Source organism: Patiria miniata, unplaced genomic scaffold, assembly GCF_015706575.1.
Source record: "Patiria miniata isolate m_02_andy unplaced genomic scaffold, ASM1570657v1 HiC_scaffold_2, whole genome shotgun sequence".
NCBI lineage: Eukaryota > Metazoa > Echinodermata > Asteroidea > Valvatida > Asterinidae > Patiria > Patiria miniata.
Genome location: NW_024037058.1, coordinates 1277242 through 1412308, shown reverse-complemented (window position 1 = coordinate 1412308; position 135067 = coordinate 1277242). Strand labels below are relative to the sequence as shown.

At 40.1% G+C, this 135067-nt stretch overlaps 5 protein-coding genes across 6 annotated transcripts; 2 read left to right on the top strand and 3 right to left on the bottom strand.

Annotated features, from left to right (window-relative positions):
* Window positions 1-3: 3 nt before the first annotated feature.
* LOC119726975 (serine/threonine-protein phosphatase PP1-gamma catalytic subunit B-like) lies at window positions 4-22494 on the bottom strand. The gene is given in 8 exon segments (XM_038198829.1): window positions 4-75; window positions 603-659; window positions 661-738; window positions 1822-2045; window positions 8281-8385; window positions 9246-9476; window positions 12661-12792; window positions 22267-22494. Coding segments are annotated over 8 exon segments (930 nt in total). The 5' UTR covers window positions 22322-22494; the 3' UTR covers window positions 4-27.
* Window positions 22495-30316: 7822 nt separating this feature from the next.
* On the top strand, window positions 30317-76718 carry LOC119726974 (protein yippee-like 2). 2 transcript variants are annotated; one of them, XM_038198827.1, is made up of 5 exons: window positions 30317-30490; window positions 50623-51373; window positions 53153-53196; window positions 55032-55140; window positions 76263-76718. In XM_038198827.1, the coding sequence occupies exons 2-5, from the start codon at window positions 51272-51274 to the stop codon at window positions 76356-76358; spliced, it is 351 nt and encodes a 116-aa protein (XP_038054755.1). In that variant the 5' UTR covers window positions 30317-30490; window positions 50623-51271; the 3' UTR covers window positions 76359-76718. The 2 variants fall into 2 exon arrangements, with proteins under 2 accessions (XP_038054755.1, XP_038054754.1); XM_038198826.1 differs by having other exon boundaries at window positions 30317-30647.
* A 9356-nt stretch (window positions 76719-86074) lies between these two features.
* Window positions 86075-89541, top strand: LOC119726973. Its single transcript, XM_038198825.1, has 2 exons — window positions 86075-86399; window positions 87507-89541. Exons 1-2 carry the CDS (start codon window positions 86195-86197, stop codon window positions 88730-88732), a joined length of 1431 nt encoding a protein of 476 aa, XP_038054753.1. The 5' UTR covers window positions 86075-86194; the 3' UTR covers window positions 88733-89541.
* A 600-nt stretch (window positions 89542-90141) lies between these two features.
* LOC119726971 lies at window positions 90142-94736 on the bottom strand. Its single transcript, XM_038198823.1, has 3 exons — window positions 94646-94736; window positions 93447-93570; window positions 90142-92938 (listed from the first exon to the last, which is right to left on the bottom strand). Exons 1-3 carry the CDS (start codon window positions 94723-94725, stop codon window positions 91616-91618), a joined length of 1527 nt encoding a protein of 508 aa, XP_038054751.1. The 5' UTR covers window positions 94726-94736; the 3' UTR covers window positions 90142-91615.
* A 15717-nt stretch (window positions 94737-110453) lies between these two features.
* Window positions 110454-111773, bottom strand: LOC119726828. The gene has a single exon (XM_038198686.1). The coding sequence runs from the start codon at window positions 111771-111773 to the stop codon at window positions 110454-110456; it is 1320 nt and encodes a 439-aa protein (XP_038054614.1).
* Window positions 111774-135067: the final 23294 nt, after the last annotated feature.

Genomic DNA, 135067 nt, shown 5'->3' with positions numbered 1-135067 from the left:
TTGGTGGAGTTACGGGTCGTCCGGAGTTCAGGCCACCATAGGAAAAATTTTCTTCTTGTCTGCAGGTTTGAGAATCTGGAAAACACAGCAATGAATACTGATTATAAATTTACTAATATTTGCTTGTTACATACATTAACCCCCAAAAAAAAATGGATGAACTGAAAAGTAGGGTTTTTTTTTATAACAACAATTCCACCAGTTTGTTGAATCCAAAGCTTTTTTGCTTTCATTTAAATACTCTGAACAAATCTACTGAGTGTAGCTTTGAAATTAAGGGCTGGTGGGAGATATACTAGTACAGAGTGCTGCTATATTGCACATGTGTACATCTATGTACTTGTGGCAACAGCCATCATCACATGGCGTGTACATAAAAGAATACGTCTTTTCATTTTTATCTCTACTTTTTCCCTTGTTTTCTCCGAAAGTTAGCCCAAAGAATTCAACATCCAATGCTACATAATTATTTGTCTCATCTACATGTACCTCTATTTTCAATGGCACTTTAAGAATATTGTAAACCAAAATATGCACAAAATATGTTTTAAATAAAACTCATTACATGGACCCTCCCACTCATGATCATGATTTATGTTTACCTGGAAGGAGCACATTAATGTCTCATCGACACTCATCATGGCTCCTGCATTGTCAAATCTCTCCGCAGTAGTTAGGGGCAGAAAATAGTGTCACCAGCTGCCGTTTGGCAAAGAACTCATAACCATCTTCAACAACCTGAGCCATACGAGAAAAAAGTTGTTAACAAACCAAAATGTTACAACTCTAAAAGTAACTTACAACAGCCTGTATTTTGTATTTAAAAAAGAAAAACCTGTGGAAAGAAAAACCTGTTATAAGCGTATCGTAAATCGAAACGTGCGTCGTGCACGCATTGCGGGCATGTACAAATTTAGCACAAAACAATAACCCTCTGTACTGATGGCGTCACACTTTGTTTACATGTGCACTTTCCTGTGCAGCCAGTGGGGGGTCCACGGTCCACTGAGCACCATAGGAAAGCAGGCACGTAAACAAAGTGTGACCTCCTTAGTACAGAGGCAATATGTTAAAGTGACTATTGAGACCACATTAAAGTGACTGATCTTTAAAGGGAATATACAATATTTGCTTTTGCTGTAATTTTCAGAAATGGTTGGATTTGGGGGGTTATTTTTTTATAGCAAATACAGTCGAATACCTTTATAACAAGGTCCTTGGGACTTTATGAATTTCCTTGTCCTAACACGTACCTTGTATTAACAGTAATGGAAAACCAAGAAAAAGAAAGACTTGGGACCTATAATTTTGCTTGTTATAAGCAGTATCTTGTATTAACAATGTTCTTCTTGTATCTTGTATTGTTACAATGACTTGTTTGAAGTTTTTGTGTTCGTAGAAGCCCAAAAACCAAGAAAACCCATCATGTTCCAGTGGTCTGGTTCCCTGAACCCACTTAAGATGAAACGGAGCAATTTATAGAGGTCAGAGAATTGTAAGGTCAGGGAACCAGTCTAGCTGGCTTTTACCTGATTGCAAACAAAATGCGGACCAACTAAATATAAATTGGGCACAGTGTTTGTAAAAAGGCAGTGTTTTCCCCAAAGTTGGTCGGCCGACCAGTGTTTGAAATTGATACAAAAATACCACTTTTCTTGAAAATGAGAGCGCACCAGGTGCCATGATTTTACAGAATGCTTCAGACTGTCATTCACAAACAGTCCAGTGAGTTATTTCATAATAATTTGGTAGTTTTGTCTTTCGATGTTTGCAAATGTTGTATATTCCCTTTAAACAGAAGTGTAAAAATGCAGACCTTACCTGATGTGCTCTGCAGATGAGATCCAAGTCATGTCTACTAAGAAATTTAGAGACTATTTCAGGCCCAAATGTGAAAGATACACCCCTGTCATTTTCTCCCCAGCCACTTGTCTCTTTGTCAGGGTCTGACCAAAGTAGATCACAGAGAAGGCCCTGGTCTGGGACATCTGTTGGCCGCATGATGCGTCTTATTTGTTCCATTGCCTGTAGGTCTGGTGACAAACCTGTATTGGTGCAAAGTGGATGCTTTAACACTGATTGAAAAGAAAAGCCAACACTTGTAAGCACATCATAAATCAAACCACAATGCACTAAATGCGCTACATTCCAAAAGCCAGTTTGATATTCCACTGTATCTCACTCATACCCTTCACTGTCCACACATGCAAGTTATGGAACTCTCTGTAACAGGGACGAGATTGGACAAAAATGAAAAATCAACGAACTTCGGTTGACATGATGTACATGTATTATTGTACATTTACTTGTATAGATGTACATTTATTATATAGTCCATCCATTATCCAAAATTAGGGCCTATATTTCACCAGAAGTTTTCGGGCGATATTACGGAAACAGAAAACGTTGAAAATCCGGAATCCGCATAAAATTCTACAGACGTTTGACTAAAATTCCAGAAATCCGGACAAATCACACCCCTGCTATAATCACAAGCGTGCTTACCAACACCATGGTAACCTTTCCAAAAATACCCACCAAGCACTTGGGCATTTCCAAAAATAAAGGACCCTGGGTCCTGGACTATATAAATTTATATACACCAAAATGTAGACTGCTTCCCAAATTTGAGGGAAAAATTCACCAGATAGGTGCGAAGTGCGCCACATTAGGGAACAGGCCAAGAAAAAATACCTGTGTTTCCAGTAAGCTGCCCAAAACTAATAAATCATGGAGAACATCAATATTTTCTATTAAAAAAAAGAAGGTTTTTTTGGATGGATTGTAGAAGATTTGTGACCTTAAGTACCGTAATTTTCGGAATGTAAGCTGCACGGAGTGTAAGCTGCACGGAGTATAAGCCGCAGCACGCAAAAATCTGGGAATTAAGATTTGAAGTCGACGTAAATGCCGCACAGTCAGCGCGCAGCATGCCCGAAAGTGCTTTCGTTTATTTGCAGCGTATGCACGAACACACTGGAAATATGAATATTCATGAGATAGGAGATCCAATCTTCGAAATTCATTTTCCGCTTAACGTGTCTTTAAAAGTAGGATTTTATTTGAAATAGAGATTAAAAAGGGTATAGTTTAATTGTTAAATGATAATAATTAAGTTTTAAGCAACTATTTTGTGAAATATGGGGAAGGAAATATGACCGTTGTTGTGGTGAATTTACGGTCGGTGAAAATCGTCCTTTTATCTATACCAAACGAAGTTGGGCAGAATGTTTTGACAATTTGATGAAAAGCGACATTATTAAGCTACCTTTATTTTATAACTTTGGTTCTCTTGAGTATCCGAGGTAGTCAGGATCACTCAAAAAGGATGTCTATTCCGAGTGCCCAGGTTGCGAAAATAACACCGCTCTGAAAGCAAGTGCGCGGCGGTTTCGTGCCCTGCTCCACACGTACACGGGATCACAATAAGTAAACGCGGAGTAAAGGCACCCGACTATAATAAACTGGTTGCGTGTCTTTTCGAAACAGGGAAGTAAAACGATGTTTCATGTAAACCCATTAAAAATAAGACTTCGTCGGTTTTTTTTGGGGGGGGGGGGTCCTACTAAGTGTTTATGCTGGCAATGCAATAACTATTTCTTAATCATTGTGGGGATTTATTGGGAGGGGTGGGGGAGTACAAATTCGCAAAATAAACTTTATTTTTGGCTTTATCTTAAGTAGGAAAGTGGACATAAACCTGAAAACAAATACAAAACATGTATAAAGAATCAAGTCGTCTCTTTTCTTGACTGAAATTCTGGGAAACACTTTATTCATGAAATCACAATTACATACTTTCAGCTGCATTTAGTTAAACATTAAGGTATACTGAAACACTTTAATATTTGAACCACTTTCAGTTTCCAAGAAAAAAAACTTTACAAATGAAAGTTTCTCACAACATGGAATGACTTACAAATATAGATCTGAAAAAAGTGAACATGAAAATTAAGGCACATTTTCTTTATTGGGTAAGGTTTTTAATGATCTGGAAAACACTGATGTGCAATGTACATTTACATGTATAGTAACTATACTCTTGCGACATGTATAGACCACGAGCTTATAAAATTCCACGTGTCAGCAATTTGTTTTGATGCAAGATTATTCAACCGCACCAGCCCTTAGCAATAACAATAAATTGTATTTCTTAATAATTACAAGGGTAAGAATGCAGGCATATAAGAACAAATAATAAATATTTAAGATTGCAATGGTTACAAACTAACAAGCAATCAATTCTGTTCTGGCTAGTTTCCATCTCAACGTAAGAAATGCAAAGTGAAACAAAAAAAAAGGGACCAAAACTCCAGAACAGATAATATGGAAATATTTCATCTGGAAGTGTCGCCGACAACTCAGACAGATGCAAACTGTCTCGCAGACGATCAGCAAAGTTGCCATTGGTTCATAATGTTACGCAGTCTGCGTATTTTCAGAACATCGATATGGACGTCGAGTGCAGTGTACAGTCGTTCGCAGAGGTTTGTATTGTATTATCGGTTTTCAATATACAGCATAAAGGCTACTGACAAATTCATTAATTTGTGAAATAAAACTGGAAGTTGATATTTAGAGAAATTTGATTGAACTGATTATTTTTTTTCACTGTTATGCGTCATTTTTCTTACCAGGCAAATTTACATGCGTTGCAGTCTACACGTCATCAAACAAAACCTTTTGTGCTTCCAAGTCATCATGCGTTCATTCCAAAATGTGTACATTACAAAATGTGTCCGCATCTAGCAATGCTTGTTCTTCTTGCTATGTGAACAAGATGGCGCATATTAAATGTACCATGAAAGTGCTTATTCCTCAGGTTTTTATCAACGAACAATACATGCAATGTTCCATGCGACATGGCGTAAGAATCCCCGACGCCTGATTCATCAGTTTATGAGTTGTTGATCACACGTCATTGAATTAAACATGCAAAATCTGGTTGTACCACAAAAATTGTAAAGTTCAATCCATGGTAAAATAATAGAGTTCCATTGAAATTGGTCATGTTCATCTTCCAGTGCGGATGTTGTCTCCAACTATCTTGACAGGGAAAATGGGTAAATCACTTTGCGTACTTGACCTAGAGGGTATATTGAAGAAAAGAGAAAGGAGAGAAAAATTATAATCAATCAATATACATGTACATTTACAGGGAAAGACCTAATATTAAATTAGGTTAGTCATTGCAAAAATGTTAAATAAAAGACATGAAGCTGGGACTGAGATTAAAGTGAGAATTATTTCCAATTTTGTTAGGCATAGGAAATACTTAGAAAATTAATTTTCTTGATTCTTCACACTCATACTTGACACTCATAGACTTTGTACACCACCGCTGAATTAAGTGGCGCCTGGATACTACATTCTTTGCTAATGCATAGCCTAGATGCACATGGGATGTATTTGTTTTGTACTTGATGCGACATGCAAAGTAACGGGTAGGAACCTATTGTCGACATCGGTCGCGATGCACCCACGTACGAACATGTACAGTGGCGGTTAGTAATACACACTGCATACACGAGTGACGTCATCCGAATTAGACGTTGCCGACCAAAATCATGCAATTTTCGCGTATATTTCGCATCAAAATATAAATCGCCCACGAAACCTGCAGAGATGGGAATAGTACGGCTCGAAAGCATAACTTTTCAAGAGTCCAGGAATCGACAAATTGTATCCAACAATATCCCGAGGTAGTCAGGATCACTCAAAACGTGCAGGTAGTATTGAAAAAAAGGGTTTTCATACCTCATTTCGCAAGCCTAATTAATCACCTTTACAACAATATAATCACTAAAAAATGGTATCGTTCGACGCCGAAAATAATAATCTTTCACTCACCCCCAGGTTGGCCCAACACTGCCGCGAAAACGGGTTTCTTGTCCGTCTTCCAGGGGCACTGCCGAACGCTCGCGAAACCTCGTGAATTCTCGAAGGTCCGAGACCGTACAACTCGCTGCAAATAAAACTTCGCTGTGTGCCTCATTATCGAGCACGCTGCGCGCTGACTGCCGCACTGACCGCAGCGGTTTCAATTTTGTTAGGCCTCCAAATTCTAGTCAAAATGCTCTGAACCAGTTCCATTTACACTACAAACTATAAAAAGGGCCACACAATTTATATCAAACCATTTACAGTCGATACTCTTACAAACAAATATGGAAATTGATGATGAGAAATGAACACCGGGAATTGCTGCCGGCTGGCCCCTCCAGTCCCCGGCCTTAAAAGTTAGTGCATGGCCCGGCAGTCTGCGCCGGCGAATGACAACATTTTCCCGCAGCACTTGAGAGAGTATATGCAACCCACCATATGTTGTCTGACTGGAGCGCTACAAATCTTGCTTTGTGGCAACAGATGCTGATTTGTTTTGTCCTAAGAATAAACAGGTCCGTTTTCACAACAAAACTTATCAAATTGTTGTGATAACTAATGAGTAGTAACGTCAAAAATTCAAGTTTTGATCATAACTTTTCTTCGAAAAACAGTCAACATGATGCTGAAATTTTTATGGACGAACCTTTAATTTTGTGAGGGGTGATTTAGCCCGATTTGAGTTTTACATCGTTTCTTGAATACATTTCAAGAAAAAAATTATATTGTGACGTTGAACAACTGATTATCAAGTAAAGATTATGAACTCCATAAAAAGAATAAGTCGTCTTTTTCTTTTTGTAAACAGCGGAAATATTGGTAATTATTGTTCCCAAGAAAGTACACCCCTTTATTACCACAAATGGTGAGGTCCGCAAGCGCATGGAGCCTGGAATGTAGCGCATGCAGCATGGCATGCATACCTGCCAACATTGAAAAGTCAGAAAGAGGAACAGCAACAGTGAGCGGCGCAGGCGCGGCGCGCTAATGGGTGGGGTCCAGGGGCAATCATACAAAGTACATGTACATGTGGATGTGCCTAAAATGTTACATGACATCCAGAAGCAGACCCAACAGACACTATTAATACAAGTATTCTTATTTAGGCTAGTGGATAATTTTCTGAATTTTCCAGCTGGTTTTTGCTGATAAAAAAAAATTACAATTTAAAAATAAATGACTGCTGACTTTGCTTCACAGTTAATCACATGTAGATATTCAGTCACAGTAATGCATTTTACATGTACAATGTACAAGTGCAATTTTATTTGGAAAAGTTCGTACATAGGCCTGTCACAGTGTCAGCCTGTCATGCCTGTTAAATACAATTCTAAATTTTTCACGATATTCCTCTCTGAATTTTTGACTCCTTCGCTGCTTTTTCTCCTTCAGTGTATCATCCTCCTGGTCCATGTTGCAGTTGAGATGCTCATACAAAAACAAAAAAAGTGCGACTCAGCACGGTCAAAATATCAACGAAAAACCACCAAAGACTATGAAGAAACAACATGTGTGGAAAACAAACGAAACATGGCATCAATACGTCCACCGCGCCGTGCCTGGCCTGCGCTTTAATTCGGTAAGCACGCAAGAGAGGCAGTACACCAGACGGATGACGTATTGGGTCTCAGTTCGCGTCCAAATTATTGGCTGCGGCTAGGTTGTGGCCGATCGCAAAAGCCTGTGCGCGCCAACGGCCGCAGGGGCAGCCTATTCGGATGTGGCCTGTTCGATGACGTTTGAGTCTGCTTTACGTCCCTTTCGTCGTACATAAGAGCGAGGCGGATTTTATACCATTATGGTAACGGCAATAGCGCCCTCAATACAATAAAACATTTTTCTCGGACAAGTGTGCGACGGGGCCGGGGCATTTTTAAAAAAAAATTTAAATTTTTTTTGTATTATTTCTTCTCTCGCAACTCGGAAAATCGGGACGTTCCGATTTTCGGGCACTTTTTATCTCCGAAATCGGAACAGTTCTGCCTAAATCGAAACAGTTGGCAGGTATGGGCATGCGCTATGCAGCACTAGTATCACGTACTGCTGGTCGATGTCGCAAGCATCGAAGACCGTGAGCTCACTCTTGGCCGGCCACTGGCCGGCCGTACTTTTTACCGCTCGGTATCTTTTCGTTGGACGTGCTTTCGGTTTGTTAATGACTTTCTTAATTGATAATTCATTTCAACAACAGCTCTTTTCTTGTACCAGTACATTAAATACACATTTGAATCTCATTTTTATTCTTCAAGGCTTGGCGTATAAGCCGCCCTGTGTATAAGCCGCAGTAAACATTTTCATGGGCAAATTCAACGTATAAGCCATAGCTTATATTCCAAAAATTACGGTAGTGAAAATGTTCAGGGAGCTAAGGTTGTTGAAGAAATAAATGAAACTTACCACCATGACAACAGAATATCTTCTCATCGATGATAGCTGCTATAGGCAAGCAGTTAAAGCAATCCGTGAAGGTTTTCCAGAGCTTAATATTATACCTCCTTTTGCCTGCAAAAAATATAGGTAATCATAAAATCTCGTTTATGTTTTCTGCTTGTAATTTGACCCAAAGGGTAGAGCAGAATTAGACCTATTGAAATAACATTTCTGGAATCTTAAAGTGTTTTCTGTGTGTATACATCAACACATGTACATCAGGATGAGGTGTGAAACACCTTCTTACACAGTTTTGTTTAAACGGAATTTACACTTTCCAGATATAGAAAAACAAAAATTTTATGACGATAAATAATACATTTGCCTTACTGCAAGTTGTCAAACAAACAGCTGCCAAAGAAGTTGGACATTAACAGATACAGGCAGAACAAATACAGAAATGGAGTGCAACTTTGGCAAACAATTAACGTTGATTTAAAGCAACAAGTATTGATTCAAGAGTTTCCTCCTAATGTGGATGATAGTGGACTTTTTCATCAACAGATACACACCTACAACAAACAAGACAAACAAATTGCCAGAGGAACACATTGAGTACATTCTTATAATGTGATATACAATTTTTTAGTAAATGTACTGACTATTCTCTGTCTTTGTTTTATCATCTTCATAAATTTAGAAAACTAAAAAAAAACATGAAAGTTTAATGACAAAAAATAAGTAATAACACAGAAAATGAGCAATTTAACCAAGAAAAAGAAAATCTTCCACTTATTTAGGAGGGACACTTATATACATGTACATTAGTGAATTCTGGCAAAGCAGTTTCATAAGTGATCTACACAAGTACATGTATTATTACTAAAACATTCCAAATATATCAAAAAGTTGAATGTTGACCACACAGCTATTTGAGCCAATGAGAGCAAGTTGTGATAACAAAGAACATTCCAACAAAAGATTAGACTTACACTCATCATAGAAACCATAAATTCTGTTAATGCTAGCACATTCATGGTTGCCTCTCAACAAGAAGAAGTTCTCTGGATACTTAATTTTGTATGCTAGCAACAAACAGATGGTCTCAAGAGACTGCTTGCCACGGTCTACATAATCCCCAAGGAAGAGGTAGTTGGCTTCAGGTGGAAACCCACCATACTCAAAAAGTCGCAGAAGATCATAGTACTGGCCATGTATGTCACCTGTAATACAGAGAAGGTATACATGCATTATAGAATTGAAATTTAAAAACGTTCATATTTGGCCATATCACCTCTTCCATCCTGATCATACTGTGACAAAAAAATCACTCTTCCTTTGTCAACTTTCAGCACATTTAAAGGGAATGTACATCATTGGCTTTTGCTGTAATTTTCAGAAATGAACTATTTGAGGGGTTGGTATTATAGATCGAATATTGTTACACTGAAATTTTTGAAGTTTTGAGTTCGAAAAGGTTGAAAAACCATGAAAAACAAAAATGTTCAAGTAGTCTGGTTCCCTGACTCCACAAAAGATAAAATGGATCAATTTATAGATGATGGAAAATTGTAAGGCAAATTTGGACTGAAAAAATGGTATATTTGGAGCAGTAGTTGAAAAATGGTTAGGTTTTTCCCAACACTGGTCGGCCGACCACCGTTGGAAATGTGTACAAAAATACCATTTTCTTGAAAATGACTTCACACCAGGTGCCATAATTTTACAAGATGCTTGAGACTGTCATTTACCAACATCCTAGTAAGGTATTTCGTAAAAACTTGGTAGTTTTATTTTTCGATGTTTGCAAATGTTGTATATTCCCTTTAAGTCACTGTAAAATCTGTCTCGAAATGATAGTCAGAAAATGTGCTTGTGGGTCATTCCACTCATGTCAAATCACCAGATGGGTTTAAACCTCACCCCTTCAAATTTGCTCATAGCATGTGGGGTACTTTAAAAATTGTTACATGAAGAGGCACTTTCAAGTAGAAGTTGGTAACATAGTTATTTAGCATAATTTTGGGGTGCTGAATCCGAAAATGATGGTTACCAAGCTGTATTTGAGTGGAAATATGCCTAATTTCCATAAATCTTTAATACATGTCGTGTAATATATTTGTTCCCATATTTCGGTATATTTTTTATTATTTTATTTTTTGAAAAGTTTATTTTGGTGATTCTACTTACACTTCCAGACTTTAATAACATTTTCTTAAGCATGTGAGTGACTGAATGATTATGAGGACATAGTAACAATCCAAAATGGCTACCATAAAACCCTAAAGTTGCGCGCATTTATCTTGTCTCCAGATATCATCAAGTAGTCTTGCCAAACCTTAGTATCGAAGAACTTCAAATTTACCATGTTGCTTACTGGTACAGTTACCCTTTTTAAAACCTTATGACCCTATTTAAAACCTTATGGGAAAATCATGTGAACAAAGATAACATTGTGATATAAAACGGGAGAAAACGGGGTGTCCGCAAAAATTATTGGTAAGAAAACGTTTTGACAAAGTTATTCAAGTCCCCCACGTTAGGCGACCTTTCGCCTATTAACTGTTAGCCCAATTTACAGACACCTCATTTTTCCCCGTTTTCCTTTTTGGCCTTAATATCAAGATGTTAGCATTTTTGACATAATGTCAAATTTATTTTTGTTCGGGTAACTGTGCTAGTAAGTAACTTTGTGAATTTGAAGCTCACCAATACTGCGAACGGCGAGACTACTTGATGATATCTGGAGACAAGGTAAATGCGCGCAACTTTAGGGTGTAATAGTAGCCATTTTGGATTGTTACTATGTCCTCATAATCATTCAGTCACTTATATGCTTAAGAGAATGTTATTGAAATCAGGAAGTGCAAGTAGAATCACCAAAATAAACTTTAAAAAAAATGAAATAATAAAAAATATACCTACATATGGGAACAATTATATTACACAACAGGTATTAAAGATTTATGGAAATCAGGAATATTTCCACTAAAAATTCAGCTGGGTGACCATCATTTTCAGATTCAGCACCCCTGAATTAGGTAAAATAGCTTTGTTACCAACTTCTACTAACAAATGCCTCTCCTTGCCCTAAATGAGCCTTTTTTTTTTAAATATAGCCTAGACTATACTCTAAAACATTTTGAAAGCTTTGAGTTGAACCATGTACATGTAAGTGGTGTATTTTGATGGATCCTATGCAGCAACACTTATATAACAATTTTCATGCGAGCACGGTATCCTGAATCCGTCAAAATCCACCAGCAATTTAGGGGATGGATTTTGAAGACTATGGAAAAACATACTGAATTTTTTTCTATGCCAGCATGATATCCTGAATCCATCAAAATCCATCAAGACTTTTGCTGTTGGACTTTGGTGGATTCAGGATACCTCCAGTATCTACATTGGGAGATTCTGATGGACTCAGGACACCAACATTTTTGCGTGACAAAATTGGTGATTTGGCGGATTCAGGATACTTTCTAGTAAAAGAGCCCAAGGGGTTAGGGTTAAAGGTTATTATATAAATCTCAATCTAAATTTGTATGGAGAAACATTAGGAATAACACTATCAATTGGGACTTTAATACACCTTTAGATGGTTCAGGTAAGCCTACACCAGCACAATTGATTCACAATATTACTGCAAACAGAACAGATCAAGGTATGATTACAGCAAACGTGAGTGTGCTGTCTTTACAATTCAAAATTCAAAGAAAAACTTTTTAAACTCAGATCTTGACTTTCATCAAAACAATGATTTTGGGTTATTATGCAAAACCTATATGTTGAGTCAATGCTGATGAAATAGGGGTGTCTAAATGTGTTAACAACATCTTACACTTTGTAATTAAGTGGATCAGTGGATTTAAATGATTAAAATGACCCTCAATCAATGAATTTTACCAAAAAATTGGTTTTTACATTAAAGTGATTTTAAGGGAATACATGTATATATTCATCAAAAAACAAAACTACCAAAGTATTATGAAATACCTTACTGGACTGTTAGTGAATGACACTGACAGTCTAAAGCATCCTGTAAAATCTAGCACCTGGTGTGTTGTCATTTTCAAGAAAAATAGTTTTTTGTATCAATTTCCAAGGCTGGTCAACCGACCAGTGTTTGAAAAAAACGGCTTTACTCAAATACTGCCAGTAATTTACCATATTTAGTTAGTCCGCTTTTTGTTTCCAATCGATTACACACCTTTGAACGGGCACAAGCCAGTTGTAATACTACTCCCCCCCCAAAAAAAATCCATCCATTCCTGAAAATTACAGCAAAAGCAAATGATGTATATTCCCTTTAACCATAACCCCCTCGAGTTATTCACTAGGAACTTTTTATTTTGTAAATCTTTGAGCTTCTCGCACAAAGATTAATTGCATTATTAAGCTTACCACATATTTTCAAGGGCGCCTCTAACTCCAACAGGATGGGTTGGCTGAGAAAAATTTCCCTGGATTTCAAACACAATCCTCTTATTTCTGCTTCTGTTAACTGCACATTTTTTCCTGGTCGAGCCCCTCTGACTGCAAATATACACATAAAGTAGTGCAAATGTTAAATTTGTGGCAATATGATCATTATTACCCTATGCATATCCTTCATCAGTTTACATGTTACATTCATTTGATACAGGGTGAACTTTCATCTGAGCAATTTTGGCTACTCAGGGTGGTCTTACTATTGACAATCAAATTGTCTGCATGGAATTGGATGTTTCCCTGCGCACTGGACAGGGTTGGTGAAATTTATATATTTTTGTTTAACCCCCAAAAAAATCAGATTTTGAATATTTAAATCAGATAAAAAATAGATGAAGAAGTCCTTGCAAAAGATGAAATATTAGGCCGCTACATTTTTTTTTATCTGTATATTCAGGTAAATAACAGGGGCCCTACACTACACGATCACCCCCTACAGTCACTACACGACCGCCTAGTCCGAGTAACTTGGACCCAACTTATCGCCTTTTTAACATTCAAAGATTTTGGAATGACAGGCAACTAGCCGCGGTGCGCTTTGCCAAAGTTGACGCACGCTCAGTAGATGATTAACCCTAACCCCCTAGGCCCTTGTTGCTTACAACCATCCTCAATCCTCCAAAATTTTGCAACTCCGCCTAAATTTTTCAAAATTGTCAGACAGTCCTGCCTCAAAATGCATTCATCCTCAATCCTCCAAAATCCTCCTCATCCCAAAACTTTGCACTCGTGTTTAAATGAAGGATAACCAACGCCAAATCCTTCAAAATCATCAGACAGTCCTGCCTCAAAATGCATTCATCCTCAATCCTCCAAAATCCTCTTGCGCTTCATTCACCATTCATCCTCAATCCTCCAAAATCCTCATGTGCTTCAATCACCATTCATCCTCAATCCTCCAGAATCCTCATTTGATTCAATCACCATTCATCCTCAATCCTCTAGAATCCTCCAAAACCGCCAGGAGGATTTTGGAGGAGTGAGGTGGGTTAGGGTTAAAGCTCTTGTCTGGTTCCCTGACCCCATTGGCCTTTTGACTATTATTAGGGTGGCCGGGAAACAGTCTGGTAAATATCAGAGACCAGTCCTTCATTTAAAGAAAATCCAGGAGAGCTATAAATCGCTCTCCTCAAATCTTTCAGGAGAGCAAATCGCTCTCCTTAAAATCTATGGATAATCAGCGGTAAAACGACGGGTTACCATTGTTTTTGTTTTATTTTGAATATAAGGATTTATTCAAGGGGCTGCATTATTATTAGTTTTTGCATAAACATATGCTCAAGTTGCGTTACTTTTTTTGTTTTTGTAACTGTAAGACACGGTAAAATTTATTTTAAAAAACTAACTAAATGGAGATTAATAAAAGGTTTGACTACTGCTTATGCTTTCATTTTTTAATACAGTTGTCAGTTGGTTCATCACTTGATTATACTTGGAAAATGGAGAGTTAATAAACAGCACATAAGCAACTGAATATTTGCTTTCAGATTCGTTAAAATTATATGAAATTTTCAGCCTGAACTATTTCAATTGCTCTACGAAAGCTATACAAAAAGGGCCTCAAAATGACACAAACTTGCCTTAAGTTTTATTGAAAATATCTGCCGTCGATAATCTTAAAAATAATGGACAATGCAGGACAAGTATGCCATATACACAATGCTAGTCACGACGAGAAACTGGCTAACAACGTCTGAACTTTGCACTAGTAAGAGCGTTTGTGATGCACTGTGTGTGGTGGGCCGGCAATGAGACTCGTTTTACGGTATAGGATTTCGGTGAAACACGCTGATCGTTTCACTTCACATACCCGTAAAACTTCCTCAAAATAAATTCATGAACAATGGATATACATACACAGACAAGAGAGATCAAGTTCTGTGAATAAGCTTGCAAAGATCGTCCTTCTCAATCGTTGTTTTCATGGCATTTTTACGATGTCTATTCCATCCGGCCTGCACGCAAAACACTGTACGGCAGTGCACTGCACTGCACCGCGCGCGACTATTACATTGACTGGTTACCGCATTTTCATCATGCCTTCATTGGGACTTAGTGCGCGGCGCAGCGGGAACCATTTATTGCCGCACTCGCACGTACGGGCCCACGTGTTTTCATGCAGCTCTATGCGATATATGCAGATTGTGCACGCACAGTATACAACTGCTGTACACACACGATCTTATACAGTACGAACGAGCTCGGTATTCGTTCATTTTTTAGCGATGTCCAGCGGCATATTAACGTGAGTTTGGGCATTATACCAACGAAAAATACGTGTAGCTTAAGACTTAAAATCCTTTGCGTTTTTATCACTTCTTATTTTTAAACTTCCCGTGTTTGACGAGCCCTCTTTTGGATTTCTGAGGAGCGCTGTTTTTGGCGCTCCTTCGAGACAGTCGAGGAGTGCAGTAGGAGCGCCTGCGCGATCGCGCTCCTTAAAAATGAAGGACTGAGAGACGCCATGCTTTTTCAAAACCGTCCAAATATTTTGCCGAATTACCATGATTTTTGGATATCTAGACCTCTGAAGGTACCGAATTTAACGATTTTGTGCTATTTAGCAGTCATACTATAGCTGGGTTGATTTTCTGCTGACAAAATAATTTCAATCTTTCATTGTAGGCCGGACAACCAATTTTCAGCAAATGGTAAAGGGGTCTTGAAACAGCTACAGTTGGATAGATCTCATTGAGTGCTTTTCAAAAATGTATAACCTTATAGGATGTCAATTAGCCGTTTTTGGGTTACGATTAAAGAAAAAGTGCCAAATATTGACTATTTGTGGACAAATAGTGGATTTTTGTGAAAAGTAATTAATTACGACTTTTGTGACACTATATATTAAAAATTATGGCAATTTGAAGGTTTTTAAGTACCTTTGTACAATCTATGAAGAATGAACATGCAATTTTGAGAGTAAAACACCGATGGAAAATTCCTGTTTTTTAAAGATAGCGTGTCAAAATCCCACCGTTGTTCATTTTTGTACAAAAAAGTATATTAAAAACTCACTTTACAGTCATTTTTCTGAAATTATGCCATTTTTACTGGACAGTAAGTTTAGAAATTAATGCATTCTTTATTCTATTTTCGCAGAACTGAAAGATTCTACAGGGTTTTTGTCATCTACGAAGTTTCACAGTCACTGGTTACACATTTCATGAGATACAGGACCACAAAATCAGACTTTTAGGGAAAATCTTAAATTTTTGAGTCCAAATTATGCAAATTTGACCTTATTGATATGCAACATTGCCATAACTTGAGATGTGTATGAGATCCAGGCCTGAAATTTGGTTGGTGTGTTCCTCTGGTGATAAATAACTCCACCACTAGAATTTATTTAAAACTGGCTTATATTGTACTAATTATGTATGTAAAGTATGCAAATGGACTTTAATGCCCTAATTAATATTCAAAACTGCCATAACTTGAAGAGACAGTTGTTTCAATCCACCAAATTTGGGCAGTGTTTTTATGTGAACATATGCAGCAACGTACTCTTGGCATTACACTGATTAAGTGTGCGCGAATATACAAATTAATTAATTCTAGCTAATTAATAAACAAAAGCATTTTGCACACAACCCACTGACCAAGAGCCCAATTTGAAAGCAAAAAATAAAGTGTGCGCTTTGGTATGAAATCAGCTTGTTATCCATAAATTGCAAGTAGTAATTGTTTTTAAGATTTATTAGTTAATTAGAAACTCATTTTAGATTTTAACAAAAACGATCTTGAAAGAATGTCGTTGCCCTTCCCATACCTAGTCTCCATGCAGCGCGGCGCGGTGCATGCTACGATCCATAGACGGCAGCGCAAAGAGCTTGACTTTCATTACGATAATAAACATGATATGTGTGCATTTATACTGCTGTATTCTTGTCATTTAATTGCCCCTGAACCATGAAAATGTATGCATTTGTTCGAAAAAAGAAATGAAACTTACAAAAAAATACATGAAGCGACGCAATTCAAGTCAATAAAGATGGTAAACACTGTTGATCGCTATGCGACGTTTGTAGGCTTGGGACGGTATTGCATTTACTATACCACGGTATCCAGTGACAAAAAAAATGCAGTATTCACTAAGTGGGTTATTACGTCATTATCAGGGGAAAAAATATAACTAACCACCAAGCACCACATGCCGAGTTGATAAGCTGCTGGCGCGGCATAAATCACGCAAATGCTTCACGCAAATGCTTCACGCCGCAAATCTCCTACACTAAAAGTGTTATGGTTTCATTATCAGTCCATTTGTTTGTAAAAACAATATATCACTGTAACAGATTATTAAAAATGAAAGCTTAATTTTTGTGGTATTATATTGTTCGAATTAGTAACGCCACTGGCATGACAAGGCCCACTAAAAAATAATGCAGATCGTCGACCGCTGCCCGAGGCCTACCACACGACGATCCCCCTATCCTAGCGAACGTATGCTTTTCGTTTGTTATCAATTGTGAGTGATTCAATAGGCTCATGCAATTTATGTCGGCCACCAGCGACTCCTTAACGTGCTTCGCCGGTGTCATGTGAAAATCGGACTCCTATAAAAAATAATCGTACTCTTTCTCACGTGATCGGTCCGTAATTGATTCTAGTAATCATCACAATGTTAGGCATACGCAATTGTGGATGCTGTAATATGAAGTTGTTGGTGCCGTGACCTTCTTAATGAACGGACCAATCATACCAAAATATGAATGGAAAATGTTTTGAGCGCCGTTTTAGATGGCCAATCAGCTTGATCAATGCAGTACGTGGGAAAAAGCACGTGTCATACGTCATTGTGCTTGTGGCCCCAGCAGGACGGGCGTAGGGTTTTTTTTGGTAACGTGTGATCGTACGGGGGTTTTCCCACGATGTGAAATCATGGCTTTGATACTTACCCTTTCTTGTGGAGTTGTTTTTTTTCTCTCGATTTTTATCTGGACGACTCAGTATCGTAAGATTCAGGCGAGTCCCTTCCCTTTGAACGTCGGTACCGTTGAATAACTAACGGACCAATTGTACCAAAACATGAATGAAAAAAAATGTTCCGAGCGTGGTTTTAGATGGCCAATCAGATTCTTTTGAAAGGGCATTTTAGATCGAGGAATGCAATGCAGTGCGTGGGGAAAAGCATGTGTTTCAACTCTCTCTGTGCGTAACCAGTGTGGAACTGCGTGTATGCGTATCATGCACTGACATGTACGGCCATGACGCAGGTGTATTCAGGGACTTTCGTAAACACTGTAAGTGTACGCTTCTAGGTCGTACAAGAGTTTTACCCACGATGAGAAATCATGGCTTTTATACTGCGCTTTCGTTGGACTATTTTCTTTTCTTAAGTTTCCCAGACGGCTCACTCGCTTCATCATATATTCAGGCGAGTCCAGATTTTTGTTTTTTGCGCGTCGGTGCCGACACTCCTAGATCGTACATTTATTCCCCGAGGCCCATGATGAGACATCATGATGAAAATATGAAATATTTTTTCTCAATTTCCCCGGATCGGACGGCTCAGCGTCGCATGTGAATCCAGGCGAGTCCCTTCCCTTTGCACGTGCACCTCGCATGCATAACACGGAATCATGCTCCATGACTGAAGCCTGTAAGTTTTGGCGGTCATAACCAAGATAGACACGTTTTTTTTCTTGTTGCAGAAATACTCTTGGGAGTTGGGGAACTATGTTTTGCCTTCAAAAATTACGCATGATGCATGTAGAATTCAAATCTCAAAAACAACCAAGAAGAAACAATTAACACAATCAGGTTTTGTCACAACCGTCAAAATATTCCCTGTGTAAAACATCGTTCTAAACGTCCAGACACAATACACACAAACAAAACCGCAAACACGGCGGCGTTAGCAGAACTTCAAAGGCCTTTGCGGTATTGCAGCTGCCGAAGTATCAGGTTTTCTAGTTGAGCTTGACAATTACGTCTTATCTGTCAACGGTAATTGACAATGCCGACATGAAACTGGATGCCTGGAACCACAAAGAATGGAATCAAGCTTGTCAAAGATGTTGTTTGTCTTTCTGTTTGAATTACTTTTGCGAAGATTCTGAACACTAAGGAAGAGTACTGCGGTATTGAAATTCCATACCGAGTTCACCGGTGTTTCGGTATTTATGAATCTTTAGTTGGTGATAATCGGTATAAGAAAAAAATCGAGACTATCCAGTAATACTGAAATACCATTCAAGCCTAGACGTTTGCACGTGCATAGCCCCATACAGTATGCACACGCACACACAATCACTCCATGCCAACCGCGTGTGGTCAGCCGGCCGACCTTGTGTTTTGCAGGCATGTGTGCAGGCGCGCTGACCCGGTCTGTGTGTACTTGCGACACGGGTGCGAGTGGCGTTTTTTCCCTCGGGAGCAAGCCTGTTCGGTATGATGATATTTCACGATATTTCGATTAAATTTTCATATCGGAAATCGTATCGATCTCATAAAAAAAAATCGGAACATCGTGAAATTCGATATGCCGAAAAATATCGCGATATTCTTTTGAGGTACCGCCTTTGTAACCAAAGTCAATCCCTTAAAGTTTGAAACTGTCGCTAAAGCGCTCCAAAAAAACGCAAACCACAAATTCACTGTTACCGCATTGTACTGCGAGGTCTTACCTATTCAGGGGCGGAACCAACTGAATAACGTCACGCGTATTGGATTTTGCGTCTTCCACGCTGCACGTGGCAGTACAAACAACACAATTTCACCCCACATACCAAGTGCCAAAATCGTAATCACGTACGTGGAGTTAACCGAAGGGAAACAAAGTCTCTGACATTTCGCAAAGAAAATACGGTGCCTGTTTTGTTTTGACGGAAATGTAAAGTTGCACAGACAAAACACCACAAATACATGTACTTGTAGGTCTACAAGCAACTGTTTATTGAGCAGGAAATGGGTAGTCTTGACCCAAGTCTTTCAACAGTCGGGGGATTTTGTTGTGCTGGTTCCGTAAAATACAAGTGCATGTACATGTACTTGTATGTTACGGAACCAGCATCGTAAGATATAGACTCTTTATAAAGCCCAGCTATCCACTGAAGACATTTAGACACCAACATGAAACTTTTCAGAGGACTACACTTAAGGACCAACCTCAAACATATGTGAAGCAAAATTTGGTGCGGAATGTCTCACGTTGGTTTGGGGGGGGGGGGGGGGGGTTCAAGTTATCGTAAAAATAAACAATTTGCTTTTTGCAAGGGCTATATCTCATTCAATGAAGTTAATATAAGTGTAAGATTTTACATGAAAGTAGTTTCAATTGGGGGCTATTACAGGCAAAAAATTTGGTGTAAAAATATTTTAAATTTTTGACTTACCCCCCCCCCCCCCCCCCAACATTGGTCCAGATGAGTTTTGGGCCATTTTGGGGCCCCTCTAACTTAAAAATGAAACAAGCTACTTTCTTTCTGTTTAAATATTTGAAATCTACAGCAAAAAAATAGCCCAGATTACCAAGTTTGAAATGTCTGGGGGGTATAGTTTTAAATATAAGGCCCTTTAAACATTGAATTTCGTGACGCGACGCGCTTTTCGCCCTGGCCCGGCCCCGCCCACCTCAAATTTCAAAATGCTATTGCGCAAGAACAAAAAGTCGTAGAGACCCCAAATTTTGAGAATTTGCATTTCTCCTAAGTATCTTTCAGTACACCAAAAAAGAAAAAAATCCAAGAGGTGATGGTGTGCACCATTTGTTGAGTTGGCATGGAATGACCCCCCCCCCCCTTCAAAAAATGACAAACGCGCATACGACACTGAAAAGATGACGTCTTCCTCTTTAAGTTGGTACCTGATTTGTCAATCTACGATGGGTTTATCCGGGTAAAAATGGCATTTCAATGTAGCGCTCCAAGAAAATGATGGGGACAAGTTAATCCGGGTTGGCATCGCGCCGCGCGCTGCGGTCCCATATTCAACTTGCCGTCACGAAGTTATTTGAAGTCTTTACGAAATAAAATTTGCACACAAGACAAAATGTATGAAAATGTTTATTGTACACAAGTTTCAGCCATTTATGATGCCTAAAACAGAAATTACAGTACTGAGTAGTATCGCCAGACCATGTCCAAATGTTAAAAAAGGCGATAAGTCCAACTTAGTCCGAGTAACTTGGACCCAACTTATTGCCTTTTTTAACATTTGGACATGGTCTGGCGATAGTAGGGTCCAAGCTAATACCGCGACCTGGACAACACCGCCCAAAAACCAACATTTTCCAACAAAAAAACATCAGATTTCACCTTCAAAACGGCCTCCAAATTACTAGATATGCCACCTGAGGTACAAGTAGACATCGATGATTAAGATGGTTGTACTGAAAGTTACTTACGATCCGGAAAAAAGTGAACTTTTCCGTTCATTTCGGAGAGCTCCCCTCGCAATCTTGAACACATTAAATTTCCAATCGTGTTTAATGTTTGAACGACGCGATTTCTTCTACATTCGATGGCCCCCGTATCCCGAGTGCGATTCCGTTACCGAGCGCGCGCAACGCATCGATTATGATAATGAGTCACGTTTGTAAACACATACATGTGCATTTCGAACTGTAAAAGGGAATCGGGAACCAGCTTGAACTGGTATCCACCATAAAAGCTGTATCATAATCGATGCATCGCGCGCGCTCGGTAACGGAATCGCACTCGGGATACGGGGACCATCGAATGTACACTGGGCATGAAGAAGAAATCGCGTCGTTCAAACATTAAACACGATCGGAAATTTAACATGTTCAAGATCGCGAGGGGAGCTCTCCGAAATGAACGGAAAATTTCACCTTTTTTTTCCGGATCGTAAGTAAACTTCAGTAGGCCTACAACCATCTTAATCATCGATGTCTACTTGTAGTTGTACCTCAGGTGGCATATCTAGTAATTTGAAGGCCGTTTTGAAGGTGAAATCTGATGTTTTTTGTTGGAAAATGTTGGTTTTTGGGACGGTGTTGTCCAGCTCGCGGTATTAGCTTGGACCCTACTATCACCAGACCATGTCCAAATGTTAAAAAAGGCGATAAGTTGGGTCCAAGTTCATGAAGTTACTCGGACTAGGTCCAACTTCCAAGTTACTCGGACTAAGTAGGCCTATTACTATTAATTGATTTTCGGCTCCCCTAGCAAAGGGACCTTCCGCGCCCAGGCGGTATGTGGCACTGTGAGTGTGACTCAATATACGAAGGAAGTCCAGTATTTGAGTCACATTTATGGGACTAGTGAAACACAAACGTCTGAACGTGTGCAAACGAATCTGGAAATTTCACGCATCTGAAAAACTAAGCCTAAATCATATGTGAAAATCAAAATTTGACAAAGTTCTACATGTTTTTGTACACGGTGGAAGTGTGGCCTTTATTTACGGAGGTGGTCCAGTAAATTGGCCACATTTATGGGGCTAGGACAACGACTGTCTGACTGTACATATACTGGTGTACTGCCACTGATATTGATAAGTGATGGATTTGAAAATTGTTTCGCCGACTTTCAGACTTTGCTCGTTTGCTCTTACCTTCTAATAATCGCTGTATAACACTATCAACGTTAACTTTTTCAGCATCAGCCATTTGGACAACTCCTTGAATTCAACACTATTTATCTAATTCTACTGAGAATGGACAGCTGGACACGATTACGCTCGATTTGTACGTTACAGTTTTTTGCAAGAGCGTCTTCTTCTCCAGCTCTAATTCATTTCAAAGATGGCGTTGTTGTCAAAGTGCGCAAGCGTAGTACTCCTTAGACTGGCCACCACCGCTCCCATTATATGGGGACCGGTAAATAGTTCCCATTTAAAGCTATAGTCCATCATTTGCAGATATTTTACTTGGTTTAAAGATAGTAATGGAACTAAACTTCCGGGTGAAATTATTCTTTCTAGCAAGCTGTCATTTTTGGAAGAAATCAATGAAAGAAGGCCTTTCCAACGATGCGTCTTATAGACACATCGTTGGAAATGTCCGTTAGTACTATAGTAAATGGGTTTTTTTATTCGGCGAAGCACGCGCAAGCATTGATATGACGCACACGCGCGCACAGTTGCTATAATTCGTCAGTTCAGTGCGTGACATCGCGTAGCTGCAATCGGCTAAGTGAGAACGTGTCTTGGACGCTGAATTCAGGCCCAATCCAAAACATGATTCAGCAATTTTTGATTTGAAATCGAGAGCCTAGAATATTGTTTTCTCGGAATATACCACATTCACTGAGCTGAAACTTCATCAGGTTAGTTGTTCGGCCCCCTTCTTTAGATTGTGAGCACTTTTGTTGCTTCAAATGAACATAATGCACAAATTACAAATGATGGACTATACCGTACCTTTAAAGCCATTGATTTGCTATCGGGATGCCGCGCATCGCGCGGCACCCGCTAGATGGGTGGAGTATTCGACACTGTATACTGATACGATCGTAACATTGGGTCGTATGTATAAAAACTAGCATTTGCTTTTACTACCTATTTTTAAGCATTTACTTGCATTTGTATGAATAAAAATGAAGCAAATGCTTTTACTGTAAAGCATTTGCTGAAAGCTAGAAGTATTTACTTTTTACTTGTTAGCTTTTGCTAGACTAGAAGTGTTTACTTTTTTTCGTATGAATAAAAATGAGTAAATGCTTCAGATTTCAAGTATTTACTGGTAATTTTTCAAGGCTGAGTTGGGGCAACCTTGAAAATATAAAGCAAATACTTCGGCGCAAAAACTGCTGCATTTATTAATATTAATAGCCCCAAAATTAACAAAAAACGTTAATAAACTACATATTATACCATACACTGTATTTTGAATAGCATTTATGCGAAATTTAAATATTTTTTTAATAATTTATTTCATTAATAGAAGAAACGATAATTTCGCATTTTGTTCACGTTATGAGAAGTGCTAGCGTAAACTTAAGTGTGGCATAGAATGATTAAGGATAAGTTTTATTCAACGGCACCCTGGGGACTGAACAAAATGAAATCATCGTTTTAGTTTATTAGGTCACCAATCTTTGCCAACTATTATTTTTTCAATAAACAAAACTCTTTGAGTATTGAATGTTGGTATGATTTTCAGTGACACATGTCTGTGATTGTATGCAATTGTGACGTCTACATGACACTGTGGACCTTTACAATTTTCATGCATGATGAAAGTATACAGTCTGTATTCTGCAGCTGCCGAAAGGTGTCACGATTTTTGCTGGATTTGAGGATCAAAATTTATGTACTACATAATTTATGTACTGTATGCATCACCTTCATTTGGATTATTACACCACGTGTAAACCCTCCGTGTGTGTGTGGCAGTTCGTACACACAAAAGAAACCCTATTGTTGGCAATCATTTTGTCCATGAAAACAACCCAACAGTAAAAAGCATTAGCTACCTGTTGTATAGTAAATGCTGAACAGTAAAGGAATGGTTTTATTCATACGGAATCAAGAATTTGCTTTTCCTTAATGCTTGTACTTCAAAGTAAATGCTTTTACTTTTTGCTTAACTATAGCATTTGCTAGTTTTTATACATACGACCCAATAACTTGATATCAAACTCACAGTTAAAGAAATGAATTATAGTACTGCCGTGTAAAACTTTCGATCACTGTAAGTTTTCTTGTTAGACCCATACAAATAGTACTGAGTCGCTCAGGGTAAGGTTGCTCCTGTCTACGTTGATAAAAGATGAGACGAGTGGCATACCTTTGACACTTTCAAGTTGATCAATGTGCTTAACTCTGTACAGAGACCAGACAGGAGAACAATAGTCGAGAACGGGGTCTACCCGCTTTTCCCAATACCGATGTTCCCCGAAATCCTTAGCGTTAGGGTTAGGGGGTTAGGGTCAGTCAACCTGAACAAGTGGAACTACACAGTATTATGTTTTGGACCAATGGGACTTCGGACCAATGGGACTTCGGACCAATGGGACTTCGGACCAATGGGACTTCGGTCCAATGGGACTTCGGACCAATGGGACTTCGGACTATCGAGACGTTACCTTTTGCATAACTTTGTGGCCACCATTGTACCTAGCTATATCCCCGACTGTTGTAGGCCAGGTAGTATTACGGGGGTAGAAAATGCTGTTTCCTGTGTCAAAGAAGTTAGGCTTAAATTACACATGTTGTAGAATGTTTGGCACGGTTATTCGTCTCGGTTGTCTTCTTGCGAACTCGGCAACGACTTCCTTTGTGATCGATCGGTAGATCTCTGTGACAGTATACTTGAGTACCAACGATGTCAAACGTTCCTGACACATGGTAGAACGGAGGCTAGGTAAGTATTAAGCAAGCGGAGAAGAGAAACTGTTCTGTTATGACGGCGCATCCTTTTATTTCATATGGTGTTTGTTTGTTTTCATGCATAAAACATGCATACATTGGGTAAAATACTTGGAACATTTTTAACTTCGATATTTTGACTCGACATGCTAGTAGTAGGTGCGCAAACATTGGCAATGGAAAAGAGGTGACTTTATTTTTAATAGTCTAATTAATTTGTTGACGGACTAAAAGCGCGCACCAAAATTATGTGTTGCCAGGGGATGGTTGAACTCGATGATGTAATATAGGTTTTCCCGGCCAATTTCCTAAAATGTTCATTCACTTCTGAAAATCGGTCATTCATTTTCCATTCGATTCCATTTCAGTTCAATCAATTGAGTGATTGAGCAGCACATTTCGTTTATACTCATTCAGATTCATTTACAAGACTTCCTTTCCGCTTTAAGAGGGCGATTTCAAAAATTGGTCATTCTATTTCACTTTTAGTTAAATGTTATGTGATGCAATCTGCTATTTTGAATGTGAAAAACGTACTTTTGATTGCACGTTCACGAAATTGTATGCCAGAACTCTGCGGGAAAAGGTATGCTTGCGTAAATGATGATGCACAGGTAATGTAACTGGCCGTCTGTTTCACAAAACCGAATGCACGGACAATAATAACGATTGAACTTTCGTTGAATTGAAATGAGATTAAAAACGTGCATTCAAATTCAGACGAAAGTGAATGACCTATATTCAGAAGTGAATGAACATTTTAGGAAAATGGCAGGGGAAATCTATATTAATGAAGTGATTGAACATTATAAGGTACATTTTCTTTAAGTTTTGTATTCTTATTTCAACCTCTGCGAGCTAGAGCGTTGTAATGTAAAGACATATTAGTCGGCATGTGGGTAATTCAGGAATAGTTCGTGCATCTAACTTCAGACAAGACTAAAATTTTTACGAATATAATATACCGTACAACAAAACATTGCAATTTGTCGAAGACATTTTATATTTCTTTGAATTATTATGGTTATTTTCATGGAAACATTGTTTATCATATCGCCGCATGTGTTCTATTTTCGCTCGTACCCCCAAACAGGACGCTGGAAAAAGGCTGATGAATTTACGCTTTGATTGGATAGATTTTGCGTGACCTGTGACCTGCAAGTCATCACGGCCACAACCCTGCAAGGTTTTAAACGGCAGTTAAGACCGAGTCATCACTCTTTTATTCCCATTCATAAGTGGGTTTTTTTTCTTTGAAAAGCGTAATTATGTAGGAAAATCTGTAAAACTTATCTGTTTTGTACATGCTCAATTCCCGTCACTTCCTCAGGCTCCGTTTCGAATTCACGAAGGTTCATGCGACCCTAAAAATTTGTCCACAATGTGGTCAGCAATGAAAAAGAAATCACATCCGGTATGGAATATGTGCATTTGAAAATGTTTGGATCGCATTTTTTTTGGGCGCATCGGCTAACTGCGGTCTTGAACAGGTGCAGCCAGATTGTCTTTATACATAGGTCATGATAATTACCCAGAATGCCACCCTCACTGCCTTCACAAGATTCTGTGAAGCTCACCAGTCTGTCCCAATGCCATGTTTGCAGGGCGGGGTACGAGCGAAGTGTTCCATTTTACTCGCTGCAAATTCTGTAGACTGATCTCTTCATTTAAATCTCCAAGATATTTATACAGGTATAAACGGGTTAAAATCACGCAAGGCCAGAGTTGTAATGACTCGAGTCAATGACTTGACTCGAGTCCGACTCGAGTCACAATTTTTGGTGACTCGGCTCGACTCGTGTCCCTAAGGGTAAATGAGTCGACTCGACTTGAGTCACTGCGAGCAAATGACTCGACTCGTCTCGACTTGAGTCCCTCATCAGAATGACTCGACTCGACTCGAGGAAGGCTAATAAGACTCGAGTCCCAAAAATGAAAGCAAAACTTTGCGAAAAATATTGCAATGACTTACGCCGGTGCCGGTTTTTGTTCACGTCACGTTAGAAAGTTCGGGAATAATGTATACATACATACGTGGTTTGATCAGTGTCACCATTACAGCCATAAGGTTGCGAAGGCAAACCGTCTGCCGTTGATAAGCAAAACTAATACGATTACGTGCTTAGACGATGTAACAGATAAGTGAAATTCATGCAAACACCCCCCCCCCCTTTTGAACGTTGTGTTTCTCAGAAAATATGCTCAGTATGATTGAAATGTTAAATTATAACGGCAGAAAAAAAATTCTTAACTTTATTTCAGTGAAAACCAATCGATGCCGAAACCTCAATACTGATTACTGGTAAAGCTGACCTTCAAGTCTGGAAGAAATCGTTTGATTTGATTTGATTTATTTGCAATTTCCACACAATGATGATCCATATTTAATTTAAGTTAAGATTTAACAAAACACATAAAAATTTATCTAAAATCGTATAAACAAAATTAAAATACAACATAGAAAAGACCCATACAGAGGGGAAAAAAGCAGGGATAACGCAAATTAAAAAAAAATATTTCCATTGCGGTCCCCTTCGAAAACTTCCCCAAATCTATGTATTTATCTCAATTTCTAGGAATACTCAAGTTGTTACTTCACGAGTAGTTGAACACTTATAATCATCTATAATTCCGAATTTCAGCTTAATCTGTTGTTGCAAATGCTAGCGCTACACCTTGAACTAGCTCCAAGGAAAATTTCGACGAGGATTTTTTTTTTGCCGACCAACCCATGTGCATGCTTTTCAGCGCCTTATACTAGACGCTATGGTTGACCGATTTCGGCCCGGCAACACATTGACGAAGTGCATATTAGCATATTCATTAGCGCCACTCGGTGTGACTTGGCGTGTGTCTCGGTATCGACCAATGGATGCCGGCCAAAAGGGTGATATATATTAATGAATAACTCGTGAAGGAGAATATTACTCAAATGTTTACTGCACACCATAACGGGATAGGACCTTATTAAACTTCGTGAGGCTTGAAAAGATTGACAGATATTGCAAACGCCAGTGTTACAACTTTCAAAAATGCACGTAGCCAGGCCTATTTTTGCAATTTCATTGAACAGTAATACACATATCACAACGATATTTAGCACATACTTAAATCATTATAAGGGAAATAAACCCTAAAAGTTGCACGAAGATACGGTCTTCTAACCGGGAGAAATTAGTTTTCAAAGATTTCGCCCGCCAACATGTCTGTGCGCATGTAGTTTCATTCAAAATAAAGTGCTACGTATCCGTTAGAAATCGCCTTTCGCAACCACACGGCTGATTAGTTGAATGGCGATCAGCTGGCACCCCCTTTTTATTTTCATAAAGGGGAATATCCAACATTTGCAAACACCGACAGACAAAACTACAAAATTGTTACGAAATACTGGGCCAGCTGCAGCACCTGCAGACTAGGATGTTGGCAAATGACATCCTGTAAAATTATGGCACCTGGTGTGAAGTCAATTTCAAGAAGAGTGGTATTTTTGTAAATATTTTTCAACTACTGCAACTACAGCCCGAATTTAAAATGTAAAAAGCCAAAAACTGACTTTCTATCTTGTGTTTACATATAGTGTTCATGGGCGTCGCCAGGATTTTTTTCCGGGGGGGGGGGGGAAGTAAATGTTTCCCCAAAATTCCTTAACTTTTTCATAATATTCTCAATTTATCATTTTTTCCGAGCGTGAGCAGGGGAGCATTTGCCCTACTCCCCCCCCCCCCCATCAAACTAACAGCAATATGGCTTCGGACCTCTTTTTCCTTTTTTTTTTCGTTTTGCGGGGGGGGGGGGGGGGGGGGGCAAGTGTCCCCCTTGCCCCCCCCCCCCCACCCTCGCGACGCCCATGATAGTGTTCAAATATTTGTGACTCGACTTGACTCGAGCTAAATACTTGACTCGACTCAACTACACACTGTGACTCGACTCGACCTTCTTGACCCATAATGACTCGACTCGACTCGAGTCAGTTCTGGACTCGACTGATCGAGTCACAAAAATCAGTTACTCGTTACAACTCTGCGCAAGGCACGGTGGGAACCAACATGTTGCAGCAAGATCGTACTCATGGCAACGAGGTTGAGCGATTGATTTGATGATGAACTTGCGTGCGATGATAATGTAGTCTGGTTTCCAGACCAAAAGATTCATGACTGTTCCTGATGAATCTGGTTCCCAGACCAAAAGAGTCTGACTATTCCTGATGAATATTAGGTCAGGTAGCCTCCGGTAATACATTGTATTACAATTTACGTCTCGTGACTAAAACGAGAGGAATTCCTCCTTTTTCCGAAAATGTCCGAAGTTTGCCGAATTCGTTTCGTCGACAATCGGAAAGCGCCCGAGTATTTCCGAGTATAATATAGGTGTTTTTAACTGCTAATTGCTTATTCAAAACTTAAGAAACTAGTTGATAATTAATATTCATTGCTTTTATTCAGAAAATTTGAAATTCAACGACGATTGTGTACTTGGATCGTACATATACATGTACGAGGGGCGAACTTTTTGCTGCGTCATGTACCAATTTGAATTTGACGACCGTTACCGGCATTTTCCAAAACTCGGCGTTCTACGGCTCTGCCTGCTAACAGTGCTATTTGGGTGCCTAACTTTGAAGATTCCAGGTCAACATTAGTCAATGTTTTCTTACAGAAGTATCCAACTGTATTTTCATAACTGTATGATATTATGAGGCAAGTGATTTATTTAAAAATTTGATGGAAACATTAAAAGCTATAAGTGAAAAAGCGAATCGGAAACGAAGCCGAGCTTTTAAAAAGGGCCGTCAATGTCGTCATGTTTATTTTTAGCCACGGAGGCTGCATGACCTCAACCTCGTCCCCAGTGTGTCGAGCAGTACGCGCCCACCACTACCTGCTCTCTCTTATATTGGAAACGATGTTGGAAATAAAATAAGCACTGGGGACGAGGTTGGGACGTGAGCGTAATTGTCAGGTCTGGGAATGATGATGATCGCAATTGGTAATGAAACACGCTGCAGCTAGCTCAGGTCTCCAGTCTAAAATAAAATTTGCATACAAACCCAAACAAAAAAATCCGCTCGCGCGCTCTCGACCCATGGAGCTTGCACATTATTGTCAATAAACTGAACCATTTGATTTCTAGGGTAGTCAATGTTTTTAAATATAAGTTTTCAAATATAAATGACATATATAATTGGTATTTACAAATATCCTATTATGGAAAACGAAACAGAAAAAAAGTGCAAACTGTTTGTGATTTTGTTGAACAAAAAATACACTCTAATAATGGAGAAAAAAAACACCAAGAAAACAACAGTTTTCACCGTGTAAAAAGTTCCACCCCTGAGAATTTTCAATCGCTTTTGCGTGTTTGTGTTCGTGTGTACGTGTGAGCCAGCTAGCTAGCTAGCTACACTGTGTGTGTACACAAAATTTACGTGTGTTATATGTACGTACCTTCTCTTCTCGCGAATTATACGGTCAGTACGGAACTGAGCACAAAGACAATGTTTTGACGCACTGAAATTTATTGTAGCCCTTTCCCCGCCAAAAACACGCAAATACTAAGGATTCTTCGTAGTTACTACATGTACTATGTGTCACGATTGATGATTTTTGATGAGAAAAGGGTGCACGGTAAGTCCAGTTGTGGTGCCATATTCCTCTATTAATCCTCTATCCTCCTATTCATGCTATTTCTGCGCAGATAAGGCTTTCCAAATAGCAAAGCAACCACTCTTTTCCTCAACAAAACTAGGTTGGCTTACGATTAGGCCTACATGTACTTCTGAAATTTCAAAAGCATACAGTTTTGGCGTTTTAAATCAATAGAATATTTGTTTTGTAAATTGAGTTAGACTCCTTGGTTTTCATGGTTACTTTTAGGAGAATATATTTCCTTGAGCTTTTCAAACATTTTCTTTCTTTTTTCTTTCTTTTTTTTCAATGCCAATACACTTTTCTAGTCCGGTTCCCAGACCAAAAGATTCTGACTATACCTGATGAATCTTAGGTCAGGAAGCCTCCGGTAATACATCGTATTACAATTTACGTCAAGTGACTAAAACGGGAGAAATTCCTCCTTTTTCCGAAAATGTCGAAAGTTTGCCGAATTCGTTTCGTCAACAATTGGATAGCGCGCGATTATTTCCGAGTATAATATAGTTTTAATTAACTGCTTATTGCTTATTAAAAACTTTTTAAAATGAGTTGATAATTAATATTCATTGCTTTCATTTAGAAAACTTGAAATTCAACGATGATTTTGAGCATCAAGTATACTCAGATCGTATGGGCGAACTTTTTGCTTCGTCATGTACTATTTTTAATTTGAGAATCGTTACAGAGATTTCACCGTTATCTTCATTCGGCTCCGCCTGCTAACAGTGCTATTTGGGTGACTAATTTTGAAGACTCCAGATCAGTCAATGTTTTCTTACAGAAATATCAAACTGTATTAATTTCATTACTGTATGATATATGAATCACGTGATTTATTTTAAAAATTGATCCGAACATTAAAAGCTTTATGTGATAAAGCAAATTCGGACACAAAGCCGAGCTTTGAAAAGGGGCCGTCATTAATTGTCATGTTTATTTTTAGCCACGGAGGCTGCCTGACCTACAATTTAGACGTGTGGACGTCGGGGGAAATTGTCAGGTCGGGGAACCAGACTATACACTTTTCATGATTTTAAGATTAATTTCAATATAATGCTGCTGTATAAATTAACAACCTATCTATTGAGGATTCAACCATTATTAATGGTTGAATCCTCAATAGATAGGTTGTTAATTTATACAGCAGTTGAGTTGTGTGCAAAGTCTATGGAGTGTCAAGACAATTTGTTGAGTATTTCCTAACAAAATTGGAAATGCTTCGCAGTCCCAGATTCATGTCTTTTCAAAATATTTTGACCTTTATTGGGATGATATGAAGAAAAATGTGGCGTCAGGTCATGCAGGTTGCAACATTCTTTCTTTTTAGTACAAGACTCGTATGAGCTAGTATATATATCACAGTCGTTTTCCTAGTTCCGGATAGCAAACATTAGTCAGGCTGCTTTCAGCTCAACTACTCCACGAATTCAAGTGACATTGGTTAAAAAGTTTACCTGGAGTGATCAAGATACAACAAAATGATTTTCCAAATTTAAGCGTCAGAAGTACCGATGCCACTTTTCCTAGTTCCGGATTGGTTTATTAATCAGTTCCGAATCAATCAAAAAGTGCTTTGCGCGAAAAAAAAATCACGCGAGAGATTCGATTTTTTAGCCAGAACCACCCCAAATCAAGCACATTTTCTGATAAAGTATTATTTAATTTTCCAAAAATACCGGTACTTCATTCAAGAGAATTCCAGCAAATTTAAAAAAAGAATTAACGTAAATTACTTTGAAACGTTTGTCTGCAATGGCAGGAACTCACGCACGGACCTAAAACCTTTTACCAGCACAGAATACGTCATACAAAAATAGAAATTTCACCTTCAATTGGAAAACCAATCCTCGTCGTGCTACTGCGCAATAGTCGTAGCCTTGTTGCCATTTTGTGATTGGACGATAAACGACATTCGTTTGATGGTGTCTTCCTATCTCCAGTGCAAGTAGCTATGCTACAAGCGCGGTTGCAAGTAGCGCTGCTTACGCACCTAGGATCCGCACTCGGTATACAATACAATCATTTTTAGTGACGGTCTGTTATCATAAATGAACATCATAAAAAAAAATAGAATTTCAATAGAAATAGAAATGCAGGAAAGTGAATACGGAATTGAAGTGTTAAGTAATTAGTTCTTCCGGTCGCATCATCAGTCCTTTTAGATATATATTATAGGGAGGTACGTTTTTAAAAACTTCTTAACTATTTTCAAATTAAAACAATGATTGAAAAGAAAAGCAGGGATCAATTTAATACGCATAATATGTACATAAAATTAATAAATTTACATTCGTAAAATAATTTTTTTCAAAGAAAGCATGAATAAAGATGAATAAAATAAGTTCTTTTTAAGGAGAGATTCTTCCATTCTCAAAATTTACGCACAAAATTAATGTCCAACGAATCATTGCAGATATCTTGCAATGTTCATTTAAATATCGAGATATATATACACAGAAGGGTTTTGTGAAATGTTTAAAAGTTTTTCCTATCCCCCTTTCTGTATCATTATGTGAACGAAATGTGTCACAGAAAAACCTGGTCTTGTGCGATGAACATGTACATGCGGCGCCCGTACGTGTACATGGTACCGTACGTCGTACTAGCGTACATGTGCATCAACGTCGTTAATTGTCCAATCACAAAATGGCAACAAGGCTACGACTATTGCGCAGTGTCGTGCTGGAGGCCGCCATCTTGAATCAAGATGGCGCCCTCCTAGCATGGCAGGAAAACAAGGGATCAGTTTCCCAATTGAAGGTGAACTATATCTTTTCTTCCTTAAGGTATGTGAACCTAACTATCACCATTTGCATTTTCAAGTCCCACTGAAGCCTACAGGGGTGCATCAGGCATTTTGAGGAATGTTTTGGGGATAAAACCTGAAGATTTTGATTGGGAGTACGAGTAAAAATGGTCAAAAAAAATTATTGGTGATGCGATGTACTTTATAATCAAAGGACCCTACTATCACCCGACCATGTCCAAAGGTGATTCATAGGGTCTTAGTTACTCAGACTTAACATCTGATCAACTCATGGGAGCCATCTTGCCAACCAATGCATGGCTTTTTCCATCATGCACTTGGTCTATGCCCCAAATGTATGGAGGGCACAGCAGGACAAATACATGTATGTATAGTGTACGGCTACATGTGGAAACCCCCATTGCTAAGGGAGCAGAAAATCACATCAAATTATTTTATCACTTTTTAATCACCCCTAGCCCTATTCTATGGCCACACACTAGAGTAGACTCTGTCCATACTGCCTTCGCTGTGCAGAGTTGTAACCAAGTCATTTTTTTCCAAGTTAAGTCAAGTCCCAAGTCAATTTTTCTTAAGTCAAGTCAAGTCTCAAGTCATTTTGTTTTTAATATTAGATGCACTACTACGTACAGGAACCAGTTTATGTGTTCAACGACGGAGCCGGAGTAGAGATGGGAATGGGGTTTATCAAAGCGTGCATCATTTAAGGAAATTTTAAAAACTAGACGTGTTGATTGTCTATGGACAATGCAACTGGCTTTTCTGCCTTTCCAGACGTTTCAAGTTTATACTTTGTGTGTCCATGCAGATTTGTGTTTTAAAATGTTTAGTTTCATCCATAAATTTTAAATATTTAAAAATTTGTAAAAAATCTATCGATGATGTCATTGTGACGTCATTTCAGATTTGTGCACTAGTAGTACTATTATCTATGTTTATACGTCGGTGAAGGGCGAAACCTAAATTGGTTTACATCACCGTGGCGCAAAATTCCATCTTATGAATCTAGTTAATGCGGTAATTGCTGCTGTGTACATCAGATTCGAACCAGCCAACCGATCCCGTTAGCTTGGTGGTCGAGTGGTAAGACGTCTGCACTAGAAAGCAGGAAGTTGTGGGTTGGAGTCCCACCTGAGTGATTTTTTCCAACTTTCACTTGGGAGGTAACACACTGAATATACAGTGTTTATACATCAGTGAAGGGCAAAACCTAATTTGATTTACATCACCCTGGTGCAAAATTCGGTACCCACTGCTGTGTACATCAGATTCGAACCAGCCAACCAATCCCGTTAGCTCGGTGGTCGAGTGGTAAGACGTCTGCACTAGGAAGCAGGAAGTCGTGGGTTCGAGTCCCACCCGAGTGATTTTTTCCAACTTTCACTCGGGAGGTAACACACTGAGTATACAGTAAGTTTATACGTTGGTGAAGGGCAAAACCTAATTTGATTTACATCACCCCGGCGCAAAATTGCATCTTATGAATAACATTATCTGACTTCCCGCCAAATTTTTGACGATCCAATCAGCCCTCGTTTATGAAAACAATGTCATCTTTAATAAGTAAAGTTCATGATCAAATTTGTCCAAAAAGACAGAAACGGTTATTAAAAGTGACCAGAAATCATTTAACCCTGGCTCTAGGTTAATTTCCCTCCACAACACGTGTCGGACTACGTCCATACAGACTTTTGAGCCAATCAGTCAGATAGTTTTCTCAATAGAAAACTTTGAAAAAAGGAACATTCATGATGACGTCACTTGCCCCGTGATAACGTCATCGTTACTTGCCAGTACTCAATATTTTATTGTGGTTTTAGTCTATACCTAGTTTGAAGCCAATCAGATGAATAAAAGTGTTAAATTTTGTTAGCAGAATAAAAGTAATATTTTTAAAATCGTAAAAAAGCTACAGATGAGTCATTGTGACGTCATTTCAGATTTTGTGTACTAGTACTATTATCTACCCACCCACAAAGTTTCAGGACGATCGGACATTCCCTTATGTGTTTTAAAATCCCATTTTTGATGACGTCACAATGATGTCACACAATTTTCACAATTGTGTGAAAATACCTATTACCTAACAAACATAAAGAATTTTGAATTTAGCATATTGCATTCGTGAGATATGGCTTAAAGGTCCAAAATTTCAAAAATCTTTAAAAATTCACAAGATGACGTCATGATGACGTCACCTCAATTTTTTGTCTTTAACACATCACAGTCTACCTATATACCAAGTTTCAACCCAATCAGACTTCTAGTTTTGTAGATATAGCACTGTTTTAGATGTACCTTTCAGATGACGTCACGTGACCCATGATGAGGTTGTTATGACGTCACTCTTCGGTACACAATCTCACTATGGGGTGTTTACATGGGACAAGTTTCATTAGAATACGAGTTTGTTTTAGGTCCAAAATGCCGCGGGGAAGAAAAAGGGTACAAATTCTATGGGATTTGGGATAGAACCAAAAAACAAAAAAAAAAATCAGAACAGAAACAATGCTTTTCCGCTTTCAAGCGGAAAAGCAACTAGACGTGTTGATTGTCTATGGACAATGCAACTGGCTTAAAAGCCTTTCCAGACGTCTCAAGTTTATACTTTGTGTGTCCATGCAGAATTGTGTTTAAAAATGTCCAGTTTCATGCATAAATATCTGTGACTTAATTTTCAGAATAACATTTTAAATATTAAAAAATTCGTAAAAATTCTACAGATGATGTCATCGTGACGTCATTTCACATTTTGTGCACTAGTACTATTATCTACCCATCCGCCAAATTTCATGACGATCGGACATTCCCTTATATGTGGTTCACACAATCGCATTTTTGATGACGTCATCATGACGCCACACATTTTTCAAAATTTTGTACATATGCCTATTGCTTAACGAACCTAATACAAAAAGAATTTTGAATTTAGCATATTGCGTTCGTGAGATATGGCTAAGCCATATCTCACAAACAAAAATTTCAAGGTCCAAAATTTCAGAAAGGTCCAAAATTTCAGAAATCGATATAAAATCACACGATGACGTCATGATGACGTCCACTCAATTTTTATCTATAACACACCCCGGTCTACCAACACACCGAGTTTAGACCCAATCCGACTTATAGTTCTTTAGATATAGGGTCTTAAAGTTTGCACATTTAAGATGACGTCACGTGACCCATGATGACATCATGATGACGTCACTGTTCCATGCACGAGGTCACTGTGGGTTCTGACTCTGTGCCAAGTTTCATTAAGATTGAAGTATGTTCAGGGTCAAAAGTGGGATCTAGATTGGGATAGAACAAGAAGAAGAAGAAACTAGAAATTGTGGTTGTGAACAACCACAGAGCTGTTCCAAATATTGATTATCTGTTGGACCCATAGACAAAAAGTAGAAATCTATGTCTGTTTGCAACAGAAGATAGGGCTTTTCCGCATTATGATTTGTTTTTATCAATAATACGTCCCTGACTATGCATGAACATAAAATCTGTCAAAGTTAGCCGGAAATCGGCTAAAACGGTCACTGTGGACAGGATTTGACCTGAGCGACACGTGCGCTGTGCGCGGGCTGACTGACATACGATATGTACAACGTACGTGCATGTACATGTACATGTACTGTACATTGTGGACGTCCTGTGCATGTTTCAAAGCAGAGGTATTGTCAATCCGAAGTTTTAAGCGTGCGCAGGGCATGTCCGAGTTTGCTTATTGCCTCAGAGCTTTCAAATGTTTTAGACCTACCCTTCAATAGACAATTAAAGTAAAAACTAATATAAAAACTGCCATGGTTGATTTTTCAGGAATTTTCTAAGGAAAAAGGGTCTTTTCATTATAACTTCCGGTCTGATGACGTCATACACCTTAAACTTCGCACAAGTCTTAAGTGGGTCAAGGTCATCATATACACCAATATTTAGGTGATTCCGACAAACTTCGCCACAGACATCTATTCAAAATACATTTTTAAAATTTTTCAACCTGTCGCTAGAGGGCGCTCGAAGATTGCATGACGTCATCGGTAAATGATTTGAAGAATACTATCAGCCAAGAGACTAACACCGTTGAAATCAAGTTCATATCTATTACCACTTTCAAATAATAAGCCACTTCCGGTTTTGGCCTTTTTCGACCGGAAGCAAGGGTCACGTGATTTCACGCACACTGAATGAAATAAAGACCTGAACCTACTCTACCGCTTGCCGGCAACAGAATGCTGCGGACGCGTACGGTTGATTTCTTATGCATTTTTAAATATTAAAAGTGTTACTATTCAATTGCCTATAAATAAACACCGGATGACGTCATCATGACGTCATCATTACACAACGTTGTTTGAATTAGGGTCTTTGCTTGGACAAAGATTGGTGTAAATGAATTACTGACAAAGAGTCGAAAATGCCCTCTGAAAATTGACATTTTAAAAAAAAATTCTGTGTACAAAGTCTATGGGAAAAATTAAATATTCAAAATTCCATAATAAATCACGTGATGACGTCAGCATGACGAAAAGTTTCGGCACACATCCTCAGATGATGATTAATAACTATGCTGAGTTTAAAGTTGATCGGATTTAAAATAATTGCCAAAGTGGCTTGTAGAATAAAAACGTGTACAAAACCTATGGGAAAAGCGGAAAAAGAAAAAAAAAAAAAAAAACTAGAAATGTGTTTGTGGACAAACACTGAGCTGTTTCGACCGTTTTATTAATGACTGCCGTAAAAGGAGTTTCATCCAGGTCGAATGAACATGTACATGCGTATTCTATACAAAAAAATGTCTATCCTACGTCCCTGACTATGCATGAACATAAAATCTGTCAAAGTTAGCCGGAAATCGGCTAAAACGGTCACTGTGGACAGGATTTGACCTCAGCAACACGTGCGCTGCGCGCGGGCTGACTGACATATGATATGTACAACGTACGTGCATGTACATGTACATGTACATTCTGGACTGTGCATGTTTTAAAGCAGAGTTATTGTCAACCTGAAGTTTTAAGCGTGCGCAGGGCATGTCCAAGTTTGCTTATTGCCTCGAAGCTTTGAAATATTTTAGACCTACCCTTCAATAGACAATTAAAGTAAAAACTAATATTAAAACTGCCATGGTTGATTTTTCAGGATTTTTTTAAGGAAAGAAGGTCTATTCATTGTAACTTCCGGTCTGATGACGTCATACACCTCAAACTTCTCACACGTCTTAAGGGGGGTCAAGGTCATCATATACACCAATATTTAGGCGATTCCGACAAATTTCGCCACAGACATCTATTGAAAATACATTTTTGAAAATTTTAAACCTGTCGCTAGAGGGCGCTCGAAGATTGCATGACGTCATCGGTAGATGATTTGAAGAATACTATCAGCCAAGAGACTAACACCGTTAAAAGCAAGTTCATATCTATTACCACTTTTAAATAATAAGCCACTTCCGGTTTTGGCCTTTTTCGACCGAAAGCAAGGGTCACATGATTTTACGCACACTGAATGAAATAAAGACCTCAACCTACTCTACCACTTGCCGGCAACAGAATGCTGCGGACGCGTACGGTTGATTTCTTATGCATTTTTAAATATTAAAAGTGTCACAATTTAATTGCCTATAAATAAACACCGGATGACGTCATCATGACGTCATCATTACACAATGTTGTTTAAATTAGGGTCATTGCTTGGACAAAGATTGGTGTAAATGAATTACTGGCAAAGAGTCGAAAATGCCCTCTGAAAATTGACATTTTTTTTTAAATTTCTGTGTACAAAGTCTATGGGAAAAATTAAATATTCTAAATTCTATAATAAATCCCATGATGACGTCAGCATGACGAAAAGTTTCAGCACACATCTTCAGATGGTGGTCTAAGTGTGTGCCAGGTTTGAAGTCGATCGGATTATAAAAAAAGCCAAAAGTGACTTGTAGAACGAAAACACGTGTTATCCTATGAGAAAAAAGTCTGAAAAATAAAAGAGAAAAAAAAAAATAACAGAAACAAGAGCTGTTTTGGTGTGTACACCGAAACAGCTAAAAAAAAGGAAAAAAAAAAACTTTAACGAAAACAATAGCTGTTCCCAATTGAAATTGGGAACAGCTAACTAGAGATCTATGTCTGTTTGAAAACAGATCATAGGGCTTTTCCGCTTATTTTATTTTGCATGACTTTATGCTTTTTTGCCAATGAGGAGTCATGTAAATTATTTTTTTTGGTTCAAATATCATAAAAAGTTCTATTGAGCTTCGGATTTGGCATTTGTTGACGCCACATGCCCTACTATGACTCCATCTTGATTACACTGTCAATGCACATTTTTGCATTGTGGTCTGGGTTTGTACTAAGGTTGAAGTCAATCTGATGAAAGAAAGTGTTAAATTTTGGAAGCGCAATGATATTGTAAATATAAAAAAAATCATAAAAAATCAACCGATGACGTCATGGTGACGTCTTTTCGGAAATTGCATACTGGTACCATTATCTAGCTATCCACCAAGTTTTATGACGATGGGACCTACCCTTGTATGTGTTTTCAAAAATTGCATTTTTGATGACGTCATGATGACGTCACACATTTTTCAAAATGTTGTGCATATACCTATTACCTAACAAACATAATACGTAAACAATTTTGCATGTTGCATTCGTGAGCTATGGCTTAAAGGTCCAAAAATCCAAAAAGTATCATATAAAATCACACAATGACGTCATGATGACGTCAGCTCAATTTTTACCTATAACACATCCCGGTCTACTCACATACCAAGTTTCAGCCCAATCGGACGTTAAGTTCTCTTGATATAGGACTTTACAATATGCACATTTAGGATTACGTCACGTGACCCTTGATGACGTCATCATGACGTCACCTCAATTTTCATCTATAACACATCCCGGTCTACCTACATACCAAGTTTCAACCCCATCAGACTATATCTGTAGATATAGGACTTTACAACATGCACATTTAGGATGACGACACGAGACCTATGATGACATCATCATGACGTCACCTCAATTTTCATCTATAACACATCCCGGTCTACCTACATACCAAGTTTCAACCCCATCGGACTATATCTGTAGATATAGGACTTTACAATATGCACATTTAGGATGACGTCACGTGACCCATGATGACGTCATCATGACGTCACCTCAATTTTCATCTTTAACTCATCCCGGTCTACCTACATACCAAGTTTTAACCCAATCGGACTTATAGTTCTGTAGATATACGACTTTACAATATGCACATTTAAAATGACGTCACGTGACCCGTGATGATGTCACCATGACGTCACTCTTCGGGACACAACTTTGCTATAGGGACTATGCCTGTGGTAACTTTGAATGATGTATGACAAAGATTAATGCCAAAAGTGGTGGGCAGAAAAATCGTGTACAAAGTCTATGGGGTTCAGGCGACAAAAAGAAGAAAGAAAACTAGAGATCTATGTCTGTTTGCAACAGAACATAGGGCTTTTCCGCTTTATTAATTTTTTTTATCAATATCCCTGACTTTGCATGAACATAAAATCTGTCAAAGTTAGCCGAAAATCGGCTAAAACGGTCACTGTGGACAGGATTTGACCTCGGCAACACGTGCGCTGCGGCCTGACTGACATACGATGTATGTGCGTATGTACAACGTACGTGCATGTGCTATACACATTGTGGAAGTCCTGTGCATGTTTTACAGCTCTTATCGCAACTTGCGTAATGATATTTTTTGCCGACGTCACGTCAACTGTGTGAACAATTTGACAAGCTGGGAACTTGGCACTGTTTAGGCAAATGTTCACGCTATCATTTAATGGGCAATTCAAGATTATATCTGTACGGATTGATTTGTTAGCAATTTTTGAAAAAGAAAAGGTCTTTTCAACAGAACTTCCGGTCTGGTGACGTCATACACCTAAAACTTCGCACACGTCTTAAGTGGGTCAAGGTCATCATATACACCAATATTTAGGCGATTCCGACAAACTTCGCCACAGACATCTATTCAAAGTACATTTTTGAAATTGTCAACCTGTCGCTAGAGGGCGCTCGAAGATTGCATGACGTCATCGGTAGATGATTTGAAGAACACTATCAGCCAAGAGACTAATACCGTTGAAAGCAAGTTCATATCTATTACCACTTTCAAATAATAAGCCACTTCCTGTTTTGGCCTTTTTCGACCGGAAGCAAGAGTCACGTGATTTCACGCCCATTGAATGAAATAAAGACCTCAACCTACTCTACCACTTGCCGGTAACAGAATGCTGCGGACGCGTACGGTTGATTTCTTATGCATTTTCAAATATTAAAAGTGTCACAATTTAATTGCCCATCAATAAACACCAGATGACGTCATCGTGACGTCATCATTACACAATGTTGTTTGAATTAGGGTCTTTGCTTGGACAAAGAGTGGTGTAAATGAATTACTGGCAAAGAGTGGCAAAGAGTCGAAAATGCCCTTCGAAAATCGACAATTTTTCTTTAATTTCTGTGTACAAAGTCTATGGGAAAAATTAAATATTCAAAAATCGATAGTAAATTAGTCGATGACGTCACCATGACGTCAATCTTCGGGACACAACTTTGCTATAGGGACTATGTCTGTGGTATCTTTGAATAATGTATGACAAAGATTTATACCAAAAGTGGCGAGCAGAAAAATCGTGTACAAAGTCTATGGGATTTAGGCGACAAAAAGAAGAAGAAGAAGAAGAAAGAAAAATCTTAACAAAAAGAAAAAAATGAGAACAAAAACAAAGGCTTTTCCGCACTATGCGGAAAAGCCACAAAAAAATCAGAACAAAAACAAAGGCTTTTTCGCTGATGGTGAAAAAGCCAACTAGAGGTCTATGTCTGTTTGAAAACGGAACATAGGGCTTTTCAGCTTATTATTAGCTGTTCCCAATTTCAATTGGGAACAGCTATTGTTTTCGTTAAAGTTTTTTTTTTTCCTTTTTTTTTTTTTTGGGCTTTTCCGCATTGTTGCGGAAAAGCCTTTCTTTTTGTTCTGATTTTTTTTCTTTCTTCTTCTTCTTCTTCTTCTTCTTCTTCTTCTTCTTCTTCCTCTTCTTCTTTTTTTCCCAAAACCCCATAGACTTTGTACACGTTTATTCTACACGCCACTTTTGCCCTTAAACTTTGTTGCATATCGTTCAAAGTTTGCATAGACATAGTCCATACAGCATAGATGTGTGCGGACGAGCGACGTCATGATGACGTCATCATGGGTCACATGATGTCATCATGCATGTGCATATTACAAAGTCCTATATCTACAGAACTGTCAGTCTGATTGGGTTGAAACTCGGTATGTAGGTAGACCGGGATGTGTTATAGACGAAAATTGAGGTGACGTCATCATGACGTCATCGTGTGATTTTATATAGATTTCTGAAGTTTTGGACCTTTAAGCCATATCTCACTAACGCAATATCATAAATTCAAAATTCTTTTTGTATTAGGTTCGCTGGGCAATAGATATATGTACAAAATTTGGAAAAATGTGTGACGTCATAATGACGTCAGCAAAAGTGCGATTTTTTGAATCACATATAAGGGAATGTCCGATCGTCTTGAAACTTGGTGGGTGGGTAGATAATAACACTAGTACACAAAATCTTGAATGACGTCACGATGACGTCATCGGTCGATTTTTAAAGATTTTTTTAATATTGCCAATTTTATTCTGCTTACAAAATTTAACACTTTTATTAATCCGATTTTTTTCAAACTTGGGTTGAAACTTGGTATGGGGGTAGGCCGGGATGTGTTACAAATAAATATTGAGGTGACGTCATCATGACGTCATCGTGTGATTTTATATAGATTTTTGAAGTTTTGGACCTTTAAGCCATATATCACGAACCCAATATGCTAAATTTACAATTCTTTTTGTATTAGGTTCGTAAGGCAATAGGTATATGTACAAAATTTTGAAAAATGTGTGACGTCATGATGACGTCATCAAACTTGCGCTTTTTTGAAACACATATAAGATAATGTCCGATCGTCATGATACTTGGTGGGTGGGTAGATAATAACACTAGTACATAACATCTTAAATGACGTCACGATGACGTCATCAGTAGATTTTTTTACGATTTTTTTAATATTGCCAATTTTATTCTGCTTACAAAGTTTAACATTTTCATTAATCCGATTGTTTTCAAACTTGGTACAGACTAAAACCACAATAAAATAATGAGCACTGCCAAGTATTGTTACAATGACGTCATCATTAGACATGTGACGTCATCGTTTGTATATTTTAAGCCCCTATATCTCATCAACAGTAATTTAGATTGAGTTGAAACTTGGTATGGGGGCAGGCCGGGATGTGTTACAAATAAATAATGAGCTGACGTCATCATGACGTCATCTTGTGATTATATATATATATTATATATGACTTTCGCCGTATCTCACAAACGCAATATGCCAAAATCAAATTTCCTTTTGAATGAGGAGTGTTAGACAAAACGTAAATGTACACAGTTTTGCACAAAACAAAAAAACATCACCTCAATTAAAAAAATTAAAACGTGACCCTTGCTTCCGGTCGAAAAAGGCCAAAACCGGAAGTGGTTTATTATTTGAAAGTGGTAAAAGATATGAACTTGCTTTCAACGGTGTTAGTCTTTTGGCTGATAGTATTCTTCAAATCATCTACCGATGACGTCATGCAATCTTCGAGCGCCCTCTAGCGACAGGTTGAAAATTTTCAAAAATGTATTTTGAATAGATGTCTGTGGGGAAGTTTGTCGGAATCACCTAAATATTAAAGTAAATGATGACCTTGACCCACTTAAGAGGTGTGCGAAGTTTTAGGTGTATGACGTCGTCAGACCGGAAGTTATATTGAAATGACTTTTTTTCCTTTGAAAATTCCTGAAAAATCAACCATGGCAGTTTTTATATTAGTTTTTACTTTAATTGTCGATTTAAGGGTAGGTCTAAAACATTTCAAAGCTCCGAGGCAATAAGCAAACTCGGACATGCCCTGCGCACGCTTCAAACTTCAGGTTGACAATACTTCTGCTTTAAAACATGCACAGGACGTCCACAATGTACATGTACATGCTCGTACGTTGTACATATCGTATGTCAGTCAGCCCGCAGCGCACGTGTTGCTGAGGTCAAATTCTGTCCACAGTGACCGTTTTAGCCGATTTTCGGCTAACTTTGAGAGATTTCATGTTAATGCATAGTCAGGGACGTATTATTGATAAAAACAAATCATAATGCGGAAAAGCCCTATGTTCTGTTACAAACAGACATAGTTCTCTACTTATATGTCTATTGGTTCAACAGACATTCAATATTGGGAACAGCTCTGTGGTTGTTCACAACCACAATTTCTAGTTTTTGTATGACTTTATGCCTTTTTTTTGCCATTGTGCAGTCATGTAAATTATATTGTTTTGTTCAAAGTCCATCAAAAGTTATATTGAGCTAGTATTGCCAACAAATATAAAATATGAAAAAAAAATAGTTGATGGCCTCATGTTGACGTCACTTCACATTTGGCATATGATAACATCACATGCCCAGCAATATATGATGTCATCTTGATAACACTTGTCAATGCACATTTTTGCATTGTGGTCTTGGTTTGTACAAAGCTTGAAGTCAATCCAATGAAAGGAAACGGAATGAAATTGTTAATTTAAAAAAATCATAAAAAATCAACGGATGACATCATGGTGACGTCATTTCAGAGTTTGCATAAATCGCATTTTTGATGAGGTCATCGTGACGTCACACATTTAAAAAAAATTCTGTGTATACCGGTTATCTATTACCTAATAAACCTAATACAAAAAGAATTTTAAATTGAGGATGTTGCGTTCGTGAGATATGGTGTTAAGCCTCAAAATTTCAAAACTACATATACAATCATACGATGACATCGTGATAACGTCACCTCAATTTTCACCTATAGCACATCCCAGTCTACCTACATACCAAGTTTAAACCAATCACACTTACAGTTCTCTAGACTTTTAAATTTGCACATTTAAGATGACGTCACGTGACCCATGATGACGTCACTCTTCGGGACACAACCTTGCTACAGGGACTATGCCTATGGTAACTTTGAATGATGTAGAACAAAGATTAATGCCAAAAGTGGCGCCAACAAAAGACATGTACATGCCACAGACATCGACTGAAAATTCATTTTAAACTTTTTTCAACCTGCCGCTAGAGGGCGCTCTAACGTGTTATGACGTCACCGGTAATTTTTTTGTAAAATACAGACCAGCCACAGACTAACAATGTTGCCAGCAAGTTCACATCTTTTTCCAATTTTAAATTATATGGCACTTCGAGTTACTTCTGGTTTGGATGGGAAAGAAGGGTCATGCGAGTTTGCTCACACAAGATAAAATGAAGATCCTGGTTTATACTACCAATTCCCCCAAACGTCAAGTTCAGGTCTCTCACTGCTGATTTTATACTGATTTTCAAAGATTAAATCTATTAATCTTTAACGTGACGTCACATGACCCATGATGATGTCATGATGACATAACTCTTCAAGACACAACTAGGCTATAAGGACTATGTCTATGCTGACTTTGAATGATGTGCGACAAAGATTAATGCCAAAAGTGGCGATGAGACAAGACACGTGTACAAAGTCTATGGGATTTGGGTGACAAAAGAAGAAAGAAAACTCAGAACAAAAGGAAAGGCTTCCGCAACTATGCGGAAAGAGCCAAAAATCAGAACAAAAACTATTAGGCTTTTCTGCAAATTGCAGAAAAGCCAAATATCATACTTTTTAAACATCCTCTCTCAAACACCTTATTTGTATCTAAAGAGTCTAAAAACGTATTTTGATATAATATTTTAAAACTTGATCCATCATGTTGAATGTGTGAAAGACGTCTGACAAAATGTCCTTCCGAACGTTTTCATTTAAGGCATGATGTGAATTCTTTTTGCTTTATGGCGAATTGGGAGTAGCAGCCATTTTCCAGTCGTTAAAATCCTAGTTGCATTTAGCACGCTTACAGTAAACCACTCAATGTGTACGTATAGCCTATGGTCTCTATGGAATGACCGCTCTATAACAACGGATGGTACCCTACTCAGACTACATGGACAAACTTGAGTATGATGCGTTGTCCATAACACACGCATAGTGCTACTCATGTACATGACGTGTGGCAGGCTCAGGATGTCCAGCTATCGCGTGCTGGTTGCTAATTCGCTATGTATCTGCATTCTTTTCAACCGATTATGCTAGTGCGCACGAACGCCCAGAGGTTTGTGTTTTTTTGTAACTCTAAGAAACATGTTAATGTCAGCAAGTCAAATTTGTTCGAGTCAAGTCAAGCCACAAGTCATATTTTTTCAAGTCAAGTCAAGTCTCAAGTCATTTTTTCCTAAATCAAAGTCAAGTCTCAAGTAAAAAAAATAGCTACTTGAGTCCGACTCAACAACTCAAGTCAACAACATTGTCACTGCGAGAAGTTACTGAAAATTTCTCATGGAAATCAATCGGCCTCAAACTCGGCTTGTAGGTTCACATACTCAGGCGTGTCCAAATTTCACCAAAATTAAGGACTTTTTTATATGGTTCCTTCTTGAGTAATTTGTCTGCAAACGTACGGTACAAAGTGCCACTTCGTACTTCTCGATCAAGACTTTCTTCAAAATGGCCGACTAGTCTGTGCAGGCGCGCACAGCTCATTGCCCAAAAAACCTGACAGTTGTTTCATAAATTCAGGATATTTCATGAAACAACCGTTTATTTTTTTGGTGTGACGAGCTATGCACGTCTGCGCAGAGTTGTCGGCCATTTTGAAGCAAGTCTTGATCGGGAAGTAGGAAGTGGCTTATCTGCGACAGGGCTGCCACCTCTCACGCATTGAGCATGAGACTCGCACATTTCAGGTTGTTCTCACACTCTCACGCGCACACAGAATTTCTCACGCTAACAAAAAAAAACGAAAATGGTGTCTAAATGATCATTTATTAAAAAAAATACTGGTTAAACTGGTCAGAAATTGCCTAAGATCACGCCACAGAGCGACTGGAAATAAAAATATTTCGGGACCCTTATAAAGGGGGTTCCAAGCCGTTGGTGCATATGGCAACCGGTGAATTTGGATCGTAAAAGTACCATTTGAACAAACATCAATGGAGAAAGAGAATTTCTGCAAATTAATATCCAGAGCGGAATAAAATTTCTATGTACATGTATATTCTGTTTCAATAAATCTATAACGAGCGGGTTGTGAAACAGCGTAGCATGTTTCTGCAACAAGTTCGGCCATGGCACGGGTCGTACACAGTTGTTATGCACTTTGATACTGTGTCGTGTGCGCAACGCGATGTACGGCCAGCCTGAGTGAATAACATTGAGCATATGTGATGCGGTCAAGCTACATGAGTCGTTTGTCGACCCTGATCAATTTTTTTATTACAGATTTCAAAAGAGCACAATCTCAGCATTATTGCTGTGAAAACCGCATGCTGAAACCATCTTTAGTTCAAAACTTAAGGAAGTCTGAACACCAAGAGATGTGATGAAGTGGCCCTGTATCTCCTATTTTGGCCTGTATCTCCACATAAAAATTCCCAACAAACGACTCCTTTAGCTTGATCGCATCACATACATAAAGTGATGTGGACGTCTTAACTTCTCCATTATTTTTACGAATCACCCACATCAAATAGATTTTTGAATTAGTTGAGGCAAGTTTTTATAATTTTTGATGGCCACTCTCTTTCTTTCTGACCTACCGACCCTATTTTGGAAGGCATCAGAAGCAGACGTAATTTTTTCTTCGACTTAATTTCTTAATTTGAAACATACTTGTTATCCGTACTTTTCCAGTTCAGGAATATGTAATGTTTGTGAAATGTTCATTGTTTTTTTTATTACAAAAGAATATTATAAATCTCCTCTGAATTTTAAGGAAAAATCCATCTTAAAGACCCCCCCCCCCTCCCAGATTTGCTCTAAAATGCACCGTAGAGCTTCTAAAGTTTAAACTTTTTGGGGGCCCTTAAGGGGGCCCTGAACCCCACGCCATGGCTTCGCAAGTTGTTGAATCACGACAAAACTTCCCCCAAATTCTCACTTTCTCACTAAAGCCATGTGAATCGATCCCTCACTTTTTCGAGCCGGCATTCCTCTGCGCATGCGCACTTATGTATGCAATATTACATGTACATGTTACATATTAGGGACCGTACACGAACCACCACGCATCGATCTGCGCATCAGTCGTGAACAGTACTGCACAACATTGTTTCTAAGTTGCCGCACGATCGCTCTTTCAATTTGGGAAGGTACTGATTGTCATCATTATTTGCAATCATGTCTAAAAAAAAAAAAAATTTAGGCCAAAAAAAATAATAAGTCGGTCTCTGGTCAGCGCACGCGTCGATTTAAATCATACGCGTCGATCTTTTTTTTCTCCAAAATGTTCCGCGGTAGCTCCAATAGCGCCCTCTATTTCCGCACCTCAATTTTTTTTTACCAAAGAGCACCAAGAAATGGGAAATTGCACCAAGGCAAATGATCGAAAGCACCAAGGCAAATTATGGAGGACACCAATGTACATGAGGACACCAAAAAAGCAAAATAGTACCCACCTTGTCTATACAATCCAAGCTTGAAGAAAAAAAAAAAAAAAGCAACAAAAAAAAAAAAGCCGCGTGGCCGCGTCAATTCCAAAACTTTGGTCTGACCAGAGACCGAATATTTTTAATTTTTTTTTGCCTTATAAAGCAAAATATTCCATCTCAATATAGGACTCAACTTCAGAATTTCAAGCTACATGTACCCGTGCATGAACAGAATGAAGAAATCTCTTGTGTTTATACATGTGTTATTTATTATTTGGGGGTCTGATGACAAGTTTCACAAATATTGCAGGATCCATGCTGGAAGGGCAAATAAAACACATGCATGCTTTGCAATTATAATGCACATCTTGACATGTAAGATCATTTTGTTGTCATCTTATTCATTCATTTTGTTACTTAGTATCATAACACTATTACTTGTCATTAGCTTTTAACTATTAGAGATGCATTCCCCTTGCTATTTTCGAATTTCATCCCCATAAAAATGTCTTCCTTTAATTAAAGTGTTATTTTTCTGGCAGTAGGCGTACTAAAGTTATTCACTTTTGTATGAGACATGGCCAATGTTTACTGATTTGTATGCTTTTCCTGATAAATGAGGGCGCTGTTGCTGGGACGTCATTTCAGGAAGACACTGGGTGCATTCGAGTAGCTCACCCGGATCGACTCGGGTAAAGGCAGACAGGTTAGCCACGACAGCCGGGCTAATCGAACGCTAAACCGCAGGCCACCATGATCCTCGCGTGACGCCCGTAGCCGTTGCCGTAGCCACTGACAAAGCGCCCGTTTCGGAAATGGGTCTTGGTTTGAGATTTACTGCTTTTGAGTCAATTGCAAAACTAAAAAAAAGTTGGGCTGGAATTAAAGCCTCAAAAGTCGCAATGAACTCAAATGATTACCTTTACTTCAAATAAAGTTCATTTCTAAGTCCACTTGAGATTTCCGCTGTCCAGCAGCCATATTTGTCCGTTTCTTGGAATGATCAACGCATGCATGTGACATTTTTCCACCACTAACTCTGCTCACGAGCAAGGTTTGTGGTGGCTGACCCGGGTGAGCCCCGAGAATGACGTCAGGGCTAATTGGACACATCAGATGTTAAACATGCACAGTAGACTTAAATCCGTGGATAACGGGTGATACTCGGACTAACTGCCGTGTAGGTCTACTGAAACAATGACGAATCACCAAAGAAAAGAAAATTTGAGACAACAAAATATCTGAAATTCTGGCAAATTTTGGTGGTGAAATAGCTGTTACATTGAGGTTTCTGCATGAAATTACATCACACTTTTGCTAATGAATACCGGTATGTACATTTGCATTAGCATAAACACCAAAAGGGCACCAAAATGCCCTTAAAATAGCAAGTTGAAAATAAGGTTAAGTGGAACACAAAGGTGCATGTACAAGGATTGCATTAAAGATTTTTTTAAAAATTACATTACATGGACCCTCTAACTTTGATCACATTAGGCATTGAGAGAGTAAAAACAGCAAAAGCTCAGATATGTGTGCATCTATAGTACCGTACATTAATGCAAATTGTCTGATTTCCTTACAGGTTCTGGAGATCAAGAATATACCTCTTGTGTGTGATGCTCCTTGCACAACCATTTGGAGAGGCACACTGGCTGACTCTAGGCAATCTACTTTTTCCATATAAATATTAGTTTGTGTTCCATGTTACAACCACAAGACAAGCTCCCTTTGACGGGATGCTGTGAATGATGACATCTGCATATGCTCAGTCTCAAGAGTGATATTTTCCAGCACTACATGTAGTGCATGTAGCTGATTTTGACAATGAGAGAGTGGTATTGTGGCTGTGCAAATATTGCCTAATACTCTGAGTCTTTCGTGTCAACTGTTTATGTGAGCCTCTTCATGTCTGCATTATTCAAGTATGCATTGGTAAATAGAATTGGCTGTGGATTTCATAACTAGTGCTGTGCAATACGACTCATACTGAAACATACATCATCTGAGCATCGAGGAAGTTCACATGTGTTCTTATACACATGGTTGACATTCAACAACACTTCTTTGCATCACTGTGATGAATGTAATGATGGAGTAGTTGATATTACCTCTTCGGGACATACAATTTAAACACTACGTAACCTGTTAATGGAGTAACCAGGTGATGTCTTAATGGCGAAGTTGAATAACAGCATTTAGTGATCAAGCTCCCCTGTCCAGAAGCTGACAAAATGGTGAAGACATTCCAAGCATATCTACCAAGTTGTCACAGACGTTACAGCTGCATACACTGTAGAGCACACCTGGCTAACCATGACGACCTTATATCTAAGGTGAGACTTAGGTGGCCTTCATGGCTGATGAATGTTATCACAAAGCCAAGGATCAGGACCACACAAAAGCCTGCCGCACATTCCAGGCCGTTTGCTCAGTACGTAGCTCACAAAATATCCCTGTGTGCGATAAACTTTTGCTGATTTTTTTGCCTCTCGAGGTTGGGAGGCAAATATCTATCGTGTTTGATTTTTTTTTTGCCTCACAAGGCGAAAAACTCGGCAAGTGCGGTCAACCTGAGCTACGTGCTGAGCTAAAAAGACTAACTAGCCAATGAAATCACATACTCTGTACACCTGATTTGAAGAAATTTGGAGGGAAATGTTCCAAAGCCTGCTGGTGTTTGTCCCCATTATTTTAAATCATAATGTGCTTTCATTGGTCAGTTTAATAATCTGTTGAGCTCGGCAAGTAGCTCAGGTTGACCGCGCACGGGGACATTTTGTGAGCCGCATGTACGTGCTGAGCAAATGGCCTCAAATGCCATATCCCACATAGCAGTCAACAATTGTTTTGTTATTTCTTGTCAATAAGTGAAAAGACGAATATTTCTAACCTTGCAAGAAATAAACGAAATCACTGCGGTATAACCTATGATACCATAGCTGCAGGCTTTCCTGTAGGACATGAGACTGTGCGCTTGCATGTCTCAGTCACGAGTGCATTCGCAGGCACTATGCATGCGATCCCCTCGGTTTATATGTAGCACACCCATATGAGGTTTATTATGGAAAACAGTTTATATGCAAAGCAGTGGTTGTTTTTACCGACTGGACATGTGGCCATTATAGACTAATGAAATTACGGTATCCAAGCACACGATATAATGACAATTCAGTGTGTAACTTTGTTTGGTCACATCACACCACATTGGAATTGCTGCATGTACTTTTACATGGATACTTGCGTGGATGTTACGAACCACTGTGGTGTAAAAATCCTGTCGGCAGAATGGCCCAATCTGCCTCTCTTTACAAACACTTATAAAAAAATAGACGTTTATATTCATAAGACGTTGGTATTCATTAGATAAATTTGTTCAGATGTGGAGCTTTCACAAAGACAGAAATTCACCCTTTTAGTTTTAGAGGACGTTGCTTGTAATGTTTAAGGGTTTTTAAAGAATTTTATTATTTGACCCAAAAGATTTTCCACATACCGAGATTCTTTGTATCATTCATTCATTAACCCTAAAAGGGCCTGGTTATGTTGACCATCTCACAGGGGGGGGGGGGGGGGGATTGCCCCCCTAAGTTTTCAGCCATCAAGTGACAAAAAATTATGAAACTCAGTACATGCATAGAACAACATGAACATACCCAAGAAATTTTATGACCATAGGTCAAAGGGTTTTGGAATTATAGCTAATTAATTATTCATGTGCACTTATGATAACTCTGCTTTGTGTCCACTCTGTATATGGGAAATTCAGTTTTCACAGCGTGTAGGGCCGTAAAATTTCGCTGCACCACAAGCCGTGGTCCGAATTTTATGTTTTTGGTGTCAAAAGATGCGCAAGACTCTGCTAAAAAGTCAGGACAGCTCGGGTCGCGGGGGGAAAAAATTCAAGAGTATCACGGAAAAAGCCCCCTCAGCCCCCTCCCCTGGCTCATTTAGGGTTACCTTTTTGGCTATGGTCAGCTGATGTGAGAGTCGTTGCACATTGTTAGCTTTTCAGTCTGTTTGGAAATTAACTCTGCAGCCAAAAGATTTAGATTTGGTTTTCTTAAGCGTTCTCAAGTTTGCTTCTTTTCTTTTCTAATTATTTTTCTTTGCAGTCTTTCCAGGGGAGCCAAGGACGTGCATACCTCTTCAATTCTGTGTGAGTAGTAATTTTTATTGCTGCAGTATATTGTCAGCAAAACATTCTTATTATCAAATGGAGAATCAATGACATGTATCGTCAGACCCCCTAAAGCCACGTGGTCGTATTTCTACGCACTCCCCTTCGATTTTGTGTGTGACGCACATGCACTGCAAGGGTTACCCGCGCAGATAATGGATTAGCCTGCCATGTTTGTTCTTGACGTTTTCATCTATTCCCCAATAAGTGGGGAGTGAAAATCTTGTTTGGGAATGCCGTTCTCGTGTTGGTTCTCGTCATTCGAAAACCCTTTCTCGTGTTTACTCAACATGAGAACGGGGTTTCGAATATGCCCACAGTGAACGCAGTGTTACCAGCAACTTTTTGTGTGTATCATGCTTTATGGACGGCCACTTTACATTGTGTTTGTGTGCACTGTGCGTCTGCTCTTCTTTGTGGCTGTTGAGACCTGGACATTGTGAAAGAAAGAACAACAGTCCATTCAGCTTTCCATATCGTCGTGTCAGTGGGAAAAACTTGTTAAATTAAAAGATAAAGCAACTTCAGGAAGATGATATATTCGGAAACATGATAATATATTCGGAAACATGTATATGTTGAACTCTTTGTTATCCCGATTGATTTTAGATAAAAGACCTTTTAAACTAGTGAGATCAACACACAACTTTTTTTTGCTTGAGGCAACACGCTATATACTTGCGCCATCCCTAAAAACATCTCGGAATTGAACAGCATACAGTACTTAGTTTGTCCAACTCAAAATATGTTTTAACATTTCCTAAAAGAAATATTTAGATACCTTTTTGGAATCAGAAATATTGCAGCGACGTAGCTTTTGATGTCATCGCGACATCTTCATTCAGCGTTCCTGATGACGACTTGAGTTAGAAATGTTGTTTGGGATTATAACTTCGGTAGGGGGTTGCCCTTGGGAACAGGCAAATAGGTTTTGGGGTCAAAAGGTCAAATTCAAGGTCATCATGGTGAGTTTAAGCTTAATGGTTTTCAGATGATAATCTGCGTTAGAAATGTGATTTGGCTTTCTAAATTAAGAAGGGGGTTGCCTTTGGGTAAAGGCAAGTTGGGATTGGTTTTGGGGTCTCGAGGTCAAAGGTCAAGGTCACAGCACGGTGAGCCAAAAGTTAATGGTTTCCGGATGATAAAGTTCTGGACTCCGGCTGAGGGGTTTCAACAGCAATGCTGTTATTTTTTCATTTCCTAGGAATTTGTACCAAGAAAAAAAGAATAAACTTTTACTGAAATGGGGTGCACTCAAATATTTAGAAATGATAAATTTGCAGAGCAGTATATTGGGTGTGTGAGGTCACAAAGATAGGAATGTACCAGTATGGAAATAGAAGATCTGCCTGGATCATCAGTCACTGTAGACATTTCTATTGTGCTATTAAAACTCGCCACATTGCTGTGTCTTTGTTGTTTTCACCTCTTGATGATATCATCTCTCATCAAAAAACATTGAAAAGATGTCCCCATGGGCTCTCTGTTCCTTTTCCTATAAGAAATAGTTAATTGTTTTTCATCAACTATGAAAAGATTAAGAAATTCTGTGTTTTATTGTGTATTCACTGTGGGATGTGTTGTAGTGATGTATTTGATATTAACTTGAAGGAATCAAGTGTTTGAGTTACATAAAGTTGTAAACAAGTCAATTCACAAGTTCTCACAAGTAAAACTGGGGATGAGCACTATGAAAGGAATTTCCTTGTCAGGGTTCATTTGAATATCTTCAGATGACTTTTGATTGACTTGTGATCCAAGTATCTTCACTGCAACACTTGAAGAATATCACGCTATCCTTCGTCCCAATTCAGTGTGAACATTGCCTGTGGCCCTGCAGAGGAGAGGGTTTTACTGACGGGTTTGCATGCTGTCTCAGACATCTTCTGTGAATGTTGTAAGACCACCTTAGGATGGAAATATGTGAGTAACTTGGCAAGTTCTAGTGTATATTTTTCCAGATTTTCTAACTGTAAAAACTACATGTAGCTGTTACTAACTTACTGTTTCCTTGTATGTCAAATGAAACCAATACCTAAAACTGTCAGGTCTCGGGGATTACTGGGAGATAGAGATAAAGACAAAGGATCAAAAGAAACCGAAGTCAATCTCAAAAGGCCTTTCCACACTAGAGCCTCTCAACTCTGGTTGAACCCTGTGCAAAACCAGTGCCGTCCCGGGTGGAGTTTTTGATTTTTCAACAGTGCTTTCAACTACGCATCCTTTCAGACTTGTTTCATGCAAAGTGGTCTTATTTCGCTTGCTTCAACCGTGGCAAGAGTTTCAACCCAGGTTGAAAATCTCAACCCTGGTCTGGAGTTGGGTTTAAATCAACCCGGGGTAAAATCATCTCAGGGTTGACGCAGGGTTCGAGCTAGCCTTGGTCAAGACGTTTGTCATTAAACTGATTTGCATAAAATAGTGGTGGCATGAGGTAACTGTTCCCTCTGCATTTTTAATGCACTGCATGCATAGCGAGGATATGCTGCCGATCTTTTACCGCGTACGGACGAATAATGACGAACGCCTTGACCAAGGCCAGAGTTATAATAACTCGAGTCAATGTCTCGACTCGAGTCCGACACGAGTCACAATTTTTGGTGACTCGACTCGACTCGAGTCCCTGAGGGCAAATGACTCAACTCGAGTCACTACGAGCAAATGACTCGATTTGACTGGAGTCTCTCATCAGAATGACTCAACTCGACTCGAGGAAGGCTCATAAGACTTAAGTCCCAAAAATAAAAGCAAAACTTCGCAAAAATATTTCCAATGACTTACACCAGTGCCGGTGTTTGTTGACTTCACGTTAGAATGTTCGCGAATAATGTATACATGTATGTTGTTTGATCAGTGTCCCCTTTAGTTGAATGGCGATCAGCTGGCACCCCCTTTTATTTCAAATGTGGTGTCACCACATGTAGTAGCCCGAATGAAAAATTTTAAAAGCCAAAAAATGACTTTCTCTTTTGTGTTTATGTATTGTATAGTGTTCAACTATTTGTGACTTGAATTGACTCAACTCAACTCGACTTGACTAAACACTGTGACTCGACTCGACTGGACCTTTTAGACCTAATGACTCGACTCGACTCAAGTCGAGTCACTTCTTTAAAGTGACTCGACTCGACTTGAGTCATAAAAATCAGTGACTCGTTACAACTCTGACCAAGGCTAGGTAGGAGCAGGATTGAAAATTTTCAAATGTGAAAAGCTGCATGTTTGCAATGTTACCTCAACCCGGAGATTTGTCTAGTGTAAAAAGGCCTTTTCGAGAGATGTTTTGAAATTGATATTGGCATTGCATTTCTCACAATTGTGGAAAAATGGGTTTTTTTGGGGGGGGGGGGGCTGGGAGGGGGAGAGTTGTGGGTGTGGGGATGATTGGGTACCACCAGTCACTATTTTAAAATTGTTTACATTTTTCTATCTACTTTTTTTTCTGGACAGTATTCAGGCATGCAACTTTTCCTTAGATACGCTGATTTCCTCCTTTTTAATGCCATTACAAATTGAAAAACACTGTACAAAGTCTTGTGTGCTTTGGAATTCCCTTGCTTTTTCTAAATTCCCAGCTGCATTCCTGAGTATTTCTAATCAGTGAATTGTATAAACGTGGAACATTGAACCAAGAACCCTGAATTGGAGGGGTGCATGTAGGTATCACATTTCTAGCAATTTGATCTTCATTCATTTATTTATAACTTGTGAACACTTTACTTTGTAATCTGATAGACAAGGGGTTAGTTGAGGTTCAAAGTTGAATGAATTCTTAATGTAAACAGTTCAAAAGCCTCAAAATCAAAAGAAGCTCATTGTCTTTTAAACAAGTAAAAGGATGAAGATGAAACCTGGTATGAACACGAACCCTTGTTCGAAGATATGAATAGTTTGATGCCGTTACCACGACATCACCCCTCTGCACACAAGTTCACTATGGAGTCTGTACCTAAGTTAAGTCTTATGACAAAAGTGACAGGCTCAATAAAACATGTACTGTAATTTTCAGAATATAGGCTGTGCAGAGTATAAGCCGTGCAGAGTATAAGCCGCAGCACGCAAAATCTGCAAATTATGATATGAAGTTGGCGTATTAGCCGCTCCGGCGTATAAGCCGCACTGGCTGCAGTTTCAATTTTGTAAAGCCTCCAATTTCAAAAGTCAAAGCTCTGGACCAGTTCTTTTTACACTACACGAGGCCAAAAAAGTTATATCAAAACATTTACTCTTAAAATAAATATGTAAATTGACGATGAGAAATAACAGGAATTGCTGCCGGCTGGCCTAGCCAGTACCTAGCCTTAAAGTTAGCGCATGGCCCGGCAGCCTGTGCCAGCACGGCGAATGACAACATTTCCCCCCATCAATAAGAGAGTATACAACACACCATACCCTACAAATCTTGCTTTGTGGCAATAGATGTTGATTGTATGCGATTTGGGGTGGGACAAATAGAAAAAGGAACATAGGGTTTTTCTGCTTTACAATTTTTAAATTTTAAATTTAACAATTTAGTAAACTTGACCCCGATTGGCTGGCCAGCAGGGTCAAATAAATTTGCATGCTTGGATATCAGACATTGGACCGGAGACAAGGTCTCCGTGGACAACAGGTCAATTGGACTTGTAGTTTTCAAGATATACCGGTACCAGTAGGACAAGTGTGCACCTTCAAAATTACGTCGCATGACCACTGATGAAATTGAATATTACACTTTGGACGGCATTTTTTGGTAATAGCAGGCAACCATGTCAGATCATTCAGTCGTAGTGTGGGGAAGAAAATGTAGGTGGATGCCACCCTTAATTTGACCCAAGTATACCTAATTTGCATGAATTGGTAATCATTGCCATGTAATATTATTCCCATATTTGGATATATTTAACTGTTTCGGTGTGCCACTTTTTTCCCATAGGATAACACGTGTTTTCGTTCTACACAGCACTTTGGGACTTTTTTCACATGCGATCGACTTCAAACCTGGCACACACTGAGGCCACCATCTGAATATTCAGGCCGAATCATGACGTCATCATGACGTCGTCACATGACATCATCCGAATAGTGCATATTTTAAGGCCCTATGTCTACAGAACCGGAATTCCGATCAGGTTCAAACTCGGTATGAAAGTATTCCGGGACGTGTTATAGACAAAAATTGAAGTGACGTCACGATGACGACGTCGTCATGACGTGTGATTTTATATGAATTATTAAATTTTTCGGACCTTTTACTCATATCTCATCAACAGAACATGGTAAATTCGAAATTGTTTTTGTAAAAGGTTTGTTAGGTCATAGATAGTTGCACACAATTTCGTGAAATGTTGTGACGTCATCAAAAACGTGATTTTTTTATTCACACATAAGGGTATGTCCGATCGTTATGAAACTTGGTGTGAAGGTAGATAGTGATAAAAGCATTGAAAATCTGAAGTGACATCATCATGACGTCATCATCTGATTTTTTATTAATTTTTAAAAATTTAATGTTTTCTTCTAATTAACAAAACTTACATAAACTACGCTCCGATCGACTTCAAACCTTGCACACACTTAGACCACCATCTGAAGATTCAGGCCGAATCTTGACATCATCATGACGTCATCACGTGACGTCATCTTACAATTGTATAGTTTAAGTCCCTATATCTACAGAGCCGGAGGTCCGATCGGGTTCAAACTCTGTATGCAAGTATTCCGGGAAGTGTTATAGACAAAAATGCAGTGACGTCACAATGAGGTCATCATGTGATTTTTGCATGAATTATTCAATTTTTGGACCTTTTACTCATATCTCAACAACGCAATGTGGTAAATTCGAAATTCTTTTTGCAAAAGGTTATTTAGGTCGTAGATAGATACAAAAAAATTCCAAAACATGTGTCACGTCACCATGACGTCATGAATTTTTTTTTTTTTTTCAACATCTGATCCATACTTGACCACCATGTATGTAATACTCATGTACTTGGTCATTCGACTTGGATGAAACTCCTTTTTAAAAACAAGTTATTGCTAAAATGGTCGAAACTGCTCAGTGTTTGTCCACAAACATTTATAGTTGGCTTTTTCGCAAATTTGTGAAAAAGCCTTTGTTTTTGTTCTGATTTTTTTGTTGGCTTTTTCGCAATTTGCGAAAAAGCCTTTCTTTTTGTTCTGATTTTTGGCTTTTCCGCTGAACAGCGGAAAAGCCTTTGTTTTTGTTCTGATTTTTTTTCTTTCTTCTTTGTGATCTTTTTGGGTCCAACCCAAATCCCATTGACTTTGTACACGTTTTTGGTGTGACACACTTTTGACCTAAAACAAAGTCCTATTGCAATGAAACTTATCGCAGGTAAAGACCTTATAGTGAAGTTGTGTTCGAAGAGTGCCGTCATGATTACGTCATTACAAATGTGCATATTTTGAAGGTCAATATCTACAGAACAGTAAGTCTGATTGGGTTGAAACTCGGTATGTTTGTGGACCGGGATGTGTTATAGGTGAAAATTGGGGTGACGTCACAATGACGTCATCGTGCGATTTAATATAATTTTTTTGAATTTTGGAGCTTTAAGCCATATCTCGTGAACGCAAGATGCAAAATTGAAAATTCTTTTTGTATTATGTTTGTTAGGTAATATGTGTATGCCCAAAATTTAGCAAACAGTGTGACTGTTTGCAAACACGATGACGTCATCATAAGGGAAGGTCCAATTGTCATGAAACTTGGTGGATAGGTAAATGGTGTCACAAGTATGCAAAATCTCAAATGACGTCACCATGACGTCATTGGTTGTTTTTTTATGATTTTTTTAAATATTTAAAATTTTATTACACTTAAAAAAATTTACACTTTGTTTCATTGGATCAACGTCAAACTTGGTGCACATCAAGACCGCAATAAAAATATTTGCATTGACAGGTGTTGTAACGATGACGTCTTCATGGGACACGTGACGTCATCAAAAACGTGCATATTTTGAATTCCTATATCTACAGAACAGTACGTCCGATTGGGTTGAACCTCGGTATGTAGGTAGACCGGGATGTGCTATTGAGGTAAAAATTGAGATGACGTCATGATGACGTAATTGTGCGATTTTATATGAATTTTGGACGTTTTGGACCTTTAAGCCGTATCTCAGGAACGCAACATGCAAATTTCAAAAATCCTTTTGTTGTTGGTTTTTCAGGTAATAGGTATATGCACAAAAGTTTTTAAAATGTGTGACGTCACGATGACGTCATCAAAAACGCGATTTTCCCAAACGCATATAACAGAGGTTCCCTTCGTCATGAAACTTTGTGGATAGGTAGATAATGTCACAAGTATGCAAAAGTTGAAATGATGTCACCCTGATGTGATCATTTGATATTTTATGATTTTCTTAATATTTAAGATTTTATTTCGCTTACAAAAATTTACACATTCTTTCATGGGATTGACGTCAAATTTGGTGCACATCAAGACCACAATGAAAACATGTGCATTGACAAGTGTTGTTACGATGACGTCATCGCGGGACGTGACGTGGATCATGTTAAAAGGTGTATATTTTAAAGTCCTATGTATGTTGAGAAGTTAGTCCTGTAACTACAGTATGTTCTTGCATATGGACACACACAAAAAAGGATTAGAGGTTCGCGTTTGTTGTTACAAACGCAGAGTGGTCGGGTAGACAACTATTTTATGAAACACTGTCCAGTTAAAGTTTTATATAAGAACAAAGGATCACGAAATTAAATCCTTTCCAGGACAATTAATCATTTTGTTTAAAAAATGCGTCTTTAACGGTGTGATAAATTTTAGTAAACAATCTATGTACACATACAAGCTGGCTTGATAACGTCATAAGTCAAAAACGGGAAGTAATACTGATTTAGTTCGGAGTGGATGTTCATTGTGAAGTTAAATAACGTATGAAAATTTGGAAAATATAACTGTATGTATTCATAACACCGAACTTCCGGTTTGATGACGTCACAGTATTTGGAGGCAAAAGGTGAACATTGTAATGGTATCGTTATTAGGGCCAAGATATACGACATGGATCAAATGATAGAATTTTTTTTTTTAATCTATATATATAAGAGAGAGTTTAACTCGGCCTCCGAGACGATGTTTGCTCATGAAAGGATCCCAGACCGCGGGCTCCAGCGGCGCCAAAATCGCTCCACGTCCGTGGAAAAATGCGGAGGGTGTCTTCCGCCGGGTCGGACACTTCGGGTCGTCCTAATTTTCCCGTACGGACCGGCGATTTTTCGTGATTTTTCGTGACTGCGTTTTGCGCAGGAATTTGCCGTCGTGTGCGCTTTCACGTTGACTGCCTGGCCGCCCCCTGTGCTGGCTTTTTCTGCATGTCTAGACTGTGCGAGGTCAGCGAGGTCAACGTAGGGGTTGCGTTTACGTGTTCTACTCGGCCGTTTTGCAAAAGAGTTCACCAAACGTTAGTATGGGGTGACCTTGGTAAAATATTTGTTGTCCATGGTGCGTGGCCACCAAGTGTCCCTATTCTTTCATATGCTTCGCTTGCCGCCCCTGTGCCGAGTGCAACGAATACTCAGAAGGACTACACATTAGTATGCCTAGCGCAGTCTGACCAATCGAAAGTCTACACTGCGTGGTACTTCCCGGCTATGCGTAAAACCGTCACTGGCAACGCGTACTGCAGCCTGCTCCACACCCTGGAAACGAGGTTGAGTCTACGGTGCTCGCTATTTGAAGCACAAGCATGTGATGTCGCGTGATAGAGTGCTGTTGCTTCCATAATGTGTTTACAGCTCCATGCTTCCACCACCAAGGCTGAGCATTGTGAGTTCGCTGCCCGCCACGTATAATTCAGTGTCGTGTTATAATTTCGGGGGCCTGTTTGGGGTCAACGAAGGATCGATGCATTCACAAAAAAATCGACGAAAAAGTGTCCGACCCGGCGGAAGACACCCACATTTTTCCACGGACGTGGAGCCATTTTGGTGTCGAGGGAGACCGCGGTCTCGGATCCTTTCAGGAGCAAACATTTCTCGGAGGCCGAGTAAAACTTGCTCTTATATAGATGGTTGAACCAACTTCAATAAAAGTTAAATCGACTTTTTCCTCGCAGACAGTCTCACAAATTGTAAGAAGTTCAAGTTTACGTTTGTTGAAGAGTCCAATACTGAAACTTAATTATGACCTTCGTCCATGATTCAGACCGTTTGTAATTTTATGGTAACACTCAACATTTTCATTTCAAATGACACCTTTACGTTTTATTGCATTATGATTTATTGTCGAAACTGTACAATCAGCCTTCGCCTGTGTACTACGGTAACCTTTTCACTGCGTTTTCCAAATGCGACTGCCTCACAAAATGCCAATTTAACAGACCAATGGGAACATTTACAGACAGTTGCCATGCAACATAATTATCATGTGCGTAAATCGACGGGGGACAGGGGAACTCCCCCCCCCCCCTCCCCATTTCAAAGCGGGGGACATTGTTTGGGTCCCCCCCCCCCCACTTTTTCTTCCCTGAATAAAAATTGTAGCCTACAACAATGATTCTATTGCTCAGAATACATGTAGCTGATTCAATTACTCCAAACTCAAAACTTTAAAAGATGATCTTTTGCTAAAATTGGTTTTAGTGGTCAGAAATTGCCTCAGATCACACCACAGAAATTGCTTTTCTATAACTGCATGTCTCCTTAACTATATCCCCATTAACATTTAAATCACCAAATTTTCATCCCCAACACTACGCCCTACCTGATCTATGATCGGGTAAATCAGCTTGTTTCTAATATGATCGGCAAATTCTCATAGAAGTGACTTCCGGTCTGAAGACGTCATGAATTTGAAACCTTGCCAAGTTATCTGTGGTTAATCAAAGAATATCAAGGGTCGTTTTGGTAAAATTTGAACCTATTGTCTTAAAAGTAAAGAAAAAAAACAATATTTTATGTGCCGCTAGGGGGCGCCCTTCAGATGATGACGTCATCACACTGTTTTTTTTGTCAGGCATTCCTCACTAAACACTTTCATAATATGTCTGCTTCCGCTTTTAAATTGTATCAGGTTTTTGCTGCACTTCCGATTACACCGGAAGTAAAGGTCAAGCGGTTTTGTGTCCAGGGATAAGAAATGTTTCTCACGGCATAGTCTAGTACCTCACGAAAAAACGAACAAGTTACTGTATTTAGTTCAAAAGATATAATGCAAACTATTTTGTCAAAATTTGCCCTTAAATCGCTTGTAATGTTATATCTGATGACGTCATGATGACGTAACAAAATTTACAACATCTTCGAAACATGGTACAAGTTCACACAAGGTTTTGTGATCATACCGTAAACCATTCGGAAGAAATTGTGCTTTGTTTTGATTTCATGCTAACGTCTTCATTTTGAATTCACCTTACTTTGACCTTCTGGTAGACCCGGAAGTAAAGGTCAAGCGAGTTCACGTACACGACAAAAAATGTTTAGCAGTTAATGGTAAATGGTAATAATGGATCTGATTACAGAACACCACCGTCATTGATTATTGAGTTCAAGAGTTATAGGTGAAAGTAATTGGTCACTTTTTCAGATACAATCCCTTGTAATTTGACACCTGATGACGTAATCATGACGTCAGAGTAATATGCACCACTTCGGATAAGGCCAAAAAAAAAATTAGTTCTGCTTCCGATTACATGCCTTTCAAAAATAGGGTCGGTCGGTCGAAAAAAAAAAAATTTTGCCAATTTTTTTTATGCAGATTGAATGGGGTATTCAATTATATGCGAAATTTTAGCCTGAACTATTTCTATTGCACTACGAAAGCTATACACGAAATGGCAACAAAAAGTGAGTAAAACCTACCTTTAATTATTGTCAATATATTTACGTTCAATAATTTCAAAAAATAATGGAAAATTCAGGCCGTTCGCACCATATGCACAACGCTAGTCAAGACGCGGGGAGCTGGCCAAAACTCCGAGGTGTGTAATGCGTGCGTGTGTGGCGAGCGGCCCACCATGGGCCGTCAGAGCTGTTTTTACCGTCAACAATTTCGGGAAACACGCGGCATGTACATGTATCACTCCAAATACGAGTAGTGCGATCTCAAAATGAACTCCTGAACACAGAAAATACATACACAGACAAGCTAGATCAATTCTGTAAATAAACTTGCAAAAATTTTCTTTCTCCATCGGTGTTTTCTTGGCATTTTTACGATGTCGAATCCGACCAGTTGACAGTGGCCTGCACTGTACTGATAGCGCGCTATCGGTCACATAGCTAGCTAGCTATGGACTGGTTACCGCATTTTCATTATGTCTTCTAAATTGGCCCCTGCGCGGCGCGGCGGGAACCAGTCGTCGCCACGTGATTATAGTCACCGTGCGTGACATCGAATTGTGAAGTAGTTATATCGCGAAGCGAATTTGTAATAACGGAGGTTTCTTTGAAAAAAAAAGCGAATGTAAGTAAGAAAACAAATAAATACAAGCATATTTGGATGCAAAAGGGTTGTTGAGAGGTATTTTGTGAAGACAGAAAAGACAGATTTTATTTGTATTTATTCAATTTTTTTTTTTTTTTTTTTTGGAATTGCCGATAAAATGTTTAGGGTCGCAGCCTAAAAATAGGGTCGGTCGGGTAACCGGAAGCAGAACTATTCTTCTTTTTGGCCTAAGGGTCGATATATATTAAAAGTTCATACCATATACCGTTTAGGAGAAAACCCGCAGAGAAGTATTGTCCGGAAAAAAAGGAAAGAAATAAGATTTATGAGAACAAATCCAGACTCAAATACGGAAAAGCCCTATGTTCTGTTCATCGAACAGACATAGCTCTAGTTTTTTGGGGGGTTCGTCTTTTTGTGCCAAAAACCCCATAGACTTTAATAATAATAATAATAATAATAGTGGCATCTTATTAAGCGCAAACAGGTCCTTCACTCGGTGACGCTCATGGCGCTATACAAAGAGTAAGTACAAACTACAAAAACTATAAATGACAAAATTATAAATGACAAAACTACCAATTATAAATGCTAGGTCCAACACATATGAATTGCAAGGTGCAAGCCGAAGAGGAGATTAGAGTGTGAACAGGTAGGTTTTGAGTTCTTGTTTGAAGGAGATCGAAGAGGGAGCTTGACGGATAGAGAGGGGTAGACTGTTCCAGAGAGTGGGGCATGCGTGAGAGAAGCTGTGGTCACCCCAAGAGTGTCGGGATCGAGGAACTTGAAGAAGGGAGGAGTCTGATGATCGAAGCCTGCGTGGGGGGTGGTATGCCTGTATTGCGTTTTGTAAGTAGACTGGTGAGGAGCCATGGACTGCGTGGTAGACCAACAACAGAACTTTGAAGGTGATGCGTTTGTCAACGGGCAGCCAGTGAAGAGACTGAAGGACAGGTGTTATGTGACATGCTTTCTTGGTGAGAGTGACTAGTCTGGCTGCGGAATTTTGGAGGCGTTGCAGTTTATTTAGCTGTTGTTGAGGGAGACTTACAAATATGGAGTTGCAGAAATCAAGGCGTGAAGAAATGAGAGGGTGGACTAGTTGTTCAGTTGCATTCCGACTCAGGTACTTGCGAACCAAACCAAGGTTGCGAAGTTGGTATCTGATTGACCTAGACACATGGGAAACGTGGTCATGGAAGGACATATTGGTGTCGAAGATGACACCAAGATTGCGAGTTTTGGCAGATGAGTAGATACTGCTAGTGCCCACTTGGACATGAAAACCCTTCGTATCCAATTTGCCAAGCATTTGTTTGAGCCCAGAAGAATGAGTTCAGACTTCAAGTGGTTGAGTTTTAGACCGCTAGAGTCCATCCACGTGTTGATGTCTTTGATGCATGCCTCCAGTTGTTTTGCTGCGGATGACATTGCAATGCCAGATGGTGGGAAAGAAACATACAGCTGTATGTCGTGGGCATAACAATGGTATTTGATGTTGTGCGCGTTAATGATATTACCTACAGGTTGAAGATATATTGAAAACAAGAGAGGACCACCGACTGATCCCTGGGGGACACCATAAGCAAGATGGCTAGCTTCAGACTTTGCATTTCCGATGCATACACGCTGAGAGCGATTTGTCAGATAGGACATGAACCACTGCAAAGCTGTTCTGCTGACTCCCAACGAGCATAACTGATCGATGAGAATACGATGGTCTACCGTGTCAAATGCTGAGGACATGTCAAGCAGAACAAGGGCTGTGATGTTTCCATTATCCATTTGTTGAAGTACGTTGTCCGTTAAATTTGTGAAAAGGGTTTCTACGCTATGATTCGAACGGTATGCTGATTGATTGCTGTCAAGTAGCGAATGTTCCTGCAAATGATCTGAGAGACGAGAGAATGCCACACGTTCCAAGACTTTGGAGAGATATGGTAGGTTGGATATTGGACGGTAACTCTGCAAGGAATTTGTGTCCATACCAGGTTTCTTTAATGTTGGTCAAACAATCGCTCTCTTTAGGACTTCAGGAACGACTCCAGTATCCAAGCTCACATTGATGATCTTAGTGATGACTGGAGTAATGGCAGACATTGGCAGACTTTGTACACGATTTTTGTACACGCCACTTTTGGCATTGAACTTCGTCACACATCGTTCAAATTAAGCATGCATTGTCCTTATGGCAAAGTTGTGTCCCGAAGAGTGACGTCATGATTACGTCATCAGGGGTCACTTGACGTCATCACAAACATGCATATTTTGAAGTCCTACATGTATCTGCAGAACTGTAAGTCCGATTGGGCTGAAACTTGGTATGCAGTCCTTCATTTTTAAGGAGCGCGATCGCGCAAGCGCTCCTACTGCGCTCCTCGACTGTCTCGAAGGAGCGCCAAAAACAGCGCTCCTCAGAAATCCAAAAGAGGGCTCGTCAAACACGGGAAGTTTAAAAATAAGAAGTGATAAAAACGCAAAGGATTTTAAGTTTTAAGCTACGCGTATTTTTCGTTGGTATAATGCCCAAACTCACGTTATAATATGCCGCTGGACATCGCTAAAAATGAACGAACACCGAGCTCGTACGTACTGTATAAGATCGTGTGTGTACAGCGGTTGTATACTGTGCGTGCACAATCTGCGTATCGCATAGAGCTGCATGAAAACACGTGGGCCCGTCAGGTGCGGTTCTACGGGGGGGCTAGGGGGGGCTTTAGCCCCCCCAAAATAAATTCCGTAAAAAGAAATTGCATTAGCAAAAAGAAGGATTGGAATGTACATGCGAACGGTCTCCCCCTAAAGAAATAGTCGTGACAATGGTGCATTTGTATTTAATATAGTGTGAATGATTTTAGGATTTTATTGGCGCTCCCCATTGAAAATATGGCATGATCCCCCCACCTATTGATTTTCGGAGGCCTAAGTGTCTGGAGAAATGAATTTATTTTGAGGAAGTTTTACTGGTATGTGAAGTGAAACGATGCAGCGTGTTTCACCGAAATCCTATTCCGTAAAACGAGTCTCATTGCCGGCCCACCACACACAGTGCATCACAAACGCTCGTACTAGTGCGAAGTTCAGACGTTGTTAGCCAGTTTCTCGTCGTGACTAGCATTGTGTATATGGCATACTTGACCTGCATTTTCCATTATTTTTAAGATTATCGACGGCAGATATTTTCGATAAAACTTAAGGCAAGTTTGTGTCATTTTGAGGCCCTTTTTGTATAGCTTTCGTAGAGCAATTGAAATAGTTCAGGCTGAAAATTTCATATAATTTTAACGAATCTGAAAGCAAATATTCAGTTGCTTTATGTGCCGTTTATTAACTCTCCATTTTCCAAGTATAATCAAGTGATGAACCAACTGACAACTGTATTAAAAAATGAAAGCCTAAGCAGTGGTCAAACCTTTTATTAATCTCCATTTAGTTAGTTTTAAAAATAAATTTTACCTTGTCTTACAGTTACAAAAAACGAAAAAGTAACGCAACTTGAGGATATGTTATTATGCAAAAACTAATAATAATGCAGCCCCTTGAATAAATCCTTATATTCAAAATAAAACAAAAACAATGGTAACCCGTCGTTTTACCGCTGTTTATCCGTAGATTTTAAGGAGACCGATTTGCTCTCCTCAAATATTTGAGGAGAGCGATTTATAGCTCTCCTGGATTTTCTTTAAATGAAGGACTGGGTATGTGGGTAGACCGGGATGTGTTATAGATAAAAAATGAGGTGACGTCATGATGACGTCATCATGCGATTTTCTATGAATATTTTAATTTTTAGACCTTTTAGCCATATCTCAAGAATGCAACATGCAAAATTCAAAAAAAAAATTGTATTTGGTTTGTTAGGTAATAGGTATTTGCATACAATGTTGAAAAATGTGTGACGTCATCATGACGTCTTCAAAAATGTGATTTTTCAAAACACATATGAGAAAAGGTCCGATCGTCATGAAACTTGGTGGGTAGGTAGATAATGATACTAGTATGCAAATTCCGAAGTGACGTCACGATGACGTCATCGTTTGATTTTTTATGATTTTTTAAATTTTTATAATTTTATTCTGCTTCCAAAATTGCACACTTTCATTCATCGGATTGACTTTAAACTTGATTCAAACGAAGACTACAATGACAAAATGTGCAATCTGAGGAGGGTTTTCAAAATGACATCATCGCGGGGCATGCATGGGCATCAATCCTGGGGGGACAGGGGGACATGTCTCCCCACTTTTTGCAGGGTGGGGGACACAATATCAAATGTCCCCCTCAGATTTTTGAACTCGTGTCTCATTTACAGGGCCCTAATATGTACTACAACGTATAAGAAAATATTGTTTAAAGTGGTCAGAAATTGCCTCAGATCACACCGCAGAGCATTTAAAATCCAAAAATTTTCAGGGCCCTTAAGCAGGCCGCAAATTTTTTCTCCCAAACAACTCTGCATACATGGTTATTTAGCACCCTCTACGATACTATTATGATACGCACGCAGGTATATAATTATTTGTTTCCCCACGATTAGCAGAGCAGTGCGACAGTTCAGTTGATAGAGAGTAGGGTATTACACCGCGAGGTTGCGGATTTGAAACTTGGTTTATCATCCGGATTTTTCCTTTTCCAACCTGAGGCTTTGGAGGATTTAAAGGGAAATAAAGTCCGAATTTCATAACGTTGAAATTAACTTTTTTTCTAATTTCATATTTTCTTCTCATGTTTTTATATAAGTTCAAAACGCCATAGCGTACACCCATATGCGGATGTTGTTTGGGAGAAAAGAATTTGCGGGCCCCGAACCCTATGCCTTTAGCTGACCCTGATAGAAAATTGATGCCAAATTTATGACGTTATAATGACGTCACCCTGTTATTTCTTATTACTTTTTAATATTTTATTTTTCCTCGTAAATTTTGTACACACCAGTATGTTTTTCAACAGCCTGTCCTTGGCATTAATTATTATCGAGGTGACTGACTATATATTAGGTCAACACTCTTGGTCCACCAGCAAGAGAGGGTCCAACAACAAAATTGTAATAATGACGTCATCAGGTGTCACGTGACATGGCATTAAAGGTGCAAACTTCAAAGCAATATTTACACATTTGGTATTTGGAATCATACCTTTCTTACCATTCTAGATATATTTACCACAACTTTTTCGATCCTTTGGCTAGCTACTTTGGGCTCATTTTCTTCCTCGGCGCGTGGGACGTCACGTCAATCGTCACAACAGACGCGACTTCATTATTTACATCTTTCAAGAAGCACGACAAATTAGACTTATTAAAAGACGCGTTTCACAGTGACGTATAAAATAAATGTCGTCATCGTACGATTTTTTGATTTTTTTTTCACCTTGAAGCCGTCTCACGAACGCAGCATGCAAAGTTCAATATTCTTTTTGTATTTGGTTTGTTAGGTAAAGGTATTTGCATAAAATTTTCAAAAGTGTGTGACGTCATCATGACAGCATCAAAAATACAATTTGTAAAACAGATATAACGGAACGTCCGATCGTCACGAAACTTGGTTGATAGCTAGAGAATGGTACTAGTATGCAAAATCCGAAATGATGTCACCATGACGTCACCAGTTGATTTTTAAAAAAAAATTTTTAATATTTACAATTTCATTCCGCTTCCGAAATTTTACAATTTCTTTCATCGGATTGACTTCAAACTTGGTACAAACCAAGACCACAATGACAAAATGTGCATTGACAAGTGTTGTCAAGATAACGTCATCACAGGGCATGTGGCGGCATGTGATAAAATAAGGGAATAAATGTGTGCTCGAGAGGTTTTAATCACTCTGTTTAAGACCGCTTAGAGTCTGGGTGCTGATAATGCCGGAGGCGAGGGTAATTATCAGCACCCAGACTCTAAGCGGTCTTAAACAGAGTGATTAATACCGACCGAGCACACATTTATTCCCATTCATAAATACCTTTTCGTTCAAAAAAATATAATATTTCGGTCAAAAAATCCCGATTTTGTTCAACAAGTTCACTTCATGCTTTTTGAAACATCCCTCTAGCTAAATAATGGAGTGTTCAGCTGGCGATTAAGATGTAAACAACCCTTTTATGGAGATTGACGCGCGCGTGGCACGTTCTGTGCGATGTCGCGCAGAACGCACCTGGGGCGTTGCGTTTTGAATTTAGAACTATAAAATTCTGACTCACTGGTAGTGTTGCGCATGCCTACGTGAGGACTGTCTGAGGTATTTATGAATTATATTTTAGGAATTATTCTAAGCATTTTGAACAACCTTTAACTGCATGAAGCACTCTAAAAAGTGACTGCAAAAAGACCAACAAAACCTTAACATGTGTAAAATGCGAAAAAGCCCTATGTTCTGTTTTCAAACAGACATAGACCTCTAGTTTTTTGGGGTTTTTTGTTCTTCCATATTTTTCCCATAGGATAACATGTGTTTCGTTGTACACAAGACTTTGGGACTTTTTCAAAATCCAATAGACTTCAAACCTGGCACACCCTTAGACCACCATCTGAAGATGTATGCCGAATCATGACGTAATCATGACGTCATCACGTATCATGTGACGTCATCCTGAAAGTGCATATTTTAAGGCCCTATATCTACAGAACCGGAAGTCCGATCAGCTTTAAACTTGGTATGCAGGTATTCCAGCATGTGTTACAGACAAAAATTACAGTGAAGAACTCGTTGATGTCATCATGTGATTTTTATGAATTATTAAATTTTTGGACCTTTTACTCATATCTCATCAATGGAACGTGGTAAATTCGAAATTGTTTTTTTTTTTAAGGTTTATTAGGTAATAGATAGAACCAGGTAATAGATAAAATGTGTGACGTCATCATGACATCATGAAAAACATGATTTTTGATGCACATATAATTACGAAACTTGGTGGGTAGGTACATGTAGGTATTGAAAAAAGCATTTAAAATCTGAAGTGACCTCATCATGACGTCATCATTTCATTTTGTTATTATTTTTTAACATTTTAATATTTTCTTCTAATCACCAAGAATGATATAAAAAACCACGATCCGATCGACTTCAAACTACACACTTTAATAGACCACTATTTGAAGGTTCATCCCGAATCATGAAGTCATCATGACGTGATCACGTGTCACGTGACCATTCCTCACCAAGGAAATTCCCCGGATTCTGCTATTCTCCTAACCAGGCTACGTGTATGTTGCACTTAATTTCACTACATGCACTCCATTTTCCAAAGGATAACACATGTTCGTTCAACACCCCACATTGGGACTACATCGGATCGACACTTAGTCCACCATCTATAGAATACTCATGTTCATGTACATTCCACTTGGATGAAATTCTTTCATGGCAGTTGTTGCTAAAATGGTCAAAACAGCTCAGTGTTTGTCCACAAACACATTTCTAGTTTTTATTTTTTGAGAAGTTTATTTTGGTGATTCTACTTATAGTCCAGCGGATATGTGAAAAAAATTGTGCACTTTTGCATAAAAGCGTGAAACTTCACAAAGACATAATTGTATAGATTATAAGTGTTTTCCAGATTCAGAGCCACCACAAAAGTACCTTTTTGGGGGCGTGGCAGCCATTTAAAAGAGGGGGGTTAATTATTATGCCCACCTTGGGAAAAATTGTGCTCATATTTCATGAACGAATAAAACGTCACACAGACGTTTATATTCATAAAGGGAAAAAAATCCAGATGTGGAGCCATCTCGAACACACCTTTTAAGGGGCATGGCAACCATATTAGAAAAAAAGGGGCAGGATTTTCATTATGCCCACCATGGAAACATTGTTCCCACATTCATAGAGAAATGGAACTTTCCACAGACATTGACATTCATGAGATAAAAAAATTCCAGATGTGGAGCCATCACGAACACTCCCTTTTAGGGGCGTGGCAGCCATATTGGAAAAAAGGGGCGGGGTTCTCATTATTCATTATGCCCGCCATGGGAAAAATGTGCCCACAACGATAAAATCTAATTCCCACAGACGTTAATATTCACGAGAAAAAAAATCAGATGTGGAGCCATCGCAAACACCCTTTTAGGGGCGTGGCAGACATAGTAACATGGGGGGGGGGTAGTCATGATGCCCCTATAAAAAAGTTGTGCCTCCCTTCTATAAACGGATTAAACTCCACACAGACAATATTCATGAAAATCTTTCTTTTTTTCGAATGTGAAGCCATCACAAACTTACCCTTTTAGAGGCGCGGCATGCATTTTTTAAATGGCGGGAGGGGGGGGTACTCAATATGTCCACCGTGGAAAATTTTGACTGCTGTTCATATTTATAATAGAATGCACCTCAGATAGCTCTTCTAATGTGTTGGAGTAAGGCCGCCTTTATAGTTGGAAGTGACTGTTGGCAAGCCCTTTTTTTCTTACACTATGCATTCTTGCCTCATCTATATTAACCCAGTTACTGGTTCTGTCGTCTGTAGAATTATTGTTAACCTCTGAACTGCAGCAATTTCTGAATTGGGATAAACTGTGGTACCTCAGTTAGTCTTGGAAAGACTATTGTTACTTCTTCAAATACATTATGTGTTTCCCATTCCTTTTTTTTCTGACAGACCCAAAGGCATATGCAGTGTCGCAACCTGTTTAAAGTACAAAATGTTGTCAGGGCTACTGAGTTTTTACTGGATTTGGTTGGGGTAAAACTCATCAGAGATATTGATATACCATTTTTTAGTGAACAGAGGGGGTGTATGGTGGGGATACACAGGTTCATTGACTGTGAAGTCATAGTGGACGTCACCAACACTTTCTGACATCATGTTGTGACCCAATCTGCTGTCAGTGTTATGATTTTTTAGCCTCGAGCTTTGCGCATCTTTTGATACCAAAAACATAAAAAAATCGGACCACGGGTTGCCGCGTAGCGAAAAATTTTCTGGCGCTATGCGCCGTGAAAACTGAATTTTCGTATATACGTCCTGTACACAGAGCAGAATTGCCATTCGTACATATGAATCATTAATTAGCCATAATTCCAAAACCCTTTGACCTATAGTCATGAAATTTCTTGGGTATGTTTATGAAGAGTTGCTCTATGCATGTGCCGAGTTTCAAAATTTTTCGTCACTCGATGGCCGCGATCTTAAGGGGGGGGCAGAATCCCCCCCCCCCCCCCCCCCCCCCCCCCCCCCCCCCCCCCCCGCCTGAGAGATGGTCAAAATAACCCGGCCCCTTTAGGGTTAAAGCTCCAAAAAATTCAAAAAAATATATTAAATCGCACGTGACGTCACCTCAATTTTTACCTATAACACATCCCGGTCTACAAACGTACCGAGTTTCAACCCAATCGGACTTACAGTTCTGTAGATATAGGCCTTCAAAATATGCACATTTGTGATGATGTCACGTGACCCATGATGACGTAATCATGACGTCACTCTTCGAGACACAACTTCACTATAGGGTCTTTACCTGAGATAAGTTTCATTGCAATAGGAATGTGTTTTAGGTCAAAAGTGTGTCACACCAAAAACGTGTACAAAGTCAATGGGATTTGGGGTGGACCCAAAAAGATCAAAAAGAAGAAGAAAAAAAAATCAGAACAAAAACAAAAGCTTTTTCGCAAATTTGCGAAAAAGCCAACGAGAGATCTATGTCTGTTTGCAACAGAACATAAGGCTTTTCCACTTTATGCTTTTATCAATAACACGTCCCAGACTATGCATGTACAACATTTCAAAGTATACGGTACAATAGTTTTTAAATTTAGCATGTAGCGTCTGTGAGATATATTATCTTCCAAAAGAAATAAATCCATATTAAATCAGACGTGTCGGACTACCTTCGTACCCAATTTTGGGTCATGATGACGTCACCTCAATTTTTACCTGTAAACACATCCCGGTCTACCGGTACATACCAAGTTTCAACCCAATCAGACTTTCGTACAGTTCTCTAGATATAGGACTTTACAATATGCACTTTTAGGATGACGTCATGTGACCCATGATGATGTCATCATGACGTCACCTCAATTTTCATCTTTAACACATCCCGGTCTACCTACATACCAAGTTTCAACCCAATCGGACTACAGTTCTGTAGATATAGCACTTTACAATATGCACATTTAAAATGACGTCACGTGACCCATGATGACGTCACCATGAATCACTCTTCGGGACACAACTTTGCGATAGGGACTATGCCTGTGGTAACTTTGAATGATGTATGAAAAAGATTTATGCCAAAAGTGGTGGGCAGAAAAATCATGTACAAAGTCGACATTTAGATTTAGGCGACAAAAAGAAGAAGAAGAAAGAAAAATCTTAACAAAAAGAAAGGCTTTTCCGCACTTTGCGGAAAAGCCAAAAAAAACTAGACTTATGTTTGTGGACAAACATAGGGCTGTTTCGGTAACTTTTTTTGACATGTGACATGTAAAGTTTCAAGTATAAGTTCCATCCAGAGGATGTGTAGTTCTGTTTATAATAAATGATAGTATATAATATGTGATTACATTCTCATAGGGCTTTGAATTATGACCTCACATGTCACGTGATGACTTCATGATGACGTTTCATCAATTTTCAAATTTCAACTATTTTTTTTGTAAATAACTACTTAGCCAGAGCATGCATCGTTCAAAGCAAGTTCACATCTTTCACCAATTTTAAATTACAAGGCACTTCCGGTTTCAACCAGAAGGAAGGGTCACGTGATTTTGCACATAATGTTAGAAATGAAGGCCCTGGATTATTCTATCAATTCCCGCAAAAGTCATGTTCATGTCTCTCACGGTTGATTTTATATTGATTTTCAAAGATTAAATTTATTAATCTTTAACATGACATCACCTGACCCATGATGACGTCATCATGACTTCATTTCATTTTTCATCTATAACACATCCCAGTCTAGGTACATACCAACTTCCAACCCACCAGACCTGTAGTTCAGGAGATAAAGGCCTTCAAAATATGTTTATTTTATATGACGTCATATGTCACATGATGACGTCATCATGACGTCAAGTTAATTTTCATCTATACATGTAAGACATCCCAGTCTAGTTACATACCAAATTTCAACCCAATCGGACCTGTAGTTCTGGAGATATAGCCCAATCTGTCAGATCTAGCCGAATTCTGTTAGAAAATGGTCACAACAGAAAAATCGCATATAATGTGACGTCACGTGACTCATGATGACGTTATGATGACGTCAATGTTCGGCGACCATCTATGGGTGGTGGTCTAAGTGTGTGCCAGGTATAAAGGCAATCGGGCTTGGGCTGAAAAAAAATTTAAAAATTTAAAAAATAAAAATCTTAACGAAAACAAAGGCTGTTTCGGCTGGTTGCCGAAACAGCCAATTAATTAATTAATCCAGATTGATTTGAAGAGCATTCATTCCTAAAACTATACTAATACCGGTAGTGTGAATTCTCAGTGCTTATCTGTGACATGTAACACTGTGATTTTTGGGCTACGATAACTATTTTTTGTTCCCTTACATGCAGAATTGCACTTCCGTTGATGGATTTTAAAAATCATATGAGTCAAGTATAAAATCTGTACAATAGTGTGTCCTTTCTTTGTTGCATCCTCTTTTATAATTTATTTTCCTTTTATGTGTGTGCAGGAGCATGCCTTTGAAAACAGTCAGAAATACAAGGAGGGCAAGTACATCATCGAATTGGCACACATGATCAAGGACAATGGATGGGACTGTGACTGAGTTTGCAGCCAGTCAAGGCTGTACATGTACGTTGACAGTCATGGGTATTAAGCAGAGTTGAAACCAGCACTTACTAAAAAAGTGAGCTATGAACCTGGTCATTCTGGTTAAAATGCCCTTAGCAATATTTTATGTATTGAATGGTGCCAAGACCCAAAGTGCCCATTTTATCAGCAGCTCAGTGTTAGCATGCTGCTGCTGAATAAGGATTTTAATTTGATGTATTATAAAGAATCCTACTTGTCACTCAAATACCTAAGACTGCCACACAAATCTAGGAAAGTACTTGGCTTACCTGGTCAAGTGGTCACCACCTCAACAGAAAGCATTCTGATGAGTATTCTGACAACATAAAGGCAACATTGTGTTTCTGAGATAAAAATACAGGAACTATTGTTTAACTGGTCTTCATTATGAAGTAAACAGGTAGACTTGTCTTTGCGACTATATCCTTCAAAAAAAAAGCTGAGGAAATTGTGTAATATTGTAAAAAAAAAAGTATGAAATTATTTAATTGTGTCCTTCTTTGACCTTATGGAAGGGAGGCTTGTACCGGTAGATGTAATTTTATGTTTGATAAACCTTACAAAGTCGACCTTGAGTACAGATTTATAAATTATTTTTTAATGCTACGGTATCATAAATGCATGTAGATGTAAAAATTTACGATAACTATTGTTGCAATCTGTATCAAGCACAGGGCTGTACAATACAGCAATTCTGTAACAAAGTTAACTTGGCCAAAGCTACGGAAGTAAGTTATTAACCTCTTAAAGGAGTGGGAACCACTATGGTTACATGTTTATCCATTTAAGTCAAACTCATCAATTGTTCTTATGTTCTTATGTGTAAGGGCAAGTCAAAGATAAAACGCATGTAAAATCTCTATCTTTTCACTCTTAATATAAATCATAATTTTTTCTCTTGAAAACAGTCACAACCAACAAAAACATGAAGAGATACCAGACCATAGAAGTATGTGTTAAAACCGAGTCAGAGGGCAATGGTTTTGTGTCACTGGGATAGGCATGAGTAAACCTTTTGTGCATTTTTTGCCACTAAATTTAATTTACAAAATACAAATAACACCTTCTGAGGCACCTAAAAAGAAAAGGACCAAACAATTTGGTAGATAGTCTTCCTGACCATAATGTCACATATTTTAGTTTTAATTGTACACTTTACTAGTATTGGTGTCATTGCCTGGACAGGTTATATTAGGAACTCAACATTTCCTGCATCATACAGTGAAACATGTAATCTGATTTACTGCAGTATGGTTTTGAATTAAAAAGTACAAGCATGATTAGAATCTAGGACCTCAAGAGTATTAAACATGAGGCTTGGCCTCGCCTGCTTTGCGGGGAAGACAGCTTGCCCGCCTGCTACCTGCTACGTGGGTGTGTTGACCACTATGCGGGAAGGCGCCTTTACATATGTAGCCCATGGGAGGGGGGGGGGGGGAGTCTCCGCTTTGATGAACTCATGAACACAAACATACACTCCCACCCATTGTGCTTTTTGGTATAGCGTTGATGTGCCTGTTCCTCCCCTTTTTTTCCAACATATCTGTGCAGGGCAAATGGTCAGAATATTTTTCAGCCTGTTACTCAGCTCAATTGCTTAACCTGTGCTTTGCGGCCAGGGATCACTCCCCACATAGAAACACAACACGGTGATGAACAGTTATCAGTTATCTTTACTTTGTTTAATAACATATTGATTCATTGTACATGTCATACCATAGTGATGTACATTGATGATACAGAATGTCCTTTCGTGCCACATTGTGTCGTCTATCACTAAGCTGTATCACCAGAAACCTAGTACATACATGTATTTCTGTACACGGGCTTTATTCACGAGTCGGCCATATCAAATTGAAAGCGAGGTGACATCTTCATTGTTGGAACTCGCGAAGGGAAATGAAAGCAATGACATAATTATTTTAATACCAGTCTGGTCTGATGAATAATTTGAAATTTGTGAGTTAACACATTTGTGATTAGCCACATTTAAAAAGAAAGTGAAAGTGAGGATCAATGCATTTAGTCTGGCGCCATCCCATTCAACATTCACAATTTATAAAATACATTCAGGGAACACGACCAAAATGGCTTCCTCTTGAATAAGTTCCATACATGCATTTAACTGTTAGTTTTCATACCGATCCACACTGACATTTGGTACATGTATAAGTCCAGTGGATATGTTCTGTAAGCCTATTACAAGGTTGTGCTTTTCGCCATAAAACGCCATCTTTTGTACAGAAGTGAAATCCTATTGAAATTACCAAAAGTTCAGCTAAATTTTAACTTTCTGGGGGAAAAAAAGAAAGAAAGAGAAACACCCAAAACCATGCTTGTAGATCTCAATTGCTTCTTTTTTGATCAAAGTATAAAAAAGTGATCAGGTAAGAACTCATGAAAATGCATGTACCTGTATTCTGGTATGGGTTAATATACCTGAGACCTAATGACGTCACGTTTTGTTTACATAATGCGCTTTGCTATGAGAGCCAGGTGGTACACATCCCACCTGGTTCTCATAGGAAAGTGCACATGTAAACAAAGCGTGACGTCATTAGGTCTTGGGTTTTTTCTGTGCACTAATACGAGAGGGTGCTTTTTTACCACTTTTGAGAGCCCCTTGGACGGGACTCACCGTGTGTGCATACAGGTTCCTGCGCATATAACGCGAAGTACGCGCAACAAATTATAGCCATCTTTGGCGATGCGTTCCAATGTCACTCCAAGTAATCTCCCCCAACTGTCCCTTTCTTACTGGGGAGGGGGTACTTGCGCACGGAGTGGATAGACTAATCTCGTGACAGCCATTTTGTTAAGTGGCATCAGGCTCATGCGAGTTGCGCTCGGGTAGTACGCACACACTCTGGGATACCTTCGACCAATAGGGTTACCAAAATGTGTGCACACCTTGTCTTAAAGAACACATACCCTTTCACGTGAATATGGTACCACCTCAAAAATGGCTTCTACTGTTGGCCGGATTAGTTGTTGTGCATATTTACATAGCTACACCAATTAGTAGTCAGGTGGCGCATGGTAGGAATCGTGAAAGACTGGTCCAAAGCACTACCAAATTTTGCAGATAGATTCTTATAGCCCTAAAGATGATAAGTAGAAGAGGTGATACCCGAATTCTTTTGAGAAGGGTGCCTAATTTGCGATAAATACCTGCTGTATAATATATTTATTCCCATTTTGGGGTATATTTTATTATTTTTTATATTTTGAAAAGTATATTTTGGGGATTCTACTTACATATTCTTACTTAAATAACATTTTCTAAAGCACATCAGAGACTCGATGATTATAAGGACATTATGATTCAAAAGGGCTACTACTATACCCTAAAGTTGCGCGTATTTACCTTTTCCTCAGATATCAACTGCTAGTCTTGCCAAACCAGTTGAGGAGCTTCAAATTCACAAACTAACTTACTGGCACCTAACAAATATAAATGAGAAATTCATGTGAAAACTGATAACGTCTTGATATTGAGCCCCCTCCCCAAAAATGAGAAAAAATACCGAGGTTTGGCAAGACTACTTGATATCTGGAGAAAAGGTAAATGCGTGCAACTGTAGGGTGTAATAATAGCCATTTTGGATCTTTACTATTGTCCTCTCATTATCCAGTCACTTATATGCTTTAGAAAATGTTATTCAAGTAAAGATATTTCAGAAGGGTCCCCAAAATATACTTTTCAAAAAATAATACCCACATTATAGGGGACAAAAATATTACACGGCAGGTAGTTACAATTTATGCAAATTAGGAGGCACCCTTCCCAAAAGAATTTTAAGTGTCGCCCCTTCTAAATATCTTCTCTGGGCTATGAGAATCTATCTGCCATGTTTGGTGCTTTGGACCAATCTATGCTCTCGAAAATCATAAACTTGCAATTAGATAAAAATTTTCTACAACTTCAAGCCTGTCATTTCGGAACATTCTGAATGCTTTCTTCGGGTTCCAATCAACAAATACGCTACTTATCTTCAGCAATTTCTATTGATTCAGTCCATGCACGCATAAGCTGCATCTAACCTGAGAGTTATGAACCATCAGTTTGATAAAATATTGCACCCATAATCCAGTGTTTTTGTGATAGCCAAACATTTGTAAATACATGTACATATCTTAATGCTTTATTATTAAAAATAAAAAGGTTTTACATGTTATCTTCTGTGTTTTACCATAGATCGTCAGCATTTTCAGTAAAGATGTACCAGCTGTGCTATTGCCCTGTTTTACCTAGCCTTTCGTCAAGGCAATCGTGGCTCAGAGCGACATTGAATTTTGCATTCTGGAAAAAGAACAAATCATTTGTTACATATAAAAGAGAAAATGTCAAATTTGAAATGGACCTCAAAATATAATCATGCACAAGTTTGCTTTCAGTGAGTCCTTTTAGTATTCAAGTTGACCTTGTTAATTGAACACAATCATGCAGGACAGATTTTTTTGACATGGTTCTCAATAAGCAAAGGCGATAATTTTTCCCAATACAATGAGTGGGGTCATGAAACACTCTGTATGTCCCTCATTACATATTTTAAGTAGTAATTCAATTGTTCATATCAATGAAGGAATTATTTGCTTTTTAGGGGGTCTACCCGATGTTCCCCAATACGTATGTTCCCCAATACCGATATCCCCCGGGCTAGGGTTAGGGTAATGATTTCGGGGAACATCGGTATTGGGGAACATAGGTATTGGGGAACATAGATATGCACCCGCTTATTAGTATTTGACTTGATTTAGAAATAAATTATTGCAGTCAAAATCAAAGTCTGTAGACTTCAGTATGTGTGCACCATTGTAAAAAAATTGTGTTTTGCTGATGGTCATTGACACGGTATACTTTTTAACCATGCATTTTAAATTTCTGGATAGAGGTTTATAAGCCCATCATATTCTCAATCAACAGTACGGTGAACCATTTCTACACTTTTTTAATTACACGAAATCCACCAGTCAGTTACAGACCGCTACTCCAATCCCATACTCGCATCCCCCCCCTACAGGTTTGGTGTACGTTGAAGACTTTTCATTGTCACTGGTAATTACTTGTACTTTTTGTTAGTACGTTCAAGTTTCTGCAAATGATTTTGTTTGATAAATATCTAAGGGTAACTTGCTAATCAAGAACACATTACCTTTTGTGTCCTCGATATACACCCAACACCAACTGATCAGAGTATCTTGGTGAGCTTGTAAACGTGATTATGATAGATAGTTACTTTGTTAATTCCGGAAATAATTATACTTTCTCTAGTATGTGTGTGTATTGCATGCATCATGTGATTCAATAGTTGTAGGATTTTCTTCGATATTCTGTGCCTTTAAGATTTGAAAACCTGTCCCTGAATGCTTTCGTTCAATTTCGACATTTAATTTATTAAATTGATAAAAGAAACCGTGTCACTCTGAAGTTTGTTAAGTATATTAAAAGGTCGTCATTCTAGTGACTACAATCCGGTTCGTTAGTAAATACATCATACACGCGCGCGCACCACTGATTACTGTACTAGCGCCCATTGGATAAACACTCAAGTTGCGTTATTTCCGGTTCCAATCACTGGTTCCGATCATAGACATATAATAATTTAAGACGCACCCGTTGGAAAGGCCTTCTTTCGTTGATTTCTTCAAAAAGACAGCTTGCTAGAAAGAATAATTTCACAGGGAGTTTAGTCCCCTTACTATCTTTCAACCAAGTATGTTTTTCAACAATAATTACGCCAGTTACTTTTTGGATAGCTGCAAAATGATGGACTCGGGCTTTAAGCATGTTAAGGGTGCGTTCGAGCGTGTTACTCTTGCTACTCCCGAGTGCAGGAAAATGTTGCGTGCGCACCACTCTCGGTGCAAGAGTATGATGGGGAGCATACTCTTGCTAACTCGCGGGTCGTACTCCTGCCGTTCGGGCGCTCAGGAGTATACTCGTGTTAACCATAGATATAGAACTTAAATAACTAGATCGGACGCGCGTTCGAACGCGCCATTCACTGTGCACAAAACTTTTGGGTTCTTCATGGACGCGCTGCAAAGTCACGTGAATAGGGCCACGCGCAAAGGGCAGCTGGTGAATGCTGGACGGAAAAATATTGCCAACACCCCCACCTGAATTCAGCTATGCGTTGAAGTTCTTAACAACAGGTTGACATTTTTAACTACGATTTTTGACATTTCACATTCCTTCGAAAAGTTACACATGGGTTGGCATCTGTGTCGTATTTGGGGCCAAATTGGCGACTGTGTTGAAGGTAATTGATTTTCAGCCAAGAATACTACTTTGTACCGAGAAGTAACCACATTGTGTTCTTATATCTTTACAAAGGCAAATGTCAAAAGCGTAGTTAAAATGTCAACCTGTTTAATGAGATTTCCCCCTCCTTTTTCAAAATGTGCAATAAATATCAACCATTACTTGCCCATCAGACAAAACAAAAACTTTTAATTTTACCAACATCAAAATGAAATAACAGAAAATCATTTTGTAAATGAGCAACAACAAAAACACGCACTTGAAATAATACGTTGCTTTAATACTGCTAGCCTCAATAGACCGCTTGCAGACGCGATCGATAATTGACGCGCGAAGGTGCGCGACGCCATGTTATGAGACAAAATGTGCATAGATAGATATACGCTTGTCCCACAACATGGCGTCGCGCGCCTTCGCGCGTCGATTATCGAACGCATCTGCAAGCGGTCTATAGGAACATTAAATTTGAAATGAATGGATGACTACAAAAACAATCTCTGGTCATCTGTTGTGTTCACTGAACACATAGCCTTGACCAAGGCGTTGGGCTTATCGATTCGCCGATAAAAAAAAAATCGCCGATAAGCAAATCCCTAATCAACTTGGCAAGGCATAAATGCGTGCACATATCGATGCCCGTACGCTGCTAGTGAGAAAGTAACTTGTACCATACAGCAAGGCTATGCTTGTACATGTACATGTACATGTACATGTACGTACGCACGTACATCACACACATACTCGTACAACAGCCATGCACACACAGTACATGTACATGCATGAGCTAGTCCGCGTAACCCAACGACAGGCCACGCGGCGCGTATATCCCCCACACGTACGTACGTACACCCACACGCAGAACATAGTAGGCCTACGTTTACTGCCTTATTACACCATGCGTACAGTCCGTACTCACGTGTGTGTGCTTGCTGGTTGTGTTAGTACCGAACCGTTCGTACGGACAAGGGTCGGTGGTACACGCACGGACAAGGGTCGGTGGTACACGCACGTAACCGCGTTGATTGTGGGTGCTAGGGCCCGATTATCTCCCTTCGACAAAAAGCCGAGAGACCGCATTGAACAAGGCTACTGAACACACTGATACTTGAATAACTTTTAGATAATAAACAATTTATATACAATGAAAACTCACTCGCTAGCTAATAAATACACTGATGAAATGGCAGTTCCATATCCATAGCCATTAATCAAGGTGTCAAGAATATCATTGCTCATGAAAAAAATACATTTGGTTGTCACCATCCGCATAATTATGTGAAGGTTTAGCCTATGCAACTACCAGCAGTTGAGTATTGCTTCCCATTATTTATGAACCAGAATAAGTAATTTCAATATATCTTCCTCATATGCATGAACGCAAATAGACGGCTATTCAATCTTTCAATTTCTGAGGAGCAACAATAAGATGATAACGAAATACTGAGCGAAACTTGTTAAATTTTAGCTATGGTCCACGCATGAGGCAGTTATGCGTGGCCAGCTATATCCTCACTGTACGCACAGTCGGCAGTGCAATCTTCTTTCTGACGAAAACGTACGCTTTTGTCGAGTAGTGCAAACTTCTTCATCTGTTCACTATGATTGTGATTCGTTGAGCAAGGCGCAGTTTTCCCAGCTCCAGCAAAGTGACTTCCAATTGCAGAATAGGAAACTGTGTTTCCATCTGGTCGGCCGTCTCTGGAGTAACAAGTTGCTCCTCTTTCAGGCCTTTTACCACCTCTCTGACGGATAAGATCTTTTTCGACATGATCGTCGATTTTCCTGCCGGAGCTGTCTATTTTCCTGTTCAAGCTTGGACATATAGCCTTCCTGTCATTTCTGGTGGTAGACTGTATGCATGCTCTATCGCTGGTTTGATTTGCCGATACAGCCATGCACTGAAGCAATATCTTCGACGGGGGCTTGGGTCGGTTCTTTCCTTGTCGTTGGCAGCTTTTCTCTCTCGTGCTGAAGTCCATACACGAGACTGTAGTCTTTCTACGAAATAAAACAAATAAAGCACATGATAGGCCTTTAAATACATGACAATAATTATTGATAGCCTATCCTGGCCCCAAGTCTCATTGTAATACTTACAGGCTTCAAATGAGTCGGGTATAGTCTTCAAAGTTGGACGGTACGGCATCGTCACGCAGACGGGTTTTCCCCCATTCCACCTTGAAGCACTCTGCAGGGAAATGGTCGCTGCAAAGACGATCGTGCTTTGTTGGATTCCATTTGCTGCCATTTGGAATATTTCTCCTAATCCGCTGAAGCCTAACTTTTAATCTCTTTCGATTGCCATGGGGGAACCTGGGAAGTAAAATTAATAAGCCTCGATTGAATTTTTTTTGGAGTTTTAGCAAAATGCAAACATTTTTGTAGGACTTTATCCTTCAAGATATACAATCCGTGTTCTTCAAAAAAAAAAAATGAAAAGGAGATGGGAGTTGCCTTGATACACTATACACTACAGATCAAACAGCATCACATCTTTACCGTAAATCAACACTCCTGAAGTCTACCCGAAATTGCAAATGTTGTGGATTTTTTTGATATTTTGTTCGTGTTGTTTAGAACACGTAGTTAGTGAACAGATTTGTGGCAAGTCTTTCTTAACAATGGACAAATTAAAAGAAAAAGTGACGGATCATCACATAGGCCTACGCCTTGAAATTGTTTCCAGTGCAAACGTCATTGATGTGTTCAAACTGGGAGAATGGTGCATTTTCTTCAATCACCCACATCCCACAACAAAAAAAGACTCCCAATCCTTGTTCCCAGCGAACTATTATTGAAAATCACGAGAGGGGAGGGGTGACGTTAGGCCAGAAATAATTGTTAGTCGATGTTCAGGCAAGGAGTACCATCTTAAATTTTAAAACAATGTACTGTCAAGATTTCAAGTAGGCCCTGCGCAGTTATTACAAAATTCGGAGGATCCTTTGGACCACACCCACTCTTGTGATTTATGTCAATTCGCCTTGCGTAACGTAGCCTATAATGAGTTAATTTTTATAAAAGCTGTCTTGTTCGAAATAGAGTCACAAGAGATAAATTCTATGTATTAAGTTACTCACACATGATGTTAACTTCTTGAGAGACTGTCCTCCGGGACCCTTTCTCCGTCCCAGTTGCACTTTGCTGCTGCACAGTTTGCCACCATTTTCAAGTCCTTTCCTCCTAGCCTACCACGGCAAGCATCGATGGAGAAGTGCAAGTGATCGTCACGCCGAAGAAATGCGCGTTTAAATTTTTGACCCTATTCACGTGAGCAATGGCAGCATCCTGTCAAAACGCGCGTATTATACGCGCGTCCGATCTAGTTTTTTAAGTTCTATATCTATGGTGTTAACACGAGTAGCACGCTCGAACGCACCCTAAATGTGTCAAAATATGGCACATTATTGGGAGACTTTTGACTAGTTCTAATTTATCGCAAGAGGGCGTGCTTCAACGGTCCCGGAAGTAAAGAGTTCGTATTTTGTTGTCCTTGATTCGTGCACAAGCAGTGCACCTCATTCAATGAAACCTTGCACCAAATGCCTGGATCTTGCTGTGCCGTGTTCGGATGTTGCCACCGCGGAGGGCACACATTTCCCAAGGACAAAAAAATACGAAACCAGTGGAGACGGGCCATCAAAAGGGATAGTTTCAAACCCATACGACCGTGGTGGCCAGCGGCTAGCAGTCTTGTGTGCAAGGCGCACTTTTTGGACTCCGATTACGAAGAGAAGTCAGTGCTGGGTAAGTTTAAAACAAAAACTATTCATAATTTCCCCCGATTTTTCAGCAATATTCAATGATGATCATGGCATGGTATGAACAGGACGACAGTGTAGTACTACTAGTAGCAAAGACGATATTTCTCTAATGTCCGCGTCTGCAATTGTAAAGTTGCACTGTGTTTCTTTGCTGGACATGATGGATATCCATGCATAAATTTGTACTGGCAAAGACAAAGTGGCATAAATGTTGCAAATACTGCCTGGTTGATTTTCCACTAATGGTCGAAATGAATTGTGGGAAGGAAAAAGGAACACTGTCTGTTTGTTCCTGTTTCCTTCCCATGGTGCCTTTTGTCCATTGTGCAAAATCAACCAACCAGGCAGAATTTGCGATAAGTGTTAGGGAATGTTCATATTAAAAACAATAACAAAGAAACACAGAGTCTCATTGCTTGCTCAGATCTCTCTTTTGCAACATCAACAACATCTCATTCAATGGGAGACTTTGAGACGCTTGGTGGTAGCAAACATACAACATGGTCCAACACGACTGGTCCGCTATTGTTAGCATTGTTTTGAGTACCCGTACCTTTACACTGCACATGTAGTACGACAATACTCGGAATTGAACTTCTAAGAGGGATTGTACTTTCTGGAAGAAGAAGCGCACATTAACTCAAACATGATAAAAACAATAGTGGACAATTGACATGTACGTGGAACCATTACATGTATGTTTGCTGCCACCAAGCATCTCAAAAGTCTACCATTGAATTTGCACAGATTTTTTTAAAAACTTTGCAATGTTATTACACATGTTAAGAGTCCTTAATTAATCAACACAGAATACAATAGGGCCTAATTAAACAGAGATACCTTTACACCCACTTGAAACGCTGAAAACATAAATGTACAGGGATGAGATTACCAAGCCAATTAGAACAAGAGGGCTGAAACTTAGATGAAAGGTCTGAAAGATAAATTGTATTTCAGACAAAAGTCTGTAAAATCTCTTCTATGAATGTTCATGATTAGTTTGAGAGGAAGCTCTTGCCAACCAACCACTTTTGCATTAATGCAACTTATCTAAGTACTTTTATCATGATGTTTCAATTGTTAATTGCAGGTTTCAAAGTGAACAAGAAAAAACTAAAGAAAACAGCTGTCCCAAGCCAGTTTGCATGGAGTAAAGTAGAACCCTCTTCACCAGCACTGTCAAGAGAAAAACGACTGAAGGAACGGAATGAAAAGAGAAGGCTTGAGAAAGAAGAAGTGAAACAGGATGAATGCAGAAAAGGGGAATCAGCTGAGAATGATGCCGTCGTGCAAGATCTTAATCTTGCCATGCAGGTTGACATCGAGAGTGTTCCAGTCATTCAGGAGGTACACATTCAAACTGATCCCCTGCCCAACTATTCTACGTGCACTTCCGAAACACAGACAGAGTCTAATCGTGGGTTTACGATAGAGGATTTCAAGACTGATTCAGCAGGAGTGCATTATTACACAGGTCTTCAAGATTACCTCACATTTTCTGATGTTTTAGCTTCATTGGGGCCGAGTGCATTTAAGTTGACATACTTACACGGTGTACGACCCAGCATCTGTGTACCAGATCAGTTTTTTCTAACTGTTATAAAATGCAGAAGATACACGCCAAACTTTGAACTAAGTCGTATGTTCAAAATAAGTGAGTCAGAAGTTTACTGTATCTTTGTAACCTGGATGAGATTTATGAGTCTTCAGTGGAGAGAGGTGGATATATGGCCCAGCAGAGACTGTGTTAGTTTTTATGCTCCATCAGATTTTAAGAGGAACTTCCCCACTACACGGACTATCCTTGATGGGTTTGAATTTCCTGTAAAGAAACCCAAAGCTCCCACTGCTCAGCAAGTCACCTTTTCTACATACAAAAATCGCAATACAGCAAAGTCAGTTGTTGGAGTGACCCCAGGGGGTCTTGTCAGTTATATGTCTTGTGCTTATGGAGGTTCAACTAGCGACCGACAAATAGCAGAACGCAGTGGACTGACTAGGAGAACAGATCCAGGAGACGCCATCATGGTAGACAAGGGATTTGATATCCAGGACATTTTTGCACCAGTAGATGTCACCATAAACATCCCAACATTCTTCAGGAAGAAGAATAGAATGTCAGGAAAGAGTGTTTTAAGGGATAGGAAAATTTCCAGTAAGCGAGTCCATGTTGAGAGAATTATTGGTCTTGGCAAAATGTACAAAATTCTCACACAGCCACTCAATCAGACAGAGATGACTCTAGCATCTAACATCGCATTCGTTTGTTTCATGCTGCTTAATTTCAGAAAATGCATCATTCCAAGCAGTGCCTAAGGAGGTTTTCCTCAGTAGATTTTGGTAGTCGTACCACCATGGCATCCGCATTTCTCTAATTGGGCGATTCCATGAAAAAGGGGACATGGTTGTAAAATGGAAATTTACTTATATCTTCAGAACTACAAACATCACAACAACAAGTGTGGTATTAAATTAATGGGGACAACAAGATCTTTCATTTGAGTGGCATGCCAGTGGGATGGAATGTAGTTCAGTGTGATTTTTGTCCAAAAAATTGTTTTGGGGCTAAAATGGTGGATTTTTGTGGTCATTTTTGCACCTTGTTTTAACATATGAAACACGCATGTTTAATATTGTGATTTTTTTATTTTAAGTCAGAGAGAAAGCTAGTAGGTGAGTTTTACCAAGACAAATCGCAATTATTCCAACCTAATTTTCCATTGGCAGTGTAGCAAACATTGATGTTTCACAGAGTGTAACGTTTGTCACGGAAATTGTAACGTCCGTCACAGGCTTAAATGGCGGATTTCTTCTAAAACCATGTGATTTTAAAAATTTAATATTTTGTGCAGGCTACCTCAGACCAGCACACACTGATGGAAATACTAGGATTTTTCGCAAGTGTGTAAAATTCACAGGGATTTGAACTGAGTGTCAAGAGTCAAAGGTGCTTGTCTTTTAAATGTAACATCCGTCACAAAAATGTTTTGGAGTTTAATGAAGGTTGACAGAAACTCAATATCTTGCGTTCCATGTAGTTAGTGACTTGTTGTGCTATCATACTGTAACTATTAACTATGGTTAAAAATATGCAAGACAAACTGTTGGCTATTTTCAGTGCGAATGTAACATTCATCACAATTTGAAAATGAATGTAAATTTTGAAGTGGTTTTTAAATGCTGGCTGGGAACTCATTAATTTTGTCTTGTGCAGATTTAAGCTAGACTTTGCCCAAGTCTTTGTTTTGATGCCTTCAAGTAGAAAAAAGTCAAAATTTTACATTTTTCCCAACAATTGTGTTCATCATATTCACCTTGTGATATGTGATATGTGAAACACCCCTCTAGCCTTATTATTAATGGTATGAGTCTCATGTGTACAGTACTAAAATCCTCAAATGTATGGAAATTGGCATGTGTGAAATGAAATGTTGATTCTATGGAATACGGACTCATTGATTGTATTGCGCATGTCTATGTCATGTGACGATGAATACTGCCTTGTATGATTGTTAGAGTTGATAAAACAGGAGTCAAAATTTCTTATAAAATTATGAAGGTGTTTAAAACAAGTTGGTACCTTTATCATCTTTTGACCAATAGAATTGGTAAACTGTCTGAGGTATTTATGACTAGACTTTATACAAATCTGAAATGCTGACAAAAAAACAAGGAGTTTCTGACTTTGAAATACATTAAAATTTATTATAATTTACTATGCACACGTTAGAAGAACATAAGTTATTGACATACATATTTTTTCATTAAATAAAAATACTAACTTTGTATCCCAGAGCATCTAATGTACATACATGTATGTATGTATTGAACTATAATTTATTGTGCACACATGGCAGAAGAAAAAAGTTAGTGACATAGAGATATTTTTTCACCAAATAGAAACACTGTAAGTCTGTATTCCAGAGCATACATATGTATGTATTGCATTATAATTTATTTTGCACAGGTTCGAAGAAAATAAGTTATTGACATACACAATTTTTTATTAAATAAAAACACTAAGTTTGTATCTCAGAGCATCTAATGTACATATGTATACATGTATTGAATTATAGTTTATTGAGCACACGTGGCAGGAGAAAAAAGTTATTGACATACATATTTTTAAATTAAATATAAACACTGTAGGTTTGTATTCCAGAGCATACATATGTATGTATTGCATTATAATTTATTGTGCACAGGTTCGAAGAAAAAAAGGTATTGACATACATAATATTATTTTAAATAAAAACACTAAGTTTGTACCCCAGAGCATCTAATGTACATATGTATGTATTGAATTATAATTTATTGTGCACACATGGCAGGAGAAAAAGTTATCAACATAAGATATAGTTTTTCACCAAATAGAAACACTGTAAGTTTGTACCCAGAGCATCTAATGTACATGTACATGTATTGCAACAGTTTTGTGAGCTAAAACATGTCACTAGTCAAGTTGACATACATTTCGTAAATAATTTTCAATATATTTATCTTCTATTAATTTCTAGTTAATAGGGCCCTTTGCAGACGATTCATGTACATGTATCTACAGGGTTCCTGGCCATGCTGGAAATCAGGGAAAACCTGGAAAATGAGTTTCCCTTTTTCCAGATAGGGAATTTGAGAAAAAATGCCTCAAATCAGGGAAAGGTCAGGGAATTTGATTGGCCCAAAATAGAAAGTGGTCAGTTTGTTATATTATGTCTCATGTCCAAACAGCCAATCCACTGAATGATTGGCTATGGTGGCTTTTTGGTGTGGAAATAGGTCAAAATAAGTATTCTAGAATTGTGAAAATTCATCAGATAAAACACAGGGGAAAATCAGGGAATTTTGTTTTCATGAAATGCTAGGAACCCTGACTTATAACAGGCCATCAAAGGCATTTACATATATAGAATGTTTGATGCCATGCACTTTAGATAAAATATAATACTGTTACATGTACATGACAGTTATATATCAAACACTAAAAAAGGGATGGTCTCAAAAGTTTTCCATTGAATCCAAGTAAAAGAAAAACAGTTCTTGCGTTTGGTCTGGTTAACGAATTTTGTTTGTCATTAGCAGAGAATAAATGAAAGTGTGACAACTACAGTACATGTACATGTATGTCCACTCCATGACTAAAACATTTGAAGCTCAAGAAACCAGGACTTCTTTTCTGTGATGTTTTCTTTTGCCTTTGTCTTAGGAAAAGTCATACTTGTCAGTAACTCTGTACAGAAAAGTTTCAAGCAATGCTGCCTTGAAAAACTGTTCGAAGAAATCCCGGAGTCTGATTTTGAGTTCGTTTATAAACTCATCATCTCGGGGGATGTGCATGATCTTCATATCTTTCGTTGTCCACACAACAAAATCACACCATTTCCTTTTTGTACACAACAAATTCCCCTGTACCTGGTAATAATAGTTGTGACTGTGTTTTAATGCCATTTTTCCAGAGCTGTCCATAAATAAATAGGGCACACTTGTTGGAGTTACTGCACTGTCTTTACATGTGTAAGGACACTTCACTTCAATAATCCTATCATCATCAACAAGGCCATCTGGTGAACATGCCAAATATGGGATTTCCATGCACACATGGATTCCACAACTTTTCACCAAATTACCTGTCTTACTGCTGTAAGCCTCCACAGCTACAGATTCATACTTCAGCCCATGATCTGTGGGTTTACTGGAAAACTCTGAGATAGTTGTCAATGACCTAGCCATTTTTTCAAAGTCTGTTCTAACCCCTGACTTACATATTCGGCCAAAGTTGGAGGCATGAAGTCGTTTTCTTCTTTCTTCCTTCCAAAACTTGTTTGTGCTTTGTCCCCTTGTAGCTTCTTCAACCTGTTCTAGATCGTTCTCTGTGATGTTGGTAACATTAAGACTCTTAAGAAAGTATTCTTCATGAGTTAGTTCCAGGTAATCATGATCATGAGTCACTGCAAAGATATTTGCAGGTGCATATAACTGCCGAATTGGCAGATCTTTTGCTTGTGAATTTATCCACACATTTCTGAAGTGATCATTATACTCTCGTGTATTTCTATATTGAGCAGGTCTTGGGTCAAAATTATTAAGTCGTTGAAGCCCCTCAGATTTACGAAGTTTAATTTGAGACATCTGCAAAGGGGAGCCATCATATTTCTTGCTCTGATGATGGGTTTGCAGGACTTCTGTACAAGTTTGCATTGTCAAAACCCCTTCTTTTTGTTTAGTAAGGGCAAACAGAGCCAGACCGACATGCTTACAGTGAGCATTAGGGCCAATACCAACAGAACACTCACACTGAGTTTCCTGCACTACCCCATACTTGTCTAACTTTACATCTACTTTGTATACCAACGTCTTCTTCATTTCTGCTGCAACTCTAGCTGCTATGTATATATGGTCACCCTCGCTGCTGTGACGCAATGAGAGAAGAAACCTGTCCCGATACATCGCCTCTGGCTTGCCATCTTCAGACTTCCCAAACTGTTGTATGAAGGCCTTCAGGGTGTCATTTGTTACATGTGGAATCTAAATAAAAGAAGAAAATCCTTAGTAACTTGTGAAAATGTCATCCAAACATATCCAAATTCACTGACACAGTGCTTTTGGGGGTGGGTATAATAATAGCGAGAGTCCTGTAGCCTGTTGAACAGGTACATGTATGCAAGAAAGAAAGAAAAACAAACCCTTGCAAACTCTTTTGAGCTATTCATTTATGTACATAATGATGAATGGGACCAACAATGTCTGAAAGACTCCCAGAAATGTCTCTTGCTAAAATAGTATCTTGGCTGAGTTTGAATTACCTAGACTCAATTGTATGCAAGACTCTGTGGAGACATCAGCAGACCTGAGAAAGTAATTTGATTTCATAGTGGATAGATCACTATGATAATTTCCGAAATTCAAGTGACCTACACACAAGAGCACACATACATGTACATGCACAGCAGGCAAAAACTCTGACACATGGCTACCCAGCACATTTCCTGCTGTGATTTTCATTTTTATCTGTTGATTAAATAAGTCTACTAACCTGGCTGTCTCTATTTACGTCCTTGTATGTTGACAAGTTGGGCATAGAAAAAGTATACACCTCCTCGGACTCCTCCAAATCACATCCTTGGCCGAAATTAAAATTTCTGTCGTAGCACTCAAGTCTGAAAATAAGAACAAATTTAAGAACATTTTAGAGACTCTAAATATTACTAGGCTCTAGCCTATCTAGGTCTGTGTTATAAAAAAACGCAGTGGCTATAGTTACGGTACCCATAACGCAACCCTCAACGGCTATCATTACGGAAGCTGTCTAGTTCCCCAACGTACTGGTATTCAACATCACAATGTTTGCTTTTGGGAACCAGACTATCAACCAAATGGTTCTCGGACTTTATTCCCCTTAAAAAACAAAACCGAAACCACAGAAGTTAGGGAAGAAAATTGAATCTACTTAAATAAAAATCATCATTTGATCAACAACTTACACTTATGAAATCTTTTTGAAAAAAAAAGAGGGAAAAAATTGTCAAAGGCACACCTTGGTCTTCTACCAACCGAGCTATCGACACACTCGAGCAAAATGGGGAGTTGTAGGCTAGGCCTAATTTATACGTTCGCCTTGTTTTTTTACAATGCTGTACCGATAGCATTTTTGAAGGCTGCGTTATGTTTACCGTTTACCGTAACTATAGCCACTAGGCCTACGTATAAAAAAAAATAATGGAATTGATTTTTTAAAAAAATCCAAGAGCGCTTTAATTTGAGGAAAATAGGCTTACATAAAAATATTGGCAAAGTAAATACATGCATTATAAATTGCAATTGACAGGGGAACATGTAGACCGGCCGTTTATGCCATGGGCGGAGAAAATCGTACCGCTGTACTTCACACAAAGTTGCAGTGCATGGAGCGACCGACCGCCATGTTTACCGGCCACCACGCAAGCCTGAGCCTGCCGCGCCGGCGGTGGCCATTTCGGACAATCACGCTCACAAAATTGACCTTCGACTTTGACGGTCTACTCAGGACCTTCTGATGGGCCATTATTTCTTCAAAATAACTAGGGCCTAATTTTCTTTGTACGTGCGCTCGAAAGACTTTAAATGTCAAAAGAAATGGTAGGCCTAGCTGACAATAACTGTTGACAAAATAGGAAGCGCTATCTGCACTAGTAAGTAGTATAAAGCCAAGGTTAACAAAGGCTAAGCCTGGCCTAACGTTAGTCCTCGACTTACCTCTCGACGAGTTCCTTTTTTCTGCCAGATGTTTTGGCGTTTCGCCTCCTTAGTTCCTCCTTCAAGAGAGCTATTGTCATAGATCCATAGGCACGGGCTGCACCCTGCATATTTATATATTGGTACGAACCTCGTTAATAAGAGGCTAAATAAAATACTCGAGCAAGATTAGCGCAGCTGCGCCAGCGGCTGATTATTGCAATGAAACTGCAACATTTTCTTCCTCGCGCCAAAAATTGCCTGGGACCGCTATGTTTGCTGCCCTCTACGACACTGTCCGTCAAAAGTCTCCCATTAGGCTGCAGTTTATCCGTTTTACGCGCCGATGCTATTTTTAAAATGTTGAAAGTTGTGTTTTTGAAGAATCAATGTTTTCAAACATAAGGCTTGGACGTTGCGTTATTTATAGCAAAGATTTGTATTAAAGGTACGTACCCCTTTCGTCCCTTTACAACCGCATAGCCTATACAGGTTTTTAAGCGAAAAACGAGGCAGCCATAATCCATATCGTACGGGCATCGCGCAGTTTTGAATATTCGTACGTGACGTGACGTGCAAAGCACGATGGGCGCGCCCGGCGTGCAATCTTCGAAATGGCCATAGAAATAGAATAAAAAGACTAGATCGGCAGCGCGTGCATACGCACGGCCTTGCCTGGAGGGTCACGTGCTGGAGGAAAGATACAAATTGCGCGCTAGACGTGGCGAACGCAACGCCGTTTACGCGCACATTGCGAGTTTATTTTCTGTTACTTGAGACCTTCAATGCCAATAATTATACACAAGAGAATAAATAAGATAACATCGTTCCCATAATGTTGAAACCCCAGTCTACTCTTGTTTATTTCAATCAGTATATCTCTTTCAATCAGTATCTCTTGAACATGGATCATCAGAAACTGGTTTCAAAGTAAGTTTGATTTGGATGATGAAGCTATAATTGAATAATTTCCACCACGGATGATGAGCAAGCCCTTCACCAATATAGAAGTCAAAAAGGCGACCAATCACTTAAAAATTGCAAAAGTGCTGGAAAAGATAATCTCAGTGCCGAGCTGCTAAAGTATGGACCCGAGATGATTGCTCAAGAAATTGCCAGAACTCTGAATGAAACCGCTAGCACTGGCATCTACCCTGACGACATCAAAGAAGGTATTCTCGTTCCTCTTCCTAAGCCAGGCAAACCAAAGGGACCCCCAGTGAACATAAGGCCAATCGTTCTTCTGACAATTATCCGGAAAATAATGGCCATTTGTTTGACGAAGAGAATCGCCGACAGATTAGACGACCACATACCAGCTTCCCAAGCAGCCTATCGACACGGCAGAGGCACCACTGAGCAGGTCTTTGCCTTAAAGATCTTAGCAGAGAAGGCCATCACAGCCGATAGCTATGAACTTCACCTACTGCTGCTCGACATGTCAAAGGCTTTTGATTCGGTGAGAAGAGTGGTTCTCTTTGAGGATCTTAAAGAGATACTAGAGCAAGACGAACTCCACTTCCTGGCAATCTTGCTTAGAGACGTTCGATTGCAAGTAAGAGTGGGAACTATCTGGGGTAAGCCCTTCAAAACCAACATCGGCGTGCCTCAAGGAGACTGCCTCAGTCCCATTCTCTTCACTCTATACCTGGCAAAAGCACTGAGACAACTTGACCCGGAAACACCCGAGACACCATTCACTCTTCAGGATCACAGTTACTGCACGCAGACACAGTCCCAGTCCCTTCCTGTGGAACTCGAGAACCACAGCTACGCTATTTGCCCGGCAGCATACTTTGAGATGGGATTACAGTATCATCGCTGATGACATCACTTGGGCAAGTAACGATATCCACCCGATAGCAACTGTGGAGAGGCAGGCACCTGAGGTACTAAAAGAGCGAAACTCACAGTAAACACGTCTAAGACAGAGAAACACCTCATCAGTAGAAACGGAAGCAACACCAGTTGGAAGAAATGCAAATACTTGGGATCTTTTCTCGACACTGAGCAAGATATTACCAGGAGGAAAATACTTTTGATGGTATCTTTCAACAAATTCAGGAATGTCTTCAACAGTGATGCAATCTCAAACAACACGAAACTCAAAACATTCCGCGCCTTCATAGCATCTGTATTTCTATACAACAGCGAACTATGGACATTGACTAAGTCACTAGAAGAGAACATTGATGCATTTCACAGAAGACTCTTGCGTTCAATCCTTAATATAAAATGGCCCAAGAAGATCACCAATAAAGAACTGTACAGGAGAACCAACGAGATCCCTTGGAGTACTGCCATTACCCGAAGACGTTTTAGGTGGACAGGCCATCTCCTGAGACTACCCGAGGAAGCTCCTGCCAAGCAAGCACTTCTAGAGGCAATCCGCAAGAACAAGCTACCAAGAGGGGGACAACGAACCACGTGGCTGAAGAGAGTAAACAAGGACCTGACAACCACGGGGGTCAACATCAAGGATCGATGCACCTGGCATGTGGCATCAGACAGAGAACAGTGGAGAACACTTACAGAGAGCGCGATGTCAGATTAGCTTGACGCAAGCGCCTAGATGATGGAGGACTGATAGATACATTTAGCTCCATTACTTTACGTTAATTTGTTGCGCGTCCACGAGAGACAACAAAAATGGCGGAGATTTATCGCACTGTGAATGGGCGCGTATATGGACCGCTGCCGATCTAGTCTTTTTATTCTATGTCTTTTTATTCTATATCTATGGAAATGCCCGCGCAGTACGCTCTGAATAGCCAGTCAGCATCGTTTACGTGTACATCACGGCCAGGGGTTAGTGAAGGAATGCGCATGCGCCCATGGAGTCGAGCACTGATCTCTATATGAAGACTGGATAGCTAATAAAGAGCCGCACACTGTACGAATTTGACGCCATATTGGTGAGACCGGCTGGTGATCTACAAAGGACAAGTTGCCGTCTTTATAGACAGCTTGATTTCTTTTGTAATGTCGCGGCTCACTTGACTTATATTTTGGCCACCACCACTGACCAACTGACCAAGGTTTACTACAATTTTTCTAACGTTTTTATAATGCCGCAAATCACTTTTTCGGCGTTTTTGAAATAATAATCACTACGGAAATGTGTTCCTTTTAGAACATCATAATATGTGTACGTGACCAAAATGCGCGTCAACTGTTGATACAACGCGCGCGTATTTACGCGTAGAACGTTCGTATTATACGCGGCCATCTTCGTGAGACCGGGGGCGAATTGGTCAATATGTAAAGTCTACTGTGTGAATGTTGTATGCATATCCGCTATCCAGTCTTTATATACAGATCAGTGGAGTCGAGGCTGGTGTTTCGGTAATTCCATTGATCTCCATATACACAGACTTTCCCATTGATCTCTATATAAAGACTGGATAGCGGATGTCCATTGTCCATACACCATTCACACAGTAGACTTTGCATATTGACCAATTCGCCCCCGGTCTCACGAAGATGGCCGCGTATAATACGAACGTTCTACGCGTATACACAGCGCGCGTTGTATCAACAGTTGACGCGCATTTGGGTCACGTACACATGATGTTCTAAAACGAATGGACGACGAAAGACAGCAGTAAAGAGCATAATGTACTGTGCAACCTCGTGCCCCGTGGGTACGATCTTGCAGCGCCATGTTGTTTCCCATCATGCCTTGCGCGATCGTAACCCCTGCTGGAATTGTGTAATTTAAATGTGCTGAAATACGTTACATTATAATTAGGGCTGCAGTTTATCCGTTTTACGCGCGGCGCCATCTTTAAAATGTTAAACGTTGTGATTTTGAAGAATCAATCCTTTCAAACACAACGTTTGGACGTTGTGTTAATTAGCAAAGATTTGTATTAAATGTACGTACCCCTTTCGTGCCTTTACAACCACAGACACTGAAAGGTATTTTTTTAGCGAAAAACACGGCTGACATAATCCATATCGTACAGGCATCGCGACTTTTGAATCATATTTTTTTTTCGTACGTGACGTTACGTGCAAACAAAGCACGCGAGCGCATTATGGGCGCGCCCGGCGTGCAATCTTCGAAATGCGCGCGCAGTACGCTGTGAATAGCCAATCAGCGTCATTAACGTCATCATCACAGCCAGGGGTTAGTGTAAGGAACGAGCACGCGCCCCTGGAGTCGAGGCTGTGTACTGTGAACTTGCCAATGGCTCACCGGATCAGTTGGACGTCCCAAACTCAGGTTTAAAGACACTTGCAAAAGTGCACTCAAATGTGGGAAGGTACTTGACGAGTGGAGTAGTACTGTGGATAATCGTCCAAAATGAGAAAACTTGCAAATAATACATGTCAAAGTATAAATGACAAAAGACTTCTGCAAAACAAGGAAAAAAGAGCCAGAAGGCACATGAAGAAAGAATCTATGTTGAAACCCGTTTCGGGCAGATAGGCGATATATATAAAAAGGACACATTTCCGTAGTGATTATTATTTCCAAAACGCCGAAAAAGTCAACTGCGGCATTAAAAAAGTAAACCACGACGTTAGAAAAATTGTAAACCTTGGTCGGTCGGTGGTGGTGGTCAAAATATAAGTCAAGTGAACCGCGATGTTACAAAAGAAATTATGCTGTCTATAAAGACGGCAACATGTCCTTTGTAGATCACCAGCCGGTCTCACCGGTCTCACCAATATGGCGTCAAATTAATTCATTGTGCGGCTCTTTATCCGCTATCCAGTCTTTATGGATGCAACCCTGCAAATAAATTCCCATAGACACTAGTGCTAAATGCCCATACTTCAAAAATATTTTTAAAATACTCAGAACTCTCACAGGTATTTAAGCTGCACAGAAAAATGATGATCGACATGTCGTCTTTCAATTTCTTTTCATTTTTTGGTGGGTTGACCATTGACTTTTCGAGAAATTCTTGCCTGAAGAAGACGACCCCTATTTTCCCCAAAGCGGAACGGCAGCCATCTTGAAAAACGATCCCTCCACAACATGGCAAAATGGTCACGCGTACAGCCCTGTTTGACCTCAGTTTCTTGTCCCGATGGCCCAAAAACGTACGCGAGATTTTACGAGAATTATTCGAGACTACAGAAAAACACGAAAAGTGCCTGGAAACCTGCACTGTTTGGCCAAGATGGCTAAATAAGTGAAAAGTTAAAATCTCGTGCTTTATTTTGATACCAAAAATAACTGCTTTTGACAAATATAAAGTGTTGTTACGGCCTGACAAACAAAATCATATTTTTTATCAACAAAATCGAGGGCCGATAGTTTTTAGGTGTACATTCGATTCTTAAAAAAGGCCGAAAGAAACGGCAAGGCTCAGTAGATAGAGGACAGTATACGCTTCATTTTCACGAGAAACACGTGCAGGAGACTTCTAATATTTGGTCCAAATCGCCGTTGAAAAATGAAGACTTTTGCGAGATTTCATGATTTGCAATCACATGTACGCGTGAAAGGAACGTAAGTACGCCGACGTACATGTACGTACATGTACGTTGGCCTGAAAACATTGTGAATAGCACGTGCTAACGTGCAATGAATGACTTATGAATATGAAGCAGGCCATACTCTAGCCTTTCGCCCAGGCCATCGTGGCTTAGAGCGGCGGAGTTGCGAAGACCCGAAGCGAATGGAGCAAAGATTAAGTCAGCACGCACGAGTGGCAGCTTTTTCCCACTCGCATGTGTGGTCTCCATCTCCAGCCGCTTTGAATGCGGGCAAGTTAAGCCACGATGGCCTTGGTGAAAGGCTAGCCATACTCGAGCTCGACCAATCAGTGGGCGTATGGGTCACAAGGCCACACACGGTGTTTGGGTTCCCTCGTAGTCTGGTTCCCTAGACCTGACAATAATTCCCGACGCTCACGTCTAAATTGTAGGTCAGGCCAACCTCGTCCCCAGTGCTTACTTTATTTCCAGCCGCGTTAAGCCCTGGATAGGATAGTCTGGTTTCCAGACCAAAAGATTCTGACTATTCGTGATGAATCTTAGGTCAGGCCAACCTCGTCCCCAGGTGTCGAGCAGTACGCGCCCACCACTAGCTGCTCTCTCACCCTGGTATTGGATCATTTGCATGTGCAAGATTTTTGAACACGTATGCAAATGAGGAATAGTCTGGTGCCTGCATGTGCGTTACATTAGTGTTTGTTTTTGTTTGCGGTGTCTGGGGTAAAAACAGAGTCAATTCGTCGCAGCGCGAGCATGGCGTGAGTTACGAAAACACGATTTTTAAAATTAAACTGTTACGATCTTATCAAGACAACATGCAGTATCACATTTCATAATATTATGAACAAATTGGGAAGGAAATGAGTATATTCTAAAAGGTGTGGTCGAATGATCGCGAAAACACGTACTGCACGTTGTGAATAACAACACCATGTACACGATACAAATCCATAACGGTATCGAATCAGGATACAGGAAGAAAGTTTCCTGTCCAGGGCTTACTATTGGAAACGAGGTTGGAAATAAAGTAAGCACTGGGGACGAGGTTGAGGTCAGGCCATTGATCTCCATATACACAGTGTATATGGAGATCAATGGGTCAGGCAGCCTCCGTGGCTAAAAATAAACATGACGACATTGATGGCCCTTTTTCAAAGCTCGGCTTCGTTTCCGATTTCGCTTTATCACTTTTATCTTTTAATGTTCGATCTGATCAAATTTTTAAGTCAATCACTTGCTTCGTAATATCATACAGTTTTGAAAATCTCAGTAACGGTCGTCAAATTCAAAATTGTACATGACGCAGCAAAAAGTTCGCCCATACGATCCGAGTATATTGGATGCACAAGATCGTCGTTGAATTTCAAGTTTTCTAAATGAAAGCAATGAATATTAATTATCAACTCATTAAAAAAAAAATTAACAAGCAATAAGCAGTTAATTAAACCTATATTATATTCGGAAACACTCCGGCGTTATCCGATTGTCGACGAAACAAATTCGGCAAACTTCGGAAATTTTCGGAAAAAGGAGGAATTCCTCCCGTTTTAGTCACGTGACGTAAGTTGTAATACATAAGTATTACCAGAGGCTACCGGACCTAAGATTCATCGGGAATAGTCAGAATCTTTTGGTCTGGGAACCAGACTATGGATAGGAAACTTTCTTCCTGTATCCTGATTCGATACCGCAATTGGCGAGAAATTGATTTTTATCGTGTACTTGGTGTTGTTATTCAAAACGTGCAGTACGTGTTTTCGCGATCATTCGTCCACGCCTTCTCGAAAATACTCATTTCCTTTCCAATTTGTTCGTATAAATGTGATACTGCATGTTGTTTCGATAAGATCGTAACAGTTTAATTAAATAAATCGTGTTTTCGTAACTCACGCCATGCTCGCGCTGCGACGAATTGATTCTGTTTTTACCCCAGACACCGCATACAAAAACAAGCGCTAATGTAACGCACATGCAGGCACCAGACTATTCTCATTTGCAAACATGTTCAAAAATCTTGCACATGCAAATGATCCAATACCAGGGTGAGAGAGCAGGTAGTGATGGGCGCGTACTGCTCGACACCCTGGGGACGAGGTTGAGGTCAGGCAGCCACCGTGGCTAAAAGTAAACATGACGACATTGACGGCCCTTTTTCAAAGCTCGGCTTCGTTTCTGATTTCGCTTTATCACTTATAGCTTTTAATATTCTGATCAAATTTGTGAATAAATCACTTGCTTCGTAATATCATACAGTTATGATAATACAATTTGATATTTCTGTAAGATAACATTGACTTATGTTGATCTTGAATCTTCAAAATTAGGCACCCAAATAGCACTGTTAGCAGGCGGAGCCGAATGAAGACCGAGTTTTTGGAAAAATCTCGGTAACGGTCGTCAAATTCAAAATAGTACATGACGCTGCAAAAAGTTCGCCCGTACGATCCGAGTATACTTGATGCACAAAATCGTCGTTGAATTTAAAGTTTTTTAAAATGAAGCAATGAATATTAATTATCAACTCATTTTTAAAAAGTTTTTAATAAGGGAATAAATGTGTGCTCCGGAGGTTTTTATCACTCTGTTTAATACCACTTAGAGTCTGGGTGCTGATAATTACCCGAGCCGGAGGCGAGGGTAATTATCAGCACCCAGACTCTAAGTGGTATTAAACAGAGTGATAAATACCGACGGAGTACATATTTATTCCCATTCATAAATACCTTTTCGGTAAAAAAAAATCATATAATTCGTTCAAAACATCCCGATTTTGTTCAACAAATTCACTTTATGCTTTTTGAATCATCCCTCCTGCAAAATAATGGAGTGTTCAGCTGGCGAGTAAGATAAAACAACCCTTTTATGGAGATTGACGCGCGCGTATCATGTTCTATGCGATGTCGCGCAGAACGCACCTGGCGCGTTGCGTTTTGAATTTGGAACTATAAAATTCTAACTCCCTGGTAGTGTTGCGCATGCCTACGTGAGGATTGTGAACGTTCAACCAATGAAACGATAAGAGGCACTGGATTTTTAGGAGTCCACATTTTATTGTGACACTGGAAAAGTGTTTAAAACCAGCTAGCCATGTCTTTATCATCCGTTTAATACCGGCCGCGTGACGGGCTCTCGACCAATAGGAATGGCTAAACTGTCTGAGGTATTTATGAATAAGCATTCATAAATACCTCAGACAGTTTAGCCATTCCTATTGGTCGAGAGCCCGTCACGTGGCCGGTATTAAACGGATGATAAAGACATGGCTAGCTGGTCTTAAACACTTTTCCAGTGTCACAATAAAATGTGGACTCCTAAAAATCCAGTGCCTCTTATCGTTTAATTGGTTGAACGTTCACAATCCTCACGTAGGCATGCGCAACACTACCAGGGAGTTAGAATTTTATAGTTCTAAATTCAAAACGCAACGCGCCAGGTGCGTTCTGCGCGACATCGCATAGAACATGATACGCGCGCGTCAATCTCCATAAAAGGGTTGTTTTCATCTTACTCGCCAGCTGAACACTCCATTATTTTGCAGGAGGGATGATTCAAAAAGCATAAAGTGAATTTGTTGAACAAAATCGGGATGTTTTGCACGAATTATATGATTTTTTTTTACCGAAAAGGTATTTATGAATGGGAATAAATATGTACTCCGTCGGTATTTATCACTCTGTTTAATACCACTTAGAGTCTGGGTGCTGATAATTACCCTCGCCTCCGGCTCGGGTAATTATCAGCACCCAGACTCTAAGTGGTATTAAACAGAGTGATAAAAACCTCCGGAGCACACATTTATTCCCTTATTCATAAATACCTCAGACAGTTTAGCTATTCCTATTGGTCGAGAGCCCGTCACGTGGCCGGTCTTAAACGGATGATAAAGACATGGCTAGCTGGTCTTAAACACTTTTCCAGTGTCACAATAAAATGTGGACTCCTAAAAATCCAGTGCCTCTTACCGTTTCATTGGTTGAACGTTCACAATCCTCACGTAGGCATGCGCAACACTACAAGCGAGTCAGAATTTTATAGTTCTAAATTCAAAACGCAACGCCCCAGATGCGTTCTGCGTGACATCGCGCAGAACATGTTACGCGCGCGTCAATCTCCATAAAAGGGTTGTTTACATCTTACTCTCCAGCTGAACACTCCATTATTTTGCTAGAGGGATGTTTCAAAAAGCATGAAGTGAACTTGTTGAACAAAATCGGGATTTTTTGAACGAATTATTTGATATTTTTTTACGGATAAGGTATTTATGAATGGGAATAAATATGTGCTCGGTCGGTATTTATCACTCTGTTTAATACCGCTTAGAGTCTGGGTGCTGATAATTACCCTCGCCTCCGGCTCGGGTAATTATCAGCACCCAGACTCTAAGCGGTATTAAACGAGTGATAAAAACCTCCGGAGCACACATTTATTCCCTTAATATTGTCAGTTAATTAAACCTATATTATACTAGGAAATACTCGGGCGCTATCCGATTGTCGACGAAACAAATTTGGCAAACTTCGGACATTTTCGGAAAAAAGAGGAATTCCTCCCGTTTTAGTCACGTGATGCAAATTGTAATACAATGTATTACCGGAGGCTACCCAACCTCGTTCCCATGGGTACGAGATCCTACTGCGCCATGTTGTTTCCATCATGTCTTGCGGTTAGTGAAGGAACGCGCACGCGCCCATGGAGTCGAGGCTGGAGCATAGAGCTATATTAAATTACAGTTCTATGGGCTGAAGGCAACCTTGTCTCCAGTGCTTACAACCTGCAAGGTTTGAAACGGCCGTTAAGACTGATTCATTTCTCTCTTTTTTCCAGTTTAGAGATGTTTTTTATTTCGTTGAAAAGCGTAATAATGTAGAAAATTCGGTAAAACTTATCTGTGTTGTAAATTTACAATTCCCGTCACCTGTTAAGGCACCGTTTCGAATCACCAACGGTCGGATTGCATTATGCGACGCTCAACATTTTGTCCACACATGTTCCGCAATGAAACAGAAATCACATCCGGTATGGAATGCGTGCATTTCTATGGGAAGTTTTCGGATAGCATTTGCGCACATTGTCTAACTGCGGTCTTGAACAGCTACAGCAATAAACATATACGTCGTAGGCCTCTTACTTCACAAGATTCTGTGAAGCTCCTACCTCGTCCCCAGTGCTTACTTTATTTTCAACCTCGTTTCCAATAGTAAACCCTGGATAGGAAACTTTCTTCCTGTATCCTGATTCGATACCGCAATTGGCTCATGGATGTTTATCGTGTATTGTTGATGTACCCTAACGTGGCGCGGCCCCCAACGTGGCGCACTTTGATTTTTCGCCTGTAGCGCCTAGCTAGAGCAAAAGTTTTAACTGAAATTTCACAGAAAGTGAAATTCATCAAGTTCTAAACACTCCCGTTCATAAATCGCGAGTTTATTTACCCGTTTCAAAGTTAGAAGCAGTGTTGGAGCAAAGGCTTTGACCCTCAAGCCTCGAGGCCAAGGCCAAGGCTTAACCCTCAAGGCTAAGGCCAAGGCCAAGGCCCTGTTTTATAAAATGACCACTAATATAGAACTAATTATAGTCACATGACACATCATCACGAATCGCTCATTAAGAAGAACAACTTGTCTTTAATTGCAATCAACATGCTCGCATACAATGTTTTATGACTGCATTGTATCTATTAAAGTATAAGTTCAGGTCTTCATGAATATGGTTTAACTAAAACAAAATAACGATATATTGACGCACAATTCTCCCGAGTGTAACAAAAGGGGGATCCAAGAAACTGATTTGGGAAATTTTTATTTGCTGGGCCAACATGGTCAGAAATATTAGCATTATCTAAAACAGATACATGTACATGCAAATCTTTAGCACTTATCAGGGAGACATATACAACCAATCAGATCTATTCCATAAGTATACAATTTAAGTGATTATCTCATTAGCCCCACAAGTGTACAGAATATTGTTGCAGCAAATCTACTACAATGGTAACACAATATGATGCTATAAAAGTGGAAGTGTGCCCAACACAAAAATCTATAGAGTGTTTCCCTCCTCCATGGTAACACGATTAAAATGGTAACAGCAAAATTTCAAACAGATTTATCTGGAAAATGCAAAAATCTATGGGCCTTGAAGAGCCTTGACTGAAAATTGCAAGGCACTGATCCCTCAAGGCCAAGGCCAAGGCCAAGGCTTTTGCCCTCAAGCCTCGAGGCCAAGGCCCTAAAGTCCAGCCTTAAGGCAGCCTTAAGGCCAAGGCCCAGCATCAAGGCACTACATCACTGGTTAGAAGAAAAAATTCCCTTACAAAAATGTCCCATGGCTTGTTTCAGAATATATACCTTATCATTATATTTTCCCAGTACCTTTCCATAGCAGCATCCAATATCTGCATTATGGATTTACTCCATGTCAATTATATTCTCACATTGGGGAGTGGCCATCATGGGACTCCGAAGGTACGTGATTGTCCCGCGTACGGCATTTAGGGGAGTGTCGAAGCACTCTTTGTCAAAAAAGTAGTATCCGGCTTCCATACCACTTTAAAAGTTGTACCATCAAATCACAGTACATGTATCCTAATTATTTTTGATAATAAATTGTTTTCAATAATAATAAATGAATTAAAATTATCCACAGTATTTTTACGTGCCAAATCTCCACATAAAAATAGAGTGCATTCTTCATTTGACTTAAATTATTCATAGCAAAATTTAAAAAAATGCAATTAGAACACTCATAACTGACACAATTCTTCAAAAAAGGTCTCATGGTTTTCCCATGGTGTTCCCATGGTGTTCATCCCCATGGTGTTCCCATGGTGTTCATCTCCATGGTGTTCATCCCCATGGTGTTCATCCCCATGGTGTTCATCCCAATGGTATTCATCCCCATGGTATTCATCTCCATGGTGTTCATCCCCATGGTATTCATCTCCATGGTATTCATCTCCATGGTATTCATCTCCATGGTATTCATCTCCATGGTATTCATCTCCATGGTGTTCATCGATCCCATGGTGTTTATTCCCATGGTATTTCCCCATGCTCGTATTTCCGTTGAATAGAAAAGCATTCCCATGGCGATGCCATTGGTCACCATGGCCCCCATGCATGGTCACCCCTACATTTTCATGGTGGTGCTTTTATGGTGGTTTTGAAACCTCATGGTGGTGCCATGGTGTTACAATAGCTGTCCATGGTGTTCCCATGGGACACCATGGCATTACTTTGACTATACATGGTGCTCAGATAGGCCACCATGGTATTTAAAGAGACCACCATGAGACCACATGGTGGTGCCATGGGTTTACAGTAGCTGCTCATGGTGTTTCCATGCGACACCATGGTGTTTTAAGAGATCGCCATGGTGTTTTAAGAGACCACACGGTATTCAAAGAGACCACCATGAGACCACATGGTGGTGCCATGGGGTTACAGTAGCTGCTCATGGTGTTCACATGGGACACCATGGCGTTTCTTTAGCTGTCCATAGTGTTCCCATGGGACACCATGGTGTTTTAAGAGATCTCCATGGTGTTTTAAGAGACCACCATGTGTATCTCTTTGATTCCCATGGGTTCCCCATGGGGTCCCATGGGGATCCAATGGCTTCGTAATGGGACATTTTTAGTAAGAGTTATTTTGGCGTGATTTTCCGATTTTATTTTCAAGTGCAAAGTGAACCCTTTGAAAATGCCCCGAAAATAATTTTCTGATCGACAAACATCTGGTTGGGTATGTAAGTAGAGATAATAATGATTTATCAGAATTTATCAAGTTTACAGAAATTCTTAAAAGTTAATTTGGAATTTTCTGAGATTTATTCAAGTGCGCCACGTTAGGAACACTCCGCCAATTTGTGCCCAATTTCCGGACGCCACCGTTTTTGAATTTCGGATTTTATTTTACATCTTTAGACATAAATATAAAATTGAATTAAAAGGAAATGTAAAACCACATGAACAGGGGCTGCCAAGGACAAACAAAAGCATAAAACACTGTCATCAAACGATGTGTTTGACCAGACCCCTGTTCAAATTAAAACACTGAATTTTAAATGAAGAAATAAAAATGAAATAAGAACCATATTATACTAAATTAAACAACTGTAAATACGAACATGTAATGATAAAAACAGGCCGACTGTACTATCTCAAGATGCTTTTTGTCTTAGATGAAAAACCCCAATGAGACCAAATGACCATGATGAGATAAAAATTGATAAAAATGGATTTATATTAAAACATCATCAAACCAGAAAAAGGGTAAAAACCAGTAAAAAAGGAACGCCCCAAAGACCAGTATTAAAAACAACCAGTATAGAGACGAATTCCCCCCAAAATAAAAAATATAAACATATCTGATGTCTGCTAGTTTATACACACTCCCAATTACATGTCGGATAAATCCCTCCTCAAATGTGAACGAAAAGCCCCCACACCCTCTAAAATCAAAATGTTCCTGGTTTCAGCATCAAGCTCAGAGATTACTTTAGGAAAGCGAACAGCAGCACTATATTTGTAGGCATCAGTCCTTGGATTTAAATGAAGGAAAGTGAGCATGTCTGGGTGCCTAACATTAACGTGGAACAAATTAGGAAAATCCGACATAAAACCCAATCTTATAGACATTAAAAGTTTCGTGGAAAAACTGGTGTTTAAAAACGTTCTCCTATTAGAAAGAGTCATTAGACCCAAGCTCTGCAGTCTATCTTGGTAGCTTTGCTCCATATAGTTCTGTCGCAGTATCATACGACTTGCCCGGCGCTGGATCGATTCGATGGCGTCGGTGTGCTTTTTGCGGTGGATCCACCAAACGGGCGAGCAATAGTCAACAATGGGCAAGATGAGGGTCTTGTACAGGTGGAGAGAAACACTGGAGTGACAATTGCCAGATACTCAACGTATCAGGCCAATGAGTCTGTTGAACGTGCGAATCCCAGGACAGGTTGCTTTGGAACAGGCAGCCAAGAAGCTTGAGGGAACTCACACACTCCAAAGCAGAACCTCCGAGGGTGTAAGTCAGAGTTGTAATGACTCGAGTCAATGACTCGACTCGAGTCCGACTCGAGTCACATTTTTTGGCGACTCGACTCGACTCGAGTCCCGACGGGTAAATGACTCGACTCGACTCGAGTCACTGCGAGCAAATGACTCGACTCGACTCAAGTCCCTCATCAGAATGACTCGACTCGACTCGAGGAAGGCTAATAAGACTCGAGTCCCAAAATAAAAGCAAAACTTACTTGCGAAAAATATTTGCAATGACTTACGCTGCGCCGTTCGCGTTGCCAGTTTTTGTTCACGTCACGTTAATGTTCGCGAATAATGTACGTTTATATACAGCGGCAGTCTGTTTCCTTCCTCCATAATGAAACAACAAACATACACCGTGTCGCGGACTCCCACCTTGTGGTTCTATAGCATGTAATGCTAAACCCGGAACCAGACTTAAAACGCATTTCTCAATCCGTGGTTTCATCATTGGTTTCGGGCGATTTTGAAGTTCTTGGTGGAACGCTGGCTAAATTCATGTCCCGATTTCACACACAAAAATGGATACAGACGGGCCCACCTTTAAATAATCAGAAACAGTTTTGTATAATGCAATTAGATTTTAACGTTGTCAGCGATCAGCGAACAACAAAATCTAGACTCGAAGCCAAACGGTTATAAGACCGAAGTTTCACATCTTCTTATCTGTGACGTGAGCTAGCAATGGAAACTGTTGGTTGGGTACCATACAGCATACTTTATGTCTTTGGATTTCCGTAATAGACTGGTGCCTTGTATTCTTTCTCTCTTGTGTTTGTTGCTTTTTATTGTAATTTAGTGTTCAAATATTTGTGACTCGAATTGACTCGAGCTAAATACTTGACTCGACTCGACTCGACTCGACTCGACCACACTCTGTGACTCGACTCGACTCGACTCGACCTTGTTGACCTAATGACTCGACTCGACTCGAGTCACTTCTTTTAAAATGACTCGACTCGACTCGAGTCACAAAAATCAGTGACTCGTTACAACTCTGGTGTAAGTAGGACTGGGTAGTTGACGCCATGACAAACGCATAACTTTGCAGGCACTCTTGCATCCAGAGATCTCAACCAGGCCGTTGTGGCCGATAATAATGCAGTGTTGCAAGATCTCCCTGGAATAAAGCCATGCTGCTGAGAGGATACAAGACCGTTCTCCAGACAGTGGTCGAGTATCTGGGGAACAACGATCTTCTCCAAGATTTTGCAGACGATCGGGGTTAACGAGACAGGCCTGTAATTACACAAGTTAGTTTTGTCACCACGTTTGTATACCGGCACAACATTAGCACGCTTCCAAGACTTTGGAAGACATCCTGCAGCAAGCGTGCTATTTATAGAATTTAGTCAGCACAGGTATGATGGTAGGGCAAGCTAATTTTAGCATCTGTGCACTGATGCCATCTGGACCGTGAGCTTTTCGAGCAAACAGTTTCTTGATTTCAGAGGCAACCTGCGCTGTGGTTATCCTGAAATTGTTCAGAGGTGGGATGTCCAGCGCAGGGGCAGTGACATCGTTGGTATCCGCAGATCCGGAAAAGAAACTGGCAAACAGATAATTAAACTCAGCTGCAATCCGTGTTGGGTCACAGATTTTGCTACCGTCTGACAGAAGGAAGCAATCGACAGAGTTTGAAGTATTTCGTTTGGATTTAACAAACGACCAGAAGGACTTACGGTTATCCTTTTTCTGAAACAGATCAGTCACAAAGTCATTGTAAGCCTTTTTGGAGGATTTGCGAACCTTATTTCTAGCTTGTTTGTACTTGTTCCAGGCGGACGCAGTCCCTGTAGATCGAGCTCTCCTGAAAAGTCTGCGTTTTTCAAGTATCAGCTTGTGCAGATCCGCAGAAATCCAGGGTTTAACTCGTTTTCTACCTCGACGGACAGGAATACATTCCCGCACACAAGCAAGGAAGTAATCGCTAAAGTTCTCCCAAGCATCGTCTAAGTCGCTGTAATCAATCAGGTTCCAGGGCACCGCAGACAGCAAGTTATGAAAGTGGTTCAGATCGGCTTTGTGATATTGGAACGTTTCACGAACCTGATCTGGCAGCTTACCAGGAGATCCTCGAATTCTGAAGGAAACCATGTGATGATCAGAACTGCTCAGTCCAGGCTCGATGCTGACATTACAAACGCGATCTGGTCGAGATGTGCATATCAGATCAATTATGGTATTCGTCAAAAAGTCAGCTGAAGACCCTGTAGGTTTAGAAACGACTTGATCCACACAAAAGCTGTCGGCTAAATCTTGAAGTGTAGATTTCAGTGGGCACGGATTGACAGGCGACCAGTTGATATTAAAATCGCCCATCAAAATAAAGCCGGCGTACAGGTCCAATTCAAGGTTATTCAATACTTCTTCGAGAAGTCCCAAACTAGCAGCATCCGTGGGAGGCCTGTAGTATGCTCCGCAGAGCCAACGCTCAGAATTAATGGTAAAAGCAGCGCATACAAACTCAATGGATGATGGAAAACCACTGGAATCAACTGCTGTTGGATTCAGAGAATTCGAAATCGCAAGTAACACACCTCCACCTCGACGATTGCGATCCTTACGAAACACACTGTGAGTCTCGAATAGAGCAGAGTCCGGAATTGTGGAGTCCAACCATGTTTCAGTGACAGCGACAACAGACAAGTTCATTGAGTGAACAACTGCCTGGAGTTCCGATACTTTGTTTTTAATGCTCCGAGCATTGATGTTCGCACCAAAAATTGCCCTCAAACTAGTAGCATTAACCTCAGAAGCTAGTGTTTGGTCAGGTTGATGTAAAAATGACAGCGAGTTGTCGAAGCTGTTGGAAATCTCGTCACTGCTAATTGAAACAGTAGAGTCGAAGTAGGAGTCCGACAACGGAGGCAAAGCACAGTGATTAAATTTTATGAAACCGAAATTCTTTACAGAGTTTAATTTGCAAGCATTAATAAGGTAAAAGTACCAGTATTTCACTGCATGAATTTGAGGTTTGTCAAGAAAGAGGTTTGGGAACACTACACGAGGAAAGTTGGGTAAGCTTCGAAGTTCGTCACGTTAGGGAACACGACTAGTATACTTGGTGTTGTTATTCACAACGTGCAGTACGTGTTTTCGTGATCATTTCTCCACGACTTCTCGAAAATACTCATTTCCTTTGTTCATAATATATGTGATACTGCATGTTGTCTCGATAAGATCGTAACAGTTTTAAATCGTGTTTTCGTAACTCACGCTATGCTCGCACTGCGTGTGCGACGAATTGACTCTGTTTTTACCCCGGACACCGCATACAAAAACAAACATGACATTGTTGGCCTTTTTCAAAGCTCGGCTTCGTTTCCGATTTTCCTTTATCACTTTTAACTTTTAATGTTCTGATAACATTTTTAAATAAACACTTGCTTCGTAATATCATACAGTTATGATAATACAGTTTGATGTTTCTGTAAGATAACATTGTCTAATGTTGATCTGGAATCTTCAAAATTAGGCACCAAAATAGCACTGTTAGCAGGTGCAGCCGAACGAAGACCGAGTTTTGGAAAATCTCGGTAACGGTCGTCAAATTCAAAATTGTACATGACGCAGCAAAAAGTTCGCCTATACGATCCGAATATATTTGATGCAAAAAATCGTCGTTGAATTTCAAGTTTTCTAAATGAAAGCAATGAATATTAATTATCAACTCATTTACAAAAAAATTAATAAGCAAGTAGCAGTCAATTAAACCTATATTATACTCGGAAATACTCGGGCGCTATCCGATTGTTGACGAAACGAATTCGGCAAACTTCGGAAATTTTCGGAAAAAGGAGGAATTCCTCCCGTTTTAGTCACGTGACGTGAATTGTAATACAATGTATAACCGGAGGCTACCTGACCTAACATTCATCAGGAATAGTCAGAATCTTTTGGTCTGGGAACCAGACTATGGCCCGCACTGAGTAGACTCTAGCCCAACCTCGTCCCCAGTGCTTACTTTATTTCCAACCTCGTTTCCAATAGAGCAGGTAGTGATGGGCGCGTACTGCTCGACACCCTGGGGACGAGGTTGACTTTAGCCCTAGTCTATGGCCCGCATTGAGTAGACTCTACACGTACGCTTGGCCATACGAACATTGATTCCAAAAAGTGAGGATTTGAAAATAACAAATTAAAAAAACTAGAGTTTGAAGGGACAAACACACGGTGTTGGGCTAGAGGTTTGGCTTTTCGCGTTGTTGATTGGTGATTGTTGTTGTTGATTGTTGATGTTGATTGTTGAGGTTGATTGTTGGTTGTTTATGTTGATGTTGATTGTTGATAGTTGATTGTTGTTGTTGATTAACGATTATTGATGTTGATTATTGATGTTGATTGTTGATGTTGATTGTTGATATTGATTATTGATGTTGGTTATTGATGTTATTTGTCACGATTGTTGATGTTAATTGTTGATAGTTGATGTTAATTGTTAATTGTTGATGTTGATGTTGATGTTGATTGTTGATTGTTGATTGTTGAAAGTTAGTTGTTGATGTTGATGAATGATTATTGATGTTGATTGTTGATGATTGTTGATGTTGATTGTTGATGTTGATGAATGATTATTGATGTTGATTGTTGATGTGATTGTTGATTGTTGATTGTTGATTGTTGATGTTGATTGTTGATGTTGATGTTGATTGTTGATGTTGATGTCAATGTTGAGGGTTGAGGGCTGAAAAACACCGCTTGAAGTAATTATACGGAGGATAGTTAAAAAGAGTCAGGTGAGGATCTGCACGCGCGTATGCTGCTGTACTGTAAACGTATCCAGTACAAGTATTGTTACAAAAACCCATTAAATAGCTCATATCTCTAAAAGTAAAGGTCGCACACCATTGGCGCAATACAAAATATTGCTCGCCATACCCTCTTTACCCCAATGCCCTTGTTTTTAGGGGAAAAAGCCTAATCGAAAAGTCTAATCGCCCAATTGGGCGCTTTTGCCAGCCCAATTTTTGAGTATCATAAGACGTCATCAGAAGTCAAAAATGTGCTTGCGTTAAGAAGTTGTCATATATAAACGTGTACAAAACACCGGTAAACACTTAAAATACATTGGTCCATCAAACAGCCATTAGCTCAATAGTTAACATACAACAGTCGTAAAACCAGACACTCAAGAACTGAACCAGAACTGTTTGTCAACATAAAAAGTGATATGAACTTCAATTGTCAATACTTGAAAACACAACCCACTGAAAATGTATTTTTTTGCAATTACGTCATCATGACGTCATTATGGGTCACATGACGTCACTTCAAAAAATAATAAATTTAATCTGTGAAATTTAGTATCAAATCAACCGTCAGAGACCGGAAATTGAATTTTGCGGGAATCAACATGATTATACATGATCTTCAATTTATCTTGTGCGTGCAAAATCACGTGACCCTTCCTTCCGGTCGAAACCGGAAAAAGATAAAAAGTGGAAAAAGATATGAACTTGCTTTCAACGATGTTAGTCTGCGGGTGGGTTGACCTTTTAAAAAAAAATGATCGGTGGCGCCATGAAGAGTTAGAGCGCCCTCTAGCGGCAGTTTAAAAATGTCGAAAACGCATTATCACTTGATGTATGTGGCGAAATTTGCGGTAATCGCTTCAAACTGAATATACATGATGAACTTAATGCAGAAAATACCTGTGCGCGAAAAAAATGGATGACGTCATCAGACCGGAAGTTATAAAGAAAAGACCTTTAAACCTTAAACAATTGCTAAAAAATCAACCGTGAGAGATATAATCAACATGTGGCTATATATAGCAGTCTAGTAAATATAGCTCTGGAGGTTTCTGGCGATGACGTCACAATGACGTCATCAAGTGTCATATTACAAGCAAATTTCCATATTTAATCTTTTAAAATCAATATAAAATCAACTGCTACAGATTTGATTTTTTTTATGACAATCGATAAAATATTGCAGGGTCTTCATTTTTGGTTTTAAGTGCAAAATCACGTGACCCTTCCTTCCGGTCAAAACCGGAAGTGCCTTATTAATTGAAATTGGCAGAAGATGCGAACTTGCTTTCAACGATTCGAGTGTCTACCTAGGCAGTACTGTACACAAATTTTACACGTGACGTCATCAAATGTTAGAGCGCCCTCTGGCGGCATGTTGAAAAGTGAAACATGGATTTAAACATGCATATTTTGAGTTGATGTGTGTGGCAAAGTTTGCGGTGATCCATGGCCCAACACCGTGTGGTTGGTCCTACAACCTCTATTTTTTTTAAATTGGGGTGTTTTTTCCCCCTAAAAACATGCGCATTGTGGTGAAGAAGTTATGGCGAGCAATATTTTGTATTGGGCCAATGGTGTGCGACCTTGCCTTTTAGAGATATCAGCTATTTAATGGGTTTTTGTCTCAATTGCACTTGATAAGTTTACACTACAGCAGCATACGCATGCAGATCCTCACCTGATTTTTTTAATTGTTCTCTGTATAATTACTACAGGCGCTATTTTTCAACCCTCAACCCTTAACACTCAACCCTCAACATTAATATCAACGTCAACATCAACAATTAACAATCAACGTCAACATCAAGAATCAACAATTAACAAGGCAAAATGAACAGCAATCAACATCAACAATCAACATCAACAGTCAACATCAACAATCAAAATCTACAATCAAAATCAACAATCGATAATCAACGTCAACATCAACAATCAACAATTAACAGATCAACATGAACATCAACAATCAACAATCATTATCAATATCAACTATCAACATCAACAATCATCAACAATCATCAACATCAATAATCATTGGCAACATACAAGTAATCAACAAACAAGTAGGGCCGCGCCGACGCGTGATTGGCCCGTCAGTGCCCTGTGCCTGCGTGTATACATTTCCCATCGACGGGGATAATACGCGATGTGCGTGCTATTTGGCTTTTGTGCACATATGTGGCGCTGTTTGTTTCTTTCCAAGACGACGAAAAATCCCAAGAAACGTGAACGTTATTTTCGTTCCGATTAGTGTTCATTCGTTTTGAACGTACGCAAGACGGGCATTTACGTTTCAGCCAATGGAGAGCTTTGCTTGCCACGCTCCACCCACAATTACCGCCCACCGTGACCGTCCACAGCCTTACTTTTATTATTCAAATTGTTTGCTGCATGCAAGAGGATTCCAACTTCCAACAATGTAATTTTGCAAGTACATGTACATTGTACATGATGTGTTTTGTACGAAAGCCCATTAGCGCCACTGCAAGTATATATGTTACAGATTGTGTAATTCGTTATTACGGATTATTAATTCGTTATTACGGATTACTAATTCGTTATAACGGATTATTTAATTCGTTATTACGGATTATTAATTCGTTATTACGGATTATTTAACTCGTTATTACGGATAACTAATTCGTTATAACGGATTATTTAATTCGTTATTACGGATTAGGTCTGATGTTCTCACACGTGGAGAGCACGTGACCAGGGGCCTGTGTATATAGGGCCGCTAGGCGGCGCTATCTTTGCATACAACGTTTGCACTCCTGTGCCATACTTGCCAAGTATGACTCAGAACGTATGAGTAATTCGTAATAACGAATTAATAATCCGTAATAACGAATTAAATAATCCGTTATAACGAATTAGTAATCCGTAATAACGAATTAATAATCCGTAATAACGAATTAAATAATCCGTTATAACGAATTAGTAATCCGTAATAACGAATTAAATAATCCGTAATAACGAATTAGTAATCCGTAATAACGAATTAGTATGCCGTAATAACGAATTAATAATCCGTAATAACGAATAAGTAATCCGTTATAACGAATTAATAATCCGTAATAACGAATTAATTATCCGTTATAACGAATTAGTAATCCGTAATAACGAATTAAATAATCCGTAATAACGAATTAATAATCCGTTATAACGAATTAGTAATCCGTAATAACGAATTAATAATCCGTAATAACGAATTAAATAATCCGTTATAACGAATTAGTAATCCGTAATAACGAATTAAATAATCCGTAATAACGAATTAATAATCCGTTATAACGAATTAGTAATCCGTAATAACGAATTAATAATCCGTAATAACGAATTAAATAATCCGCAACATATATACTTGCAGTGGCGCTAATGGGCTTTCGTAGTTTTGAACAAAATCTAGTCGGTAAAGCAAACAGAATTACGCACGTATTTAGTTTAGTGCAGGTATATGAATTCAAACTGCAGGGAGTCCTCTCAGCATTTAAGCCTACTGTACATACTGCCTTTAGTCATGGATCCCGTGGCCACAATCATGTTCCTTTCTATGTTATTACTTTCTGTTATTGATAAGTGTACCCCCTGTTGATTTTTTTCTCGACGAAGAGCTGGCTTTTCTTTGGAATTATTTCAACACTCTGTTTATGGGTTTTCTCTGCACGGGCATATTTTGTTTGCCTGCACCTTTACCAAGATTGCGCTACAATAGAAACTATTCTGAAGGCTTACGTAGGGTACAGCATACAGTCAGTATTCAGATTAACAATACACTTGGAATGTAAGGAAAGAACAGGGCTAAGGCAGAGTACGAGTGCTATAGACACCATTATAAAGGCTTACGTAGGGTACAGTCAGTATTCAGATTAACAATACACTTGAAACGCAAGGAAAGAATAAGGCTAAGGCAGGGTACGGGCGCTACAATAGACACTATTATAAGGGCTTACGTAGGGTACAGTCAGTATTCAGATTAACAATACACTTGGAACGTAAGGAAATAATAAGGCTAAGGCAGGGTACGAGCGCTACAATAGAAACTATGTAGGATTAAAAAGGCTTACGTAGGGAACAGTCAGTATTCAGATTAACAATACACTCGGAACGCAAGGAAATAATAAGGCTAAGGCAGGGTACGAGCGCTACTTAGAAAAACAATAAAACGGTACATAGGATTATAAATGTTACGCAGGGTACAGTCAGTATTCAGATTAACAAGACATATACATTTTGTATGCCTGTTAAAGCTAAAGGCCACGTACCTTCGGGTACTGTCACTCTGAAAGCAAGACGAAAGTGAGGCACGAAATGGGGGACGTTCGACAAATGTGCCCGTGTGAATATCAATGATGAGGAGAGGGCACCTGTTTTAAATGCATATCGCCATAAGTTTATAAACAAAGAAGAGGTTTATGGAGTAAATCATTAGTTTATAGAGTCACAAATGTTTAACGACGCTGAAAAAAAGTTTGGCTCATTACGTTTAAAATTAACCTTAACTGAATCTCCAATAAAAAGAAATATTTGTATGTACCGTATTTTTATCATATTCTTTTCATAACTAAAAACGAATAAAACTGCTTCAAACTGTTTAAAGAGTACATTGACCTGAAACTACAATCAACAAACTAAGCTGACCCATGTTTCGGCAAGTCCTTCACATTTTTATTTATAATTATTTATTTATAATACATGTGATATAATCGATAACAAGTCTTTTATTTTGTTAATTTCAGTTTTTATTTATCGGAGATTATACGATAGAGCTTCAAAGAAACAGAGATTTGTTTGTGTTTACTTTTATTGACAGGAAAAAGGGTTGACAAACTTTGTCGAAAGATTTCAACATGAGTTTGAGTTGTACGTGCACTATAGTATCCTATACACGTATACGCGTACATGTACAACATTTCCAGTGCTTTTCTTCATCACGTCATATGTCGCCTATAGGTACAGCACTATACAACTCCACTTTATGGTTCCCGATCCTGCCACTTAGAATGTTCGTTTGTTATGTTGAAATTTGTACCGCTCAACGACTTGGAATCCTCTTGCATTGTTATCGTGATTAATAAAAGCAGCGAACAATTTGAATAATAAAAGTAAGGCAGTGGACGGTCACGGTGGGCGGTAACTGTGGGTGGAGCGTGGCAAGCAAAGCTTTTCATTGGCTGAGACGTAAATGCCCGTCCTGCGTATGTTCAAAACGAATGAACACTAACGAGACACTGATAAACGTCACAATCAAAGGTAATTTTTCGGAGGTGTTTTCTCAATCAAGTGTATTACCGAAAAGTTCACAGTCTTATCTGATAAAAACATTATAGTCTTTTTCCTGTCAATTTATCTGACAAAAAAATTATAGTCCTTCTTCTGTCGATTTATTGTTACATTTGTATATTCGGAGGTGTTTTCTCATCAAGTGTCTTTCCGAAAAGTTCACAGTCCTATCTGATACAAAATTATAGTCCTTTTTCTGTCGATTTATTGTTATATCTGGAATATAAAAAAACTTATTTGTAATATAAAAAAGTGATACTCCGGTGAGCAGTTTTTACACAAAACGAGACTGGATTCAATTCGGCCACAATTAGATCTGAAGCACGGACAATCGGACATGTGCACAAACCTAATGTCGCCCTGAAAACAGCGGTGATATAACATTGATTGTACGGCACGTGCAAATGTGGCATGTGCATTGTATTGTGCGTGTACAAGGGATTGGGCAACCTCGTCCCCGGTGCTCACTTTATTTCCAACTTCGTTTCCAATAGTAAGCCCTGGATAGGAAACTTTCTTCCTGTATCCTGATTCGATACCGCAATTGGCTTGTAATGGATTTTTATCGTGTACTTGGTGCTATTATTCACAGCGTGCAGTACGTGTTTTTGCGATCATTCGTCCACGCCTTCTCGAAAATACTTATTTCGTTTCCAATTTGCTCATATTAATATGAAATATGATACTGCGTGTTGTCTCGATAAGATCCTTACAGTTTAATTTTAGAAATCGTGTTTTCGTATAAACTCACGCCGTGAATTGGGTTGGGGTGCAAAGAAAAATTGCACGTGCCGTACAATCAATGTTTATATCACCGCTGTTTTCTACGAAAGCCCTGTAGTGCCATCAAGTATATATTTTGTCCAAGTTCGTTTTTATGAGATATATTTTTCCCAAAGTTCGTTTTTATGAGATACATTTTGTCGAAGTTCGTTTTTATGAGATACATTTTTCCAAAAGTTCGTTTTTACGAGATACATTTTCTCGAAGTTCGTTTTTATGAGATACATTTTGTCGAAGTTCGTTTTTATGAGATACATTTTCTCGAAGTTCGTTTTTGGACAAAATATATACTTGATGGCACTACAGGGCTTTCGTAGTTTTCAGGGCGACATTAGGTTTGTTCACATGTCCGATTGTCCGTGCTTCAGATGCGGTGTCTGGGTTTTTTACCCCAGACACCGCATACAAAAACAAACGCTAATGTAACGCATATCCAGGCACCATACTGTTCCTCATTTGCATACGTGTTGGAAAAGTTTGCGGTAGTCCATGGCCCAACACCGCATGGTTGTTCCTACAACCTCTAGTTATAATTAAAATGCACGCACTGCGATTGGCTGGCTGTTCTGATCCCGCATGCGATGTTTTTTTCGGATATGATACGGCCATAACCAGGTGCAGTCCCCTTCACGTGTGTACATTAAAGAAAGGGAAATGTTTTGGTCGGAGCGCTAGCGGAACCAGACTACTTATACTCGGCTAGCTGCCTGTCATGGGTGCAGACCAGTAAATCGGTCCGAAATTGCCTGCGCCGGCCAAATCACGATTTGCATGCCCTCAAAATCTTCGGTATTTGAGCATGCTGTGGACCATGAACTTGAGGGTTTGTAAAAAATATGGGTGGAAACTATGGTGGCCCTGAAGGGACATCGCATATCGCAAACGTGTGCGCATACGTATGCGATGTCGCGAAATTTATCGCGAATGTGTGCGCACACGTATGCGATGTCGCAAAATTTGCAAAAATTTTCGCGAATATGTGCGCACACGTATGCGATGTCGCGAAATTTATCGCGAATATATGCGCACACGTATGCGATGTCGTGAAATTAATCGCGAATATGTGCGCACACGTACGTATGCGATGTCGTGAAACAATTCGCGAATATGTGCGCACACGTATGCGAATTTGTTTGCAATGTCGTGAATTTTATTGCATACCTACGAAAGCCCTGTAGTGCCATCAAGTATATATTTTGTCCAAGTTCGTTTTTATGAGTTATATATTTCGCCAAGTTCGTTTTTATGAGTTATATATTTCGCCAAGTTCGTTTTTATGAGATACATTTTGTCCAAGTTCGTTTTTATGAGTTATATATTTCGCCAAGTTCGTTTTTATGAGTTATATATTTCGCCAAGTTCGTTTTTATGAGTTATATATTTCGCCAAGTTCGTTTTTATGAGTTATATATTTCGCCAAGTTCGTTTTTATGAGATACATTTTGTCCAAGTTCGTTTTTATGAGTTATATATTTCCCAAAGTTCGTTTTTATGAGATACATTTTGTCCAAGTTCGTTTTTATGAGTTATATTTTACGGAGTTACGGAGTTTTATGAAGTTACGGGCCCCTAAAGTGACATCCAAAATTATTTTTTTTATCTCGTGCGCACGACATAGTATCTCGTGCGCACGAGATAATTATCACGTGCACACATATATCTCGTGCGCACAACATATGTCTCGTGCGCACGACATATATCTCGTGCGCACGAGATAATAATAAGTATTAACGGAGCTTGCTGCACGTGCAGCGGACGAGTTTGTGTGTAACGAAAGCAGCGTGTCAGTTACGGAGCCCCTAAAGGGACATCCAAAAAAATTTTTTACCTCGTGCGCACGACATAATATCTCGTGCGCACGACATAATATCTCGTGCGCACGACATAATTATCTCGTGAGCACGACATATTTCTCGTGCGCATGAGATAATTATGTCGTGCGCACGAGATATATGTCGTGCGCACGAGATAATTATGTTGTGCGCATGAGATATTATGTCGTGCGCACGAGGTAAAAAAATAATTTTGGATGTCCCTTTAGGGCCCTGTCACACTTCTGCGTATCCTAATTCCTTATGAGTTGCGCATTGACTTTTTTTCATACGCAGTCGTACGCACAATACGCACCTCATATGCATCTCTATCGTTTTATGTAAGTTTTATGTACGCCGGCATACGCATGGTATGGCCCAGTACGCTGGATAGTTTTGGGCATGCACAAAACTACGCTGCGTACGCTGTTGCGCAGGTCATAAGTTATAAATACGCAGCGCATCGGTTCCGCATCGGTCGAGCGCGGTACGAGTACGCTATGTGTTCGTGAGGGATAAGCCGTTCATACGCGGCAATACGCTGACCTCCTATATTGGACGTATACATAGCGACGTATTGCACGAATTAGTACCGCTCGTCTTGCGAGCGGGGAGCGCATTGTACTTATTCGTAACTTATGAGAAACGCACAGATGGCGAACTTGCGCACTGCATACGCAACTTATACGCATCTCATACGCAGTGGATACGCTGAATTCGTTACTTGTTCGCTAGATGTGCGTCGCACATATGTCAAAGTAATCAAAACATTTCGAAATTTTTGATCGTACGGCTGCGTATTGAAAATTGTTGATAAGGAACTCATAAGAAATTGGGATACGCAAAAGTGTGACAGGGGCTTTAGGGGCTCCGTAACTGACACGCTGCTTTCGTTACACACAAACTCGTCCGCTGCACGTGCAGCAAGCTCCGTTAATACTTATTATTATCTCGTGCGCACGAGATATATGTCGTGCGCACGAGACATATGTTGTGCGCACGAGATATATGTGTGCACGTGATAATTATCTCGTGCGCACGAGATACTATGTCGTGCGCACGAGATAAAAAAAATAATTTTGGATGTCACTTTAGGGGCTCCGTAACTTCATAAAACTCCGTAACTCCGTAAAATATAACTCATAAAAACGAACTTGGACAAAATGTATCTCATAAAAACGAACTTGGCGAAATATATAACTCATAAAAACGAACTTGGACAAAATGTATCTCATAAAAACGAACCTTGCGAAATATATAACTCATAAAAACGAACTTGGCGAAATATATAACTCATAAAAACGAACTTGGCGAAATATATAACTCATAAAAACGAACTTGGCCAAATATATAACTCATAAAAACGAACTTAGCCAAATATATAACTCATAAAAACGAACCTTGCGAAATATATAACTCATAAAAACGAACTTCGCGAAATATATAACTCATAAAAACGAACTTGGCCAAATATATAACTCATAAAAACGAACCTTGGCCAAATATATAACTCATAAAAACGAACCTTGCGAAATATATAACTCATAAAAACGAACTTCGCGAAATATATAACTCATAGAAACGAACTTGGCGAAATATATAACTCATAAAAACGAACTTGGCGAAATATATAACTCATAAAAACGAACTTGGCCAAATATATAACTCATAAAAACGAACGTGGCCAAATATATACTTGATGGCACTACAGGGCTTTCGTACATACCTTGTCGCATACCTTTCAGTAAAATTCCTAATGAACTGGGGAGTTGTAGCAGCTAGTCTGGAATCTAGACGTACTGTTAGATATAAATAGGGTCTGACTAATAAACCTTCGCGCGCACGCTGTTCCTCGTGCAATCGTTACTACTAGTACTGTCGAGCGCAAACTTGCTACTTGCGCAACTTTGAAACTTGCGCGCGCAAATTTCAAAGGACAGTACTAGTAGTAACGATTGCACGAGGAACAGCGTGCGCGCGAAGGTTTATTAGTCAGACCCTATTTATATCTAACAGTACGTCTAGATTCCAGACTAGCTGCTACAACTCCCCAGTTCATTAGGAATTTTACTGAAAGGTATGCGACAAGGTATGCAATAAAATTCACGACATTGCAAACAAATTCGCATACGTGTGCGCACATATTCGCGAATTGTTTCACGACATCGCATACGTGTGCGCACATATTCGCGATTAATTTCACGACATCGCATACGTGTGCGCATATATTCGCGATAAATTTCGCGACATCACATACGTGTGCGCACATATTCGCAATAAATTTTGCGACATCGCATACGTGTGCGCACACATTCGCGATCAATTTCGCGACATTGCATACGTATGCGCGCACACGTTTGCGATATGCCATGTCCCTTCAGGGCCACCATAGGAAACCGTGCACAGGACTGGGAGCTTGCAGTTCTGTGTAATTTTGATGTAATTTGGACCCTAAAAGCGCTCTACTTTGCAAAGGAGTGTAGGCATCGTTTTTCAAAATGGCGATGGGCTTCAGGACTATTTTCAGGGGTGATCATCTTCAGATGGTAATTTCTCCTAAAAGTCATCAGTTGACCCCCCGAAAATTGAAAAGAAAATGAAAGATGATGAAATAAGCTTTAATTTGATGTGTGTCTCGAACACCTTGGAGAGTTCTGAGTATTTTTCCCGAATTTTTGAAGTGGGAGCATTTACCATTGGGGTCTATGGAAGTTTATTTACTGGTCTGCTACCTATAGTTTCAAAATGGCGCCTTCCACCGTTTGTTGTCAAATGTTTGCGGAGTGTTTTTTTTTCAGGGGGCGGAACCTGGGGGGGGAGGGCAGCGTTTCAAAAGGGGTCACCAATGGCGGTTCCGCAACAAATGCGCCCAAAATCTGAATAGGGCCGATAGACCGTCCTCCGATCGCAGCAATTTCGAGCGAACAAGGGGGGGGGGGGTAATTTGGGGTCGGAAGAAGCAAAAACTCAATTAACGCTCGTTGGGGGCGCCCTACAGTAAGGTAGCCGCAAACAGAGGGCTTGTTTTCAGGCCAGAAATCGCAGTCAGAGATTTTTTTTCTCGCAATTTTTTGATGAAATATGAGTCATCCATCCTTCCTCGTGCCGTACAAGTGGTTTGGAGACATTTTTCAAAACCTCGCTTCTTTATAGTTTCAAAATGGCGCCTTCCACCGTTTGTTGTCAAATGTTTGCGGAGTGTTTTTTTTTTCAGGGGGCGGAACCTGGGGGGGGGGCAGCGTTTCAAAAGGGGTCACCAATGGCGGTTCCGCAACAAATGCGCCCAAAATCTGAATAGGGCCGATAGACCGTCCTCCGATCACAGCAATTTCGAGCGAACAAGGGGGGGGGGGGGTAATTTGGGGTCGGAAGAAGCAAAAACTCAATTAACGCTCGTTGGGGGCGCCCTACAGTAAGGTAGCCGCAAACAGAGGGCTTGTTTTCAGGCCAGAAATCGCAGTCAGAGATTTTTTTTCTCGCATTTTTTTGATGAAATATGAGTCATCCATCCTTCCTCGTGCCGTACAAGTGGTTTGGAGACATTTTTCAAAACCTCGCTTCTTTATAGTTTCAAAATGGCGCCTTCCACCGTTTGTTGTCAAATGTTTGCGGAGTGTTTTTTTTCAGGGGGCGGAACCTGGGGGGGGGGGGGGGCAGCGTTTCAAAAGGGGTCACCAATGGCGGTTCCGCAACAAATGCGCCCAAAATCTGAATAGGGCCGATAGACCGTCCTCGGATCACAGCAATTTCGAGCGAACAAGGGGGGGGGGTAATTTGGGGTCGGAAGAAGCAAAAACTCAATTAACGCTCGTTGGGGGCGCCCTACAGTGAGGTAGCCGCAATTAAACAGAGGGCTTGTTTTCAGGCCAGAAATCGCAGTCAGAGATTTTTTTCTCGCAATTTTTTGATGAAATATGAGTCATCCATCCTTCCTCGTGCCGTACAAGTGGTTTGGAGAAATTTTTCAAAACCTCGCTTCTTTATAGTTTCAAAATGGCGCCTTCCACCGTTTGTTGTCAAATGTTTGCGGAGTGTTTTTTTTTCAGGGGCCGGAACCTGGGGGGGGGCAGCGTTTCAAAAGGGGTCACCAATGGCGGTTCCGCAACAAATGCGCCCAAAATCGGAATAGGGCCGATAGACCGTCCTCCGATCACAGCAATTTCGAGCGAACAAGGGGGGGGGGTAATTTGGGGTCGGAAGAAGCAAAAACTCAATTAACGCTCGTTGGGGGCGCCCTACAGTAAGGTAGCCGCAAACAGAGGGCTTGTTTTTAGGCCAGAAATCGCAGTCAGAGATTTTTTTTTCTCGCAATTTTTTGATGAAATATGAGTCATCCATCCTTCCTCGTGCCGTACAAGTGGTTTGGAGAAATTTTTCAAAACCTCGCTTCTTTATAGTTTCAAAATGGCGCCTTCCACCGTTTGTTGTCAAATGTTTGCCGAGTGTTTTTTTTTCCAGGGGCGGAACCTGGGGGGGGGGCAGCGTTTCAAAAGGGGTCACCAATGGCGGTTCCGCAACAAATGCGCCCAAAATCTGAATAGGGCCGATAGACCGTCCTCCGATCACAGCAATTTCGAGCGAACAAGGGAGGGGGGGGGGGTAATTTGGGGTCGGAAGAAGCAAAAACTCAATTAACGCTCGTTGGGGGCGCCCTACAGTAAGGTAGCCGCAGACAGAGGGCTTGTTTTTAGGCCAGAAATCGCAGTCAGAGATTTTTTTTTCTCGCAATTTTTGATGAAATATGAGTCATCCATCCTTCCTCGTGCCGTACAAGTAGTTTGGAGAAATTTTTCAAAACCTCGCTTCTTTATAGTTTCAAAATGGCGCCTTCCACCGTTTGTTGTCAAATGTTTGCCGAGTGTTTTTTTTCAGGGGGCGGAACCTGGGGGGGGGGCAGCGTTTCAAAAGGGGTCACCAATGGCGGTTCCGCAACAAATGCGCCCAAAATCGGAATAGGGCCGATAGACCGTCCTCCGATCACAGCAATTTCGAGCGAACAAGGGGGGGGGGGCGGTGGTAATTTGGGGTCGGAAGAAGCAAAAACTCAATTAACGCTCGTTGGGGGCGCCCTACAGTAAGGTAGCCGCAAACAGAGGGCTTGTTTTCAGGCCAGAAATCGCAGTCAGAGATTTTTTTTCTCGCATTTTTTGATGAAATATGAGTCATCCATCCTTCCTCGTGCCGTACAAGTGGTTTGGAGAAATTTTTCAAAACCTCGCTTCTTTATAGTTTCAAAATGGCGCCTTCCACCGTTTGTTGTCAAATGTTTGCCGAGTGTTTTTTTTTCAGGGGGCGGAACCTGGGGGGGGGGGCAGCGTTTCAAAAGGGGTCACCAATGGCGGTTCCGCAACAAATGCGCCCAAAATCGGAATAGGGCCGATAGACCGTCCTCCGATCACAGCAATTTCGAGCGAACAAGGGGGGGGGTGGTAATTTGGGGTCGGAAGAAGCAAAAACTCAATTAACGCTCGTTGGGGGCGCCCTACAGTAAGGTAGCCGCAAACAGAGGGCTTGTTTTCAGGCCAGAAATCGCAGTCAGAGATTTTTTTTCTCGCATTTTTTTGATGAAATATGAGTCATCCATCCTTCCTCGTGCCGTACAAGTGGTTTGGAGAAATTTTTCAAAACCTCGCTTCTTTATAGTTTCAAAATGGCGCCTTCCACCGTTTGTTGTCAAATGTTTGCCGAGTGTTTTTTTTTTCAGGGGACGGAACCTGGGGGGGGGGGGGGGGGGGCAGCGTTTCAAAAGGGGTCACCAATGGCGGTTCCGCAACAAATGCGCCCAAAATCTGAATAGGGCCGATAGACCGTCCTCCGATCACAGCAATTTCGAGCGAACAAGGGGGGGGGGGGTAATTTGGGGTCGGAAGAAGCAAAAACTCAATTAACGCTTGTTGGGGGCGCCCTACAGTAAGGTAGCCGCAAACAGAGGGCTTGTTTTCAGGCCAGAAATCGCAGTCAGAGATTTTTTTTCTCGCAATTTTTTGATGAAATATGAGTCATCCATCCTTCCTCGTGCCGTACAAGTGGTTTGGAGAAATTTTTCAAAACCTCGCTTCTTTATAGTTTCAAAATGGCGCCTTCCACCGTTTGTTGTCAAATGTTTGCGGAGTGTTTTTTTTTCAGGGGGCGGAACCTGGGGGGGGGCAGCGTTTCAAAAGGGGTCACCAATGGCGGTTCCGCAACAAATGCGCCCAAAATCTGAATAGGGCCGATAGACCGTCCTCCGATCACAGCAATTTCGAGCGAACAAGGGGGGGGGGGGTAATTTGGGGTCGGAAGAAGCAAAAACTCAATTAACGCTCGTTGGGGGCGCCCTACAGTGAGGTAGCCGCAAACAGAGGGCTTGTTTTCAGGCCAGAAATCGCAGTCAGAGATTTTTTTTCTCGCAATTTTTTGATGAAATATGAGTCATCCATCCTTCCTCGTGCCGTACAAGTGGTTTGGAGAAATTTTTCAAAACCTCGCTTCTTTATAGTTTCAAAATGGCGCCTTCCACCGTTTGTTGTCAAATGTTTGCGGAGTGTTTTTTTTTCAGGGGCGGAACCTGGGGGGGGGGCAGCGTTTCAAAAGGGGTCACCAATGGCGGTTCCGCAACAAATGCGCCCAAAATCGGAATAGGGCCGATAGACCGTCCTCCGATCACAGCAATTTCGAGCGAACAAGGGGGGGGGGCGGTGGTAATTTGGGGTCGGAAGAAGCAAAAACTCAATTAACGCTCGTTGGGGGCGCCCTACAGTAAGGTAGCCGCAAACAGAGGGCTTGTTTTCAGGCCAGAAATCGCAGTCAGAGATTTTTTTTCTCGCATTTTTTTGATGAAATATGAGTCATCCATCCTTCCTCGTGCCGTACAAGTGGTTTGGAGAAATTTTTCAAAACCTCGCTTCTTTATAGTTTCAAAATGGCGCCTTCCACCGTTTGTTGTCAAATGTTTGCCGAGTGTTTTTTTTTCAGGGGGCGGAACCTGGGGGGGGGGCAGCGTTTCAAAAGGGGTCACCAATGGCGGTTCCGCAACAAATGCGCCCAAAATCGGAATAGGGCCGATAGACCGTCCTCCGATCACAGCAATTTCGAGCGAACAAGGGGGGGGGTGGTAATTTTGGGTCGGAAGAAGCAAAAAACTCAATTAACGCTCGTTGGGGGCGCCCTACAGTAAGGTAGCCGCAAACAGAGGGCTTGTTTTCAGGCCAGAAATCGCAGTCAGAGATTTTTTTTCTCGCATTTTTTTGATGAAATATGAGTCATCCATCCTTCCTCGTGCCGTACAAGTGGTTTGGAGAAATTTTTCAAAACCTCGCTTCTTTATAGTTTCAAAATGGCGCCTTCCACCGTTTGTTGTCAAATGTTTGCCGAGTGTTTTTTTTTCAGGGGACGGAACCTGGGGGGGGGGGGCAGCGTTTCAAAAGGGGTCACCAATGGCGGTTCCGCAACAAATGCGCCCAAAATCTGAATAGGGCCGATAGACCGTCCTCCGATCACAGCAATTTCGAGCGAACAAGGGGGGGGGGTAATTTGGGGTCGGAAGAAGCAAAAACTCAATTAACGCTGTTGGGGGCGCCCTACAGTAAGGTAGCCGCAAACAGAGGGCTTGTTTTCAGGCCAGAAATCGCAGTCAGAGATTTTTTTTCTCGCAATTTTTTGATGAAATATGAGTCATCCATCCTTCCTCGTGCCGTACAAGTGGTTTGGAGAAATTTTTCAAAACCTCGCTTCTTTATAGTTTCAAAATGGCGCCTTCCACCGTTTGTTGTCAAATGTTTGCGGAGTGTTTTTTTTCAGGGGGCGGAACCTGGGGGGGGGCAGCGTTTCAAAAGGGGTCACCAATGGCGGTTCCGCAACAAATGCGCCCAAAATCTGAATAGGGCCGATAGACCGTCCTCCGATCACAGCAATTTCGAGCGAACAAGGGGGGGGGGGGGTAATTTGGGGTCGGAAGAAGCAAAAACTCAATTAACGCTCGTTGGGGGCGCCCTACAGTGAGGTAGCCGCAAACAGAGGGCTTGTTTTCAGGCCAGAAATCGCAGTCAGAGATTTTTTTTCTCGCAATTTTTTGATGAAATATGAGTCATCCATCCTTCCTCGTGCCGTACAAGTGGTTTGGAGAAATTTTTCAAAACCTCGCTTCTTTATAGTTTCAAAATGGCGCCTTCCACCGTTTGTTGTCAAATGTTTGCGGAGTGTTTTTTTTCAGGGGGCGGAACCTGGGGGGGGGGGGGCAGCGTTTCAAAAGGGGTCACCAATGGCGGTTCCGCAACAAATGCGCCCAAAATCTGAATAGGGCCGATAGACCGTCCTCCGATCGCAGCAATTTCGAGCGAACAAGGGGGGGGGGCGGTGGTAATTTGGGGTCGGAAGAAGCAAAAACTCAATTAACGCTCGTTGGGGGCGCCCTACAGTAAGGTAGCCGCAAACAGAGGGCTTGTTTTCAGGCCAGAAATCGCAGTCAGAGATTTTTTTTCTCGCATTTTTTTGATGAAATATGAGTCATCCATCCTTCCTCGTGCCGTACAAGTGGTTTGGAGAAATTTTTCAAAACCTCGCTTCTTTATAGTTTCAAAATGGCGCCTTCCACCGTTTGTTGTCAAATGTTTGCGGAGTGTTTTTTTCAGGGGGCGGAACCTGGGGGGGGGGCAGCGTTTCAAAAGGGGTCACCAATGGCGGTTCCGCAACAAATGCGCCCAAAATCTGAATAGGGCCGATAGACCGTCCTCCGATCACAGCAATTTCGAGCGAACAAGGGGGGGGGGTAATTTGGGGTCGGAAGAAGCAAAAACTCAATTAACGCTCGTTGGGGGCGCCCTACAGTGAGGTAGCCGCAATTAAACAGAGGGCTTGTTTTCAGGCCAGAAATCGCAGTCAGAGATTTTTTTCTCGCAATTTTTTGATGAAATATGAGTCATCCATCCTTCCTCGTGCCGTACAAGTGGTTTGGAGAAATTTTTCAAAACCTCGCTTCTTTATAGTTTCAAAATGGCGCCTTCCACCGTTTGTTGTCAAATGTTTGCGGAGTGTTTTTTTTTCAGGGGCCGGAACCTGGGGGGGGGGGGGGCAGCGTTTCAAAAGGGGTCACCAATGGCGGTTCCGCAACAAATGCGCCCAAAATCGGAATAGGGCCGATAGACCGTCCTCCGATCACAGCAATTTCGAGCGAACAAGGGGGGGTGGTAATTTGGGGTCGGAAGAAGCAAAAACTCAATTAACGCTCGTTGGGGGCGCCCTACAGTAAGGTAGCCGCAAACAGAGGGCTTGTTTTCAGGCCAGAAATCGCAGTCAGAGATTTTTTTTTCTCGCATTTTTTTGATGAAATATGAGTCATCCATCCTTCCTCGTGCCGTACAAGTGGTTTGGAGAAATTTTTCAAAACCTCGCTTCTTTATAGTTTCAAAATGGCGCCTTCCACCGTTTGTTGTCAAATGTTTGCCGAGTGTTTTTTTTCAGGGACGGAACCTGGGGGGGGGGGGGGCAGCGTTTCAAAAGGGGTCACCAATGGCGGTTCCGCAACAAATGCGCCCAAAATCTGAATAGGGCCGATAGACCGTCCTCCGATCACAGCAATTTCGAGCGAACAAGGGGGGGGGGGGGGTAATTTGGGGTCGGAAGAAGCAAAAACTCAATTAACGCTTGTTGGGGGCGCCCTACAGTAAGGTAGCCGCAAACAGAGGGCTTGTTTTCAGGCCAGAAATCGCAGTCAGAGATTTTTTTTCTCGCAATTTTTTGATGAAATATGAGTCATCCATCCTTCCTCGTGCCGTACAAGTGGTTTGGAGAAATTTTTCAAAACCTCGCTTCTTTATAGTTTCAAAATGGCGCCTTCCACCGTTTGTTGTCAAATGTTTGCGGAGTGTTTTTTTTTCAGGGGGCGGAACCTGGGGGGGGGCAGCGTTTCAAAAGGGGTCACCAATGGCGGTTCCGCAACAAATGCGCCCAAAATCTGAATAGGGCCGATAGACCGTCCTCCGATCACAGCAATTTCGAGCGAACAAGGGGGGGGGGGGTAATTTGGGGTCGGAAGAAGCAAAAACTCAATTAACGCTCGTTGGGGGCGCCCTACAGTGAGGTAGCCGCAAACAGAGGGCTTGTTTTCAGGCCAGAAATCGCAGTCAGAGATTTTTTTTCTCGCAATTTTTTGATGAAATATGAGTCATCCATCCTTCCTCGTGCCGTACAAGTGGTTTGGAGAAATTTTTCAAAACCTCGCTTCTTTATAGTTTCAAAATGGCGCCTTCCACCGTTTGTTGTCAAATGTTTGCGGAGTGTTTTTTTTCAGGGGCCGGAACCTGGGGGGGGGGGCAGCGTTTCAAAAAGGGGTCACCAATGGCGGTTCCGCAACAAATGCGCCCAAAATCTGAATAGGGCCGATAGACCGTCCTCCGATCACAGCAATTTCGAGCGAACAAGGGGGGGGGGGGGTGGTAATTTGGGGTCGGAAGAAGCAAAAACTCAATTAACGCTCGTTGGGGGCGCCCTACAGTAAGGTAGCCGCAAACAGAGGGCTTGTTTTCAGGCCAGAAATCGCAGTCAGAGATTTTTTTTCTCGCATTTTTTTGATGAAATATGAGTCATCCATCCTCCTCGTGCCGTACAAGTGGTTTGGAGAAATTTTTCAAAACCTCGCTTCTTTATAGTTTCAAAATGGCGCCTTCCACCGTTTGTTGTCAAATGTTTGCGGAGTGTTTTTTTTCAGGGGGCGGAAACCTGGGGGGGGGGGGGGCAGCGTTTCAAAAGGGGTCACCAATGGCGGTTCCGCAACAAATGCGCCCAAAATCTGAATAGGGCCGATAGACCGTCCTCCGATCACAGCAATTTCGAGCGAACAAGGGGGGGGGGGGTAATTTGGGGTCGGAAGAAGCAAAAACTCAATTAACGCTCGTTGGGGGCGCCCTACAGTAAGGTAGCCGCAAACAGAGGGCTTGTTTTCAGGCCAGAAATCGCAGTCAGAGATTTTTTTTCTCGCAATTTTTTGATGAAATATGAGTCATCCATCCTTCCTCGTGCCGTACAAGTGGTTTGGAGAAATTTTTCAAAACCTCGCTTCTTTATAGTTTCAAAATGGCGCCTTCCACCGTTTGTTGTCAAATGTTTGCGGAGTGTTTTTTTTTCAGGGGCGGAACCTGGGGGGGGGGGCAGCGTTTCAAAAGGGGTCACCAATGGCGGTTCCGCAACAAATGCGCCCAAAATCGGAATAGGGCCGATAGACCGTCCTCCGATCACAGCAATTTCGAGCGAACAAGGGGGGGGGGGGGGTAATTTGGGGTCGGAAGAAGCAAAAACTCAATTAACGCTCGTTGGGGGCGCCCTACAGTAAGGTAGCCGCAAACAGAGGGCTTGTTTTCAGGCCAGAAATCGCAGTCAGAGATTTTTTTTCTCGCAATTTTTTGATGAAATATGAGTCATCCATCCTTCCTCGTGCCGTACAAGTGGTTTGGAGAAATTTTTCAAAACCTCGCTTCTTTATAGTTTCAAAATGGCGCCTTCCACCGTTTGTTGTCAAATGTTTGCGAGTGTTTTTTTTCAGGGGGCGGAACCTGGGGGGGGGGCAGCGTTTCAAAAGGGGTCACCAATGGCGGTTCCGCAACAAATGCGCCCAAAACGGAATAGGGCCGATAGACCGTCCTCCGATCACAGCAATTTCGAGCGAACAAGGGGGGGGGGGGGTAATTTGGGGTCGGAAGAAGCAAAAACTCAATTAACGCTCGTTGGGGGCGCCCTACAGTAAGGTAGCCGCAAACAGAGGGCTTGTTTTCAGGCCAGAAATCGCAGTCAGAGATTTTTTTTCTCGCAATTTTTTGATGAAATATGAGTCATCCATCCTCCTCGTGCCGTACAAGTGGTTTGGAGAAATTTTTCAAAACCTCGCTTCTTTATAGTTTCAAAATGGCGCCTTCCACCGTTTGTTGTCAAATGTTTGCCGAGTGTTTTTTTTTCAGGGGGCGGAACCTGGGGGGGGGGGCAGCGTTTCAAAAGGGGGTCACCAATGGCGGTTCCGCAACAAATGCGCCCAAAAATCGGAATAGGGCCGATAGACCGTCCTCCGATCACAGCAATTTCGAGCGAACAAGGGGGGGGGGGGGTAATTTGGGGTCGGAAGAAGCAAAAAACTCAATTAACGCTCGTTTGGGGGCGCCCTACAGTAAGGTAGCCGCAAACAGAGGGCTTGTTTTCAGGCCAGAAATCGCAGTCAGAGATTTTTTTTCTCGCAATTTTTTGATGAAATATGAGTCATCCATCCTTCCTCGTGCCGTACAAGTGGTTTGGAGAAATTTTTCAAAACCTCGCTTCTTTATAGTTTCAAAATGGCGCCTTCCACCGTTTGTTGTCAAATGTTTGCGGAGTGTTTTTTTTCAGGGGCCGGAACCTGGGGGGGGGGGGGGCAGCGTTTCAAAAGGGGTCACCAATGGCGGTTCCGCAACAAATGCGCCCAAAATCGGAATAGGGCCGATAGACCGTCCTCCGATCACAGCAATTTCGAGCGAACAAGGGGGGGGGGGGGTAATTTGGGGTCGGAAGAAGCAAAAACTCAATTAACGCTCGTTGGGGGCGCCCTACAGTAAGGTAGCCGCAAACAGAGGGCTTGTTTTTAGGCCAGAAATCGCAGTCAGAGATTTTTTTTTTCTCGCAATTTTTTGATGAAATATGAGTCATCCATCCTTCCTCGTGCCGTACAAGTGGTTTGGAGAAAATTTTTCAAAACCTCGCTTCTTTATAGTTTCAAAATGGCGCCTTCCACCGTTTGTTGTCAAATGTTTGCCGAGTGTTTTTTTTTCAGGGGGGGAACCTGGGGGGGGGGGCAGCGTTTCAAAAGGGGTCACCAATGGCGGTTCCGCAACAAATGCGCCCAAAATCGGAATAGGGCCGATAGACGTCCTCCGATCACAGCAATTTCGAGCGAACAAGGGGGGGGGGGGGTAATTTGGGGTCGGAAGAAGCAAAAACTCAATTAACGCTCTTGGGGGCGCCCTACAGTAAGGTAGCCGCAAACAGAGGGCTTGTTTTTAGGCCAGAAATCGCAGTCAGAGATTTTTTTCTCGCAATTTTTGATGAAATATGAGTCATCCATCCTTCTCGTGCCGTACAAGTGGTTTGGAGAAATTTTTCAAAACCTCGCTTCTTTATAGTTTCAAAATGGCGCCTTCCACCGTTTGTTGTCAAATGTTTGCCGAGTGTTTTTTTTCAGGGGGCGGAACCTGGGGGGGGGGGGCAGCGTTTCAAAAGGGGTCAACAATGGCGGTTCCGCAACAAATGCGCCCAAAATCTGAATAGGGCCGATAGACCGTCCTCCGATCACAGCAATTTCGAGCGAACAAGGGGGGGGGGG

Coding starts and splice junctions, on each gene's coding strand:
- LOC119726974 (XM_038198827.1), top strand. CDS start 51,272: ATGGTGAAGACATTCCAAGCATATCTACCAAGTTGTCACAGACGTTAC. Junction 53,197..55,031: donor GCATACCTCTTCAATTCTGT/GTGAGTAGTAAT, acceptor GTCCCAATTCAG/TGTGAACATTGCCTGTGGCC. Junction 55,141..76,262: donor CCACCTTAGGATGGAAATAT/GTGAGTAACTTG, acceptor ATGTGTGTGCAG/GAGCATGCCTTTGAAAACAG.
- LOC119726973 (XM_038198825.1), top strand. CDS start 86,195: ATGCCTGGATCTTGCTGTGCCGTGTTCGGATGTTGCCACCGCGGAGGG. Junction 86,400..87,506: donor CGAAGAGAAGTCAGTGCTGG/GTAAGTTTAAAA, acceptor TGTTAATTGCAG/GTTTCAAAGTGAACAAGAAA.
- LOC119726971 (XM_038198823.1), bottom strand. CDS start 94,725: ATGACAATAGCTCTCTTGAAGGAGGAACTAAGGAGGCGAAACGCCAAA. Junction 93,571..94,645: donor AAAAAGGAACTCGTCGAGAG/GTAAGTCGAGGA, acceptor TCTTATTTTCAG/ACTTGAGTGCTACGACAGAA. Junction 92,939..93,446: donor ACGTAAATAGAGACAGCCAG/GTTAGTAGACTT, acceptor TCTTTTATTTAG/ATTCCACATGTAACAAATGA.
- LOC119726828 (XM_038198686.1), bottom strand. CDS start 111,773: ATGAACTTGTCTGTTGTCGCTGTCACTGAAACATGGTTGGACTCCACA.